Source organism: Hyperolius riggenbachi, chromosome 2, assembly GCF_040937935.1.
Source record: "Hyperolius riggenbachi isolate aHypRig1 chromosome 2, aHypRig1.pri, whole genome shotgun sequence".
Classification (NCBI taxonomy): Eukaryota; Metazoa; Chordata; class Amphibia; order Anura; family Hyperoliidae; genus Hyperolius; species Hyperolius riggenbachi.
The window spans coordinates 501,346,938-501,491,116 of NC_090647.1; the positions used below are offsets into that span (position 1 = coordinate 501,346,938).

The 144,179-nt window shown below is 44.9% G+C and overlaps 2 protein-coding genes across 4 annotated transcripts in view; both read left to right on the forward strand.

The window, feature by feature from the left end:
- The window catches only part of SYNJ1 (synaptojanin 1), a 149,556-nt gene extending 102,882 nt beyond the window's left edge, over positions 1–46,674 (forward strand). Inside the window, exons 14-31 of the mRNA XM_068266373.1 lie at positions 1,559–1,750; positions 4,416–4,500; positions 5,481–5,621; positions 9,115–9,307; positions 11,796–11,954; positions 13,897–14,053; positions 16,762–16,879; positions 16,963–17,178; positions 18,987–19,065; positions 20,454–20,616; positions 21,746–21,961; positions 22,751–22,888; positions 25,319–25,357; positions 26,932–26,973; positions 30,918–30,979; positions 32,173–32,281; positions 35,053–35,294; positions 45,770–46,674. Of these exons, the coding sequence (XP_068122474.1) occupies positions 1,559–1,750; positions 4,416–4,500; positions 5,481–5,621; positions 9,115–9,307; positions 11,796–11,954; positions 13,897–14,053; positions 16,762–16,879; positions 16,963–17,178; positions 18,987–19,065; positions 20,454–20,616; positions 21,746–21,961; positions 22,751–22,888; positions 25,319–25,357; positions 26,932–26,973; positions 30,918–30,979; positions 32,173–32,281; positions 35,053–35,294; positions 45,770–46,534 (3,116 nt within the window). The 3' untranslated portion in view covers positions 46,535–46,674. The remainder of the gene's footprint in view (positions 1–1,558; positions 1,751–4,415; positions 4,501–5,480; positions 5,622–9,114; positions 9,308–11,795; positions 11,955–13,896; positions 14,054–16,761; positions 16,880–16,962; positions 17,179–18,986; positions 19,066–20,453; positions 20,617–21,745; positions 21,962–22,750; positions 22,889–25,318; positions 25,358–26,931; positions 26,974–30,917; positions 30,980–32,172; positions 32,282–35,052; positions 35,295–45,769) is intronic.
- A 14,961-nt stretch (positions 46,675–61,635) lies between these two features.
- CFAP298 (cilia and flagella associated protein 298) lies at positions 61,636–96,435 on the forward strand. 3 transcript variants are annotated; one of them, XM_068266093.1, is made up of 8 exons: positions 61,636–61,717; positions 67,652–67,792; positions 74,234–74,401; positions 80,382–80,449; positions 81,949–82,107; positions 86,573–86,704; positions 90,279–90,374; positions 96,219–96,435. In XM_068266093.1, the coding sequence occupies exons 2-8, from the start codon at positions 67,654–67,656 to the stop codon at positions 96,327–96,329; spliced, it is 873 nt and encodes a 290-aa protein (XP_068122194.1). In that variant the 5' UTR covers positions 61,636–61,717; positions 67,652–67,653; the 3' UTR covers positions 96,330–96,435. The 3 variants fall into 3 exon arrangements, with proteins under 3 accessions (XP_068122194.1, XP_068122193.1, XP_068122195.1); XM_068266092.1 differs by having other exon boundaries at positions 61,644–61,717; positions 67,649–67,792; XM_068266094.1 differs by lacking the exon at positions 61,636–61,717 and adding an exon at positions 62,054–62,285.
- Positions 96,436–144,179: the final 47,744 nt, after the last annotated feature.

Sequence of the window (144,179 nt, forward strand, 5' to 3'; positions counted from 1 at the left end):
ATATAGAAAGGTCTGGGGGAAACTATTGTGATTAAACTGAGTGCCACATTCTCTCTTAGTACTGCCCTCGGGGTGGCACAGATGCAGGTTATCACCATCTCTTCCGGGAAATAGTTTACTATCGCTGAAAAGAGAAGCCACCCGATTGGCCAGAGCCGGTGGTCCATCAGACGGTGAAAGAGACAAACAGCATTTATCTGCTTCTGCTTATAACCTGTACCTGTACAAACTGAGGAATTCTGGGTCTGCTCCCAGCAGCAAAACCTGTCTATCATCAACAACACAAGTATTATTTACACAAATACAACTACCAAACTGCATGCAACCTCCTCCTGTCATCCGCCTTTGCCATCTCTTCCCACTCCTGCATACAGGATTTCTCACACACCTTTCCCCTCCTATGGAACTCCCTCCCTACATCATTCTGACACTCTCCAACCTCAGTAATGTACAAATGTACAGTAATCTAACCTGGACCATTTCAGATGGTCACTGCAATATTTCTTCCAATAAGTTATGCATTATGCACATAGTTCCTTCTTATTTACAGCTCATTAATCCCCTTAGCGTACCTCCTACACAAGTCATGAGGGCTTTGTTACACCTCCTGTGTGTGCCTTGATACTCTAGTGCCCTAAAGCAGGGCATGTTTACTGATAGATAAAGTAGTCAGAGAACTTATTAAGAGTCTTCCATTCACCTCCACATGGGACAGCAGCCCTTTCAGACTTGGAACAGCAGCAGAATTAATGCATACAGGAAATAGTAATCTAGGCATGCTTATAACCTGTACTGTGAGGTGACGGCTCAAAGCAGCCAATCGGCCTCCATGTTAACTCGTTTGAGATAAGTACACTGCTTTTGACCTCCGTCGGCAGATCTTGTTGTGCTGTAAAATCTTGGAATGCTTTGATTTCTCTCTGCTAGCAGAAAACAGAGGAATTGAAAGCAGACGTTATTGTCTCACAATGCCCCCCAGTGACAAGTGGCCATAAATACACATTACAGCAATACTAATTAGAAGCTAGGAAATGTAACAAATAAGAAATAAAACAAGTGCTAAAATGAATTGGCCTGGAGTACTTGCAAGCCTCTAAATAAATTGGCTGCTAAAGGGTTAAAGGAGCATTTGTAATGTTCCGGAAGGGTTTACTGACTTCATTTGGTACCCACTCAAATAGTGTTTTTGGTTACTTATCCATTTCATGAAAAACACTCTTAGTAAATGGGCAGCGTTTTGTGAAAGTAGTCACGTTTTGGTATATGTCAATGTTTGGAGAGAACAGTTGAGATTTTCGTTTATCTTCCTTTTTATATTGCTCATAAAACCAAATCGCTACACTCCTGTACTGCACTTTGAGCTTTGTGGTGACTTCAACTGACAAGTCATCCTTACAGCAGCCAATCCATGTAGCTTCTGTTTTCGTTGTCGTACTTGAAAATTGAAAGCTGATGTATGATAGGCTGGCATAAGCTATGATTGAACAGTGTTATATGGTTGATGTTTAGCTGGTCTTTTATGTCCGCTGGTTTACTGAGTGCTCCATGTTGCCCCTAGCATCCCCGAGAGTACTGCGGAGCATGTGCGAGAATTATTACCGCTACGCCAAGCCTCGGAAAGTCCGCATCTGCCTCGGTACCTGGAATGTGAATGGGGGAAAACAGTTCAGGAGCATCGCTTTCAAAAATCAGACTCTGACCGACTGGCTGCTCGATGCACCCAAGCTGGCTGGAATCCAGGAGTTCCAAGGTAACTGAGGACCCGTCTCCATCACACATGTGCTTGTGGTGAAGGAAAACCTATACTGTGGCAGTGATTACCTTCTTCAGTGCACAAGATCATCCAGCTTTGGACTCAGGGTTCAGAGGCTTCCACAATCCTCATCCACCCCTCCTGCACTGCATTGGGTCTTTCTAAACAATCTTCGACATTAATGTCAAAGATTGCTCATGGCTGCGCTCCCCTCTGTGTTCAAGCGCAGGCACAAAGTACGGCCCACCTGCACCGTAGAAAAGCTGCTGCTGCTGCACAGCCGTTTCTCCGTGCTTGAACGGCTCCATGCTACTGCACAGGCGCAAACCTACTGGCGCCTATGCAGTGTGGCTGCGCTCATACACTGAGGGGAACACGGCCACAAAGATGAGGAGGGCCCTAGCAGGCAGCAGAGGGACCGTGGACGAAGGAGGAAGTGGCTTCCCACTACTGAGGTATCCAACTTTTTCTTCTTTATTTGTCAGGTTTACTTTAGATGTAAAAAAAACCCAGTGTAAAAACACTATATGTTTGTGATGCCCCATTTCTATGACTGGATTTAAAGGGAATCTGAGGTGTAAATAAACTTATGAGATAATGAATTGTATGTGTAGTACAGCTAAGAAATAGAACATTAGTAGCAAAGGACAGAGTCTCATATTGTTTGCAGTGCAGGAAAAGGTTAATAAACTTCACTTTTTATCTTTGCAAAAGAGCTTCTCTGAGCTCTCTGATCCAACTTGGGTCGGGGACACTCCTATTTTGAAGCACTTATAATTCTAAGAAACAGTGAGACACAGCTTCAGATAAGATTTTACTGCAGGGGGGTTCAAAGGGTCATTAGCTCTGCTCCGTTTCAAAGATCAAAATACAGTTGTGGTTTGTAATTGCAAATATGATAGAATTATGCTATGTTATATAAAAAAAAAAGTATATAACTAAAAATAAAAAACTGACTTTTTTTTTTTTTTGCTACTAATGTTCTGTTATCTGTACTACACATACAATTCATTATATCATCCGCTTCTGTGCCACTTTAAACATTAATGTATAAGGCTCAGTTCACACTGAAGGTTGGATTAGTGTGGCTCTGTAACATTAACCAGCTGACACATCATTGCATTCCAGCGGTTCTGGAGGTGTGTTTGGCTTTCGGGGACAACAAATGGACAGTTTGCATATTCAGCAGTGGTGCATTGTGGGAGGCCTTATATGCTTACTCCAACCTGAATAATCGCAAATGCCTTCTGTTTTAATAAGGGGAATTTTATGTTCTTCATGAACACCTGACACTTTGCAAAACAGAAATGTGCCTTCTTATAATAGAAGGTATTTGTTATTATTTAGGTTGGAGTGAGAATATGAGGCCTCCCACAATGCATCACTGCTGAATATGCAAACTGTCTCTTTGTTGTCCCTGAAAGCCAAACACACCTCCAGAACCGCGGGAATCTAATGATGTGTCAGCTTGTTAATTTTACAAAGCCACACTAATCCTACCTGCATACAGACTGTTTCAGCAGTGATGCATTGTGGGAGACCTCATATGCTCACTGCAACTACAATAACCTTCTGTTTTAAGGCAGGATTGTCACCATAAAAATCAAATTTCAACAGCAACTGGTCTGAGTGTATTAAGTGATAAAGATGCTAATCCTGCATTCAAAACTTTTTCTGCTGTTATGGTTTAGAGTTATCACATACCTTAGGAGCACTGGCCCTTTAATTGCCATTGCCAAACAGGTGCGTGCTGGGAGGGGGGGGGGGGTGTCTTTTTATCTATGATATATTCCTCCTCTTCCCTTTATTTTCCCCCTCCTTCTAATGACCTAAGACAGTGCACTTCCTAGTATAGACCTCAGTGGGAGTGTCTGAAGACTCTGAGAGGAGGATGAATACACAATTAGCAAAAGGAGAAAAAAAGAGTGAGGGAGGAAATTATGTCAGGATTAGCTTCATTTAAAGGTAACCAAGATGGAAACTGTCTATCATAGGATTCTCTGGTTTTCCTTTATAAAAGTCACAGGAATCGTAATGTGGACAGTGCAATACATCTGTTATGTAAGTAGAACTATTAATTATTCACTTAAATATGTGTTTTTTATTTCTAGGTTAGCATGAGTGTCACTTGTTCTTTAAAAAGGGACATTTCTGTTTTATATAGCATTTTTAGTAAGAAGGCTCTTTGGTCCTTTTTAGCCCTTTACATACTCCTAGGAGTTATGGTTCACCATGAGCTTGCTGGGCAATCTGCCTGACACTTTATAATCACTCGGGGCTGAAAGTAATTTTTTTTCCTTGGCCTCTTAATAGATCATGATCTAAAAATGAGGATAGTATGGTTTAGGTTACTCAGCGAGAATGACCATTGGGAACAGTTCTCCAATCACAGCAACGTCTACAACTTGAAGCATTCTAATTGTGTCAGGTATCACAAGTAAATACATTAGAATAGAAAACTGTCAGCAAGAGGAGAAGCAATGCACAGGCAGTAGAATGTACACCCTTTTCATGCTTTTTCCAGCCAACACTCGCACCCCTCTGACATTTTTAGATAAATCCTTTCTTTATTTTTAAAGTTTGTGACATTTTGTTTTGTTTAATGACTTGTTATACTCTGTACTTCTATAAATCGTCTCTCTCTGTTTTTCAAATATTGCAGATCGAAGAAGCAAGCCAACAGATATATTTGCCATTGGATTTGAGGAAATGGTTGAACTTAATGCAGGAAACATTGTGAATGCAAGGTATGTATTTGCATATGAACACGGACGCACAGCTTTAGGCCTCTTTTCCACGGGCAGCTGAAGGTGGTGAATTCACCTCCTGTCAGCTGCTCCCATACATAAGTCAGGCAATTACTAGCGCTCGGCACAGTTGGTAGACAGGCACCCCCTTTATATGTATTTGCATTTGATCATAGGCGTATCTACAGGAGTACAGGCATGGCATGTGCCATGGGCACCTCGTACTGGGGGCGCTGCTCCATAGCATCCTTGTTGTTCTCCGTACAGATACTAGTTCTTATCTGAGAGTCATTCTGCTGCATGGTTACATCTTTTAGATAAGCAAGCTGCCTAACTGTTGGGAGATATTTATAGGCTGAGCTATTGCGATACTCCATTCTTACAGGCCATGCTTCACTTCACATGTCAAAATATTTGAAGGGTGTGCCCCCCTTTCCCTGGGGGCTGATTTCAGTGTTTGCAATAGGCAGTTTTCCCTAGATAAGCCTCTGCATCTGTGCATGTTTATTTCGCTGCTGGGTAATGCCGATGTGTGTCAATCGTGACATGCGGGGTGTTACTGAACTCTGCCATTCAGCTGCATGTAACATGCGGCCGATTGGCAGTTGTGGCCGGCATGGATGATTGTTTCGTTTGACATTTATCCTTTTTTTCTTACGTAGCTTTTGTTCCCTTATGTCAAATGGTGTAAATACTGTATGCATTCCATCTGGGCTTCACATACAGCATGTATGAACTGGTAAAGGGGGTAAATGGTTTCCTGTTGTGGCAGATCAGGGATCCAAGGGAATTGTCCACTTGCTATGGATCAACCTGAATCGCTCCATATCCAACTTTGGTAGATGTAGTTATGTCCATACTAGATGTGAGATGGTCACCGGATTCATCTAAAAGCAGACAGATAAGGAGGAGCTTGTCCAGATTATGGATTTCTATCATTGGCTTTGTTTTCCATAAAGTTAATTGTTTCCTTTGTATAGCACAACCAACCAGAAGCTTTGGGCTGCGGAGCTGCAGAAGACCATATCCCGGGATAATAAGTATGTTCTGCTGGCGTCAGAACAGCTGGTGGGCGTCTGTCTCTTCGTATTTATAAGGCCCCAGCATGCCCCTTTTATCAGGTTAGTCTGGCTATTTCATTACTAAGAGAAAACCTGTAAGGAACAAGGTGCCCCTGGGGGGGGGGGGGGGTACTTACCTTGGTGGGAAAGAGGGGAGGAAGCCTCTTGATCCTAATGAGGCTACCTCGGTCTCCCTCTGCCAGCCTGCTGGCTCCCCCAAACGCAGGCAAACAGTAACAGCAATCACCGCTGTGCACAGACACGCTAGCGGTTTCACACTCTGGCAGAAACAACTGAGCCTGATTGGGTCCGCTCTACTGACAAGGCACAAGGCGCCTGCACAGTAGAGCCATCCCGATCGAGCTTGGCTATTTCCGCTGGAGCCCGAGTGGGAAGCCACAGATGCGCACTCTGACAAGTGGCCGACGAAATCTTCATGGGATCCAGTGGTAGAAAGCCTTTTTAGGATCCAGAGACTTCCCTCTTCCTAGGTCTCACACGCACGCTCGCTCGCTCTCACTCACTCACTCACTCACTCACTCTTGTCCAAAGGGATCAGGACTGTATAGTTCAATGATTGGCCAATTTTAACACTTCCATGTAATATTAGAGCTTACCTACTTAAAGTGGACCCAAAATTAAAAATGCAAGATTTCAGAAATAAAATCTATTTTCTAACTTATAATAGTAAATAGCAGCCTTTTTCAGCTGCATGATGATATCAAATATTTTACATTTATTGGAAGAACCCCTCCCGTCTTTTCATATTGCCGGGACAGAATTTGGCAGACTGGTGAAGGAGATAAAAAACAAAAACACAGGCTGCTACTGATGATGTCACAGGGGAGGTGATCTCAGCTTGTGTGAGATTTCACATAGACGACGCCCCTGTGAGGGAGGGCAGCTGATGACAAACACACCCATGATCTAAAACCTCCTACTAAGCTCAGAAGTAATGGCTGCCACCTGTATAACTCTAGTTATGAAAAGAGAAGGGTGAAAAGCATGCACTGAAATGCTCATAGGCTTGAAGGAGTGTTTATTCATCTTTGTATCTGTCAGAGTGGTGCAACTAAATATTTTGAATTTAAAAAAAATTCCGGTTTGGGTCCGCTTTAATGTGTTCAAACACTAAATAATGAAAGTTCTGTGGGCACAGCAGACCATTTATTAGTAGAGTGAATTATGGTTACAAACCATCCAGCGTGTAATCACATCTGGGCTTCATGGGACCAGGGCGCAGTGTGAAGGAGGTTAATATATCGTAAGCTGTGCCCACAAAACTTTATTTGGTTGGTGCACACTGCACAGCATGCATCTACAAGCAGAGTTCCCCAACCCTGTCCTCAAGGCCCACCAACAGTGCATGTTTTGCAGGAACCCACACACAATTACAGGTGGGGTAATTAGTGTTGCAGCAGAGCTGATTTGATTAACTACGTCTGTGGATTTCTACAAAACATGTACTGTTGGTGGCCCTTGAGGACAGGGTTGGGGAACACTGATAAAGGATGACTGAGGTGCATAGATCACTTTGCCACTGTGATTAACACTACTGGACAACAGGTGCCCCAGAGTTAGCTTAGTCTTGTTTATGATTATAGCAATCTGTTCATAGTATTCAAAATCTGTTGAGCCTTATACAACATGGAGGTGGTAAAATTGGCCAATAATTAGCCAATCACAATTGGATGAGTGTACACACTCTTGCTAATAAAGGAGTTTATACACAGATTTAAAAATAACCCTCACTGTCAGAGGGTATCTGCAGTTGCCGTAAGTGGGCATCACTGTTTAGGGGACATTGCAGAACGCATACAGACACACTCACTCGCAAATAATCATCAAATACATGCACAAGAGATCTTAAAAGGGGAAGGCCATTAACTACGCTATCATATCAAGTATATGTATCCATGCGCGGAAATCTCGTTTCCTGCTTAGACCATGTGGATCCAGGGTATTCAATCTATATATCCACATGGCCTCCCTACAGTACAGCAGGTCATCAAAGTCCCCTTTTCTGGCAGAGATGGACAGCTTGGTATTGGGATCTGACCCATTGTATAAGTCCCCCTTTACATGGAGGTGCCCAGTGCACACTGATTCTGATAGAGATACTTTTTTTTTCTCCTGAGGAAGCGGCCTGTCCCATGAATCAAATTGAATTTTGGAGTTTTTAAATGACAGTTAAAGAGAGTCTGAAGCGAGAATAAATCTCGCTTCAGACCTCATAGATAGCAGGGGCATGTGTGCCCCTGCTAAAACGCAGCTATCCCACGGCTTAACGGGGGTCCCTTCACCCCCAAATCCCCTCGGTGCAGCGGGGGAGCGCTTCCTGGTTGGGGCAGGGCTAACCGCCGCAGCCCTGCCCCACACCCGTCTGTCAGCGCGTATCTCCGCCTCTCCCCCGCCCCTCTCAGTCTTCCTTCACTGAGAGGGGCGGGGGAGAGGCGGCGATGCGCCGCTGATAGACACGACTGGAGGCAGGGCTGCAGCCGTTAGCCCTGCCTCCAGGAAGAGGAAATATACGACCAATTTTGCGGGGGTGGGTTTGGGAGTGAAGGGACCCCCGTTTAGCGGCGCGATAGCGTGCCCCTGCTAACTATGAGCTCTGAAGCGAGATTTATTCTCGCTTCAGAGTCTCTTTAAGTCTTTACTAAAATCGCACGCTAATGGAGGCAGCCCAGCGGACGCCAAGGGACCTTACGGGTTACAGGGGGCTGGAGGAAGTTCTTTTTGGCATTTCTTCTTCTGCTTAGGGTCCCTTTAAAGTCAGGCACACACTACACAATAAATCTAATAGATCAGCCATTTGATTAAAGATAAACCTTAAATCTAAAGAAAATCTATTCAAAATCAATATTCAAAATATTGATTGGACATAACCTCTTTTTGCCCCTAGGTGGACAGAATTACTTATTGAAAATTGTTTTGGTTGTAAGATGTTTGAAGGACTTAAAGTACCCCTAAAATAACTAATATGTCTTTTGTTGAATAAGCCCACTGTGGGTTAGATTACCTGTCACTGAATGTCCTGGCATTGCTCGTTGTAGGGTTCCCCTTTCGTTTCCTGAGACTTTTAACCTTCAACAGGATCATCCAGTGTAAAACTGGAAGATCCCAAGGAAAATTGCACAGGCACAGTCCTGAATTGTTGTGCAGGCGCAGTGCGCACCTGCACAGTTCATAATTGCTCTGCACAACTCCAAGGAAACTCCAGGCAGCTGCAGAGTTTGAGGGGGGGGGGGGGGGGGCTACGACAATGAGCAATTCCAGGAAATTCAGTGACAGGTATTCTACCTAACCATGGTCTTTATTTCACATATTTTAAGGACTGTGCCACACTGCAGAGTGCAATTTTTTGTTTTCAAAAACACGCATTAAACTTGCATTAACTCACTTGCAAAACACATTGACATGCTTTAAAATATCTGCAAAATTGCAGCAATTGCGATTTTTCAAAAATGTTTAATTTAAGTTAATGGGAGTGTGTCTTTAAGTTGTTCTGATGTCTGTGTATGTGCCGCTCAGGATCTCTTTATTATTGCAGGGATGTTGCCGTGGACACTGTGAAGACTGGTATGGGAGGAGCTACAGGAAATAAAGGTGCAGTGGCTATCCGAATGCTCTTCCACACCACCAGCCTCTGCTTTGTCTGCAGCCACTTTGCTGCTGGACAGTCTCAGGTCAAGGAGAGGAATGAAGATTACAATGAAATCATTCGCAAGCTGAGTTTTCCAATGGTACGATCCAATGTCTCTGTTTAGGCCCAGGTGGATCATTTGTAGGCTGGAGCTACAAGCTTCTGAACAATCGGCCTTTTCTTTGCAGAGCATGCTGGGATTTGAAGTCTGGTGCTGTGTGAAGGGAACCAGAGATGGGGGATTAGCAATAAAATATGCATACCTTCCTCCAGCTCCCCCCCCCCCCCCACGGCCTGATCGGTCCCACTGCATCCTGTTCTCCCTCTCCGTTTGCCCTGCAATTGGCCCTGGAAAATCCTCCGGTCCGGGGCCAACTGTGGGGTCATGTTCACTTCACCTGGAGCATTCTGCTCCTCCACAGTACTACTGCGCAGGTGCAGAATCCTCCAGGCGACGGGAGTGCGCCTGGCTGGACTGCGCATGCGCGACTGGCGGATTTTACCAGGGCTGTGGCGTCAGAGTTGGAGCAGTTTTGCGTACCTGGAGTCGGTGGTTTCATAAACTGAGGAGTCTGATAATTTTTGTACTAAATCAACAGTCCTGGTAAGTATGACTAAGGAGTCTGAGCCGGAGCTATTTTGGGTACTCTGAGTCGGTGGTTTCTTAAACTGAGGAGTCGGATGATTTTTGTACCGACTCCACAGCCCTGGATTTTACAGGGCCAGTTGCGGGAGAACAGAGAGGGAGAACAGAACGCAGCAGGAGCGATGGGGCTGGAGGAAGCACCAGGTGTGTGTATTTTATTGCAGGGGCCCCATCTTGGGTACACTTTAAGGTCTCCCATGTGAGACTTGAAGTTTCTTTCTATATGCTTCTTGCCACTTGGCAGTGCTGTGCCACTAATCAGAGTGCGTTTATCTGCATTTTTCGCTGTTATCAGGTTTTTATTAAGCTCAAATGGTATTTTGGAAGATTTGCTATGCAGAAATTATTCGGAGCACCGACAATGCAGCAATGATCCCAGTTCAAGGACAATATGTAGTCTTCTAGGCTATTTCACACCTTCATTGCTCTCCGGCTGGCGGCTGCAGCCTGTCCACCCCTCTTGAGCTCAGTGCTATGTGTGCTCCCAAGTAGGCTGGGAAAGTAAAATCCTTCTCTTAAGCACCAGGCAGGGGGAAACAAAACACTGCAGGTAAAGCATTATTGACTAGGAAGTGCAAAGTAACACACTTGCTTATAGTAGATGACAAAAGCACATCCGCGTCCTCCAGACAACTATCTGTGATGTCCAGGAATGCTGTCTGGCCAGAAAAAGCCAGAGGTATGAAATTTCACTGGAGCCTAAAGGCCCATACACTCGTCTGATTTTTTTTTTTTTTTGAACGACGGGTCGTTTGTCCCGTCGTTCAGTCGTCTGGACGTCAAATCAGGCGTGTGCCAGGCGGATCGCTCAAAACCAGTCTTATCAGCTGAACGATGGACTGTGCACACGCCTGATTTGACGTCCGGACGACTGAACGACGGGACGTCCAAACGACCCGTCGTTTAAAAAAATCAGACGTGTGTATGGGCCTTTATTTGTTGCTTTGGGAGCAGATTAGATAAACAATTGTATCAGTCTTCCTACCCCTGAAAATTTATTTTTAGAATCCCACCATTTATATTTTCTGTTTAAGAGATTAAAAAAAGGGAGGTTCAGGCTGGTTTCACACATAATTTTGGCGTAGTGATGCGATGCTCCTGTGTTGGATCGCAACGCAAAAAATGTAATTTCTTATTACCCTATGGCAGAGTGCGCCGACAGGATCATACGCATAGCGCCACATCCCTCCTACTCAGTGACTTACTCCCTGCAGGACGTACGTCACTGGATTCCCACCAGTCCGTGCATGCACCCGTGCTCCGTCTTTCACACTTACTGCATCGCCCATAGACTTGCATTACAGCAGGCTCCGTATGGCAACACAGGTTTTCCTTGAAAGTGTGAAAGGGCCCTTAATGTGGTATAGTCTCATATTAATGATAGTCTTTCACACAGCCTCATTGTCTCAGAGCTAAAATATATGAATTGTCAAACTTTTTTTTTTTTAACTCTATCCCCTGCACTCAGAAGCTGTTCTCTGCCAGGCAAGAGATTTATGGCTTTAGTACCTATACACTACAGTCTGGCCTAGGTCCCAACTGGAGAGAAGTTGTCACCTGCATATGTGAATGGTTTACTCTTTCAGGCAGAAAAGGAACATGGCATAGTTATTTATAAGCTTAACACTGTACATACACATTTCTATCTCATCATCTCACATAGCTCAAGTGCCGTTTAAATCAGTGTGTTTTAGGGCACAAGACCCTTGTTTAGAATCCTCTGTAGGTTGTGTAAAGGTGATTTTGTCATCTACAACACGTAAGTTCATTACTTTTTTGTATTCTCTGGTTAATAAAGGTTTTTATGGCTAGCTTGTGCTCCGCCTCTCTTCCTGCATCCTCTTCTGGATATGAATGGGCTGCATTCCTCATTTTCTGTCTGCCCTGCTGAACCTGCAGTGACGTTGATCCCTCTAATCACTGCTTTTCCGTGTTTCTCCAGGGGAGGACGCTCTTTGCACATGACTACGTCTTCTGGTGTGGCGACTTCAACTATCGCATTGATCTCCCTAATGAAGAGGTCAAGGAGCTGATCCGAAATCAGAACTGGGACTCTCTTATGGGCGGAGATCAGCTGATAAACCAGAAAAATTCTGGGCAGGTATGAGAAAGAACAGCACTATAGCCAGGATAGAGGTCGGCACTCAAATGGCGATAATAAACTTGCATTTATTCAAAAGGTAGCAATGCTACCTTTTGAATAAACGCAAGTTTATTATTGCCATTTGAGTGCCGACCTCTATCCTCGCTATATTGCCTACAGTTGTGGAGTGGTGATCAACGGAGTGATTGTGCATCGGCAGACCAAGTGTGTGAAGCCTGGGTGGGTGGGTACCCCGTCACCTTGAGGGCCCGTTTCCACCGGGCCAAATCCACAGAATTTCCCTGCAGGCAAATTGCACGGGGAAACTCTGCCATAGGGATGGATAGCGCCGCCGGCCAAATTGCTTGTGCTAGCCATTTGGCCAGCTTTTCCATCCGAAGTTGTGCGGGAGGCTGCGAATCCCATAGCCTTGCATCGCACGGCTGATGGGATTCGTCTGTGTTCCCGCAGACCCGGTAGTGCTGACGCCTGCGGCACAAGTGGAAACAGGCCCTGACTGTCTGCAAAGAAGAGCACTAGACAGAAGCACTCTGTGTACTGCAGTAATGTAACTCTTCATAAGACATTGTAGACTAGTATCTTCATAAAAGTTGTTGAAGTCACAAATCTGTCCAGTTTTCTCCTTTGAACATCTAGATAGTTCAGTCCCTGTAGGATGGGCAAAGATTGCTTTGTAACATGGCTTACCGCACTGCATTGCACCACCTATGCATCTTTCATGGTGCAGTGGGAGCATTGCAATATAACAAGTTGCTGCTGTCCCGATCCAGTGTGTTGCATCCAGGCCCGGATTTACCTCACAGGAGCCTATAGGCACAGATGGCCTGGCACCTTAGACTCCGCCCTCCATGATCCTACAAGCCCCTCAGAACTGCACCACAAGTGTGCTGGCTGGCCCAGTTGTCACTTCTCCCTTACTTCCCTTGCCCGTCATAGGTAACTACAGGGGTGCCCTTTAGCATTAGGTAGCCAGAAGTACCTTCAGTATTAAGTAGCTAGTGGTGCCCTGACTGAAGGGAGACCTCGTTAGTGGAATGCCGAGAGCTGAGTGAGTAACCTCTCAGTTAGGCTTTGCTCGGGACTCTGCATAAGGAAGGAGGGAGGGAGGCTCTCAGGGAGGGGTGTGAGCCGCCTTTCCATCATCGGGCGCCTGTAGGCATGTGCCCACGGTGCCTTATGGTAAATCCAGCCCTGGTTGCATCACTGCTCACGGCTAGTACACACCGGATTCTGCGGACCGTGCATTTAGCCAATGCTAAACGCTTTTTCTGCAATGGAACAGAAAAGCGTTTGGCATTGATTTCCATGACGTTAGGTTTTGAGCCCTGTAGGGGACACGGAACCACTGCAGTAGATAAGTAAATACTATTGGGCATGTTCACTTTGATAAATTGACATCGATATACATTTCTGCAAAAAAGAGTGCCCGATATTGAAACTAAATCCCCTGTGCAAAATCATGCCCCCCCTCTGAACTCACTCCAAGTGCTAGTATCCAGCGCTTTGCTTTAGTGGAGCGCAGACGTGCTTCTGCCCCTGTAACTATGCACCGGGGAGAATCAAAGCTGTCCGGGGCAAAGGTCAGCAATGTCGCCTGTACACCGGCATATATACTACAAGAACGGTGGCAGACGGAGGGGACCAAGAGAAGCGGCCAGTATGTACTTTTTACCCCCTACCCACTGCATCTACCATTTTTACCAGAGTCTTTCTTTGAGTACCATATATACATTGGGTGCTATGCAGTGCATGCGTACTGGAGTAAGATTACGTATGCACCTGCATTGCTTGACATTCGGGTCCCAATCCCCGTTGGGGAGCTTAATTTTAGCTTGAACAGGTCAGTAGAAGTAGTATCAATTGGGACTGCTGTGCTTTGAAATTTGACGACATTCATCTGGCCGGTATTTTAATTTGCTCTTTTTCCATCTCCCTGCAGGTTTTCCGCAATTTCTTAGAGGGGAAGGTCAATTTTGCTCCCACCTATAAATACGACTTGTTCTCTGATGACTATGACACCAGTGAGAAGTGCCGCACGCCTGCATGGACAGATCGCATCCTCTGGAGAAGGAGAAAGTGGCCCTTTGACAGATCAGGTGATTAATAGATTGAATTTATTCTTACATTACATAGATATGTTAGTTCCCATTAACCTCCTTAGCGGTAATCCCGTGCCTTAGTGAGTCTCATGCAGGAGCTGCTGCAGACCTCTCTGAGGTATGTTTTTCTTCTTGTTTTTAAGGTCTAAGAGCTTGTCATAACACCAGGGAGGTTAAACTCTTCTAAACACGGCTTTACTACATAAGATGAAGATTATCGTGTGACTTTGTAACAATTTAGTTGGGCTCAGATCGAACAGCCTAAAGCTAGTTATACATTTATAGACTTGGCGGCCAATCAACCATCAGATTCAATAATTATCATTGAATCTGATGAAAATTGGTGCCGCCAAGAGCATACCTGATCGACAGTTTGACCAATTTCATTGATGCTGGAAAATCTTGGCCCTACATGCTTAATCAGGTGCACGGCGGTGACGCCATGCAATAATGATGAACATGACGGAAACCCTGGCCACTGCCCCCCATCCCATGGTTTATGTCCCCATGTTTTATGTCATATCCATGACAGTGTTTAGGAGAGACAGAGAAATGTTTTGTACCTGATTCAATCGCATCAATTCATTTGAGCTGTGCCAAAAATGTGAGAGGACCTCAGCCCTTGAGGACTGGAGTTTGACATCCCTGATAAGCACTGGCTTCATATGACACATCAATGTTTTCTTCACCTTGCCATTGGTCAGAGAAAATTACATAGTGGTCATTTCCTTTACATGTGCAGTAGCAAGTAGGAGGCTGAGGAAAGCCTGTAGTGATTTGTGGAGGCCAGGATGAGTTCAAGTTCTCCCTCAGAGGAGGGCAGGTCTGTGCTTGTTCTATATGCAGCCCCATATTTTAAGACCACTTCACAGATCTCTCTAAAGAGAACACAACATTAAAGGGATACTGTAGGGGGGTCGGAGGAAAATGAGTTGAACTTACCCGGGGCTTCTAATGGTCCCCCGCAGACATCCTGTGCCCACGCAGCCACTCACCGATGCTCTGGCCCCGCCTCCAGTTCACTTCTGTAATTTCTGACTTTAAAGTCAGAAAACCACTGCGCCTGCGTTGCCGTGTCCTCTATCCCGCTGATGTCACCAGGAGCGCTCGGCTCAGGCACAGACCATACTGGGCCTGCGCAGTACGCTCCTGGTGACATCAGCGGGAACGAGGACACGGCAACGCAGGCGCAGTGGTTTTCAGACTTTAAAGTCAGAAATTCCAGAAGTGAACCGGAGGCGGGGCCAGAGCATCGGTAAATGGCAGCGCGGGCACAGGATGTCTGCGGGAACCCTTTAGAAGCCCCGGGTAAGTTCAACTCATTTTCCCCCGACCCCCTACAGTATCCCTTTAAGGGCTCTATTCATAAAACATTTGTGGAAAAAAAAAATCTTGGAGGGAAAACACAGCATCGATATTTTAGACTTTTGTGTGCTAATTCATATAAATGTTTACACTTGCGATAATAGGTCGGGGAATTCCCGCACTAAACTGGCGGTGCTGGATGAGTTGATACATTTCTCTGTGCAGAGACAGTTACTATAAAGGAGGCAGCCCCAACTTCCCTTTAGATGTGCATTTTTTTTAAACTGCCTCTCCTTGTCCTGAATCTTCTCTGAATCTGTCTATTAGTCTTTCTAAACAATCTATTTAATTGCCGCAGCTTAGAAGAACTTCAAGAAATTTTACACATGCAGGCTTTCTGATGTGAAATTTATCTGAAAACAGGTACCCAAGGGGTTAAAAAACACAGCCTGGGTATTCTGGGATGCCTTTTTTGTTCTGCTCTCACTGCTGCTACCTGGGAGGTCTGTCCCCATTGGCTTGGCTGTTATCCGCATGCTTATTTCCTTTTCTAAACAGTCTGTATTCTGTGTTCCCATTCCGCTTGCTCTAATCTTTATGAATTGACATGTAGTGACATGTGTTGAGATAATCACCGCATAAGGCGGTAATTTCCCGCACTGCTCAGGAATGTCAGCTTTTCATGCGGAAACGACTTTTATGAATGGACACTTTGCTAAATGGTCGGTAAAGTCAGCTGTTTTGAGCATTACCGCATGCGGGAATGCTTTATGAATAGAGGCCTAAGGGGAAAAACTTAGAGTTTGACACCTAGAGTTGTTTGCAAAAATTTAAAACAAGATTTTGAGTTAAAATCATAACAAATTGTGCAAAAAAAAACAACAACCTTTTTTTGCAAGCATTTTCAGCTTTTAAGAATGAGAACAGAGGCCATGATCAGCCATCTTCATGCAGCAATCCATGCCTAGCAATCCATTTCCAATCCATGCCACCCACATCCCCCATGGTAGGGATGATCAGATAATCCATGCCTATTTTATACATGAAGGTAGCCCTTCAGGAACAAAGCCTTTGGTTGTCCAGTGTCTGTAAACATAAGTGCTAATTGGCCAGAACTGCTAGTAAATCAGCATTTTTTTGTTTGGATCTGAACAGCCACCTTCATCTATAATACTAAGCTGATCTAGTTAGGTATAGTCAGATAGCAGAGATTGTTGTTTGTAATGGCTAGTATGTTGTACCATGGTCTTCAGGTTTCACATTACTGAATCAGTCTCAACCTTCTTTTATTTCTCCCAAAATGTAAAAACATTTTATGTTGTCTACACCAACATTCTGCTTCCAACCATTTAGAATAATTATCCTAGTTTTCAATGCTTTTTTTTCTGTTTGTGTTTCAGCTGAAGATTTAGACCTTCTGAATTCAAGTCTACAAGAAGGTAGAAATATAGCTTATACCTGGAATCCAGGTTCCTTACTGCACTATGGCAGGGCTGAGCTGAAGACCTCTGACCACAGGTATGGAGACCTCAATCACAGGCATCAGTCCAGGATTCGTGCAGTCATGTGATCACCCATCTGATCTCTGCTCATTTATTTAGGCCGGTGGTTGCCGTGCTTGACGTAGATATCTTTGAAACGGATGCTGAAGAGAGACAGAAGATTTATAAGGAGGTGATTGCCACCCAGGGGCCTCCAGATGGCACCGTTATGGTCTCCATAGAAAGCAAATCTCCGGATGGAAGTTACTTCGATGATAATTTGATTGATGAGCTGCTGCAGCAGTTTGCAGGTTATGGCGAAGTCATATTAATAAGGTTCGAAAGCCTCATGATACTATTTACCTAAATCATGTTCCATCACTACATTCTTGTATCCTGGTTGGAAACCGCAAGCATTAGTTAAAACACAATTTTGGCAATCAACAGAGTATAAGAAGGTAACCCAAAATGGGGGGCAGCCTTGTTTGTTCATAGAATGAAGGGTGCTGCTGCTTTACGATTGTGCATTAGTGCCTATCTTAAAGGGAACCAGAGAGGAACATTCGTTAAAAACAGAAAAAGCTTTTATACATACCTGGGGCTTCTTCCAGCCCCATAAGCCTGGATCGCTCCCACGCCGCCATCTTCCGCTTCCTCGATCGCCGGTACCGGGTCCCGTCACTTCCGGCGGACGCGGCCAATTGTCCGCATCACAGGGGCTCCCTCCATACCCGTACGCATGCGGCTGCGCAGTATGCAGCCTCACGCGTACTTATATGGAGGGAGCCCCCTGTGATGCGGACAATTGGCCGCGTCTGCTGGCCGACTGGCGGTAATGACGGGACCCGGTACCGGCAGATCCAGGCAGCGGAGGATGGCGGCGTAGGAGCGATCCGTGCGTATGGGGCTGGAGGAAGCCCCAGGTATGTATAAGAGCTTTCCCCCAACGTCACTGGTTCCCTTTAAAGCGAAAACAAACCAAACATTTTTTTATTTTAAAATATTTAGTTGCACCACTCTGGCACATACAAAGATAAATAAACACTCCTTAAAGCCTATGAGCATTTCAGTGCATGTTTTTCACCCTTCTCTTTTTATAACTAGAGTTATACAGGTGGCAGCCATTAGCAATTCCTCCTTTGCCGGACACCACCTACTCCAGCATTTTGCCGGATTCTGTCCCGGCAATAAGAAAGGAAGGGAGCAGTTCCTCCAATAAATGTAAACTATTTTATATTTGTCATCATGCAGCTGAAAAAAGGCTGCTATTTATTATTATAATTTAGAAAATAGATTTTATTCCTGAAATCTTGTATTTTTAATTTGGGCCCACTTTAAGTGAGTTAGGGCTGGTGCACACCATGAGCGCTTCTGAGGACTTTTAAAAACGCTTGCGCTTTAAAAAGTGCTTGGCTAATGTATTTGAATGGGATGGAGCACACCAGAGCGATGAGCTTTTTTCCCAAAGGTGGGTCCTGCAGCATTTTTTCTGATTACTGAGGCAATTCAGCCTCAATGTTAAGTATAGGAAAGAGGAAAATCGCTCTGAAAAGTGCTAGGGATTTCCCAAGCGTTTTTGTTACAGAAGCTGTTTAGTTGCAGATCTGCTGTATCAAAAAATGCTACACCAAAACGCTCCAAAAATCGCTACGCATGATCAGAAAATCGCCAGGCACATGCCCAGAATTGCCTAGAAAAATCACTTCAAAAAGCACTGGGCGGTTGCAATTGCGCTTTTTGGTGTGCACTGGCCCTCAGAGCAGAACTTTATCTGTGCACATCGGGGCAGCTGTTCACACTGGGGCAATCTCTGCCTAGCATGTATACGAGGCTTCAAGCTGAGCTGCTGATCACATGACTATGCCTACAAGATTATACCTAAGAAGATAAATGGTGGGAGAGTAAAAATTGCATTCGCAGAAATTGCCGGCTACTCTATACTAAAATTTTTAATCCACAAGCTGTGCATCTGACAAAGATGGCATCCTTAAATTAGATGGAGATATTTTAATGAAACAGACTAATCATGTTTAGGCAGCAGGCAGAATATACTCTGAGAAAATATTACGTCATGGCAATCCAGATTGGACTTTGGAAAACAAAGCAGGTTTTCTTTAAAAGTTGATTAATCTTTTTTTCTGCAGGTTTGTTGATGACAAAATGTGGGTCACGTTTCTGGAAGGAAGCTCCGCCCTCGCTGCTTTGGAGCTGAACGGTGTTGAGGTAAGCTTGCACAGGATTCTGTGTATTTGCACAGAATTATGTACCGTGTATGTTGCTATGTATAAGGCTGCAGTCCACAAGTAGACACTGACTCTTCATTACAGTTTGAGTATCCAGCTGGATTGTGTGTCTGTTTGCGGAGATGGTTTTGTGCGATCCAGACATGACTTTCAGGAATTGGGGCTTATGTAGAGGCCTTAAATGGTGCTTATCTTGGAGGAAACCATGGTTACTAGAGAAGTGTTCCCAACACATCCCATTGAGTCATTTTCCTGCGCTGCTTATAGGGATTATGGCAGGGAATTGATACCCTTTATATGAAGACTTATATTCATTCTTGTTTTTCACTATGGTGCTGCTTTTCAACTGGGTGGTTCTAGGTCAGCTAAGCAAAAGGAAAAAGGAGGGAAAACGCCTTTTTATTCAGTGAGACGCACATAAAATATGCACTTACATGAATTGTGGTTTAAAATCGCGTATATGAGGCCACCTGCCAGGACACTCTTTTCCCTCAGTCTGGCCAGGACTTGGAGTGGTGATAGCGTTGAGAGGTGTGTGTGGGGGTGGGGGGGGGGCGTGTCCTCAATTACTACAGTGCCGTCACTACTGATTTTGGCATTGCCACGCCTTCAGGCTGAACAAAAAAAGCTATTTTATTCATGAAGTTATTTTCACTACAGTTCCTTTTCAAAGTGCAGTGTCTGCCTGGACTGGGCTTTTTTTAAGAAAAACTCTTTTGTATTATTGGGTAGCAAAGTTTCCAACTCTCAGGCCGGTTTCACACTGCATATTGGCGGTGCAGTGCGGCCCAGGAGCCGCACGGTAACGGTATGCGCTCGCGTTAGATGGGGTACTTCTGGTGCACCGCATGCAACGTGAACTACCCCATAGACTTTCTTTGCTCTAGTGTTAGGGCTGCGGGAAAATGTCGCACCGCCCAGCATGAAAGGCCCCTCACATTGTGCACACCACAATAAATACTGTGTGTGAAACAAAACCACTGTAATACTATGCATTCATTCCCTTTAAATGATGGCAGGGATTGGTGTGAACTGTCAGCATACTGAGGAAATTTGTTACAGCAATATAAGCAGATTAAACCTATATTGGTGGTGACAGTAATTTATTCACCACAGAGAAGGATTGCGCTCTGAAGCCGGGATCATTTGTCACGTAAGATCTATACCCATAATTAGTGTAGTGAGATCTCACAGTGGGAGGAAGAGACTCCAGCTTTATCTCCCACAAAGAGGATTATTGGATACTGAGCACAGCATTATTATAGCGTGAATTATGAACGCTTCCTGTGTGTGGAATATGCTCACTGCAGGCTGGATAACACATAAGGATAATTAGCAGTGATGTCACCTCTTCCCTGGTGTCTGCAGATTCTGGGCAAGACCATGAACATCCAGCTGAAGAACCCGGACTGGATCGCACAGGTGGAGGAGGAGATGAATCTGGAGAGGATAAGCGTGACATTGCCTTGCTCCACCAGCTCCACCCTGCTGGGGGAAGATGCTGAAATTGCTGCAGATTTCGACATGGAAGGTGAGTTGTCAGCTGTCAATCTCTGCTACAGCCTGTGGAGTCTCATCTCTCCTGCTGCATTCCCCACAGTATGCACGAGGGCTGTGGAGTCGGAGTCGAGGAGTCGGAGCAATTTTGGGTCCCTGGAGTCGGAGTTGGTGGTTTCATAAACTGAGGAGTCGAAGTTGGAGTCGGATGATTTTTATACACATTCCACAGCCCTGGTCTGAACAAATTAGCCATCTGATAGGGGGAATGGCTGTGGAGATGGGTGGAGCTAAGAAATAGTATTGCTCATGATTAGGAATAGCAGTTTTGTCACACTACTGAAGGGTCTGCCACAAATCTGGTAAGGCGGCCATACATTTAGTGATTTTGCGAGCCGATCGACTATCCACTTCTATAATTTTATCAGATCGGTGGAAAATTGGTGCCACAAGTCCACACGATCGATAAGTCGATCAATTTTAGGTCAAAATCAGTCAAATGTATCAATTGGACATGTTGAAAAGTACCTGATGGACCTCACGCCCGGTGTCCCCACAAGTGTAATATGTCCCTCCCCCATGCCTGTGTGCAGCGTTTCAAAATCTTACTTGTCTGCCGCCGCGACTCCTGGCCTCCTCCACTGTGTCCGCCTTTTCCGCACATGCCTGTACCCGACACCGGGGGCATGTGGCGTCACACATGCTCTGGCCTGGTGCCACTCACGGTAAAGGTGATTATGGTGGAAGAGGATAAGACTCATGCCAGCGAACAGGTGCGTTTTGAGGGAGCACGGGCATCGGTGGACATTTTCATACTTTGGGGGTGGCCAGGCAGGTGGTGGCATTAGGGCGATTTTGGTGTATGGGCAGGCAGTGGATCCCTCTCTGATCAGATTTAATCAGACAGGGATCTGTCTCATGGTCGATCTGTCTATACATTGCTAGATGTATGGCCACCTTTACAAGTAATAATAGGTTGAATTTCATTCTGTCCATATTGTGTATTTCACAGTCCCATTTCTGTGACTGGAATTTTATCTTTCAAGTAATTTCTCCTTGTAAATGTTCTTGTCTGATGATAACACTTTGGTAGCAGATGTGGATCCATATAACACACAGGCATTCCTGCATTATGACAAATGTGTCTGATGATTCCTCCTCAGGTGACGTGGATGATTATAGTGCTGAAGTAGAGGAGATTCTTCCTCAGCATCTACAACCATCTTCCTCTTCCAATCTGGGCGCCTCTCCCAGCTCATCGCCTCACTCTAGCCCATGTCCATCACCCACCATGCCAGAGGGACCTCCTCCTGCACTGCCTGTGCGGCCGAGCCGGGCACCAGCCAAGACCCCGGGACCTCCTGTGGCCACATCTCAAGGTATCAGCCTGTTTATCTTCAGCACTGTGCAGACAAGCTTGGATCATTAGTTTTTTTTTTTTTTACCCCCAAAGCCTTTGTTCAGATATAATAAAAGCAATGTTCCTTCCTTCAGAGGTAAATTGTACTAAACTGGAAATTACGCAGATTTATTGAAACCAGTTCTAGGAAAACTGGAGCGACCAATCAGAATTCTTGTTCTGGGCATTTCCTCCACTTGTTTCCTCATGCTGATAAGTTACATAGTTACTTGGGTTGAAAAAAGACACACGTCCATCGAGTTCAACCAGAAAACCGAGGACAATACCAGCCTGCTCCCTCACATATCCCCGTTGATCGAGAGGAAGGCAAAAAACCCTTACAAGGCATGGTCCAATTAGCCCCAAAAGGGAAAAAATTCCTTCCCGACTCTAGATGGCAATCAGATAAAAATCACTGGATCAACACCACTGGGCATTACTGCTTCTGTTATTGTCTGGCTTTGAATCTGTGATTTGAATAACTGAATTTGGTCACAGGAAATGGAAGTTGTGTTGTCTCTGCATTTGCCTGCCTCAGTGTATGTGAGATTTAAATTTGGTTCTCCTTACCTGTTCAGTGCAATCTTTTTTTTTTTTTTTAATCAATCTTTATTTAGTAGTAGTAAAAAAAATAAAAATAAAAAAAAAGCACATAAGTTGAAGCGAAGCATTATGTTTACAATGCCTGAAAGTGTTGCCAGCAACAAAGAAAACCACATGTGCCAAAACAGTTCATAGTATTATTATTGCATTATTATTATTGTTATAGGTTCCCCAGTAGATTTCCAGCCTATAGTTGCACAGAAAGAACAGTCTCTGTCTCTGGAACCCAAGAGAGCTCCTCCTCCACGCCCTGGAGTCCCTCCCGCTCGCCCTGCACCTCCCCAGAGGCCGCCTCCTCCATCAGGTAACCCACTGGGAATAAAAACATGGGTACTCGCACTCTATTACTGTTATCATAGGTCCAGTGATTTCTGGATATGTGCCGGATGCTCACATAAAGGAAGTCTGCAGCATCCTAGAGCGTTTAGCCTTTTATCAGCTTCAAACAAGATGCCTCATTTGAAAGCTGCTGCTGGACTGACAGCCTCTGTGGGGATAACTCAAACGAGTGTGTGGGAGTAAGGAAGTTATATTTACCTTCTCCAGACGGCTTCTTCTCTTCCTCCCCCGTGGCAGTGAAGTACTCCAGGCAGGTGTTCTGGGTCACATGACTACATGTGATCGGGATCTAGGAGACCATGCTAGCGTAGCAGTGCCACCCAGTGGTGGAAGAGGGTTGATGGGAGAGACTCTTCCATCACCCCTCTTCCACCACTGGGTGGCACTGTACTGCTGACAGTCTACTGGATCCCAATCACTTGTAATGTCATGTAATCGAAACCGAGAAGACCTGCCAGGAGTACGTCGCTGCTGCAGGGGAAGGAATAAGAAGATGATCCAGCCGTCCAGGCAAGTATGTATGAGCGCTCCCTGCTGCCACCCCATACCCTGCCAGGCTGAGGAAGGCACACTTCCCCAGTTGCAGGAAAAATTGGGCCCTGCAGCCAAATAAAGTTTTACTTAATTTGGCTGCTAAAGGGTTAAAATCTTTTATATCCGGAGCTCACTGTACCAAACTGGACAATTCCCAAAATGCTCTATAGCCACTTACTACTGTGTTTTCCTGAAAATAAGACATCCCCTGAGAATAAGACCTAGCAGGAATTTCATGAATGCTTGAAATATAAGCCCTCCCCCGAATATAAGCCCTAGCTAGCTGCAGCCCACATGACACCAGCAAATCATGTTCAACACAAAGCCTGGATACAGGAGAGTAGCAGTATATGGTGAGTTCTATAGTTCTGTGTTTTTGTTGGAGCCAGCCCTCCTGGTGTGTGTCGTAAAGTGATAAGCATCAGCAAAGCTTCACCTCTTCTCAGAACACACAGCTTATCCTATCATAGCTCTGGGGAGCCTAATCTGTCTGCAATAAAGACTGTTCCCCACATGAGCAGCAGAATCAGATTCTTGTATGTGAGAGCCAATATCTGCAAACCACAAGCTCTGTGCATGCTGCTTGTGTTTCATCATGGCATGCAGTATGTACATTTTGTATAGGAAAACTACCAGTAACTCCAGGTAGAACACAAAGCAGATCCGGCACTGGTAGCAGTAATCCAATGTGAAAAGTGGTCGGCCGTTAAGTTTCGCAGGTTTCCCTGCTTCTTCAGAAGCACCTTTTGTGCCTCTGAAGAAGCAGGGGAACCTGCGAAACGGCTGTTAGGCCAACCGCTTTTCACGCTTAATGTTATGTCTGTTCCTGCGGGGTTAAAATAACATTGGATTACTGCTACCAGTGCCTGATCTGCTTTGTGTTCTACCTGGAGTTACTGATGTGCAATAGATCGTGAGCACGGTGCATCTTAACCAAGATCCAACTGCTGTTTCCAGTTATTGAGTGCCAGTCTCATCTCTGTTTCTCCTTGTGTAATAATGGAAAACTACCAGTGTTTGCCCCCAAAAAGACATCCCCTGAAAATAAGCCCTAGCACAACTTTTAGAGCAAAAATGAATATATGACAGTGTCTTATTTTCGGGAAACGCGGTAGTAACATTTCTGGCTACACAAGGGGGGCTAAATGGCCAAGGATGGGGACACAGAAGAAAATAGATGATGCAGCAAAATTGAACTGCTAGTTTCAAAAGTATTTATATAAAAAAAAAATGGCAGGCGTTTACAATCCTTACCCGGGTTATATGAAAACGTATTGGGGGTTGCTGAAAGGTTATAGAATTAGCAGTTGTGGGAAAACTCTTTGGACTTTGTGAGGCAAACTGATAAATGTGTTTATGTGCATATATTTATAATTATGCCTTAATGTAAACCTGAGATGGGCACACTAAAAGATTTAATACTTACCCAGGCTTCCTCCATCCCCATGAGCACCGATACGCCCCTCGCTGTCTTCCAGAGTGCCTCCGTTGACCTGCTATCGGTCCCAGTAACTGTCTCAGCCACACTAGTTGGGCTCTTCTGTGCATGGCCAGAGGGGCCATGAATGCGCAGAAGAGCCGTCTGGCGCTACTGAACCAGATTACCGGGACCGATAACAGGAGAACGGAAGCACTCGGGAGGATGATGTGGGACGTATTGGTGCTCATCGGGATGGAGGAAGTATAAACTAAAATCTTTCAGTATGCCCATCTCCGGTACACTTTAAGCATTACTCCGATCATAGAGATTGTGTGTGGAATGGTGTGTAGCTGCTGTATGGCCCAGTGTAGCCAGCAGTCACTTTTCTGTCTCTCTGCTGACTCTTTACTGCACTTTCCTTCTGCTTGTCCCCTGGATCAGGTGCTAGAAGCCCAGCACCGGCTAGGAAAGAGATTGGAGGTAAAGACAATGTACTGGTATTCCCTTTTCCTCTATGTTCTCCTTGCTGCCATCTGTTTTCTCCTCCACTTGGTTTTGTCTTTGTTGTGTTTTTCTACAAAAGTCCAGATATTGCATTTTCAAGTGTACCTGTAATTCTGCCACAGCGTACAAGTATCGAATGCAAATGTTTTACGTATTTCTGTGATTCAGTGTTGGTGTACTTGTTCCTATATGTGATTAAAATGTCTAAAAATGGGACATTGGAACAATCCTGCAGTATGACCTACATTAATGGTTTTAACCTCATTTTAAGATGTGCTCCTATCCCCTTGTATCAGCAGTTTGTACAGTAATGAAGGGTTCTCCTCTTCCACCATGATAGCTGCAGTGCGTCCTACTGCTTGACTGAAAAAAAAATAATTGTGCTTTTGAAATGTTCCCACTGCTTCTAAGTGTTCCCTCTCCCCACCTGGGTTGCAGATTGTTCCTCTGCACTACCTATCATCCCTGTGCAGATCATTATCAGTACTTCACCCTGTATTTGGGATCACAGGTAGCAGTGACATCCTGGTAGTAGTTCTAACACCTCTCTTCTCTATTTAAATGTGACCAGAAGTTTTGGCTGTAGTGGGAGGAGTCTCAATGGAGTGTCATTTAAATTTGGGATTGAATAGGAATAAATGAATTGTAATGTGTCATTTAAAAGTGATCATGTGTTAACGTTCTAAGCTGTCTGTAGCCAGCTGATGAAAAGTCTGGTACACACGTCTGATTTCGATTGTCCAAGCACTGGCCAATTTTACCACCTTCAGTTAGTATGACGGCCAATAGAATTTGAATACTATGAACAGAATGTGTAGATAAGCTCTCCTACTAGAGTGACTTTGGCACAGTGGAGTATTGGAAAGCACTATTGCCTCACAGGGCAGAGTATCAGATCTCAGCCAGGACTGAATGGGGTCTGTGCTTTGCTTGCATAGGTTTCCTCCAGGCACTCTGGTTTCTTCCTGCTCCCCCAAAAAATAAGTAGTACATTTGTCCAGATTATCCTTAAATTATGATACGTTACTAGACTATGATTATGGTCGTGATCAACTCAATTGTGAGCTACTACAAGAGGCACTGCGGCCTGGCACCCACTGGCGACACTTTTGCTGCACCTTCCCGATTGCTGGTGATGCAGCAGTGCAACTGCATTGGGGTGGTTCCACTTGCAACGTTGTGATTGTAAATATTTTGGGAGTGATCCTGGAGCGAGTGCATCAATGGCCACAGAACCAAATCGCTCTGGGAATCGCAGTCAAAATCGGGGACGCTTTGCGATACATTGCAAAGAGCCTCCAGTGGGTTCCAGGCCTCAGGATCTCCGTTGTAGATGTAAGAGGGATTTCTTTCTGTGGAAGCAGACGGCAATAATAACCCAACCGTGGTTCTAACCACTCTTCACAGCATCCGAGTGGTGAGTTTTGGCTGAGGTGTCAGGGCTCAGGTGATAGGTTCCTCGTGTTGTGTTCTCCTCTCTCCTCTCCTTCGTTGTGTTCCTGTTTGCATCTCCATCTCTGCAATCTTCTGTGTCTCTTCTCTCTCACAAGGAGCTCCGCCCAGCCCCGGAGCATCTCGCAGGGATGTGGAAGGTAAATAGACCCCTGTGTTGTGGATTGGTAACTGCATAAATGTGCCAAGCATGCGTCATGGCGGCTAATAGAATTCCCTCCCACTAATGATATCCTGGAAAGTAACATCCCCGCCTGGTGATTGCTGTGCACAGGCTTGTGTTAATTATTGCTTTATTTCTAGTAATGATGGGGGATGGCTCGTATCTCTTACTGCTCCAATTGCATTACGTTTGTTCATGTGGCTGAATAATAACGTAGGATTTTATTGGGGATCTTCCAGATCTTTCATAGGCGTTTAATAAAATAGTGTATTCAATTATTTACACATAAAAAGTTTTGTTAAAAGGAACCCGAGGTTTGAGAATGTTGGAGGCTGCCATATTTATTTCCTTTTTTTTTTTAAAAATACCAGTTACCTGGCAGTCATGCAGATCTTTCTGGTCAGTGGGGTCTAAATCGTTCACCTGAAACAAGCATGCAGCTAATCTTGTCAGATTTGTCATAGACCTCTAATCTGCATACCTGTTCAGGATCTATACCTTAACCACTTCATAACAAAGGACGTATATATACGTCCATTGTATTTGTGGCCAATGCACTACCAGTTTGTTACTAAATGTGACACGTGGTATCGTTTTAACCATGATGAGTTGAAAAATACATTTTGGTGTGTCTTACAGCTTGGTCCCCCGTCACATAAAAACTAGGTAGGGACAAAGTCCATCAAAACATAAAAATTAATTTTCAAGTTAGGAAAGTTGTAAGAAAACTACAAGAGACATATGTGGTGACATTTTAACCATGATAAGAAGTAGAATACAGTTTAGACAGTTTTAGGGTTGAGGCCCATGTCTCGTGTATTCTTTTTAGTCACAAACTGAATCAAAAGCAATACAATTTTCGCATATTCTGTACCAAAATAAAAGACTTGTAAAATTATAACAAAGTTACAGGATATAAAAAAATATATATATTGTTACCTTAGGAATATCTCTTTTTAAATATGTATGCCATGAGGGTATATTACTATTATTTTTGCAAATAAGGTCTTGAAATCATCGATAGTGTATAATGAGAAAGAAAAAAATAAAAGACCAGAAAAAGACCCCTTTCTTTCCAAATACAATGTCACCATACATTGTGCTAGGAGCAAAATCTACAGTGGGTTGCAAAAGTATTCAGCCCCCTTGAAGTTTTCCACATTTTGTCACATTACTGCCACAAACATGAATCAATTTTATTGGAATTCCACATGAAAGACCAATACAAAGTGATGTACACGTGAGAAGTGGAATGAAAATCATATATGATTCCAAACATTTTTTACAAATAAATAACTGCAAAGTGGTGTGTGCGTAATTATTCAGCCCCCTTTGATCTGAGTGCAGTCAGTTGCCTATAGACATTGCCTGATGAGTGCTAATGACTAAATAGAGTGCACCTGTGTGTAATCTAATGTCAGTACAAATACAGCTGCTCTGTGAGGGCCTCAGAGGTTGTCTAAGAGAATATTGGGAGCAACAACACCGTGAAGTCCAAAGAACACACAAGACAGGCCAGGGATCAAGTTATTGAGACATTTAAAGCAGGCTTAGGCTACAAAAAGATTTCCAAAGCCTTGAACATCCCACGGAGCACTGTTCAAGCGATCATTCAGAAATGGAAGGAGTATGGCACAACTGTAAACCTACCAAGACAAGGCCATCCACCTTAACTCACAGGCCGAACAAGGAGAGCGCTGATCAGAAATGCAGTCAAGAGGCCCATGGTGACTCTGGACAAGCTGCAGAGATCTACAGCTGAGGTGGGAGACTCTGTCCATAGGACAACTATTAGTCATGCACTGTACAAAGTTGGCCTTTATGGAAAAGTGGCAAGAAGAAAGGCATTGTTAACAGAAAGCAAAAGAAGTCCCGTTTGCAGTTTGCCACAAGCCATGTGAGGGACACAGCAACCATGTGGAAGAAGGTGCTCTGGTCAGATGAGACCAAAATGGAACTTTTTGGCCAAAATGCAAAACGCTATGTGTGGCCGAAAACTAACTCTGCACATCACTCTGAACACACCATCCCCACTGTCAAATATGGTGGTGGCAGCATCATGCTCGGGGGGTGCATCTCTTCAGCAGGGACAAGGAAGCTGGTCAGAGTTGATGGGAAGATGGATGGAGCCAAATACAGGGCAAACTTGGAAGAAAACCTCTTGGAGACTGCAAAAGACTTGAGACTGGGGCGGAGGTTCACCTTCCAGCAGGACAATGACCCTAAACATAAAGCCAGGGCAACAATGGAATGGTTTAAAACAAAACACATCCATGTGTTAGAATGGCCCAGTCAAAGTTCAGATATAAATCCAATCGAGAATCTGTGGCAAGATCTGAAAACTGCTGTTCACAAATGCTGTCCATCCAATCTGACTGAGCTGGAGCTGTTTTGCAAAGAATAATGGGCAAGGATTTCAGTCTCTAGATGTGCAAAGCTGGTAGAGACATACCCTAAAAGACTGGCAGCTGTAATTGCAGCAAAAGGTGGTTCTACAAAGTATTGACTCAGGGGGCCGAATAATTACGCACACCCCACTTTGCAGTTATTTATTTGTAAAAAATGTTTGGAATGATGTATGATTTTCGATCCACTTCTCACGTGTACACCACTTTGTGTTGGTCTTTCATGTGGAATTCCAATAAAATTGATTCATGTTTGTGGCAGTAATGTGACAAAATGTGGAAAACTTCAAGGGGGCCGAATACTTTTGCAACCCACTGTATATGTTTTAATAACCAGGTTGAATAAGCAAATAACATTTGTGGGTTTAACTTATAGTTAGCATTGTTTATTGTAAAGCTATACTGAATGTAAATGGAGAAATAGTGTTTTTTTCTATTTTTCCCCCTTATTTTCCCTTTAAAATGCATAGAAAATAAGGTAATTACTAAACAAAATTATCACAGGCTAAAAGCCTAATTGTCCTGAAAAAAAATATATAGATCATTTAGGTGTGATAAGTAGTAATAAAGTTAATGGTGAATGAATAGGAGCAGCGCTGATATGTGAAAGTTGCTCTTGTTCTGAAGTGGTTAAAGTGTTAGAGGCAGAGAGACAGCAGGACAGCCAGGCAATGTGTATTATTTAAAAGGAAATAAACATGTCAGCCTCCATAACCCTCTCACCTTGGGTTCCCTTTAAAAATTTAAGTTGTTGAAATAAAAATACCCACAGAAACTCATAGATCTTCCAGATGCCTGCTCACTGCCCTTCCCCAGTATGAAGCCATGCCTCAATGTTTTGCATTGGGTAGTCTCCTATATATAAAAAAAAAAAAATCATAAAAAACTTGCATAAAAAACTTGCCTGAATTGAGCAATATGCAGATTCTGCATAGAGCAAATGCGGATGTTTGATTCTGTAAGGGCAGTAAGCCACAGCAACCAATCAGGAGCCTTCTTTCATTTTACAGACTTCTATAAACTACTTAGACGTGGAGTGTCATTGCTTGCCACAAGTAACTAGTAAGAATTACCGAATCAGAAACTCCTAAAACACAGGACCGTGACCATCAGATATTACAGGACTTGCATTGGTTAGGAGATTAAGTAACCACTACATTAATAGTTCTGAAGAGCAGAGTGAGCTTCCACCATCACCGGGGCCTGTGGGGTATTTGGTGGATTACGGATACCAGAACATCTAACCTATCATTTAGCATTGGTGCATGACATGTTGCAGTTGTTTGGTGCTGGTCCTGAATACTAATATAGTGTGATAATATGCTGTAGATCTCCTCCTAACTGAGCATGTACTGTGCGTTGCTTGTACTAAAATCTTAACATAGGATTTTAGTGTTGTTTCAAAGCCTATATTTTTACGATAAACCAATGTTCACCTTGCAAGTGGATACTTTCCTTGTTAATGGACAATCTGTGCTTTAACATTAATAGTGTATTCTGTGTTTTCCTTTTTCAGTTCGCGCTCAGGGTCCTCCAGCCGGACCCCCACCTGCTGCACCCCCTGCTTTGGATAGGCCGGTAAGTGTTTCAGAGAGCTTGCGGTCTGTGAGCTCAATCAGATGGATAGAATGATAATTCTTCTTTTAACAATTTCCAGCTGCTGCTGCTGGGGATACATTACTGAGCGAGTGCCTGCATTCAGGCTGCACCAGAAAACTCTGCAGTTCCGTGCTGCACCACTAGGGCGGTGACATGGCTCAGCTACAGCAATACACTGTGAACATTTGGTCAGGAACCTTTTTGGCTGGGAGAGCCATAAATGCCACACATTTTAAAATTTAATTCCGTGAGAGCCATACAATGTTTCAAACTGGGACAGTAGGGCTCACGTCCCAGTTGCCATGGTGATGTGTATACAGTTAATCCTCCAGGCAGTGGAAGTGTCAGACACGTCTTTATCTTCTCTTGGGTTTCAACAATTTCCCGGAGAGCCAGACAGGAGAAATACCGACTAACAGCTTGAACAGTTAGCTAGCTGAGTTGGGGGTTGATTCACTTTGTAGGACAAGATCCCCGCACTTTGACCCAATAGGCTGCCTGTCAAGTGGCCTATTGGGCCAATCAGAGTGCGGGCATCTTGTCCTACAAAGTCACTGGACCTGACAGGGTCCAGAGTGGGACAATTGGAGCAGCTGTTCGTTTTGGGGGAAGCGAGAGTGAGTTAGCAGCTCACACTACAGCAGTAGCGTGCACTACTCTGAGAAATGTTATTTGCGCTGCCACACTAAGCTGCACTGCTTGAGCAGTGTGGGTTAGTGAATCAAAATCTACTAATGTGTCTGTGAGCCAGATGTAGCCACCAAAAGAGCCACATCTGGCTCCCGAGCCATAGGTTCCCTACCCCTGATTTACACGATCTATTTATGCAGGTTGACTCCTATGATACACCAGTTAGCACTAGTGGCTTACATGCAGTATAGCGGTATTGTATCCAACTGACAGATGAGTTAACATAATGAGATGCTGATCATTACACCTTGCATGCAAATTGTGTGCTGCTCACAATTGAACTAATCATATGCACTTTCTTGATTTTTCAATGGCTTGATTCCAAGCCGCACCCAAGTTCCATGCAAGCTGTAACTACTGTATTAGCGTGTGATTTTATGATCCCCATTCCTCATTGTACCGAAAACTGAAGAAAAATGATGTTTTGGCTGACTTATGTAAATCTATGTGTAAAAAACTTTTTTTTATATATCTCCCTTTAGATAATCCCTCCTCGAGCTGGCGTGATAAGTGTTCCCCAGAGCCATAGCGGAGCAGCACAGCCCAGAGCACCCGCTCCGGCACCAGTCAAAGCACCAGAGCCGCCCAAAGGTATTGCGATTCCTGTTGTCATTTGACTTGTGTCATGTGCAGTACGGGGCAGCACGGTGGCGTAGTGGTTAGCTCTCTCGCCTTGCAGCGCTGGGTCCCTGGTTTGAATCCCAGCCAGGGCACTATCTGCAAAGAGTTTGTATGTTCTCTCCGTGTCTGTGTGGGTTTCCTCCGGGCACTCCGGTTTCCTCCCACATTCCAAAAACATACAGATAGTTAATTGGCTCCCCCTAAAAATTGGCCCTAGACTACAGTACTTACACTACACAATATAGACATATGGCAATGGTAGGGATTAGATTGTGAGCTCCTTTGAGGGACAGTTAGTGACAAGATATATATATACACTGCACAGCGCTACGTAATATGTCGGCGCTATATAAATACTAAATAATAATAAATAATAATGTGATGTTGGGCATATAAATGTATTAAAACTGATTTCCAAACATTCAGCCAAATTCCCTAAACCACCCAATAAAGTGCTTATTTGTCAAATGCGAGTTTGTACTTCACACTATATCGTAGTACATTACAAAAAGAAACCCAGACCTGTATATAATTGGCCAGATCTTTTTGCAGAAGGGAAAAATCCACTGTGATGAGCAGCGATGTTCTCAGCTTCTGCTCATCTCCAGATTGGCTGAATGTTGGGTCACATGCAGGAATGTAAAAATAGCTCCCTTCAGTCAGTGTACAAGCGCCCCCATGCGGCCTCCATCCTTGCATGTCATGTGACAGGGACGGAAGCCGCATGGAGACTGGCAGTACAGCGCTTGTACACTGGACAGCCCAATATAGGTACGCCCCTTGTCACATGACAGTCAACAGCACTGCGGCACTTTTATATTTATGCTGCCCCCAATTTCCTGAGAGGTCACTCACTTTTGGAAGAAAAAGAGATGACATAGCATACATGCTGTGTATGCCCAGTAATGGGGCCTAATGCTGGGCATACACGGGTCATTTGTTAATTATCAATTGAGCATCTGATGGCTTGATTGATAAGATCTGACTTGTCCGATGACCCGCCGGATCGATTCCGCGCTCGATACCGGCGGGCAGGTCAAAAGAAAAAACGACCCGCAGATAAGGAAGTGCCCGCTGGCTCGATGCCAGGACATAGTTGACCCGTGTATGCCCAGCATTACATATGGGGGTGGCAGGGTTTCCTTTTAAAATCCATACTTGCCTGCCAAGGTCTTTATTTATTCACGGTGTTACCCTCTCTTCTCAGGTGTTGTTGCCATGGTGAGGCGTTCTTTTCCTCACACCTCTGCTCCCCATCGCTGGACTACCTACATCTGCACTCACCTCCGCCTGCCAAAGAGCTAGAAAATCCTGGATGGGGGGAGGGGGGGGGGCTGTCTTGCAAGAGCCATTTTAATGTGAAGCATGGCAGACTTTACATTTTTGAGGGTTTCCTTTTCAGTTTAGAAATTAGCAGCCATGGAGAACCTGAGCTTTGGGCAAACTATTTACATACTGGAAAGAAATTGAACCCAGGGTGGTGATGATTTGAGCTGGATTGTACAGCACTTAGCTACTTTGACAATACTTTAGTCATGTGTCTGTTTGCGCACTGCTCCTCTCTGGTGTGCAAGCAGGGCCAGGCCACTCACGAGGCAACCTAGGCAGAGCCCTGTTCAGTGGCTATCTGATCCACTTCACCATTTCCACTCTTTACTAAAAATGTTGACTGGGTGTTAATTGTGCATTGTGTAGGACCCCGTTTTAATCTTAAAGAGAATCTGTACTCTAAAATGTTTACAGCAAAAAGCATACCATTCTATTCATTATGTTCTCCTAAACCCCTCTGTGCTGTTTCTACCACTCTCTGCTGCAATCCTGGCTTGTAATTAACAGTTTTAGGCAGTGTTTACAAACAAACTATCCAGCTTGTGATAGGCTCACATAAGCAGAGTGAGTCATACGGAGCCTGCAGGGGGCCTGCAGGGGGCCTGCAGAGGGTGTGTATCGCTTCTACCCAATCACAAGCAGCCCTGCACATTCCACACATTCTAGCCTTAACCCGACAGAAGAAAACAGATTAGATCATATAACAGAGATAACACAGCCACTGTGCAATTAGGAAAGGCTGCAGTAAGCCAGAGTACATTAGAACAGGCAAAGGAACTTATAGGAAAATTTTGTTACAGAGTCTCTTTAAAGGACAACTGAAATGATAAGTAAATGGAGGCTGCCATATTTATTTCCTTTTAATCCGTACCAGTTTCCTGGCTGTTCTGCAGGTTTATTTGGCAGCAGAAGTGTCTGAATACCACAGTAACAAGCATGAAGCTAATCTTGTCAGATCTGACAATAATGTCAGAAACACCAGATCTGCTGCATGCTTGTTCAGGGTCTATGGCTAAAAGTAATAGGATCAGGATAGCCAGGCAACAGGTATTGCTTAAAAGGAAATTACAATGGCAGCAGCCTCAATATCCTTCTCGCTTCAGTTGTCCTTTAATCGTTCTCAGCATGCAAGGACTGATAAATACATAAATGATGGAAATGCAGCCTAAGAATGATAGTAAGACACACATCCTAATCAGTTTACATTATATGTTTTCATGTCACTACATTTTACATGATTATGCTGGCGATGTACAGGGCACAAAAGTGATCGTGCTATTTGTCATTGTTGCATTCCCAGGATGGGAACAGTTCATGGGCACTCCCTATAATGTTTTCAAATGCAGAATTACTTTTAGGAGAATTGTTTATGTAAACACTTCATACATTTTTATTTTGATTGTGTTTTTCAGCGGTCCCTTTCCTCCCTGAGCCCATGAAACCACAGATGGCAACCCCTATTCTTCCCAGCCCGACTGCCCAACCCCCCTGCCAAAAAATGCAGGAGCCTCTAGTGCCCACCTCTTTACCGCCCACCTCATTACCACCCACCTCCCCAACTCCGCCTCCACAGAGTCTAGACCCGCCTCCGCAGCCTCCTCCTCGCAGCCGGTCTGCCCAGAATCTGCCTTCAGACAACGTGGCTCCTCAGCAGGTAGGTGATACAGCCAATGGGGGGGGGGGGAGGGTCATATATCCATTCTCTTCATTACCGGAGACACAGACAGTCATTCTGAAGAGTCTGAAATATACAGGTTTTAATAATTAGCATGTAATTGACAGATACAATGAAACAAATAGAAATCATTGTTTAGGTAAACCAGCATTAGTATTAAGGAGTGCTAACATTGTGGTTTTCTATCGTGCTTTTGACAGGTACAATAGTTGTAGAATTCAGCGGCTTATTTCCATAACAATTCTTAGAGCCAACTCACGTGTGTGGCTGCTGTTCACGAGGGTGGCTGCTGTTCACGAGGGTGGCTGCTGTTCACGAGGGTGGCTGCTGTTCACGAGGGTGACTGCTGTTCACGAGGGTGACTGCTGTTCACGAGGGTGGCTGCTGTTCTCGAGGGTGGCTGCTGTTCTCGAGGGTGGCTGCTGTTCTCGAGGGTGGCTGCTGTTCTCGAGGGTGACTGCTGTTCACGAGGGTGGCTGCTGTTCTCGAGGGTGGCTGCTGTTCTCGAGGGTGGCTGCTGGTCTCGAGGGTGGCTGCTGGTCTCGAGGGTGGCTGCTGTTCTCGAGGGTGGCTGCTGTTCTCGAGGGTGGCTGCTGGTCTCGAGGGTGGCTGCTGGTCTCGAGGGTGGCTGCTGGTCTCGAGGGTGGCTGCTGTTCACGAGGGTGGCTGCTGTTCACGAGGGTGGCTGCTGTTCTCGCGGGTGGCTGCTGTTCTCGTGGGTGGCTGCTGTTCTCGAGGGTGGCTGCTGTTCTCGAGGGTGGCTGCTGTTCTTGAGGGTGGCTGCTGTTCTCGAGGGTGGCTGCTGTTCATTGAGGGTTTTTGCTTCTCATCAAGCGTACTGTGAACTGCAAATTGATCCAGTTGGCATCATATTTACTGTGCCCTGTTATGCCCCGTGGCAACCGTAGACCTGCCCAAAATTCACAGTTTTCATTCTGTTACGGCTACTAGTGACACACCCACACTGTGCACACTCACATCTTATGGAACAGTTGTAATCTCAAGTCCAAGCACTTTATTGTCATTGTGTAAAGGAAAGCACCAACAGAACGCCACGAGTGTGGCTGCATCTCCCATGCTTGTGAATCTGCCATTGACAGTTAATCAGGTCTTGCTGTAGTGACTGCATTTTATGGGGTTCTCTTGCTTTGAGTCATTTATATGCAGGTTCAGACATCTAGAAAGCATATCATTTTCTTGTTTAAGTAAGTTTTACATGTGATTCTGTGAGCAGAGCTCTGTACAGAGCAGAAGGGACAGCATGTATTTATAGTGTGTAGATAAGGCTGGCCCCAAGAGTACATCACAATTACTAGTTTTCAGTCATGTGAAGTTACTGATTTCCCCCTATTGTTGCATATTTTTCACCTTGGCTTCTGTAATATTATAGTATTAGGCAAATACATCTGATGTAAACACAGAATATTTCTCCTCTATTTAAAAGATACCTGACCTGAGGCAAAGCTACCCAAGGTAAGAGCAGAGATGTGTACATGCTGGATCCACATACCTCTGTGCGTCGTCCGTCCCTCTCATCGCTCCCTACAGGGATCATAATCATGCCTTGAAATGTTTGACTTTTGACTAAAGTCAAATTTTCAGAAAGGAAGAGGCAGGCTTGCTGTGATGTTCCCTGCCATCACCTTCCCATTCCCTTCTCTTAATGGGAGTGAATGGGGTGGAGAAGAGGCGGGGATGGGAGCTTGATAGGAGGGAACATCGCACTAAGCCTGCCTCTTCCTGTCTGAAAATGTGACTTTAGCCAAAAGTCACATTTTCAAGGAGTGATTACAGGAATCGGGGGAGCAATTAGACAGATGGACGATGCACAGAGGTATGTGGATCCAGCATGAACCTACCTCTGTACTTACCTTAGGTAGTTTTGCCTTGGGTCAGGTGTCCATTAAGGAATATTTATCCAACAACTCTGTTGCAACAAGCAGAGTGTGGGAAGTTTTGTGACTTAGCGGAGTTACCACTGTTGCCATAGCAATGCCACTACAGGCAGATATTAAAATGGGATCAAAATACCTACAAATACATGTTTGTGTGTGCTGCCACTTACCCTTTATAAAAAGTGTAGCAATGCTTTTCATAGTAAGTGCTTACTATTGTTTAGTCCAGTTTTATTTGTCTTATAGTGCAGTTTGTGTCAGGCCGGTTTCACACCAGCAACTAGCGTTTTGATTGCAGTGCGATTGGATGATCGCAACGCTAAAAAGAAGCTTCATTTGCAGTAATGTAATTCTTTACAGCGAACCAAACTCTAAGTGAGGCTCTCTAGCGCTCACTTCCTGTGGCAGAAATAGGAATTGCAAGGAAGTGTATTGAAAAAATATGCTTCTGCGCAATGCGAATGCAAACCAGTCTAAAATATCTGCAGAGCCATTGATTTACATGCCTTCCGGTCAACGTACGTCACCGCAGATGTTGTCCCATAACGCACTGATGCTTTCACATCAGATTGGATGCTTCCGGCACATTGCATCTGATCTGAAATGTCCCACAGACAACGCAATGAAAAATGCACCAGTGTGAAAGTGCCCTAAAGAAACCCTGAAGTAAACTTAAATACAATATAAGGATAAACTCATGGGTCATGTTCAGTGATACTTGACTGTCTAAATGCTCGTAAGTTTCAGTGATTTAAGTACCTGTAATAGGAACTGAGAGTAAGGTGAGCTGAGCTTTCCATATTGGCCATTGAAGCTATCCGATACATGAAAGGACCAGCATGGAGGCGTGGAAGGGGAGGGGACCTCCTCCTAACCCTGAGAGTTTTTCTCCTGACACTTTTAGCCACAGCAGTAATTCTTTTGGATGTATCTCTGAAACAAACTAGGCTTTTAGGACCATTGTAGTCCCTTACACACTCCAATGAGTTCTGGTTCACCATGAGCTTGCTGGTTAGTCTGTACCTCTCGGTTGTTACAAGCCCTACTCCATAGAGCCAAATTAATCCATGCCATGCACTGATGAGGATCAAACAATCCGAAACAGTCTGTATGCATGTTGGATTATTCTGGCTCTGTACAAATTAACAAGCTGACACATCATTGCATTCCAGCGGTTCTGGAGGTGTGTTTAGCTTCTAAGGGTAACAATGGTTAATTTGCATATATTCAGCAGTAGTGCTCTGGGAGACATCTCAAGCTCACTCCAACCTGAATTATCCCCACTTCTTTCTGTTTTAAGAAAGCAAACTTTTGTTTTTGAAACAAACTAAATGGTTGTCATTTAGATTTCACCAATGGTCACCTTTGATCAGTATTTTGCCATATGCTAAGTTTACTTACTTCAGGCTCACAGCAAAGATCAGAAGCCCATTGGTGTGAAAATATGTAACAATAAATCAGAAAAATAATAAAACTTTTTTTTTTAACATCATGCAAATAAGGTTCTTATAATACTAACCGGTGTGCATGATGTTCATATTATTCAGATGAATTTCATTCTCTTAAAATAAAATTCACTGCTGTTCAGTCCCACCTCAGAAGTAGGTAACGTTGCTGTGTTCTGTATCTTTTCTGACTTCTTACTGCTTTATACACTGGATCTGTAGCGGCAGAATGAGCCTAAGCACTGTGGGATTCTGGGTAATTGCTGCATGTTGGCCTGTTTCCACTGTCTATCTCTTCTCCTAATTTCTTCTTTTCTTCAATGTTTGTCTCTCTTGTCACTAGCAGGAGCAGCCATCAGGGTAAAAGGTATCTGAACAGTTTAACCCTATTGTCTGTATTCCACCTTAAACTGTGTCATCAGTGACGCTCCTGGCTTCCTGTCACTTATGTCACTGATATATTGTCACATGGTTTAATCTGGCACCATCGTAACCTCTGCATTGTCTTGTCATGATAAAGGAGGAGGGGTTACAGCATTTCTAGCTTTATAACCCAGAAAGCTTTTATTAATTTTTGTTTTGCTTATTTGTTGGAGATATTTATAGCCTCCCTAGTGATGTGGACGAGCCTGACTCATCCAGGGAAAAATATCATAAAAAGGTATGGACGAGCCAGGCTCATCCAGCAGTTGTAAGGCAGGGTTCTGTTTTTGCTCTCCTTCCAGTCCTCCCCTCCTCAATGATGAGGTGGAGAACAGAGGGAAGAAGATCTGCCCCTTCCTGCTTCCTTCACAGGCGCTGCAGACATCGGGGGACACCTAAACCACTGCAGAACCAGGTCATGAGCACTTGTGGTAACTTGCGAGTCTCTGACCAGAAGTCGTCTCTGAAACGACTTCTGGTCAGAGACTCGCAAGTTACCACAAGTGCTCATGACCTGGTTCTGCAGTGGTTTAGGTGTCCCCCGATGTCTGCAGCTTCCTCCAGCCCCATGAGGTGCATGGGCTCCCTTGCCGCTACTCACGGCCACTCTGTTCACTTGTTATCTCTCGCCCCCCCCCCCCCCCCGTACTCTGGCCTGTCACGCCCAATTGTGCTCTTCTGCCCATGTGCGGCCCAAGCACCCGCACACCTGCTGAACGCTGCCAAAACACGGGGGGGGGGGGGGTTGCACCTCATGAGGCTAAAAGAGGAGGAAGATCCGGGTGAGTATAAAGACACCTATTGGACACGTCTCAAGCTTCCTTTAACTATAAGTGGAGTTCCCGGGGGTGATATTCTAGCTACTCTACTCATTCCCCCCTCACAGGGGATGATGGAAACTCTGAATCAGCAGGTCTTCTTTGTTTTAGAAACATTGATTGTAAGGGCGAATCCTTTTTCATATGTTTATATACCTACACAAATAAATTAAGCTGCTAGTCCAGACAACTTGTCATTACATAAAGATTCCCAACACTGACTTCCCTTAAAGAGGAAATGTAGTGAAAATAATGTAACAAATAAAATTGCTTGATTTTTTTTTCTTTTTTTACAATAGTTATTTATAGATTATTTAGTCAGTGCTTGCTCATTGTAGACTCCTTCTTCTCCTTGATTTTCATTGGTATTTAGTCCTGTCAGTTGATATCTGCGGAATGTGTGTTTTTTAAGAGTTCCAAAGCTAGTACAAAATATACCTGGGCTCCCAGAATTCTGCATAGTTAATCAGCCTAGGCTGAACATCACTGGGATATCCGCCCTATGTATTGATTTACAGCAGATTTGATCTGAGTAAACGAATCAACTGTATATATATGGAAAAAATCAATACGTATATGGCCACCTTAATCCACTGGATGTGCTGTTGTGACTTGAGGAGTGGTAATCGTGTATTAAAGAAGGCAAAGTATTACCAGGACGACCAGACAGCTCAATTTTTAAAACGCGAATAAAGATGGCAGCTTCCATATTCCTTTCACTGCCGCCTGCATTTAAAGTTGGTCTATAGACAATTTAAAGCAGATCCGAGATGAAAAACTAACTAACCAGTAACTTGACTATGTACCTTATCTAAAGTTTAGATAGTTTACACAGTAAATCTAGCTGCAAGCAGCTTCAACAGCATATGATTATTTCTTCCTGTGATACAATGAGAGCAGCCATATTCTGTTTGTCACATTATACACAGGCAAGCTGATAGCATCTCCACTCCTCAGCCTGTGAAAACTTCACTCCTCCCTTCTCCCCTCTGCCTCTGAAATCTCTGGCTAGTAACCTTCTCCTGCCCAGACTGAGCTCCCATAAGCCCTTGCTGCATGGGACTGAGTGCCAAGGCACTCTGAAGAAGCTGTGGGCGAGGCTTGTTTAGTTTATAGGGAATTGGGGTATTAAAACAAAACAAAAAATGTATTTGGCTTGAGGAATGCCCTATAAACTATATAAAAGGAACACAATTCTGCAATGAGTAAAAGTTTATCTCACATCCACTTTAAGGGAGCATAGAATGAGGCAGGGTTACAACTTCATTTTCCCCAGTGGGGACCCAGATACCAAGTAAAATATATTAGATCCTTTAACACTTCTGCTATCAAAAAGTTTAAAAATGGCTGAATTATGATTTCAAATATAATAGTGAATAATGACAAGATAATTGAAGAGTAAAATGCCATAGCAGTGTTTATGTATTCATAGTCCAGTTGGTAGAGTTTCCGGTGTAGTCTGTGTACGTGGCTGATGACAGCGTCAGCATTCTTTATCATGACATCATGCATGCATTATTTTATTAACTTTTACTGCTGCAGAACTTGTATATGTCTAACCTGTTTAACCATCTTTATTGCATATAATCCTTATTGGAGATCTGCAGAGAGAGGCGTTTTATTCAGGGCTGAGACTTAGAATGTTTATTTAAATAGCACATGCTACCTGTTTCGTTACCAATGCGCTAATAGAAGCTTTTGCTTGATCTGTTGTGTCTGATGAGCAGCATTTGAAATTATGGCATTACCATTTACAGTTTAAAGTGTCTCAAGTGACACAATATTGAACCGTGTGTACTTTATTTTGTATACCAAACCCCAATAGCACTGTTTATCCAGGATGGTTTTCTCATAATGCAGATCACAGAGATAGTAAGTGCACACCAATAATATGCCTGTATGCCAGTACTACAGGCCACAGTAATGTGCATTCCAATCAACCATGCTGCGGTGCAACATCTGAATAAAAGATAGCAGATCAAATGGATATATTCAAGTAGAAAAAGGAGCCAGGAGCAACACTCTGAATATGCAAAGCACACGCCTCATAAACTTTAATTTTAATCTTCATAAAGGCATAACAACAATTGAAAAACGGTATACTTATCGGCACATGCAGCTATTAAGAGAGGTGTGGAGGAGGGTCAACAATTGTTTCGCCCTGCAATATGGGCTTCCTCAAGACCTCTCTTAATAGTTGCATGTACCGATAAGTATACTGACTTGTAAATGCTGCTATGCCTTTATGAAGATCAAGATTCAAGTTTTTGAGAAGTGTGCTTTGCATATTCAGCATGTTGCTTGAACGTCTCATAATGCTTCTGGTATCCTGAAGGGATTGCAGGAAAGCTGTCCTGACAGATTTGTAGCATCGCAGTCATTGCTTTGATCACTACACAATAATTACCCCAAGTAGCAGCCCACAGCTCCATTCACTTGAATGCAGTTACAGATCGTCCGCTATGATGGTTCCTGATCATCAGCGTAATCATCTGCATGCGAGACATTGACTTGCATTGTGGCCATGTACGACAGCTTTGTCAAGTGGAGATCTGCTGCCAACTGGTGACCATGGTGTTTGAAACCAGTGCCACGGTTCTTCAAAGACCCACAGAATTCTCCACTATGACCAAACCAATTGGCACTTTATAAATGAAATAATAATTCAAAAATTATTAATTCTAGAGGGTATACAGCAGTCCCGATGTGTCACCAAGTGATCTGTAGTGTAGTGGTCTTCTCCTTACCCCTCCTGCTCAAAGCAATGCTGTCATGCGCCACTCTGTTGTGCACTTCCCGATAGCATCCAAATGCCTAGAGGCTAGAAACGTGCCTGTAACGCACCCAGACCCAAACTGTTGCCTGGGGAATTGAGTCCTGGTCTGTGCGGGTGACAGAAATGGTGTGTATGCACTTTAACTCAGTCGAACCACAGATCAGATTGTACTAAGTGACACCAGCTCCAGCCAGATCTCTAGACTGTATCAAATATCATGGAGCCAAGCAGAGTGACAGAGAGGATAAATTCATTGATTGTTTGAACAATTTTTAAAAAGCTTCCCCTGCCTGTAACTAGAGGATTGGAATGAAAGCCGGAAGGTTGCATACTTTAAAAGAGAATAGAGCTGGTAGTCTCTCCACTTCAGGAGATCCTCCTGCCTTTCTTATCTAATGAAGGGGTGACAGAGAATAGAATCGGGGTATCCAGCTAAGTAATAGAGATCCAGAACCTCTAGGACAGTGATAGCTAACCTTGGCAATCCAGCTGTGGTGGAACTACAAGTCCCATGAGGCATTGCAATATTCTGACAGCATAACACGGGGAGGCAGAGGCATGATGGTATTTGTAGTTTTGTCACAGCTGAAGTTCCACGGTTAGCCATCACTGCTCTAGGATTTATTTGTAGCCATTGTAAAATACGAGCGCTGTAATTACAGCGCAGATTTGGACGCAGCCGGCTCCACCATAGGCCATAATAGGAATTACAGCTATAGCGGCGCACAGTCAGTAACTTCAGCGCCGTCAGAAGACGGAGCTGCAGTTGCTATAAAAAGACTGTAATTCAGCTTCCAGCAATTGCTGGAAGCCAAATTACATTATTCCCCACTATCCACTTGGACCTAGAGGGGGAATGGTATTTAACGCCACCGGGAACTTGTGCAGCAGCAGGATGAGCCATATACCGGCTGTATCCTGTGCCCAAGTCTCCCGGCGGCCAATTCATATGTATGCGTAAAATAACCTAAAGCTCCCTTACTGAAAGAGTGCAGCAAAATCTAGTCTTACCTGCTTACAGCAGAAGGAAACTGCAATTTTCTATTTTATGTGAGACAAAACCCATAATGCACTATTAGTATTTTACTAGTATTACAGCAAACCTGAATCAAAAAAATCTCTTATGATATAATGAATTGTATGTGTAGTACAGATAATGAATAGAACATTAGTAGCACAGGAAAGAGTCTTGTATATTTATTTTCAGTTATATAGCTTCTTTTACCCCATCATATTGTCACAGTTGCAGTTTTAAAACCACACTCTGTCTTTAACCACCCTGGCGTTCTATTAAGATCGCCAGGGGGCTGCGGGAGGGTTTTTTTTTAATTATAAAAAAAACAATTTCATGCAGCCAACTGAAAGTTGGCTGCATGAAAGCCCACTAGAGGGCGCTCCCGATGCATTCTTCTGATTGCCTCCGGCAATCAGAAGTAACAAGGAGGGCTGCAATGAGCTGCCTTCCTTGTTTGGCTTTCCAAGTCGCCATGGCGACGAGCGGAGTGACGTCATGGACGTCAGCCGACGTCCTGACGTCAGCCGCCTCCGATCCAGCCCTTAGCGCTGGCCGGAACTATTTGTTCCAGCTGCGCTGGGCTCCGGCGGCTGGGGGGACCCTCTTTCGCCGCTGCGGCGGCGATCAGGTAGCACATGCGGCTGGCAAAGTGCCGGCTGCGTGTGCTCCTCTTTATTTCATCAAAATCGGCCCAGCAGGGCCTGAGCGCCAGCCATCGGCGGTGATGCCGCTAAGATGGTTAAAGGTAATCTGAAGTGAGAGGTATATGGAAACTGCCATGTATTTCCTTTTAAACAATACCAGTTGCCTGGTTGTCCTGCTTATCTTCAGCCTCTAATACTTTTAGCCATAGCCCCTAAACAAGCATGCAGCAGGTCAGGAGTTTCTGACATTATTTTTCAAATCCGACAAGATTAGCTGCCTGCTTGTTTCTGGTGTGTGATTCACTCACTACTGCAGCCAAATAGATCAGGACAGCCAGGAAACTGGTATTGTTTAAAAGGAAATAAATGTCAGCCTCCATATCACTCTCACTTCAGGTTCCCTTTACGCTATAAAACAAAGCAGAAATAAGGACCTCTTGAAATTTCATGCAGTAAAACCTTATCTCAAGCTGTCTCTCCCTGTTTTTTGCCTGTTTAAGTGCTTCAGAAAACAGGACTGTATTTGACCCAAGTTGGATCGAATAGCTCAGAGAAGCTCTTTTACATACATAACTGAAGATTTTAACTCTTCCTGTACTGGAAAACAATACGAGACTCCTTCCTTTGCTACTTCTGTTCTATTTCTTAGCTGTACTACACATACAGTTCATTATCTCATAAGTTTATTTTTGCTTCACGTTTGCTTTAAAAATTGATTATTAGTGAGGAAAGTAAGAAAGAAAGAAATCATGGAAAAGATCCTAAAACAAAAGTTGCTTTAGTTAATACCTTTTATGAACTATAGATAGTTTTCTTGCAAGGTTTTGAAACCCATGTTTCTTCTTCAGGCATGATATAGAACTGGATTAGAATTGCTCTGAATTGGGTTGTTTATTGCCTTTCAAATTCCCTATATCAATATCATTAAAACTGATGTCTACTCTTCTATCGTCTATTTTATGGAGTTTATTTGCATTCGGTAAACGTGATACAAATGGCTGGTATCAAAACAGAAGTAACTTGATGGCAATCAGAACCTTTCCAGTTAGTAAAAAGTCATTCACTAAAAACAAGGTCTGAAGATAAAAGAACAGTTATTGTACTGCAGCGGTAAAAGGGAGCAATCTTTATTTTGTGTGTGGGAAAAACTCACATCTTGTCTTTGGCTTTTGACTGGACCACCCAGAGCCTATTGACGAATCTGCTCGGTTATTGCATGAATATTGCATGAGGCACAAGTCAAAACCAAAGACATCCGTGTTTGATCCCGTTGTGTCATCGGTGAATGGGTCATACTGGTTAGAAAATGATGTGTAATCCATTGTGACATTCCATCGTGTTTGTGGTAGATTAGAAAATAGAGGACGAAGTCTGGGTTGTGTCATTTTGGCATTATGTTACATTGATGATAATGGACTGTTTTTGTTTTCACTTTCAGAATCCAGTTAATGGAATCTATGGCTTTAAAAGCCAATTTGAAAATGACCCTTTTGCGGACTTATCATTCGATCCCCTCTCTGCTACGAAGCTTCCTGCCCCGATGATCGTCTCGTCTGCTTTATCATCTAACCAAAAGGAGCCAATCCTGTTGCCTTCTGCCGCACAGAATCATTTCCATACCGTGAGCAGCCTGCCAATACTGCCTCCAGTCCCGGCCCGTAACATATCCCAAAACAGTCTACGGATTTCCCCCAATCAGTCCCTAAACAGGGCCAGTACTTTGAGCTCAGCCAATCCATTTACGGAAATATCATCGAATGCAGGGAATCCATTCAAGAACCCAGGCTCCTCCTCCGCCGCGCCTACATCACTTCCACCTGGAATATTTGATCATTTTCACTCTACAAGCCAGCCAGAGCTTCAGCTGAGCAAGCCTATGTTCACCGTGGGGCCTCCAGAGAAAAGCCTCTCTTTACCCCATAATTTTTCATCCATGCCTGACCCTAATCTGAAAGGTTGGGTGACTTTTGATGAGAACAGCTCGATGACTACATCGAACAAGTTGCCCAACAATGGTTTAGAGTTGGATGGATTTCCGCTGTCTGCCTACGACAGCAATCAAAACAAGATCCCCGCTAGATCTTTCTCCCAGCCGTTGAGGAAGCCTCCACCTGCACCTCGTGTCCCATCACGAACAAAAGTGGATCCATTCACCAAACTTTCCAACAACTCTTCTCCAACTCTTGAATTTACTGACTGGTAACTGGGACCTTTGGTTGAGATTACCTGAACGTGCAATACATTTGGGTCACTTGTGAAGTACATAGATACTTAATATACCTGCCTCCCATAACCACTATTTAATATATTTCCTCTTTTGTGTATATCTGGGCAACATTTCAATTGTGACGTTTTTGTATGTGTTTGAGCTTATTGTACATGTGTTTGCTGTATGGGAGGCCATTTAAAATGATGAATGAACAAGGACTTGTTTTGACCTTTTAATCCAAAACACCATAGCACCGTTTGTGTATATGGTTTAGGGCCTTAGTTTAAAGCAAACCTGTGATGAAAACCACAAAGGGATTTATACTTTACCCGGGAGTTCTCCAGCCACCTGTAGTCCATGGGCTCTCTTGGTGTCTGTCTGTTCCTCTCCATTCTCCTGCTGTCAGTGCCAGTGGTTGGGGACTACTGCTCATGCATGGTCCTGGCTGTTCCTCTCCTTGGTTGTGGTCCCATAGCCGGTAGGGTGCTGTGCTGGTATCTGCGCAGGCGCAGAACGCTCCCAGCAGTGGGAGCGCAATGAAGGAGGCACCCAGACAGGGCCGTGCATGCACAGTAGTCACCAACTTGCTCAATCTGTGATTATATCGGGGTTGACTGCAGGAGATCAGACAGGACTCCGAGGGAGCCCATGGACTATAGGGAGCTGGAGGAAGCTCCAGGAAAGTATAGAGCCTTTTGCCGTCTCAGTCACAGGTACACGTTTTAAGTGTTTTCCATTTAATCAGAATCTCATGCTTCCCGGAGAAGCTTTCTCAGCAGTTGCAGCACCCTATCCTGATGTGGACAATGATTGACAACATACACTTCAGATAAACTGGTATTCATAAGGATTTTTTCACTCTTCAAACTAATTGGCAATCTGCTGTAACAGTTACCACCAGGTGGTGAGGCAGCAAATTATATCTGTAATAAAAGCTACCACTTTTATTAGAAAGTAGAATGAATGTGATGGGGGAACTATTCTAAGGTACTGCACAATTGGATTTAAAGGGAATGTACAGTGATCTATGTTTTACTTACCTGTTAAGCACTGAAAAACAAACATTTCAAAAAGTTTTCTAATCCGATACATATAAGATATTACAAATAAAAATGTCAGGTTTTGCTGCTCCACCTGGTAATATTTCGTGAGCACAAGAGAACAGTGATTTACTAATTTGGGTTATCACAATCTCTAACATTACAAGAGCAAAGTCTCCAGACTTGTCAGTTAATAACTAGAACCTGTTTGTCTTTTACAGATCTAGACCTTTTTTGTACAAAATTTGTCAAACCAGCAGGTGGAGCCCAAACCCAATGCTGCACGATAAATCAAGAAAATAATTAACATTCCATACTTGTGCTGCATCCAACAGATAAATGAAACTAAAGTCACAAGAAATCAATATAAATTATCTTTAAATAAATGGAGAATATTAATTTTACTTTGGAATCCTGTTTAATAAACATTCCAAGATGAATAATGACCCACAAAAGATTACAGCAGTGAACTGTAAAGAACACTTTACAGGGAAAAACATGTTTTTTTAGTTTTGGATCGTGTGGAGTAACGCTATAAACTTTTGGGCTATTTATTGCCATCTGTGACCTCATTGGAAAGACCCTCCCTTAAAATGAAAAACTAGTAGTCCAGGGGGTCGGAAATGCAGAAATCCAGTCTGGTGTCTTAATGCTTTTCTATTCTACAGACAGTATTTTCTCTGTCACGGTTGGAACTTTTCCCACTTCCTGTCTAGACAGGAAGTGATGGGGATACTCTCAGATGGAAACGCAGAACAGCAATAAAAAATCTAATAAAGTTTCTAATCCACTACTGCACTATTCAAAGCTACAATAGAAATAGTTTCCTGGAATTTTGGCTGTAACCTGTTGTCTGTAGGAACATATGGACTGGTGTCAAAGCAGCTGCTGTGTAAGGGTAACTCCTCCCACAACTGATCATTCAGGTTTGGGTGGTCTTCAGTGGGTTAATGGTTTACCAGCTGCCTTAAATCCCAGTGCCGGTTTGCCTACAGTGGCTCACCTACTCCTACAAATGGGATTCTGCCTTGCAGCTGGGCCTTTATCATTATCTCTGCATTGTATTGTTTGAGAAAGTGTAATAAGCCTGGTTAGATTTGCTATTTTAGATGACATATTTTTGTTAAATGCACATACAAAAAACGATGTAATTCAGCTTTCTGACAATCTTATAGAACTCAGTTTGAATCATTTTGTCTTTTAAAGGACCACTATTTAAAAAAAATTGTACAATTTTAAATGTGTATGTATGCATAGGTATAAAATGTACATTTGCCCCAGAGTAAAATGCACTTTTCTCCTATGTTGCTCTTGGTAGGTATTAAAAGTGCAACAAAACTACTGACAGATTTTGGACCGGTCTGTTTCCTCATGGAGGATTCTCAGGGTTCTCTTTGTTGCCCAAAGCACTGACAGAGCGACAGTTGCTCAGTTCAACTGCCAAAATAGCATGCAAGTGGGTAGAGAGGCCTGCCAGCATCTTTGTATTGATCCTTTCAGGGAGTGCTTTTGTAAAGAATAAAGGAATTACTGAGAATCTCCCATGAGGAGATGGGTCAGTTGTGTCAGACTGCTATTACCTACTGTAAGTGACAGCAGCATAGCAGAAAAATTCTGTATAGCTCATTTTACTCTGGGAGAAATACACTTCTTATATGTATGTGTACAAATGTATTTTACATTTTACACTTTTTCGTGACAGTGGTACTTTAAGGGTAAACATAAAATAATGGCTCCCTTGACACATGCGCTTGGTGTCATCTGTGGCACATAGGCATTTCCATGGTAGACCGTCATTAACTGATCTACCACCTTGCACTAGTATATGTTAGATGAGATTGCAACTAGATGTCTAGAAGGCATTGCTGAATGGCTCAGGTATACATCAAGTTGTTGGCATTCGAGCTCTGATATAGGACCAGTGGTAAAATCCTGTCTGTGCTTCTTATAGCTACTGATCACATTCCAGCTGTTATTTTTCTTCATCAGAATAGACATCTGGTTGACGTAACCTGACTTCAGCTGACCTGCATGATTGTAGGCGGCACAGCTGTTTTCATAGATCTGTGCGGCAGTCAGTTTGAGAGCTTGTTTTTGGTTTTGTAGCAGCACCCCCATTAACCAGTGTCAGATTAATCACTCTTAGCATACCTGGTGAAGAGTTCAGACAATGGCATCACAGACTGTCTGTGCTACAGGCCGAACTCTTATCAGAGATTCAGCCTGTGTCCACCCTTCTGAACAGCAGGATGATGCAATCAGATCAGCAGCTGCCACACCCAAAGAGCCTGAAACGGACTACCTGAACTCTGTGTTTCTTGTTATGTCATTAAAAGTTCAAGACAAGATTTATTTTTTATTTATTTTTTGCTACAGAAGTCTGCTTTCACACAAAAAGGTAGCTCTCTGATTTACTAAGATGTTAGATGGTATTTTTAGATTTGTGCCAGAGAGAGTATTTAAATAGGGAGGAATTTGGAGTGACTGGCGCAGGGGGAGAAATTTGGCATTAGAAATGTTAATTGCAGAAGATTTCCTCTCCCAAGGATAGTAAAGGTAGTAAAGGGTTCAGTTTATTCCATCTTCAGCAACTTCAACTCTGCTGGCCTCATCCTTCAATCTCCAGAAGACTGAAAGTCATACATACCAGCTTTATATTTCTGTCATGTGACTGCTTATGGTAGCATTGTACACTGTAATATGTTTGCACAGTATAGAGGATCTACTATATCGGTGTGTCTGACTGTATGTTTTGCTACCACTGCCAGTTACTTGTGGCATTTTCCCATACTGCACTGGGAGAAGGAAAGGCAGACTCTATCCCCACACAGTAATATTTCCACACCATTTTTGTTTAAGAATAGGTATTTATGGCTGTATATGCCCTGCTGGAAGAATACCCCCTGTACTCCTATTCTTTATTACAGATGCTCAATGAAATACAAATATTTCAGGCTTGCATGCACATTTAATATAAATTGTACGCAGCTTGGATCTTGACCAATCAAAATGAGCAAGACCTGCCAATACCAAACTGCATTAAATGTGCAAGCAAGTCAGAATTATTTGAATCTCACTGAACATGCTGCAATAAAAATTTAGTGTAGAAATAAAAAAAGTGGATTTTTTGTTGTCCGTGAGCTTGTTGGATATGTCAGCTCCACTCAAAATTTGATATTCATTTTACAACTGATTTGGGGTATCAATGCTGTGGGAGTATCCTAAAATTTCCTCATTTCCTTTCCAGACAGGAAGTGGGTAAAACTTAGCACAGACCGCACTGAAAAAAACATTTATAGTATCTATTTTTTTTTCTATCAAGCTGCTGGTTGATTAACTGGCAACTCTTGCATCTGATTAGCCCTTGTAAAGTTCTACTTCAATCCTGCTAATTCCATGTCCAGTATGTGAGGAAAAATCAGATTTCTTTGCATTAAAAATCTCAACTCTGACCCAAACAAACAGCCGCTTCACAATCCCGCTAACAGTGTGTTGGAGTAGCAGCATCAGAGCTGCTACCAGGCATGCAGTTAATGCTGCTGTGGAAAAGTATAATTGTTCATGCTCGATGCAGCTTAGTGACTTTTGCAGGAAGGGGAAATATCTGGGCAATCTTTTTCTGTAAATGGAGATGGCCAGTAATATGCAAATGTAAGCTCCATCTGTCCACCTCTAGGTGTCTATTAGGGTTGGTTTGTGTAGGTGAAACACGTCCTTCAAACTACAAAATGCCCAGTCTGTCTGACACAGACTCTATTATACATGGCTTATCCTCAGATTTCAGTGCTGTAGATTGTGTACAATCTACAGCACTGAATTGTCTTGGGCCAGAACTGCTCCAGTAGGCAGTGACAGTTCAGGTCATACACATTTGGTTTGGTTGAGGTGCAGGTAATCTGCAGAGTGTGAGGAGAGGCAAGAGGCTTCTTATAACAACTAAAAACTCAAGAAAATGCCTGAAAACATACAGCCCAAATGATTGCTTGCCAGCCGAGGAAATGTAGTCATGAAGCCAGGTAACTCTATGAAGCAGCTGAAGGTGGTTAATTTACCAGCTGTCAGCTGCTCCCATTCACAGGCTGGGCACTTGCTAGTGCTCAGCTTGGGCGGTCGACAGATGGCTCCCTCAAGGACGCTGTCCTCCGACACAATATGAGACACTTTTGGCTGTCTGGTAACTCCGCCTCATGTCAAAAGTGACAAGAACGGTGTTGCCAAACGCCGTTGTGGCCAACAGCAAGGAGGCTAAACTGCCCAACAAGCGCACAGTTCAGCCTCCTGTGGAAAAAAGGCCTTAGGAGATTACCTGGGGCAGCATCACTGTCTATGAACGTTCCATTTACTGAACAGGGACCACAGCTCATAGCAAGCCGAGGATAAACATCTGAATGACAGCCCAGCCAAGCCAATCCCATCCTTCCCTGCCTTCATTGCTGTTTCAGTCCTATACAATCTAATTCACATGCTGTGCTAGGAATAAAATATCTTCTTATCTCAGTGTACGACGTTTAAAGTAAGTATAGCATGAAATACATGTAATATATCAAAGCCGTTATTAGATTTTTAAGTGGTACTTATATGAAATACAGCTATTGTAAATTAATCTACGGGGGGGGGGGGGGGGAACGCATTTTATATCGTGCTTCTATTTTGTTGTATTTTTTTATAGAAAAGAGTTTATTATTTATTAGTGGGCTGCTTGTATGTTTGGAGGGGCAGCGGTCATACATGAGGTGACATGAGGACCGTCTGCTCCTCTGTGACTATTAAACAAATATATATATAAGATATTGATGTGAGGCAGGCTGAGTGTCCCCTGTTTGCGGAATAACAGTGGTTTACCAGTTTATGTTGCCTTGGGTTTCATACTTTCCAGCTCTGGCCTCTTAAAGTGTATCTGTAGAAAAAGTGCCCAATTTAGATACTTACCTCAGTAGAGGGAAGCCCAACCCACTCAGCTCCACCGATCCAGCACTGGAACTCTTCGAACCTTGTTGAAGTGGTTCACACGGCTGTGCTTCTATCCATGTACAAGAGCAGTTGCACTGTGCAGGAACTAGATGGCCTGCACAGAGCAACTTGTGCTTTGTTTTTTTCCACTGTGCATGTGCAGTCAGTTAGTGCGCCTGCGCAGTGCGGTCATACTCATGCACAGTTAGGAGCTTGACTGTGAACTTCCAGAAGGTCCTGGCATTGGTCCTGAGGAGAACTGGGAAAGGCTCAGTAGGATCCAGAGGCTTCCCTAAACCGAGTTAAACATCTGACTTTTTTTTAGGTAAGTCATAGGTTTGCTTTAAGGACCAGGGCCTTTTTTTCTAGTCTTACGCTGTGATCACTGTGACTGGCTTACAGTGAGGCGCATGGAGTTCAGCTGTCATCGGTCAGCTGAGTGTAGCAGGAGTTCGATGGATGAAGCGGGGTGGCTCCAAACAAGGTGTAGATTTCAATAGCCTGGAACCAAATAAGCTATGTACACACGGTAGAGTTTTGTCATCCAGAATTCTTTCACGATCATTTCAGATGACAATCCAACATAAGCACAGTGGTCTTCTGACATCAGAAGCCTCTTATTCAGTGATCTTTCAGTTAGATAATACAATAGTTGTTTGTATAATGTCACCCAAAGCCATCACAAATGATGGGCGACAAAACTCTATCCTCTGTTCTTAGCTCACTAGCTCAGTAAAAAGCAGCATCGATAGCTTGCTCATTGGCTAGATATCCTGTGACTCTCTACCCACTGGAGGAATTCATATCTGTGGTCTTTCAGCTACACAACTAATGCTGAATGGGGTCTGTTAAGGCATTTTGTGTAATATCAACATCCGAATAGATACTTTGTGTAATCAAATAATTGTACAATGTATATTTAAGTGCAGTTAAAATGTATCCAACTATAATATTAGCTGATGATCCAGCACTCCAGATGACCCATCTGGGCCACCATACATGCTACATTCTCGGCAGAGGCGGACCCGACTAGCCTCCTCGACAGAGAACCTCTAGTGTGCATATGAGGCTTCAGTGCTGTGGCAGATGATGTGTGGAGCTCCCTGCAGTCACTATTTGTGAATTCAGTGGAATAATTTGCTACGGTATCTGCTTTGCTGTAGTATGGTTAGTTTAATAACATTAGGACCATTAGTGAGGGAATGTGAGTGTCGCTTTAGACTGTGACACATCTGCCTTCATGGTCTGGTTCTTGTGAAAGCCTCAAACTCTCATTGTTGTGGTAACTTGTGCCAGTACTACCATATTAAAAAAAAAAGTGTCTGTGTTAGATTTATGAAGGCATCTCCATTGGAAATACCATAAACAATCCAGCAAGCCTTCCTCAGCCGGTGTCATATCAGGGCATAGTCAGGGTTGCTGAGAAGCTTGTAAAGCTGTGATGTGATGGCAGTTTGCATGCAGGACAATAACTTAAATGAAAAAACAAAAAAATCCATGATAGCCTGGGGTTTATATAAAGGACAGGTGTGAGTTACAAAAAAAAAAAAACAGGATCTACTTATCAGGGGCTTCCTCCAGCCCCTGGCAGCTTATCTGTCCCTGGTTGCAGATCCGGTGTCCTAGGATCCCCTCCGTTGCAGATGGTGACCTCGCCAGGTCGTCATCTTTTGCGCCTGCGCGAGCGCACGGCTGTGACGCTTGCAATCGCGTTCATGTGGCACGTGGCTTGGAGCACAATTGTCCTTTAAAGCAATACTGAAGCCACTCTAAAAAAATGTTTTGAAAAAATAGATACTTGCGTGTGTAGAGGGAAGGCTCTGGATCCCTTATAGCTTTCACAGTCCTTCAATAACTGGTCAAATACCTTCAGTTGGGTGGGGGGACCATGGTGTACTGAGGGCACGGAGAGAGGACCGAAAAGGCTCTAAGGGTTCCAGACCCCTCATCCTCCATAGGCTAGTACCTAAACTTTTGGATTTTTTGTGTTTTGTTTAGTTTTTTTGGGGTGGCTTCAGTAAGACTCTAACAAGCAATTCCTAGTCAGTGCCTGCATGACTTGATCTCTCACCACTGGAGAAGCCTTAGTAAATCTGCTCTGTGTTGCTCCTTGTATCAATCCTTCTATGCGTTCAGGACAAGCAGGAAAAAAATGGGGGAAGTTGCTGGTAGAAGCAATATGTTTCCTTCATACACTTTGTCAGAGGCCAGAGTAATATGGAGTGTACTGGACCATACTTTAGGGCAGTAGGAAGCCATCTATGGGTCACTAGCTGTTCCATACAACCAAAGGTCAATAATGAGGTTGTAGTTCCATGCCAACTGGTCTAACACGGGTTGTATAACTTGCATTTTACATAGAGCGGGCACAAAACCCGATAGACCTCACCCTGATGCTGGCCTCTTATCTGTTTGGCATCGAGTGATGTGGTAATGCCCAATGATCAGACCTGAATGTGTGTGGCCAGCGTTACTCGACAAAACTGCTAGTAGGAATTGTGGCATTTTTCAGAGAAGTGTGTGTATGTGGTATATATGACAACCAACTTGTAAATCTCCTATTTGCTTCTGTGGTTTGTGTAAGAGATTTATGTACAGATCTGCAGTATTACCTCCTTATCAATACACGGTAACCTGTGCAGTGTCCTGTGAATCCCTGTGGTGTTATACTGAATAAAAGGAACATATGTAACACGATATTGGAGTGAACAGTGTGTTTAATGTTTTGTAGCTTTGTACCTTTTTCACAAAACTTATTCCTCTACTCTGACTGGGTGCTTTGGGTAGGGTCTCCAACTGTCCATGGGCGGATTTCAGCAGTGGCTGGATAGTGTAATGGTTAAGGGCTCTGACACAGGAGACCTGGGTTCGAATCTCGGCTCTGCCTGTTCAGTAAGCCAGCACCTATTCAGTAAGGAGTTCTTTGGGCAAGACTCCCTAACACTGCTACTGCCTACTGAGTGTGCTCTAGTAGCTGCCTCATAAGCGCTTTGAGTCCGACAGGAGAAAGGCGCTACACAAAAAAAGGAATTATTATTTCTGGAAAGGCTACAAAGGTCCAGGCCTTGGGCGGCTGTAGCTCGTGGGAGCACCTGAACACAAGAGGGGCTGCTACATATGAAACCAGCCTTAAAATAGGGAGCCACACATGAAAAAGGGGAATTGAATTGCTGTCCATGAAAGAGAAGGTCTACAGTTCATTGATACACACGGAAGAGGGGGCTGAACATGGACTGAGAGGGGTGCTACTGCAAATGAACACATATTTTGGCCTGGGGCAGAAAGCGTATAAATCTGGCCTTGCGTCTGCCCTTAGAACAGCCTCTGTTATTCATGGCATGGACTCCACAAGGTGTTGGAACCATTCCTTTAACATTATGGTCCATCTTGACATGATTGCCTAGTGATATTTTTTCACATGTCAGCTTTGAATTAATCCCCTGTTCTGTTTCCTAAACCATCCAGAAGCCTGGACTACTGACACAAGGCAGGTTGGCTTCATGAATTCATATAGTTATTACTTAATTTTGACCTCATCGTCTTTGTTTTGCCTAAGCAGAAATACAGATTCATCAGGCCATTTCGTTTTATGTTATTTTTTTTTTTACTCTTCAGCTGTCTAGTTTTCTCTTGTAGACTGTCGGGAGGTGAACATGGATGTGGTTTGATGCATTGAATTCTGAAGTGCTTTTTTTTGCTGCAGTATATGAGTTACTGTAGCATTTCTGTCAGCCTAAAGGTGGCCATACATGGTGCAATTTTTTCATCCAATCTTACCATTTCTATGTAGTATAAGGGTAAATTAAGTGAATATATTAAAAGGATAATTTAGGCAGTTCATTTATACTACATAGAATTGGTAAGATTGGATGAAATAATTCTATCATGTATGGCCACCATACCAACCAGCCTGGCAATTCTCATCTGACCTCTCTCATAAGCAGCATGCGCCTCATCAGATGTTTTTCATTGTTGGAAACATGATGAATACATTGTAGAGACTATTGTAGGTGAAGATCACAGATCAACAGTTACAGAAATACTCAAACAAGCCTGTGGGAACTTGCAATCATTGTCGGCGTACGTGTTTTAGGCAGGGGATTAGGCCTCGCTCACATCAGGGCTGGTTCTGTGTGCTTTTCACAGTGCATTGCCCTGTGCCTTTAGCAGGGTATTGATTTTCTCATGTAATTAAATGTGCCTGGTTCACATGTATGCGCTGCGCTGCGGTTTTTTTTTTCTTTTTTTTTTAATATGCACAGAAGCGCATGCGCTTTTACACGTTTCTGAATGCATCCAATGTGAATGAGGCCTAAAGCCAAGCAATGGCTCACCCAGCTCCTGGTTTGTGCTGAATACTACTTCCTCGGCAGGGCGCGGAGCTGGGATGTAACTCGGGCACCGGCTGTTGCAAGTGGGCAAATTACTTTTGTTTTAAGCTGATTTGTGCAGCACCCAGCTCAAACTCTGGGCGCCCAAATCAGCCATGCAGCGCTGGCACCAAAACTATCGCTGCTGTACTGCGCCAAGAATAACTGCTTTGCTGTGTGGCACCAGTAATCCTACAGTCAAAATCAAAAAGACCACATTTTCAGTACGGCAGGGTGACATTTAGACCCCAACTAAACTTAAATTTCACACAAGGCAGTTTCTGAAAGCCAGGTTCCTCCCATACTGCCACCATATAGCTTTCCTGTTCTCAAGTTGTCCTACCCCTCCACCCACCACCTTTTCCCTTATATGACTTCCTTGGTGTCTAGTGGTCATCCCTCTCCTATACAGCTTCTCTGGTGTCTAGTGTTCCCCCTCCCACCAACATAAACCTTCCCTGTCTAGGGGTTCGCCCATACAGCTTTCCTGATGTCTTTCCCTCCCCAGTATAGCTTCCCTGGTGTCTAGTGGTCTTACCCTTCCCCATATAGCTTACCTGGTGTCTAGTGGCTGCTCATCCTGTGCTCCCTCAGAGAGACACAAGATGAGATGTACACACACTCTGACCCTTGGGGAGACACAAGAGGAGATGTACACACACTCTGACCCTAGGGGAGACACAAGAGGAGATGTACACACACTCTGACCCTTGAGGAGACACAAGAGGAGATGTACACACACTCTGACCCTAGGGGAGACACAAGAGGAAATGTACACACACTGTGACCCTCGGGAGACACGAGGATACGTACACACAACTGTGACCCCAAGGGAGATACAAGAGGAAATGTACACACACTGTGACCCTCGGGAGACACAAGAGACGACGTACACACACTGAGAGGAGACACAGGAGGAGATGTACACACACTCTGAGCCAGGGGAGACACGTGGAAACGTACCCACAATCTGACCCCAGAGGAGACGCAAGAGGAAATATACACACTGTGACCCCAGGGGAGACACAAGAGGAAATGTACACACACTGTGACCCCAGGGGAGACACAAGAGGAAATGTACACACACTGTGACCCCAGGGGAGACACGAGAGAAGATGTACACACACTCTGACCCCAGAGGAGACACAGGAGGAGATGTACACACACTGTGAGCCAGGGGAGACACGTGAAGATGTACCCACAATCTGATCCCAGAGGAGACGCAAAAGGAAATGTACACACACTGTGACCCCAGGGGAGACACGAGGAGGTGTACACACACTCTGACCCCAGGGAAGACACAATGCTAATATGGATATTGGGAATGCTGTAGATGGTGATATACTTGGACTTTGCAAAGGCCTTCGACACTGTTCCGTACAAAAGTCTGGTGCAAAAGTTGAGGATGCAAGGACTGGGGAAGAGTCTGTGTGCATGGATAGGGAACTGGCTAATGGACAGAAAACAAAGAATTGTGGTCAATGGATCGTACTCAAAATGGGAGACTGTTAGCAGTGGGGTACCACAGGGGTCTGTTCTGGGTCCAGTGCTCTTCAATTTATTTATTAATGACCTAGTAAAAGCAGTAGTGAACAATGTTGCTATTTTTGCAGATGATACGAAATTGTGCAGAATCATCAACTCTCAGGAAGATAGTGTCATATTGCAACAGGATCTGGATAGGATGGCTATATGGGCACATACATGGCAGATGAAATTCAATGTTGACAAATGTAAAGTCATGCATTTTGGACGTACTAATGGTCTAGCACCATACAAAATAAATGGGATACAGTTGGGGACATCAAACTTGGAGAAGGACTTAGGAGTACTCATCGACAACAAGTTAAATAATCGTACTCAATGCCAAGCAGCTGCAGCTAAAGCTAACAAAATTTTGAGATGCATTAAAAGGGAAATAAAAACTCGAGATGCTAGCATAATATTGCCCCTGTTTAACTCTCTAGTAAGGCCACATCTGGAATATGGAATTCAGTTCTGGGCACCACATTACAAAAAAGATATTGCAGTTTTAGAGCAGGTGCAGAGACGAGCAACAAAATTGATACGTGGGATGGAAGGTCTCACTTACCAAGAAAGGTTAGATAAACTGGGTTTATTTAGGCTAGAGAAAAGACGCCTTAGAGGGGATCTAATTAACATGTATAAATACATCAGAGGGCAATATAATAGCTTGGCGGATGAGCTTTTTGTCCCTAGGCCTTATCAAAGGACTAGAGGACATGATCTGCGCATGGAGGAAAAACGTTTTAGCCATTTATTTAGGAAAGGGTTCTTTACAGTAAGAGTGATTAAGATGTGGAATGCATTGCCACAGGAAGTCGTTATGGCAAACTCTATACCTGCATTTAAAGGGGGCTTAGATGCTTACCTTGCATTGAAAGACATTGATGGCTACAATTACTAGGTAATGCCTAATGATGTTGATCCAGGGATTTTATCTGATTGCCATCTGGAGTCGGGGAAGGAATTTTTCCCTTTAGGGGCTAATTGGACCATGCCTTGTAAGGGTTTTTTCGCCTTCCTCTGGATCAACAGGGATATGTGAGGGAGCAGGCTGGTGTTGTACTTTATACTGGTTGAACTCGATGGACGTATGTCTTTTTTCAACCAAAATAACTATGTAACTATATAAGGAGATGTACACAGACTGTGACCCCAGGGGAGACTCGAGAAGATGTACACACACCGTGACCCCAGAGGAGATACAGGAGGAGATGTACACACACTCTGACCCCAGAGGAGACACGAGGAAATGTACACACACTGTGACCCTCGGGAGACGCAAGAGGAGATGTACACACACCCTGACCCCAGAGGAGACACAAAATGTACACACACCCTGATCCCACGGGAGACACAAGAGGAGATGTACACACACTCTGACCCCAGAGGAGACACAAGAGGAGATGTACACACACTGTGACCCCAGGGCAGACACAAGACAAAATTTACACACACTGTGACCCTCGGGAGCCACAAGAGGAGATGTACACACACTGTGACCCCAGGGAAGACCCAAGAGATGTACACACTGTGACCCAGGGGAGACACTTGGAGATGTACACACACTCTGACCCCAGAGGAGACACAAGAGGAAATGTACACACTGTGACCCCAGGTGAGAAACAAGAGGAAATGTACACACATTGTGACCCCAGGGGAGACACAAGAGGAGATGTACACGCACTGTGACCCCAGGGAAGACAAAAGAGAAGATGTACATACACTCTGTCCCCAGAGGAGACACAGGAGGAGATGTACACACTCTGACCCCAGAGGAGACACAAGAGGAAATGTACACACACTCTGACCCCAAAGGAGACACAGGAGGAGATGTACACACACTCTGACCCCAGAGGAGACACAGGAGGAGATGTACACACACTCTGACCCCAGAGGAGACACAGGAGGAGATGTACACACACTCTGACCCCAGAGGAGACACAGGAGGAGATGTACACACACTCTGACCCCAGAGGAGACACAGAAGGAGATGTACACACACTCTGACCCCAGAGGAGACACAGGAGGAGATGTACACACACTCTGACCCCAGAGGAGACACAGGAGGAGATGTACACACACTCTGACCCCAAAGGAGACACAGGAGGAGATGTACACACACTCTGACCCCAGAGGAGACACAGGAGGAGATGTACACACACTCTGACCCCAGAGGAGACACGGGGAGATGTACACATGCTGTGACCCCAGGGGAGACACAAGAGGAGATGTACACACACACACTGTCCCCAGAGGAGACACAGGAGGAAATGTACACACACTGACCCCAGGGGAGACACAAGAGATGTACACACACTATGACCCCAGGTGAGACACAAGGAGATGTGCACACACTCTGACCTCAGAGGAGACACAGGAGGAGATGTACACACACTCTGACCCCAGGGGAGACACAAGAGGAGTCTCTTTTCACTCAATGCCCTTAGTTGTCAGTCTCCCAGGACATGGGGGGAAAACAAACTTCTCCATCCACTGGGCCCCCTGCAGCTTCTGGGCCCACCTGCAACTGCATCCCTTGCAGGGTCTATTGTTACGCCCCTGAATATGGCAGTGATCTCGTGATTTGACGATTTGCGATTAGAGGCAATTGCCAAACGCGTTACCCGCAGCATTTTTTGGCAACTCAGGCATGATTGCAATAGCTCCAAGAACGCATATTTGTCCAGTGATTTTTTTTGACGATATTCGATACTGGTTTGCGCTTTTAAGTGTGAATGGGCCCTTAGCCTTTTTTATGCAGACCATATCCTTTCATTATGGGCAAAATGCATGTGTTTTCCACAAAGCTAGTGATTCTGCCTAGCGTGCCCCTACCCTCCCAGTTTTAACATACAGTTTTTTACAGATTACCAGGCTCCCATTTTATGTAGTCAGATAGCCCACATTTGTACTTTTTATTTGCTGCACCTTTGTTTTCCTACATCGCTCCCTCCACTGCTATTGCATAAATATTTTTTTTTTTAAATAAATGAAGCTACAGATTTATACAGCAGCTCAGGTAGTTACTGTATCACGGCTGCGAATAGCAAGCAACTAACAGTTTTTAGCCAGCAGAAGCTAGAACTGGTGACGTCACTGTGCGCACAGAACTCTGCACCGCAAACGCTTCAGATCTCCTCCAGCCGAATCCGATCAGACGCGGTGGGCGGGGCTGTAATAGATTACCATCGTTAGTTATACGTCAGGACGGCGCACGCCGGAAGTGTACAGCGGTCTCCTAGGATACAGGCCGGATATACATAGTGTATGTATGTCGGTGTAAGCAGCAGGTGAGTTCGTTATTTCTTTATTTCACACCTATATTATAATGATGATGTCAGCTCGTATCACTGCGGCACTGAGACTCCCTCATTACAGCCGGAGCAGCTGTGCTCTCTGTATGGATTACAGGAGTCAGCTGTAACCAGCTAGCAGTTATTCCCAGCATGTCCTACCTCTGAGCCCTCGATAGATCACATGCAGAGTGTCGGGCGTAGCTACATCGGGACACACTGTAGGCTGTGGTGCTGCTGTTGCCATGGAAGCTTAATGCTTACGTTCTACTGTAGTTGGGCGGAGAGATTGCAGAATCTCATAATCAAATCTATACTTTGCAGCCCACAAAATCATTATTATGCTTTAGATAATGCTGATATTTTCTACAGCATTTCACAGAGTATGTTGTATAAATCGTGTTGCTAAAGGTGGCCATACATCAGGTGATTTGGTGGCCGAACATCCGATTTGAATGTGATGAAAATTGGTGCTGCCACAGATATGCCCTATCGACGATTTGACCAATTTCAGGCTGAAATTGGTTAAATGTATCAATCGGACATGCTACGAAATCTTGATCAGGTGGGTGGTGGTAATAATTGTGACAGCGAAACCCCCTGCCACTGTCCTCCCAAATGTTATATGTAACCGCCGCTGTTAGTGTTGCCACTGTGTCTGCCATACTTCCGCATTTGGTGCGACGTCACGCGTACCCCACATGCTGCAACGCCGGCAGCCTCGTGGGGCACCAATGTGGAAGTACAGCGGCAGGGCCGGCCCTAGACTTTTTGCAGCCTGAGGCAAATTTAGGAGAGAGCTGCTGCCGTGCCTGTCCGCGGGGGGGGAGGGGGGAGGGGGGGGCGCCGAGCCGGAGGGGTAGCGGGCAGGTCGGGGGTATTGGGCCTAGCGGTGGGGAGGGGGTCGGACCGCCGTCCACTTACAATACAGTGGGCGGCGATGCAGAAAGTGACGTCAGTGCAGCGCTCGCTGGAACGCGGAAAAGGTGAGTCCTCCCCGCCCGTGCCTCTTACGATCTGGCAGCGGCTTCCTAATTACAGGCTGGAGGGGAGCGCAGATCGGGGGACCCAGGCGAGGGAGGGGGGGTCTGACCCCCCTCCCCACCGCTAGGCCCAATACCCCCGACCTGACCGCTACCCCTCCAGCTCGGCAGCCCCCCAAATCCCCCCCCCCCCCCCGCCCTTAGAAGTTTGCCGCCTGAGGCAAATGTTTCACCCCGCCTCATGAGCGGGCCGGCCCTGTGTAACAGCGGGCAGCGTGACAGGTAAAGTATCTTCATGGATGGGCACTGGGGGCACATAGAATATTTGGGGAGGCCAATTCCCTAGAGATTTCATGCTGAAATCGATCAGTAATCAGCCTCTGCTGTATGGGCAGCCAACAGATCTTTCTCTGGTCAGATTCGATCAGAGAGAGATTTGTCACTTGACCAAATCTGCCATCACTGCTAGATGTATGGGCACCTTAAAGGGGCCCATACACCTAATGATTTTCCCGCCGATATACAGCAGATTCGATCACTGATCGAATCTGCTGAGAAATTGTTGCGCAAACGATTGATTTCTGTCCTCAATCAATCATTCCCGTCAAGCCGCCCGTGCGGAAGATTTTGCTCGATCGCCAGCGGGTCGGGAGTGCATTGATATCGGCGTTCGAATACCCGACGACTGATGCAATACAGCGGGAATACATTACCTGTTCTGCCGGCGTGCGTCCTCTGGTCACTGCTGCTCCGTCTCCGCGCTGGGCTCCGAGTCCAGCAGGCTTCACTTCTTCCTATCCCGGCAGGAAGGTTAAACAGTAGAGCGCCCTCTACTGTTTAAACTTCCCCAGACAGAAAGAAGTGATACCAGCCAGAACCCGGAGCCGAGCGCGGAGAAGAAGACAGTGGTGACAGCGGGGACACGCGCCGGCGGAGCAGGTAATGTATGCGGGGGGGCAGAGGCAGCACCACCACAGATTGCGATCGATTTCATGCTGAAGTCGATTCACAATCTGTTTGCAGTAAAGGCAGCCATACGATCCCTCTCTGATCAGATTCGATCAGAGAGGGATCTATCTGTTGGTCGAATCTGATGGCAAATCGACCAGTGTATGGCCACCTTAACCCCCCTGGCGGTATAATTCCTGCGGCTGCGCAGCCGCGGGAGTTTTTTTTCGCCTTTTTTTTTTTTTTTTTTTTAGCATGTAGCTAGCCTAGCGCTAGCTACATGCTTCCCACCTCCCCGTGGCGTCCGCCCGTCCCCTCCGATCGGCGCCGCTTGCCCATAAGGAAATCCCGATCTGAACGGGATTTCCTTGAGGGCTTCCCCCGTCGCCATGGCGACAGATGGAGTGACGTCATCGACGTTACGGACGTCGTGACGTCACAGGGAGTCCCGATCCACCCCATAGCGCAGCCTGGCGGCGATTGGCCAGGCTGCGCAAGGGGTATGCGGGGGGGGCTGTTTCCGCGGCGCATCGGCGGCGGGGATCAGACCAAACACGCAGCTAGCAAAGTGCTAGCTGCGTGTTTGAAAAAAAAATTATGTAAATCGGCCCAGCAGGGCCTGAGCGGCACCCTCTGGCGGCTTACCCCGTGTCACACACGGGGTTACCGCCAAGGAGGTTAACTGTTTCTCATAGAAGCTTACAATTTAAGGTATATTACATGAGCAAATAGAGTATTAACTCCTGTTCAACTTGTTTGCTCACTGAATGTAAATTATCCTGCTCGCTTATTGTCAAGTGTATTGATCATTGAGCCCTCAAGCATGCTAGAAAATAAAGAATGGACCTGAACAAGTCATGTGCATTAACTAACTACCGATTGTTGTATCAAGACCTAACAAAAACTTGCTTGAAACAAAGGTTCGGTCAGAAGAGCCATTGCACAATTTGTATTCATTAAAGAGAATCTGTATTGTTAAAATCGCACAAAAGTAAACATACCAGTGCGTTAGGGGACATCTCCTATTACCCTCTGTCACAATTTCGCCGCTCCTCGCCGCATTAAAAGTGGTTAAAAACAGTTTTAAAAAGTTTGTTTATAAACAAACAAAATGGCCACCAAAACAGGAAGTAGGTTGATATACAGTATGTCCACACATAGAAAATACATCCATACACAAGCAGGCTGTATACACCCTTCCTTTTGAATCTCAAGAGATCATTTGTGTGTTTCTTTCCCCCTGCAGTTCTCCTGCACTGAAGTTTCAGGCTGCTCTTTTCTTCCTGCAAACAGCTTTGCCCTTGTCTGTAACTCCTCAGTATGTGAAAGCTCAGCCAGCTCAGTGGACGATTTATCCAGCTTGTAAAAGATAAGAGAGAAGCTGCCCTAATCTAAATAGCACACAGGCAGTGTGCATAGAGGGGCCTGGAAGGGGGAGTTCATAGCAGAACCACAACACTGAAGAACTTGGCAGCCTTCCAGACACAGGCGGACAAGTCTGACAGGGGAAAGATACATTGATTTATTACAGAGACTGTGATAGTACAAAGTGCTGCAGTAAGCCAGAACACATTAGAATAGCTTTTGGAACTTGTAGGATGATAAAAAACAGGATGCAATTTTTGTTACGGAGTCTCTTTAACATATCCCCTAGCCCCCTCACATACACCATCAGATGGGCTTTAGACCAGGTAAATTATCAATATCTGACTGATCCTGATTATTTACCAGATTTAATTTTCTTATATATGATAGAATGTCCATCTGACCACTGCCTCAACTAGAAGAGACCATGCATCTATTGACTTGGTGGCCAATTGACCATCCGATTCGTTAATTATCAAATCGAATAAAAAAAACTGTGGCAAATGCATGCCCGATCGGAGATGCAACCAATTTCGAGCCGAGCATGTGGATCGGACATACTGCAAGATGTTGGGTCGTCGTGCTCGATTGGGTGCGCAGCGGTAACTGTGAGAGACCGGGCTGTGGATTCGGACCAATTATGGGTACCTGGAGTCGGTGGTTTCATAAACTGAGGAGCCGGGTGATTTTTCGCGGAGCAGTGCTTTTTCAGCACCGCTAGATTTGGGCGCAGCCGGCGCCTCCATAGACTACAATAGGAATCACTCCTATTGCAGCGCTCAGTGAGTAACGTCGGAGCCGAGGTTGCTTAAAAACATAATAATTCGGCCTCCAGCAATCGCTGGAAGCCGAATTATTTCATTCCCCCACTATCCATGGCGCCCTGGAGGGGGAATAGTAATTAAATCGGCCCGGACTTGTGCAGAAGCAGGATCAGCTATATTCCGCTGTATCCTGTGACCAAGTCTACCGGCGCCAATTTCAAATGTACTCGATTTTTCATACCAAATCCACAGCCCTGGATATTGGGAAGATCAAGCACTACGAAACCCCCGGTGCTGTCCCCCCAATGTCCAATGTGCCCCCCGGTGCACTATACTTTATCTGTCTGTATCCGCTGCTGGTTCCATCCTCCATCCATACACCCGCCCCGCGTGGTTGCCGGCGTTCACATGGGCGCATGTGTGACATCACACATGCGCCCTATGTTACTCCGGCAGCCATGTGGAACGTGGCACATTTGATATTGGGGGGACAGTGTCGGGCCTGTGAGGCGGCGTCACAAGGCAGATTCCTGATAGATTTTAGCATGAAGTCAATCGGTAATCGGCCTGCAGTGTATGAACAGCCTACAGATCTCTCTTTAATCGAATCTTATTAGAGAGATTTGTCTCTTGGTCAAATCTGCCCATCATTGCTAGATGTATGGCTACCTTACAAAGCTATAGGAAGCTTTGCTTGTGCACTTCATCTGCCCATTTACTCCTTCCAACCTCACACGAATCCACTGCAAATCAAAAAATAATTCATTTTCCTACTCCTCAAACAAACGTAATATTGAATGGACGTGTGCAAGGGCCCTGATGCATGTACTATCAGTGAATTAGCCTAACTTGCATTACCAGGGTAATGTACATGTTTCTATGGTTATGTGCGGTACACTACTGAAGAAATTAACGTACCATTATGTTACTATAGCAACAAGCACATTATGCAATTAGTGCTACTCCTGTTACAGGGGATGACACTTGCCCGGTAAAATTGACTATGCACAGCTAATTTACCAACAGTTTGTACATCAAGCCTCTAGTTTCTAGTAGTCTTCTGTTAAATTTAGCGCTTTTAACAAATTCAACATCTAATGCATTAAGGAAATATAATAGTTCCCTAATAAGGGTGATTCCAGGTCTCCATTGAGCCCTTCTATAACCTGAAAAATTACAGCTCTCTTCATGCAAGTTTCTAAGCCAAATATCCAAAATGTTCACATATAGCAAAACTTTTCAATTAGCACCCCGTCTGCAGGCTGAGTTGAGGATTCCCAGGAGCCAGATAGCCACTGTAGCTACAATTGTACTTTTGGTCTCTAAATTTATGGTCCTTTTTAACAGTGGATGCATATATCCGTCTAAATGGTTATTAATTGCATCTGGAGGACTAACACCAATGGATCTTTTAGCGATGCTCATTCTGAGTAGCTATGTCCTATTAGGTACTCGTAATCAAAATTTAAATGAGTTCGGGCTACCAACCCCGAGGGGAGGGGGGGTTAGCTTACCCAGGCCACGATGCGCTCCATTCATGTTCCATGTCACTCCCATGCTTCCTTCTTCTGGGTTGAAGAAAGAAGCATGGGAGTGATATGGGACACAAACGGAGCACATTGTCACCTGAGTAACTTAACCCCTTCTCTGCTGCGGGCAACCTGAACTCATTTCAATTTCGATTATGAGTGGCTACGGGGACGTATCTACTTGTTATGAGCATCGCTAGCATCTTTTGTACAGCATGACTATCCTTTGACATCAATTAAGCTCATTGCTTTATCAAAACAAAATATACTGTTCACCAGAACGGCAATCTTTATAAATGGGCCTCTATGTAAAACGTAATGTGAACCTTCTTTTTTCAGCAGAAATGGTGCGTTTACACGTGAAGCACAATGATGAGAGCCAGTTCCTGTACGATACGACTGTTACTGTTCCCGTCGAAGAGCTGGTGAAGGAAGTCACTGCCATATATAATGGTCGGCTTAAAGTAAGCAGGATTTGTTCAGGTAAGAAAAGCTGTTTTCACAGAGACGTCTCACTGTTGCTGGATGTGTACATTGAATTACATTGACTTGACTTGTAATGCTATGGATTTGATATGAAAGTATCTGCTGGTAAATATTTTACAGGGCCCTATTGTTACATAAACATGTATATGAGGGCCCTTTTCACATCGAGGCAGTTCGGTATTTTTACCGCGCCCCACCACCTGGTAATGAAAGTCTGTGGAGACTTTCATACTTGTGCGGTACAGTGCGACGCGGTGGAAGTGACTTTTTGCCGCATCCCCGATGCAGGTTAGCCACTTAAGTACCAGCGGTCTCTGCCCCCTTAAGGATCAGAGACCGCTGGTACAAGAAACGGCGGAATACCGACGAATCACCGCACATACCTGCCGCAATCGCCGTCCATGCTGCACCATGGGCACCTCACCCACCCACGTCTCTATGACGGCAGAGTTCCTGTGAGGCGGTCAGGAAGCACTTTCGTTGGCTCCTGACCCTGCCTATCAATGTAAGCCAATGGGAGCTGCTTACGTTGATAGACAGGAGCCAATGAAATCGGCCGCTAAAAGGGCTCTGGCGTTATAGAGACAGCAGAACCAGTGAGCTGTGGCGGGGAGACACGGTGAGATTGTCGGGGCGCGGCGTCGGTGTATTGAAATCTACGCCCTGGCAGTTAGCCATCAAAATAGGGCGAAGTATTCATTTAGCGCGGTCGTTATCTAGTTAAGAACTACGTTAGCGCTGTCTAGTTCCGGCGATCTGTATCGACCCAGAAGTCATGTTAGTCCATGGCGAGGCGTACGTTTAAAAAAAAAAAAAAAGATTGCTTCTGCGGTGCGCATGCGTGGAGATGTATTTTACCAATACACTTTTGTGCACTTCTGCATACTTGAAGCAGGAAGTGACGGCAAGCGCACGTCACCTCCTGCTTGGCTGGTGGCCAGACAAGGAAATACTGCGCAATAGAGAGGAGTTTCCTGAAGACCTGTTTTTGACGGTGCGGAGCGTCGGGCGCAACTGGTTTCCAGTCTGAAACCGCCTTAGTAGAAAAAGTCCTAAAAGTCACTTTAATAAAATACCTATAGCAATGAATACTTGTGTAACCTATTGAACCATAGTCCTATAGCGATTACAGTTCCACTTTAAAGCCAAGATGTCGAAAGTATTGCATGGTAGTTGAGATTATACCATGGGTACCACTTTTACAAAGATCTACATATTCTATTTGGGTAAATATTAATGAGAACCTGTCTGTGGGCACGCCGCACTGCTCAGGCACACTGATGGCCCACACCTGCACAGTATCGTGGAGCCACTCACGCACAGAGGAAAAAGCAGCGCATGAGTGGCTCCATGCAACTACATGTGCCATCTTGCGCCTAAAGATCTTGTACGGGAGGACAGTCATGCAAACCTTTTCAACAAGCCCTTATTAAATATGTTCAAATGGTCCCAGCACTGTAAACGGCAAGCTTGAGGGGGATGGGGAAGCCTCTGGATTTATCCACAGGATTCCCTCTACTGAGGTAAGTATCTGACTTTATTTTTGCCTTCAGGTACATTTTTTTTTTTTAATTTTTTTTTTTTTTTACAGATAAGTTTCATTGAGTTTTGCAAACCCAACACAAATACAACACATGTCAAGCATATCAAAATACATATCATATTAGACATGACTACATTGTGTTAGACCTTTCCCGCCAATACCCCTATCAACCCCTCCCTTCTCTCTCTCGTGGTCTCCCCCTCCACCCCACCATCAGAATTTCAGGCTAAGATCCCGGTCATAGTAAATTAAGTTCGGTTTTCATAGTCTATTTCTTGATACTTAATGTATTCTAGCCAAGGTATCAAAATACCTTCAAATTTAAGGGGACAGTTCCATTGGATATATGTAAGTTTATACAAAGGCAAGGATGCATTAACTGTGTTAACCCAATTTGCACTAGTCTGGGGTTTTGGTTGGATCCAATGAAGAATTATTGTTTTTCTTGCAAAGTAGCACAGCATATCACAGAGAAGCCTTCAGGTACACTTTAAGGTTGCATTATACCAACAACTCTGGAGAAATGCTACAGTGGTGTGAAAAACTATTTGCCCCCTTCCTGATTTCTTATTCTTTTGCATGTTTGTCACACTTAAATGTTTCTGCTCATCAAAAACCTTTAACTATTAGTCAAAGATAACATAATTGAACACAAAATGCAGTTTTAAATGATGGTTTTTATTATTTAGTGAGAAAAAAAAAATCAAAACCTACATGGCCCTGTGTGAAAAATAAATTGCCCCCTGAACCTAATAACTGGTTGGGCCACCCTTAGCAGCAATAACTGCAATCAAGTGTTTGCAACGAATCTTTTACAGCGCTCTGGAGGAATTTTGGCCCACTCATCTTTGCAGAATTGTTGTAATTCAGCTTTATTTGAGGGTTTTCTAGCATGAACCGCCTTTTTAAGGTCATGCCACAACATCTCAATAGGATTCAGGTCAGGACTTTGACTAGGCCACTCGAAAGTCTTCATTTTGTCTTTCTTCAGCCATTCAGAGGTGGATTTGCTGGTGTGTTTTGGGTCATTGTCCTGCTGCAGCACCCAAGATCGCTTCAGCTTGAGTTGACAAACAGATGGCCGGACATTCTCCTTCAGGATTTTTTGGTAGACAGTAGAATTCATGTTTCCATCTATCACAGCAAGCCTTCCAGGTCCTGAAGCAGCAAAACAACCCCAGACCATCACACTACCACCACCATATTTTACTGTTGGTATGATGTTCTTTTGCTGAAATGCTGTGTTACTTCTACGCCAGATGTAACGGGACACGCACTCTCCAAAAAGTTCAACTTTTGCCTCGTCGGTCCACAAGGTATTTTCCCAAAAGTCTTGGAAATCATTGAGATGTTTTTTTAGCAAAATTGAGACGAGCCTTAATGTTCTTTTTGCCTCAAAGTGGTTTGCGCCTTGGATATCTGCCATGCAGGCCGTTTTTGCCCAGCCTCTTTCTTATGGTGGAGTCGTGAACACTGACCTTAATTGAGGCAAGTGAGGCCTGCAGTTCTTTAGATGTTGTCCTGGGGTCTTTTGTGGCCTCTCGGATGAGTTTTCTCTGCGCTCTTGGGGTAATTTTGGTCGGCCGTCCACTCCTGGGAAGGTTCATCACTGTTCCATGTTTTTGCCATTTGTGGATAATGGCTCTCACTGTGGTTCGCTGGAGTCCCAAAGCTTTAGAAATGGCTTTATAACCTTTACCAGACTGATAGATCTCAATTACAGTACTTTTGTTCTCATTTGTTCCTGAATTTCTTTGGATCTTGGCATGATGTCTACCTTTTGAGGTGCTTTTGGTCTACTTCTCTGTGTCAGATAGCTCCTATTTAAGTGATTTCTTGATTGAAACAGGTGTGGCAGTAATCAGGCCTGGGGGTGACTACAGAAATTGAACTCAGGTGTGATAAACCACAGTTAAGTTATTTTTAAACAAGGGGGGCAATCACTTTTTCACACAGGGCCATGTAGATTTGGAGTTTTTTTTCTCACTAAATAATAAAAACCATCATTTAAAACTGCATTTTGTGTTCAATTATGTTATCGTTGACTAATAGTTAACAGTTTTTGATGAGCAGAAACATTTAAGTGTGAGAAACATGCAAAAAAATAAGAAATCAGGAAGGGGGCAAATAGTTTTTCACACCACTGTATATCCTTGCTGTGGAGTGGAATAGGGATATTCTGCTTATTAGTGATTTTTGGCAGATGATTGGTGCCCCGATGCTTGAATCTAAAGCCGTTCACTGCCATTGATGGTTGCTACTTTCTGAACTTTGTGGACTGTGTGGACAAGACACTGGCTGGAAGTGGGTGTTGTGCTATTGATCTATGAGTATGTGCAGTACTGGAGAGTGAGTGGCTGTAAGCAGGACTGGTAGACGGTGTATCCAGGCATCAAGGACATTGTCACAATTCAAGCAAGATTAAGGACCCTTTAAGGTCAGAAACATGTCAGCTATTCAGGAGTACGCTTTGCTGCACCCCTTATACCTCTGTCTGTGTCCTGCATCATGGACCTATAATAAAGCATTGTTTTTAAAGGATATCTGAGGTGAGAGTGATATGGAGGCTTCCATATTTTAGTTCCACTGTGGAGGTTCGGATACATCTTTTCTTCCACAGTAGCAATTTGACATTTAGCTAGAGTTCCTTTTTAACCAAAGGTACTTGTTAGTTATAATTTTTCAATATTCAGAGGTGGGGGTATTTTGGGGTTCAGAAATGCTTATCGTCCATTTAGCAGCTGTCATGTAAAGTTTGGATAATGTTCCTGCATAGCAGCAGAGGCTGTTGCAGCTTCGCTCCCGGGGACATCATGACATTTCTCTGTTCTAGAAGACATTTCATCACTCCAACAGGGCAACTTCTTCAGCTCTGAGTGGGGAAGATTTTGAGGCATTTCATATGTATAGGAAGTCCATTTACTTCGGTCAGCAGTCTGGATAATTGACACTGTTATGCAAATGATCATTATTTAACCGCTAAACACCCTGTAACGCCATTTGGCATGAACGCGGTGGCTCCCCTAGGACCGCCTAACGCCAAATGGCGTCAAGTCCTGGGGGCGTGTTTTGCAAGAGTATCTCCGCTTGAATGACAAAGCTCCGCTCCGTCATCCGTCTCCGAGCCGCGATCGCCGCTAGAAGACTATTAGACGGTGAAACCGCCATCTATTTACACTGTACAGCGATGTACTGGGGACAGCCATGTGACGTGGTTGTCCCCCGGGATGCACAGAAGCAATCCGCTGTCATAGACTGGCTGGGGAAGGGGGGTGGAAAAAAAAATTAAATAGCTACATTTATTAAAAAAAAAAGTAATAAAATAAAAACAAACAAACAATGCACAACCAGTCAGAGCCCACCAACAGAAATCTCTGTTGGTGGGCAGAAAAGGGGGGAGGAATCACTTGTGTGCTGAGTTGTACGGCCCTGCAGCGAGCCCTTAAAGCTGCAGTGGCCTAAATTGTAAATCGTAGCAGGTCACTAGGGGGGTGTAAGCCTACGGTCCTCAAGTGGTTAAAGGCTACGTACACCTGTTTGACTAAAGTCGGCTGAGGTGGCCAGCAATGACCGCCTCAGCCAATAATTAAGCATCTGTACAGCAATCCACAAGCGATTCGCATGGCAGATCGACTCACCCAACAAATGCCCAACTACTTTGAAGATGCCGCTCCTCCGCCCACTGAGTTACGTCGTGCTCGTCTGGCTCCGTCGTCCCTCCGACCTCCTGCTTAGCAACAGTATGCGTTACAAACTATACAGTTGACACACTGCTGTACTGGCTGGCCCAGCGATGTCACCCAAGGGGATCCAACGGTGACACAAGGTTAAGGTGTGTACGTTATAGAGAACCAGAGACGAAGCACCCTCATGTATTTTACCATATATATCAATGGGAACATGGCAGTAAACACCTACTCAGCTCTTTGTTTCATTCTTCTTTGCTAAATCTGCCTGTTATCAGCCCTAATAAGAATCCCCGACTGAGCATTCAATCTAGCTTTTCCCAGAATGATTATAGCTGAGTCAGTCTACTGTGATGTCTTTTCAAGCCCAAGTCTGCCCCCTTGTGGCTCTGCTTTGCTGCTATTTATCCTCAAAGCAGCAAAGCAGAGCCACAAGGCAAATTTAGCAGAGAAGAATGAAACAGAGAGAAAGGTAGGTGTTTACTGTCATGTTCCAATTGATATATATGGTAAAATACATGAGGGTGCTTCGTCTCTGTTTCATTTTAAGAGCCTGGCTGATAGTGTATGCTGTACCAAAATATCTAGGCATACATGACCAAACAGCATTGTATGTTGATGACGAAGACCCAGGGGCGTAGCAATAGGGGTTGCAGAGGTAGCGACCGCATCGGGGCCCTAGGGCCAGAGGGGCCCCGAAGGACCCTGCCTCAACTACAGTATAGGCTCTCTATTGGTCCTGTGCTCATAATAATCACTTCTATAGATACTTTGAGTAGTGGTAATCATTAACAAACTGTTCCTCATCCCCTTCTTGCACCTCTGACAATGTGGTTGCCTTTGGCAGGTTTTGGTGCGCCGTATCAATTGTTATGTATAGAGTGCTTGGGGGGCCCCATTGTAAAACTTGCATCAGGGCCCACAGCTCCTTAGCTACGCCACTGCGAAGACCTTGTTTAGGAATGCCAAGAAATCTCCTTCACTTATTGGAGCTGGAGGGGTTGTTCTGTAGAGAAACATTTTATAGAATAGAAAGGATGTCCAGCTGAATTTACCTTTTTTCTTGTATTGTACATTCCCAGAAATATTAATTGGGGCAGGTTCTGAGAACTGATTATTTGTAGTGGGTGACATGTCTGTATAGCCGCCGACCGGACAAAACTTGTCCCTAAATGCACTCTTATCCTCCTCTTTCCTCCTCCTTTATAGAGATTGAAGAGTTGGCAGAACATGGTGTTACTTTGCCCCCCAATATGCAGGGCTTGGCTGATGAGCAGATCGAAGAACTGAAGCTTAAAGACGAGTGGGGAACAAAATGTATGCCTAGTGGAGGAAGTGTTTATAAAAAGGATGAGATTGGAAGACGCAACGGACATGGTAATGATGTCATTTCCTGTTTCTGTGCCCTGCAATATAAAGCTTGCATAGAAGTCAGTATAGACCCCAGCATGCTTCTATGTGGCACCAAAAGTGAGGGAGAGGGATAGTAGTGCTTGTGTGTCAAGCAGGATTATACTTGTTGGTGGACGTTGCAATCATTATCAAGGGAAACACGGCTAGTCTTGTTTCTTGTGTTGACTTACACTTGGGTCTTCATATTTTCATACTTAAAGAGGAACTTCAGCCTTTACAAACATACTGCCATTAAGTTACATTAGTTATGTTAATTAAAATAAATAGGTAATATAATCTCTTACCCACCCTGTTTTAAAAGAACAGGCAAAGGTTTGTGATTTTATGGGAGCAGCCATCTTTTTGGTTAAAAGGAGGTGACAGGGAGCATGAGACACAGTTCCAACTGTCCTGTGTCTTGATCACCCCTCCCAGCTGCTAGGCAACAAGAACAACAACATCAAGAATCCCATTATGCTTTGCACAGCATCAGGGGAAAAATTCCTGGGCAGTTTTCTTTGATGGGTGGAGCTTAGCTTCTAAGCAGCTAAAAATTAGGCTTAGGTATGAAAAACAAAGTTCTGATGCTGTGAACCTGTTAAAGAAACACCAAGCCTTTTCAGTGCTGCTGAGTAGATTTGTAGTCTGGAGGTTCACTTTAAGAGAGTCAACAGCCCTATTAGAAAGTGCCGTTTTGTTTGTTTGTTGTTTAAGTAAGTTACAAATCATTGTCCTCTGCAGTGCTTCTGTCAGCCTTCTTTACTTAGAAGGTAAGCAAAGCATGTCATTTGACTCACATCGCACATTATCACTGAGGGCCACCTAACGCCTACCTGCCTCCTGCTGGTAGTCTGTGGACCACAATCTGATAATTGTTGTGTTTCACTTCATGCACACTTAAAGGGAACCAGAGATGAACCTGAACCCTGAAAATGAAAAAGATTATATTCATACCTGGGGCTTCCTCCAGCCCCACACGCCGCTGTCCTCCGCTGCCTGCATCTACGAGAACCGGGTCCCGTCACTGACGTCATCGGAGCCAGGCTACGCAGGAGAAGTGCACCCTCTATGTATCTCTCCAGCGGCTGCTGGAGAGATACGCAAACAGCGCACTTCCCTTACGCTTAGACTGGCTCCGACTGACGGAACAGCGTGGACCCGGTTCTCGTAGCTGCGGGCAGAGGAGGACGGCGGCGTGGGATCAATCACAGCGTATGGGGCTGGAGGAAGCCCCAGGTATGTATAACCTCTTTATTTATTTCATCTATTGTTCCCTTTAATCGTTCATGAAGATTTCAGTGCAAATTAAGTGTGTACAGCTGTCCAATTAGGCTCGGTTCCCACTTATGCCAGATCACATGCTGCCAGTGGAAGTGGACAGTGTAGTGTCCACTCCAATGGTCCACTGTAGTCCAGCTGGAGCCCGGGGCAGATATTTTACCCCAAGAGACTATATTGGAAATGCATCCGCCTGCCCAGGAGTATCAGGGATGCACAGAATTGCAGCCCACTTACCGCAACGGGTCCATTGCAGAGAGACAAGTGTGGCTCCTCTTTATAACATGGGAGCCGTTCACTGTCAGTTTTTCAATGAGTGGAGAATGGACATAAAATGTCCATTCTCAGCTCAAGTGGGAACAGAGCTTCACTCCACTAACCTCACCCTCTGATGGTCCTGTGAGATGGATCACTCTCACCCTGCTGCATTTGTCAAAGGAAGTTCCCACTGCACAATGCCACTTGCTCATCTTCTTCCTTCCCACTTCCATAAAACAGGATAAGCCAAACCATGATCCTAGCAGTGTGCTTGCACAGCTCTCATTCCTAAACTGTCACCTGAAAGAAAGTCTGCACATAGATTCAGTCTTTGACATATTTTCCTGCTACAGAGTTTAGAGCATAATTACATAGTTACATAGTTACTTTGGTTGAAAAAAGACATACGTCCATCGAGTTCAACCAGTACAAAGTACAACACCAGCCTGCTCCCTCACATATCCCTGTTGATCCAGAGGAAGGCGAAAAAACCCTTACAAGGTAAAAATTCCTTCCCGACTCCAGATGGCAATCAGATAAAATCCCTGGATCAACATCATTGGCATTACCTAGTAATTGTAGCCATGGATGTCATTCAACGCAAGGAAAGCATCTAAGCCCCCTTTAAATGCAGGTATAGAGTTTGCCATAACGACTTCCTGTGGCAATGCATTCCACATCTTAATCACTCTTACTGTAAAGAACCCTTTCCTAAATAAATGGCTAAAACGTTTTTCCTCCATGCGCAGATCATGTCCTCTAGTCCTTTGAGAAGGCCTAGGGACAAAAAGCTCATCCGCCAAGCTATTATATTGCCCTCTGATGTATTTATACATGTTAATTAGATCTCCTCTAAGGCGTCTTTTCTCTAGACTAAATAAACCCAGTTTATCTAACCTTTCTTGGTAAGTGAGACCTTCCATCCCACGTATCAATTTTGTTGCTCGTCTCTGCACCTGCTCTAGAACTGCAATATCTTTTTTGTAATGTGGTGCCCAGAACTGAATTCCATATTCCAGATGTGGCCTTACTAGAGAGTTAAACAGGGGCAATATTATGCTAGCATCTCGAGTTTTTATTTCCCTTTTAATGCATCCCAAAATTTTGTTAGCTTTAGCTGCAGCGGCTTGGCATTGAGTACGATTATTTAACTTGTTGTCGATGAGTACTCCTAAGTCCTTCTCCAAGTTTGATGTCCCCAACTGTATCCCATTTATTTTGTATGGTGTTAGACCATTGGTACGACCAAAATGCATGACTTTACATTTGTCAACATTGAATTTCATCTGCCATGTATGTGCCCATATAGCCATCCTATCCAGATCCTGTTGCAATATAACACTATCTTCCTTAGAGTTGATGATTCTGCACAATTTTGTATCATCTGCAAAAATAGCAACATTGCTCACTACTGTATCCACTAGGTCATTAATAAATAAATTGAAGAGCACTGGACCCAGTACAGACCCCTGTGGGACCCCACTGCTAACAGTCTCCCATTTTGAGTATGATCCATTGACCACAACTCTTTGTTTTCTGTCCATTAGCCAGTTCCCTATCCAAGCACACAGACTCTTCCCCAGTCCTTGCATCCTCATCTTTTGCACCAGACTTTTGTGGGGAACAGTGTCGAAGGCCTTAGCAAAGTCTAAGTATATCACATCTACAGCATTCCCAATATCCATATTAGCATTCACTACCTCATAAAAGCTGAGCATGTTAGTCAAACAGGACCTGTCTTTAGTAAACCCATGTTGATGCTGAGAAATAAGATTATTTTCTACTATGAAGTCATGTATAGTATCTCTTAGTAACCCCTCAAATAGTTTGCATACAACTGATGTTAAGCTTACAGGTCTATAATTTCCTGGATCTGATTTTTTGCCCTTCTTAAATAATGGGAAAACGTGGGCTGTACGCCAATCCACTGGGACTCTGCCAGTTGCAAGAGAGTCACAAAAGATAAGATAAAGGGGTTTATCTATAACTGAACTTAATTCCCTTAGGACCCGAGGATGCATGCCATCCGGGCCAGGTGCCTTGTCTATTTTTAATTTATTTAGTCTTGCCTTTACTTCTTCCTGCGTTAAGTATTTAATATTACAGTTAGAAGATTGAGACTCTTCCGCCTCTGTAATTTGCAACAGTGCTGTTTCCTTTGTAAAGACAGAAGCAAAGAAAGCATTTAATAACTCTGCCTTACCTTGGTCATCCACCATTGAGTTTCCACCTTCATCCTTTAGGAGTCCTATACAGTCAACCTTTCTTTTTTTAGAGTTGATGTACTTGTAAAACTTTTTTGGGTTAGATTTGATATCCCTAGCGATTTGATTTTCAGCTTCGATCTTTGCTAGCCTAATTTCTTTTTTACAATTTTTATTGCACTCCTTGTAATTGCTGAGTGCAGCCTCGGACCCCTCCTGTTTTAGGACCTTATAGGCATTCTTTTTCCTCTTCATTTTATCTCTAACCTTTCTATTCATCCATAGAGGCCTTTTTTTATTCCTAGACATTTTGTTTCCATATGGGATATACATACTACAATATTGATTGAGAATACGTTTAAAAGCTTGCCATTTCCCTTCAGTGTCCTCCCCTTGTAGTACATTATCCCAGTTCACCAAACTTAGTGCCTGCCTAATTTGATTGAACTTTGCTTTTCTAAAATTCATAGTTTTAGTGGTCCCGCTGCCCCGTGGCCTATCAGTCACCAGATCAAACGTTATCATGTTGTGATCACTATTTCCCAAATGTTCTTGAACCTGCACATTTGATACATTATCTGGTCTATTCGAAATGATCAGATCCAGTAACGCATTCCCCCTAGTTGGTTCCGTTACCATTTGAGTCAAGTAATTGTCCTGTAGTGCTGCCAGAAATCTGCTGCTTTTACCAGAATGGGTAGCCTCAATACCCCAGTCAATGTCTGGAAAGTTGAAGTCGCCCATAACTATGACCTCATTTTTACTTGCCGCTTTTTCAATTTGCTGTAGTAATTGCAGTTCTGCAGCTTCATTAATATGAGGTGGTCTGTAGCATACCCCAATAAGCAATTGGCAACTTTTATTTCCACCATGAATATTTACCCAAACGGACTCCACATCTTCGCAATCTTCCTCCATCTCATCGTTGAGGACAGCTGTAAAAGAATTCTTAACAAAGAGACAAACCCCTCCACCTTTTTTCCCTGTTCTATCCCTCCTGAACACATTGTATCCTTTTAAATTGGCTATCCAGTCATGACTTTCATCCATCCATGTCTCGGTTATTCCCACAATGTCATAGCCTTTGTCATTCAGAATGAACTCTAGTTCATCTATTTTATTTGCAAGGCTCCGAGCATTGGTTATCATGCACTTTATATTTTTGCCACCACATTTACCAATTTTGTTTACCTGAAATGGGCTACTTGAAGTTTTACCAACCTCCTTAATCTTTACACTGTCCCCACCCCCCTCTCCACCCCCCATAATGTTAGGCTCCCACTGTCTTTTTACCTTATCTTGTCTATATGTTGAGACTTTATCCTCCCGCCTCCCCCCAGATCCTGTCTTATTACAGTGTTATTAATGTCTTATTACAGTGTATTTAGGAGTCTTCATACTTTGTGTAGGACTCAGCAGGATATATGGAACCCTCATTTGTGATTTTGGTATACTATCAGACTCTATTTTATGATCTGATTTGGGGACCATTTTCTTGCTTCCAGACACCCATCTGTTCGCATGCAGAAATAGCTTCAGTTTTCCCAGTTTGGGAAATAATGGGGTGTATTCACTAAACTACGATAAGCAGAATAGTCTTAGCTCGCAATGAGTAGTGTGTAACATAACATGCAATGTATGAAAGGGATTCTGAAGGGAAATTAAAAACAAAAAGCAGATACCTGAGGAGAGAGAAGGCTCTGGGTCCTATAGAACCTTCCCGGTCTCTTCACGATCCCTGCGTTCCCCCATTAGCAGTCTATGATCGATGGGTCGTGGCCTGCTATCTTCAGCTTTGGCTGGCTTCAAAAGTCTTTGGGCTCCCGAAGATGGGCTGCTGCACACGCGCGAATGCACTTTCTCGCTCACTCGCGCATGCGCAGTACAGAGCCACCTGTCTTTGGGAGGACTCGGGCTTCCGAAGGCTTCCAAAATCTCCCACGGCAGGAGACTTGTACGGAGAAGCCTGCAGGGGAACGATGGAATTGTGAGGAGAATAGGAAGGCTCTATAGGGCACAGAGCCTTCCCTCTCTGTAGGTGAGTATCTATTTATTTTTATTCTCACTACAGATTCACTTCACAAGCTCTCCTCATCATGCATAAGGCTTTACACATCTTATTCTGCTTACCACTGTTAAGCGAATATACCCCAATGTGCCTTATCTATATGAAAAAGCAGCGGGACTCTCTAGAAATCGGTGTTAAGTGTGATTTTATTTTCCAGCTCCAAATGACAGTATGAAGAATGTTTTCCTGAAGACGGTGGATGAAGCAAAAGCTTTAATGTCCAAGGTAATCTTGTGCTTCTCATTGGCCTTTATTTCCAGTGAGTGGAATAAGTCCCAGTACAGCCTAGTGAGTTTACACTATGGGCGTAACAATAGCCCTTATGATGGAGGGGGGGGGGGCTATGGGGGCATGCTCCTCCTCCCACCCACCTTGAAGAGTATTAGCTCAGTGGAGCTATGTGACTTTAGTCATCTCAACCGTTGAGTCTCCTCTTCCTCATAGCAGCCACTCACTCTGCGCTGCACATACGGCTCCCAATCTTGTAACATTGAGAGGTGTGTATCCTGCACAGAGCAAGTGACTGCTGGGAGGAAGCGGAAACAGGAGGGATCAGTTAAATATAGTCACAGATCTCCTCTGCACTGATACAGGGGGGCATCACTGGCCACTTCTGACGGAGGGTATCTGCAGGGTAGACCCAGGATCATTTTGGTTGCCAGGGGACTTGGCATGCCTTGTTGCTCCCCTGATTTATACAATATATTTTTGCCAGTCCAATTTTGTAGCAGGAAAAATTTAAAAGTAATAAGTTCCCGTTGATTTTACAATCCAGTGAGTTCCAAATTCCCACTCCCTGGTGAACCAAGCCCTGCTGGGGCTATTCTCACTTCAGTTGTCCTTGAATAATATCAGTCCATACACTGCACTATGATACCCACTATTTAATAAAGGATTTCAATAGGCGGATTTATGAAATCTTAATAAGACACAATGGCATGTCCTGTGCACAATGACATGCCTCTGCCCCCCCCCCCCCCCCCCCCCAGCCCGAAAAATACAGACAGGCTAGCATCAATATCTGCTTGCTGCTATTTACTTGAGGTTGTCAATCAGCTACCCTTCCATATCGTGGCTCCCTCCCCTGCCACTCCCCACCTCTGCTAGCTTCCTCCAATCGGAAGTACTAGCAGAGGCGGGGAGCGGTGGAGATGGAGCCATGCTATGGAAGGGTAGCCGATTGACAAGCTCAAGTAAACAGCAGGCTAGCGACAAGCAGATTGTTGCTAGCCTGGTGGTATTTTGGGGGGGGGGGGGGGGGGCTTGGGCAGCAGAGCATGGAGGGACTGGGGCCAGTCCAGAACGACACAGAGGCATGTCATTGTGCACAGGACATGCCTCTGTGTCTTATTAAGATTTCATAAATCCGCCTCGGGTTCTCTTTAAATAATGTATGTATAAGGCTGGGTCCTGGAGTCTCTTCATGACTGATGTATGACTCGCACTGCATTTAGGTGTTCAGTTTGACTCTCTTGGACATTCATCAGGCTGCCTTACGCCTAGTTTGTGATCACCTGGTCTATAGCTCATTCAGCCTGTATGCTGCTTTGTGCTCAGTGCGGTCTGACCTGTAGCAATAAGCAGTTAGAGGAAACAATCTGTGAACTATTTTTGTTAAAACAAATGATGCTCATTTCAGTCCATATAAAATGTTCATGTTCTTTTGCACACACAAATCACAAACGTCCAGGTATATTTTCCTAAAAAATGCTTTACTTGCCTAGAAACAACTAGAGGCTAATGTGAGCCTAACGATGGACATGGTAAATGATGCTTTGGATCAGCTTCGGGGAGCTGTAATGATCGTCTATCCAATGGAATTACCTCCACATGACCCCATCAGATTGGAGTTTGAAAATAATGAGGACCTCTCTGGAACACAGGTATGTGTGTTTAGGTAAAGCATGTATTGAGCTTGATTCATTAAGCTGCGCTGAGCGTGCGCTATGCACACCTTACATAGCAGCGCTCGCTATTCCGCTGCTATTCCTTTGTTGCACATGGCGCTTACATAGCGGTAGAGAGACGTACAAGGCAGGGGGGACAGGACACGGGCCAGCTAATTACCGGCGGGGACGGGCAGCTAATTAACGGCGGAGACGCAGTGGTGGGCCGCTAATTACCGTCAGGGACACAGGGGCAGCCAGTTACTGGTGAGGGGACAGGGGCAGCTAATTTCCGGTGGGGGTTCCTATGTGAGGGGGACATCTGACAATCGGACCATAAAACGCAGTGACTTTTTCCCTCCATATTCGGGGGAGAAAAAGTGTGTCCTATGGTCCGAAAAATACGGTAAATATAGGCAGAGTTTGGGGTTCTTGTGCCTTTTTTTTATAAATGTAATTCCGATATGGCCTGCATGCGTTTTCTGAATCTTGAAATCTTAGTGCTTCAGTAATCAAATACACTCATTGCTTTTATAAGGTTTTTCCTAGATGCTTCTAACTTGCCTCATGAGGCTGCATATGAGAATAATGGGACAATGGCAAGACTTGGCCAGCAGAAAGGGTTGTGGATTGGCACATCTTATATAGAAATATCAACCTACTCTGGAGAAAGATCAGATCATATATATTAAAGTGGATTTCCAGAATGTTGATGCTTCCCTTTCTGTCCCGAAACACCAAATATCCCTGTGCTGTGCATTCAAAACAAGTACAAGTCATTCAGACGACTTGTACGCACGTGGCCAACTGCCCGATATCAGCACAATAGTCGTTTGAGTTTAACGGCCAGTTGGATTGGGCAAACCACCTCTTATCAGTCGCTCGTCTAGACATCTGCCATGCATACACACACACACACCCAACTAAGACCAAGTTTGGGCAATAGTTGAGCAGAATAGTTACACCTATGTACGTGCATGTGAAAATAACTACAGAGGAGGTGACTAAAGGACAGAAATGATAAGATAACTCTCTCACTGTGAAAACTTATCTCTACACCTTAACAAGGCAAGTTTCTTTAGTGAATTTAAAGCGCATACACACGCCAGATTTTTTTAAACTACAGGTCGTCAGACCCGCCCGCAGGGTGGTCGTCCTGACGACAGTTTGCTTGTGAGTACAGGCTGTCGTCAGGCTGATGAGGCTGGTTTTGACTGATGCTCCGATGACCCGTAGTTTAAAAAAAATATGGTGTGTGTACGCGCCTTAACACTGAACATACCGATCGATGTGTGGTGATTAGTTTTCTCTCGCTTTATTATCACCAGCACGATCTTAGTGAATTGAGGTCATTGTCTGTCTGTATAATAACAGGCTGAGATGGCCAACAGGGTAGAGTGTCAGCTTCCTGGCTAGGAGCTTTTTGTTCCCAATAGCAGATGCCATCTTAATACAGCAGAGTCCTGAGTATCCGGCACCAGCGGAGATCACCTGATGCAGGATACACGTGCTTGCCAAGCACAAACCTCTCCCACAAATACTTAGCGGCCCTCCAGTGATGTGTTGCAGCCTTCCTGCAGTGGCTAGCGGGCTCCTAGCAACTTTCCGTTTTCCCCTGTGCATGCAAAACAGCATGTCACCTGACTTGCACCAGGTCACGTGATCCGTCAACTTGCATGCATGGAAGCTGCTAGGAGCCTGCTAACCGCTGCAAGAAGGCTGCTACACATCACTGGAGACTCGATAAGTATTTAAGTAGCCTCAAAACCCGCCGAAGGCAAAAACCCCATTATCACTCAGGCATGTCGGTTAGTTGAGACTTCCGGTTGCCTGAATTCTGGATAACCGACACTTTTCTGTATAGCTTTAAAATTCCTAAGCTTTGGCAGTGATGAAGTGCCTTTTATGTTACATACTTTCAATCAACAAGATAGTTATATGGGAATTAGAGGAGTCTGAGTCAGTGGATTCATAAACTGAGGAGTCTGAGTTGGAGTCGGATGATTTTTCTTCCGAATCCACAGCCCTGGTTTCCCCATTAGTGAACACAAGAAGGAATGAAACACAATACAATTAGCCCTTGCTGTACTGATACTGTGCTGAATAAAACTCCTTAGAGTCAGATTCATGTGTGGCCATTTAATTCACATAGATTGAGTGTAGCTTAGACCAAGCCAGCCTGACATCAGATACCAATTAAAGTCCACGCTGCTTCTTGACTTGTTCTCCCACCATACACCCTGTTCTTGCAGTTCCAGTGATCAGACATCATATATTACATAGTTACCTACCGGTAGTTTGTTGAAAAGAGAAATCTGTCCATCACGTCCAACCAGTAAAAATAAATACAGTAAATAAATAAACAAACAACATCCTGAACCTGCACATATCCCAGTTAATCCAGGGGAAGGCGAAGAAACCTTACAAGGCCTGGGCCAATTAGCCTTAAAAGGGAAAAATTCCTTCCTGACTCCAGAGGGCAGTCAGATAAATCCCTGTATCAATTCTCCTGGGAATTACCTAATGAATATAGCCACGGATGCCCTCCAAAGCAAGGAAAGCATCCAACCCCCCTTTAAATGCAGATATAGAGGTTGCTATAACTACTTCCTGAGGTAAGATGTTCCAGATTTTAACCACTCTCACTGTGAAGGACCCCTTTCTAAATAGATGGCAAAAACTTTTTTCCTCCATACGCAGATAATGTCGCCTTGTCCATTGTACAACCCTAGGGACACAAATATAATCTGCCAAGCTTGTATTTTTTTTAAACTAGTAATCTTGAAGGATAGCCATTATTTCTTGCCCATATATGGGCTTTAGGTTTTGTTTTTCACATACGTAGCAGGAAATCAGATTTGGGTTCAGTTTTTCACGTATGTGCCCGGGCGAGTTGGCATGTTTACTCTGCTGATCTTTTTATTTTGTCCTGTCAGGATGTGATGGGAATGAACTCTCTTGTTTGAAGGGTTCTCGGAAAACTGATTAATAGAAAGAATTGACCTGTTTATGTTGAGAACATTTTGTCACGAAGGCCGTGTAGACATTGTTCTCTATTTTCCCAGTTATGCAACTCAATAAAGTTGGGAAATTGGGTTGTTTGAGAGCAACCAATTTTCAGGCCTGTCTACATCATTGTTGTGAGGACAATGGATGATGGGAAGGGGAGGCCCTGAGAAAGACACGGCCTGTGATCAAATATTGTCCCACCGATGGCGTTTACATATTCATCTTCTTCTGGTGTCGCTGGTGTCTTTTGTGTCCTCTGGCCCCAGCCTGATCTATGTGTTGTCCTTGGACTGAGCTCCAGACTGTTTTGTCAGTCTTGTTGAGATTTTCTTTTGACTGATTACACATCGATGTTGGGCTAGAACTTCCACGGCATTAGAACTTCTTCACATTTGTAAATTAAGATGCTCATCACACTTTAAAGTTCATCTGCCGATGAGAAACATTTTGCTGATGTTCTGTAGTAATCTGCAGCTTCCCTTTAACCAAGGTGGAGAAGTCAACCTAAATTTTGACACACTTCTGCTCCAGTAACAAGGTTTTTACTAAGATTTCCACTGGTCATAGTTGCTAATTACAGAATAATTTCATTATAGTAAGCTATACTATAGTTGCTTTTCAGGTATAATTTGCCTCGCTGCTCACATTCAAGTGAGCAATTTAAAAGTAGTAGAAAATGATCCATTTTACCAGCAACTGGACTAATTTCTTACTGATTTGCTAATCTTCTGCTTCCTGAGTAGGGTTGATAAACCAGATTTTTGTTCATGGCTTCAATTTGGTATTAGTATTCTATAGTCCTGCAGGACCACAACTGCTATCTTATTCACATTACTTCCATTATTATTATTATTATACAATAATAACAACCTTTACTTTTACTTATTGTTGTTGTTATTGTTTTTGATGATAGAGGATGTAAATACTTTTATACATGCTGATTTATGCCCTGCTTTTGTACCATGGATCTGATTAAAAAGTGCGATCCTTGTTTTTGTACAATGATTACATCTAAAATGTACCTGGAAAGACAACAAAATATATACGAGTACATGTAGTACCAAGAGCTTGTCAGTGTTCACCTTTTTTTTATTTTATTTGCATTTGACAAAAACACAGTGCTTTCATCTATGCAAACCAGCTGTGGAATTCAACTCTCCTGAAAGTAAACTGAAGCTAAAACACTTTTAACTGTCTGCACAAAGACTCCTGATTATTATATAGTGCTTAAAACATCTCTCCCCTAGGAGCTGAATGAACCAGATCGTATCTCACACTAACATGGCTGCTATTTACATTTCACATTTCAATTGCAGCTCTTAAGCTGAAAGTAAAAATTATGAGACTCTAGGAAAGTAATGTTAAATATTACTACTAGACTTACAATTATCTCTCTCATAACTTCATTTTTAGTTCAGGTTTGCTGTAATCACTACAAATGCTTATCTTGTAGGCCGGGCAGATGGTGATTGAAGAGTCTAACGCCCAGCTGTGGTGGGCTGGGAAGGAGCTCCTGAGGAAGCACAAGCTTGTAGACTATGTGGGCAAGAATGAGAAAACTAAAATCGTTGTGAAGATTCAGAAGGTAATATACGGTCAGGACTGGCTTAGTAACACTGGTTCTTGTGGGATGCTGTCACCTCAGTACAAGAAACAGCCATATTCAAACAGAAGTAAGGTAGTCTCCACCTCCCTCTGTTCTAGAAGACATGCATCACTCCTATGTATTAAAATGCATAGAATGTTTGGAGGCGGTAAACACAGGCACATAACTGTTACCATTTGTGTAGGGTCAGTTAGCTAAACTGTTGGCTGATGTAAGTGGATCGCTTTATACATTTTTTTTTTTATTATTTATTTATTCTATTTATAAATCGCCAACATATTACGCAGTGCTGGTTACAGACAATATTTAGGGGTGACATACAGCAATAAGACAATACAGGAATACATGCCAGTGTTCTCCCTGAATTTTTTTCCAGCCAGGTGGCATGAAAAAGTAGCTGAATGGGGCAAGATGAGAGAATGCAGGGCTGGTGCTTCTGTGAGCAACTCTGCTTAAAGCATAGGAGGAGGTGAGCCAATGACGGGTGCTCAATAAAACTAGCCGGGTAGAGCACCCGGCTAAAAGAGCCTGGGGAGAACACTGCATGCAAACCAGATCACGCAGCACAGTATGAGTACAAGGCAATGCTTAGTCAGCCACTGAATGGGAGCATGGCGATTAGGCAAGGCGAGTTCACTCAAGACTTCACTCAGATCCATGGGATGGGTGTACGGTAATGGAGGTGTGTGAACAGGTAGAAGACACAAGAAGGACACTGCCGACGGCTTACAATCTAGAGGGAGAGGAAGGGACACAGAAGGTAGGGGGCCAGAGTTCAGCTGCGGGTTTAGAGCACCAGTAAGGGGGGTAGGCCAGAGTGAAAAGGTGCAGTTTGAGGGCCTTTTTGAAGATTCTGAAGGAGGGCGCAAGCCCTAATGGGGGGGAGTTAGGGAGTTCCATAGTGTTGGAGCAGCTCTTGAGAAGTGCTGGAGGCATGCATGAGATTGGGTGATGCGGGGGGCGTTCAGGCGAAGTTCATTGGAAGAGCGGAGTGAGCGAATAGGTGTGTACCTCTGAATAAGATCGGAAATGTAGGTTGGGCAGGTTTTAGGACCGATTTGTAGGCGAGACACAGTATCTTGAATCTGATTCTGGACTGGATAGGAAGCCAGTGGAGGGATTCACAGAGGGGAGCTGCTGTGGTGGAGCAATGGGAGGAGTGGATAATTCTAGCTGCCACATTCATGACAGACTGCAGTGGGGTAATGCGGGGGTCATAGGGAGATCAGACAGAAGGGTATTGCAGTAGTCAAGGTGGGAAATTATAAATGCATGGATGAGGAGTTTGGTGGTGACAGAGGTCAGGAAAGAGCAGATCTTGCAGATGTTGCAGAATTGGAAAATGCATGACTTTGTGAGGTTTTGTATGTGGGGGGTGAAGGAGAGTGCAGAGTCCAGGGTGACACCCAGACAGCGGGCTTGAGAGAATAGGGCGAATGGCAGTGTAGTTAACAGTGACATGCACATCTGGGAGGTTTAGGCATGGCCAGGGTGGGAAGATCATAAATTCCATTTTGTCCAGGTTTAGTTTCAGGTACCTACCAGACATCCAGGAAGAGATTGCTGATAATCAGGAGGAGACCTTGTCCATGGTAGTGGTGGATATGTCAGGGGTGTGGAGGTAGATCTGGGTGTCATCTGCATTCAGATGATAGTTAAAACCCATGGGGAAGATAACCTTGCCAATGGAGGTTGTGTATAGCGAAAACAGTAGGGGGCCAAGGACCTAGCCTTGGGTACTCTCACCGAGAGCTGTTTTGCGGTGGATGAGGACTCATTGAAAGAGGGCCTGAAGGAGCGGTTGGAGAGGTAGGATGAGAGCCAGGCCAGGGTGAGGTCATGAATGCCCATGGACTGGAGGAGTGGGGGATGATCTACTGTGTCAAAAGCTGCTGAAAGGTCAAGAAGGAGGAGAATAGAGTTTTTGCCTTCAGCTTTAGCTTAGGCAAGGTCATTGATCACTGTGGTAAGGGCTCTTTCACATTAGGGCATATTTTCTGCGTTTCAACGCAAAGGATAAAGTTTGCGTTACCCAAGGTGAAATGAAAGTCCATAGACTTTCATTTTAGCTTTCACATATAACGCAGCCTTTTTGTGCGTTGCGTTACACTGCACCCAGGCGCAGTTTTTCGGCCAACGCTAGCTTTATGCGTTACAATGTTAGTCAATGTAAAAAGCACACTATGCGCGTTTTTAATCCGTTAACGCAGGCAATCAGTCCCAGAATGCAACAGAGGAACAATGTAGAAAGTTGAAAACTAAAAGAAAAAAAAATTACCTGCGTTTTCCTATGTCCTGTAACGCATTGAAAACGGATTAAAAACGCACACTCACTGCAGTGCACTGCAGTGCAAAACGCATTAAAACGCATACAACAAAACGTATGCTTTGAGCGTTCTCCAACGCAAGCTCTGATGTGAAAGAGCCCTAAGAGCTGTTTCGGCTAAGTGGGCAGGCTGAAATCCAGATTGCAGTGGGTCGAGTAGGGAGTTGGCATTGAGGTATTGGGTCAGGCATTTGTGAACCAGACGCTCAAGGAGTTTTGAGGCAAATAGGAGGAGGGAGATAGGGCGGTAGTTGGAGGGTAGTGAGGGGTCGAAGGAGGGTTTACATTCCTAGTTATCTCCTTAACTCATTTGGACTAAAGAAGTTGCTATGTAGGAGTGATTACATTTCCTGTAGAACAGAAAAAAGTTGTCCAGTTAAAGCTACCTTATTTTTCTTTTTGATTTACTTAAAGGATACCAGAGGTGAAATTAAATACGGTTTCTTTTCTTTCATTTTTTTTTTTTTTTAATTTTCCTTACCTGGCGACTCACCAATGATCCACCCGGCGAATTAACTCACTCGAGCAACGGACGATCTTTTTGTTCATGCGACTCCCCCACCTGCTGCTCCGTTGTCCCTTTATCTCCCCACATAGCTACACAGCATGTTGTCAGCTAAAGAGCTGCCTCCTGCCTGTGCAGCTCGGCCCAGCGAAGTCGCCCAAAGGGATCAGGTCCCGATCCCCAACGGGCTACTTTGCTCAAAGGTGTGTACGCACCTGTAAAGAGGTGCTGTAGTGACATTAAGTAGAATGCAGTCAATTATTCATGATACCCACTTTAACAGTAACTTTCAGCATCAGAAACACTTCATATAGCTGTATATTAGTATGTAGCCCACCCTCCCAATGATGCTTGGCCTTACCTGCTTAGTTATGCAGATTTCTCCTCGCAGAGCAGACACCAGGTGTTATTCCTGATGACTTTGGAACACACAGTAAACAAACATTCTACAGAGCTGCACCCGACAGGACTAAAGACGTGATAAATTTCAGAATGTAAATCAGGGTGAGGAAAGGACAAACGCTGACTAAATACTTTAGAAAGTTCTACTGTAAAAAAATAAGTAATTTTATTAATTGCGTTATATTCAGTAAAGTTCCTCTTTAATAATGTTCTCCAGCCTTCGTATATCAGCCTCATAGTGTTTGTGTCTTTGTTCAGTATTTGTGTCTGTGTTTGTACCTGGTTACTGCAATATAAACTTGTGCTTGGAATCTGTATAGAGAGGACATGGAGCCCCGGCGAGAGAACCGGCTTTATCAGACGAACAGCAGAAGCAAATGATGCTGCATTTCTACAAGAGACAGGAGGAGCTGAAGGTAACTCTTCTGGCTGTGCGTCCATCAAAGCTGTGCTGCACATGGAACATTAGAATTTACACCATGTAAAAACATTCACCGCTCTGCAAATCATGAGTACTCTGCTGCTTCTATAGCGTAACAATGTCTTATGCTAACCTTAAAGTGGACCTGAACTCCGGGCACAGGACAGAAGGAAAACAGAGAAATGCACCCTGTATGAATTTAGAGAGTTAAAGGACAGCTGAAGCAGGAGGTATATGGAGGCTGCCATATTTATTTCCTTTTAAACCATACATGTCAAACTCAGGCCCGCGGGCCAAATTTGGCCCTCCGAGCCATTAAATTTGGCCCTCAAGTGGTTTCCCCACTGTGCATTATGTTTGGCCCACTCTAGACCACCAAGGAAGCTATATTGGAGGTGAAGCCCTAAAAAATCAGGGAAGCCATATGGGGGAGATAGGGGAAAGCACTAAACACCAGGGAAAAGTATAGGGGAGGCTGGGGGTCTCTAGACACCAGGGAACTTTTATAGGGGAGGGGGCGATTAGACATCAGGGAACTTTATAAGGGAGGAATGTGGCCACTAGACATTGAGGTTAGCCCACGACTTGGTCCCAGTGTACAATTTCGGCCCACTTTGTATTTGAGTTTGACACTCCTGTTTTAAACAATACCAGTTGCCTGGATATCCTGCTGATCGTCTGCCTCCAATACTTTTAGCCATAGACTCTGAACAAGCATGCAGCAGATCAGGTGTTTTTGACATTATTGTCAGATCTGACAAGATTAGCTGCATGCTTGTTTCTGGTGTGTGATTCAGACAAACAGATCAGCAGGGCTGCCAGGCAGCTGGTATTGTTTAAAAGAAAATAAATATGGCAGCCTCCATATACTTCTCACTTATATTGTGTAGGACCCCGTTTCTTTAAAGCTAAAAGGGGCCCTACACAATGAAAAGTTAATGCCCAGGAAATAAATATGGCAGGCTTCATATTCTTCTCACTTCAGTTGTCCTTTAAGCCTGTCTAATTTCCTCTTTTGTGTCTAATCACAAGTTGTAATGTGATCTTTGCCCTGTGTCAGCTGACTGCCATGGCAGATAAGCTCATTTGAAACCGCATGATGTTAGCGATATGTCTGCTTCCATGAAAGCAGGAAGTAGAAACACTGCAGATTAATTGCAGGATTTGTATCAGCTGTAAAAAAATGTTTTTCTTTAACCTTCTGCCGCCCGCGTCACGCCAGTAGGCGTGGCCGCGGCGGCAGCCCCAGGACCGCCTAACGCCAATTGGCGTAAAGTCCTGGGGCTCTATTTTGCATGAGATCGCGCGCATGGTGCGCGCGCATCTCATGCACGGAGGGCGGAGCTCCGCCACGCCTTCAGTCTCCGAGCGGCTATTGCCGCTCGGGAGACTGTTAGACGGCGATCACGCCGTCTATTTACTTGGTGCAGCGCTGCGATGAGCAGCAGCGCTGCACTGGGGACAGCCGTGTCCCATGGGGACAAGAGAGCGATCGGCTCTCATAGGCAGAAGCCTATGACAGCCGATCGCCGTAATTGGCTGGCTGTGGGGAGGGAGGGAGGGAGGGAATACATTTAAAGTAACAGGGTTTTTAGAAAAAACAAAAAAACAATAATATTTATTTAAAGAAAAATAAACATGGGGGGAGCGATCAGATCCCACCAACAGAGAGCTCTGTTGGTGGGGAGAAAAGGGGGGGGGGAAATGTTGTGCAGCCCTGCAGCTTGGCCTTAAAGCTGCAGTGGCCAATTTTGCTAAAAATGGCCTGGTCACTAGGGGGGTTTAGCCCTGCAGTCCTCAAGTGGTTAAAGGGTCTTATGCTGCTGCGTATTTTTTAGAACAGAGAGGAAGTTCTGAGTTCAGGTCCTCTTTAAAGAGAACCAGAGAGGAATAATTAAAAGTTATTGATACATACCTGGGGCTTCCCGCAGCTGCAGAAACCCTAATCGCTCCCACGCTGCGGTTCTCAGATTCCTCCGTTCGCCAGTGCGGGTCCCGTCCTTCCAGGGGGCGTGGCCAGCCTACGCCAGTAAAGTGCGCTGTTTGCGTATCTCTCCAGCAGCCGCTGGAGAGGTACGCAAGGAGCGCACTTCAGCTACGATCGACTGGCCAGTCAGGCTGAAGTGACGGGACCCGCACCGGCGAACGGAGGAAGCTGAGGACTGCAGCGTGGGAGCGATTAGGGTTTCTGCAGCTGCGGGAAGCCCCAGGTATGCATAAATAACTTTTAATTATTCCTCTCTGGTTTCCTTTAAAGGCAACCTGAAGCAAGAGGTATATGGAGGCTTGCCATATTTATTTCCTTTTTACAAAAATGCAAGTTGCATGGCTGTCTTGCTGATCTTTGGCTGAATCACACACCTGAAACAAACATGCGGCTAATCTTGTCAGTAACATCTGATCTGCATGCTTGTTTAGGGTCTATGCCTAAAAATATTAATGGCCATGTGCAGTTTGAGAAAGGACCACCATGTCTGAAACACAACGGTCTTGCTTTTTTCATGTAATAAAGAGCTATATTTACTTTAAAGAGAACCTTCCCTCCAAACTTCTAAAGAGAACCCTTCCCTCCAATCAGCGGGGAGGGAAAGGATGCAGGCGGGGAGCGGCAACATAGAGCAGGCGGGGGAGCGGCGAGAGTAACAAGTGTAGAGGTAAACAGCCGGCTAGCAATGTCGCTAGCACGGCGTTTGATTTATGGGGGACAGGAAAGCGCGGGGGGGGGGGGGGGGCTGGGAGGAGTCAGTATAGCAACAGAGGCTGGGCATTATATGCAGACCCAGGCTCTGTGTGCTAATAGGATTCTTAGAACCCACCTCCAGGTTCTCTTTAAGCTGTGCTGATCCTCTTGCATTTTTTTTTTTTTTAAATATCAGTGGCAGACGATCAGCAGGAGACCCAGGCAACTGGCATTGTTTAAAAAGAAATAAATATGGCAGCCTCCATATCCCTCTCACTTCAGGTCCCTTTAAGTTGGCCATACACCATTTCATTTTCACCAGCAGATTCATCCGTTCCAATCAAAATTTATAGAGCAACATGTCACATCAATTGTAATTTTGATCAAATTACAGCAAGAATCAATCTATATGAAAACTATACTGGATAAAAACCTTTAGTGGTTTTTACAGCCTCGCCGTTGGTGCAATTTAGCCTAGAAACTGCCCTGCCCTTGTCCCAGTGTTTGTGTGGGTTTCTTCCCACTTCCCAAAAACATAGAAATTAACTTCTTCCAGCCTTCACCTTAGACTATGATGGATATAGGATTATGGCAGGGATCATAGAGTGACATAACTATAAACTCTACTCTACTGCTACATCTATATACTCTGTAAAGCTCTGCAGAAGTTGTCAGGCTAGGAACACACTAGGCACAACTCAGGCTAGGAACACACTAGGCACAACTCAGGCTAGGAACACACTAGGCACAACTCAGGCTAGGAACACACTAGGCACAACTCAGGCTAGGAACACACTAGGCACAACTCAGGCTAGGAACACACTAGGCACAACTCAGGCTAGGAACACACTAGGCACAACTCAGGCTAGGAACACACTAGGCACAACTCAGGCTAGGAACACACTAGGCACAACTCGGGCTAGGAACACACTAGGCAGAACTCGGGCTAGGAACACACTAGGCAGAACTCGGGCTAGGAACACACTAGGCAGAACTCGGGCTAGGAACACACTAGGCAGAACTCAGGCTAGGAACACACTAGGCACAACTCAGGCTAGGAACACACTAGGCACAACTCAGGCTAGGAACACACTAGGCACAACTCAGGCTAGGAACACACTAGGCACAACTCAGGCTAGGAACACACTAGGCACAACTCGGGCTAGGAACACACTAGGCACAACTCGGGCTAGGAACACACTAGGCACAACTCGGGCTAGGAACACACTAGGCACAACTCGGGCTAGGAACACACTAGGCAGAACTCGGGCTAGGAACACACTAGGCAGAACTCGGGCTAGGAACACACTAGGCAGAACTCGGGCTAGGAACACACTAGGCAGAACTCGGGCTAGGAACACACTAGGCAGAACTCGGGCTAGGAACACACTAGGCAGAACTCGGGCTAGGAACACACTAGGCAGAACTCGGGCTAGGAACACACTAGGCACAACTCGGGCTAGGAACACACTAGGCAGAACTCGGGCTAGGAACACACTAGGCACAACTCAGGCTAGGAACACACTAGGCACAATTCAGGCTAGGAACACACTAGGCACAATTCAGGCTAGGAACACACTAGGCACAACTCAGGCTAGGAACACACTAGGCACAACTCAGGCTAGGAACACACTAGGCACAACTCAGGCTAGGAACACACTAGGCACAACTCGGGCTAGGAACACACTAGGCAGAACTCGGGCTAGGAACACACTAGGCACAACTCAGGCTAGGAACACACTAGGCACAACTCAGGCTAGGAACACACTAGGCACAACTCAGGCTAGGAACACACTAGGCACAATTCAGGCTAGGAACACACTAGGCACAACTCAGGCTAGGAACACACTAGGCACAACTCAGGCTAGGAACACACTAGGCACAACTCAGGCTAGGAACACACTAGGCACAACTCAGGTTAGGAACACACTAGGCATAACTCAGGTTAGGAACACACTAGGCACAACTCAGGCTAGGAACACACTAGGCACAACTCAGGCTAGGAACACACTAGGCACAACTCGGGCTAGGAACACACTAGGCAGAACTCGGGCTAGGAACACACTAGGCAGAACTCGGGCTAGGAACACACTAGGCAGAACTCGGGCTAGGAACACACTAGGCAGAACTCGGGCTAGGAACACACTAGGCAGAACTCGGGCTAGGAACACACTAGGCAGAACTCGGGCTAGGAACACACTAGGCACAACTCGGGCTAGGAACACACTAGGCACAACTCGGGCTAGGAACACACTAGGCAGAACTCGGGCTAGGAACACACTAGGCACAACTCAGGCTAGGAACACACTAGGCACAATTCAGGCTAGGAACACACTAGGCACAATTCAGGCTAGGAACACACTAGGCACAATTCAGGCTAGGAACACACTAGGCAGAACTGCTACTGTTGCAGAAAACGCTAGCATTTTAGCTGTTAATGAAAGCCTATGGGCCGCATGTAAAAATGCATAGATGTGCATTTCACGGAGTGCAATTTTCAACATGCACAACTTGCTACATCATTTTGAAAAGCATATGTAAAACACGCATAATGTGTATCAGTGGAGATGCAGAGGACTGGGTTTTCACATGCGCTTTTGGTGCATTTTTTTTTTTTTAATATACAGGTAGTCCCCAGTTAACGAACAAGAGGGACTGTAGGTTTGTTCTTAACCTGAATCTGTTCTTAAGTCAGAACATTGTGCCATCTCTGTCCCCTCTGCCTCCAGTGTCTCCATCTGTGCCACCTTTGCCCTCTGTACCTGCTTATACAAGTTTAAAAGCCATTTTTTCTTTGAACTTTTTAAAACCGATTTTCTAAAAAAACTAAAAGTCCAATTTGAAAAATGTTTTTTTACTTGTTCCCATGGAAACACAGAATCCATGTCGTTCGTATCGGCGGGTCGTTACTAAGTCAGGGACTACCTGTACTGTATTTTTCACCACTAATAAAGGAAAAATTTTACAAAACACAAACGCACCAAGAACCGTGGGAAATGCAAGCGCATACAAAAATGCAATGAAAAACACAATACAGAAAATGCATGGTTTTCTGCATTGCTTAGTGTGCTCCCAGCCTCAAGCTCCTTTATTTTACTTTGGATATCTTGTGTACAATTTTTGCCATCTAACACAGAATTGTGTGTTTCTTGGTTGCAGAAGCTTGAAGAGGATGAAGACGTGTCGTATATGAACTCTGACTGGGCAGACAGCAGCTCTTTAAAAAGGCAATTTCAGGGTGTGAAAGATATTAAATGGAGGCCGGGGTGAGAGCACACAAGCATATTCAGCATCTCTTAAATAACTAGACAAGTTTTATTTGTCACATCATGTCCTGTATAAATAAAGTTGGGTTTATTTGTCTCTGGATCTATAATCTCTAGTGGTTTCTGAGTGGAGTAGATATATTGTAGGGCACTGAGAGTTCCAACAACTGTATTTAGAACAAGGAACAAATCTCTGTGTCTCAAAGTTCACAACTCGTGTGTGGCAGGACCATGTGTGACCTTTTGGGGATGGTCAGGGATTGGAGGACAGTCTCAGTAGGGGATTGGTTGAAGTAAAACGGAGGCAAATCCCAACCAATAAAACAAGATACTTATCTGGGTAGAAGCCTGTGGATTACTGCACAGGTGCGGCCATACTTGGGAAAGCTCCGAACGGCTGCACTCGTGCATGAAAAGAAGTGTGGTTCCAATCAGAAATCAGACAAGCTCGGATGTCTTTCTGGGATTCAGAGGCTTCCCTCTTCTTAGGTATCTATTTTTTATTTTATTCACCTTGGGTTCACTTTATCCTCCCTAGCGGTATGATTATTTCTGGATTTTAGAGTCTAAAAGCGGTGCAATTTTTTTCATGAGCTTTTAGACCCTAATGCTGGGAATACACTGGTCGATCCGGTGGCCGATTAGCGTCCCCGCCGGCGCTTCCTTATCAGCGCTCGATTCCCTGCCATTGTCCGCCGGCGGGGATCGAGCGGGCAGGGGTCGAGCGGCTTGATCGGGCCAGCTGCATATTATCTGAATATTATCAGCTGGCCGGATCAGCTGGTCGATACACGGTACAGAAACTTACCGTGTATCCCCAGCATAAAAGCAGGGGAAAAAAATCATACCGCAGTGAGGTCTGCATTAGCCCCTGCACAGACTCGCCTCCTTTACTTCCACAAACATGAATCAGCTCAGTCAGATTGGATGGACAGTGTTTGTGAACAGCACTTTTCAGATCTTGCCACAGATTCTCGATTGGATTTAGATCTGGACTTTGACTGGGCCATTCTAACACATGGATATGTTTTGTTTTAAACCATTCCATTGTTGCCCTGGCTTTATGTTTAGGGTCGTTGCCCTGCTGGAAGGTGAACCTCCACCCCAATCTCTAGTCTTTTGCAGACTCCAAGAGGTTTTCTTCCAAGATTGCCCTTTATTTGGCTCCACCCATCTTCCCATCAACTCTGACCAGCTTCCCTGTCCCTGCTGAAGAGAAGCACCCCTAGAGCATGATGCTGCCACCACCATATTTGACAGTGGAGATGGTGTGTTCAGAGTGATGTGTGTTTTCCGCCACGCATAGCGTTTTGCATTTTGGCCAAAAAGTTCCATTTTGGTCTCATCTGACCAGAGCACCTTCTTCCACATGTTTGCTGTGTCCCTCACATGGCTTGTGGCAAACTGCAAACGAGACTTCTTATGCTTTTCTGTTAACAATTGCTTTCTTCTTGCCACTCTTCCATAAAGGCCAACTTTGTGCAGTGCTCGACTAATAGTTGTCCTATCTACATATTCCCCCACCTGAGCTGTAGATCTCTGCAGCTCATCCAGAGTCACCATGGGCCTCTTGACTGTATTTCTGATCAGAGACCTCCTTGTTCGGCCTGTGAGTTTAGGTGGACGGCCTTGTCTTGGTAGGTTTACAGTTGTGCCATACTCCTTCCATTTCTGAATGATCGCTTGAACAGTGCTCCGTGGGATGTTCAAGGCTTTGGAAATCTTTTTGTAGCCTAAGCCTGCTTTAAATTTCTCAATAACTTTATCCATGGCCTGTCTGGTGTGTTCTTTTTGACTTCATGGTGTTGTTGCTCCCAATATTCTCTTAGGCCTAGTGCACACCAGAGCGGTTCGGTCGCGTTTTCAGATCCGATTGCGGATGTGGAAACGCTAGGGTAATGTATTTCAATGGGGTGGTGCACACCAGAGCTGGGGGCGTTTTGCAGAAACGCATACTCCTGGGCTGCTGCAGATTTTGGATTGCGGAGGCATTTCTGCCTCATTGTAAAGTATAGGAAAAACGCAAACCTCTCTGAAAAATGCTACATCAGAGCGGTTTCCCAGGCGTTTTTGTTAAAGAAGCTGTTCAGTAACAGCTTTACTGTAACAATATCTGTAATCTGCTGTACCAAAAACCGCAGCACAAAACCGCAAAATGTCAGCAAAACTCTTCAAATAATAAGAAAAAACGCAGCTAAAAACGCTAGCATTTTGCGGATCTGCTTGCTGTTTTTGGTGTGCACCAGGCCTCTGACAACCTCTGAGGCCATCACAGAGCAGCTGTATTTGTACTGACATTAGATTACACACAGGTGCACTCTATTTAGCCATTAGCACTCATCAGGCAATGTCTATGGGCAACTGACTGCACTCAGACCAAAAGGGGCTGAATAATTACCCACACCCCACTTTTTAGTTAGTTATTTGTAAAAAAAAATGTTTGGAATCCTGTATGATTTTTTTTCCACTTCTCATGTGTACACCACTTTGTATTGGTCTTTCACGTGGAATTCCAATCAAATTGATTCATGTTTGTGGCAGTAATATGACAAAATGTGGAAATACTTTTGTACACGTGTGTGTGTGTGTGTGTGTGTGTATCTTCTAATGAGTTGTTCTGAATTGTGTGTATGCCTGAAGCAGAGACAGCTTCTCAGAAAGTGTTTTTTACACACATGTATCAACATTAGAATGTAAACGAAGATACTGTTATCTCCAGTTTGGATGAGATTGAAGCTGAATACCAGGACAAAGTGCTTTGTTTAACCATTTCAGTGATGTTCTGCTAAAGAAAAATCTGGGATAGTAGCTTTCAAGCTGTGAGGAATCTTTTACAGCAAAGTAGAAATGCTGGCTTTCAGATCACTTTAACGGAATACTTAAAGAGAGTCTGAAGCGAGAATAAATCTCGCTTCAGACCTCATAGTTAGCAGGGGCATGTGTGCCCCTGCTAAACCGCCGCTATCCCGCCGCTAAATGGGGGTCCCTTCACCCCCAAATCCCCTCAGTGCAGCGGGGGAGCGCTTCCTGGTTGGGGCAGGGCTAACCGCCGCAGCCCTGCCCCATGCGCGTCTGTCAGCGCGTATCTCCGCCCCTCCCCCGCCCCTCTCAGTCTTCCTTCACTGAGAGGGGCGGGGGAGAGGCAGCGATGCGACGCTGATGGACGCGACTGGAGGCAGGGCTGCAGCCGTTAGCCCTGCCTCCAGGAGCGACCAAGTCTGCGACCAAGTGTTGCAGTGGGGGGTTTGGGGGTGAAGGGACCCCCGTTTAGCGGCGCTGTAGCGGCGGTTTAGCAGGGGCACACGTGCCCCTGCTAACTATAAGCTCTGAAGCGAGATTTATTCTCGCTTCAGAGTCTCTTTAAGTCTCAAAAAAAAATGACTTTTACTCACCCGGGGCTCCCCTCAGCCCTCTGCAGCTGAACGGTGCCCTCGCCGTGTCCCTCCGATGCACCTGGACTCGCCGGCGGCCACTTCCGGTTTGGCCGTCACCGGCCGACAGGCTGAGAACGCGGCTGATTAGCCGCGTTCCCGGCCGCAATAGCATTATAGAGGGCGCTATTGCGACCGGGAACGCGGGTAATCAGCCGCGTTCCCAGCCTGTCGGCCGGTGACGGCCAAGCCGGAAGTGGCCGCCGGCGAGTCCAGGCACATCGGAGGGACACGGCAAGGGCACCGTTCAGCTGCAGAGGGCTGAGGGGAGCCCCGGGTGAGTAAAAATCATTTTTTTTTGGAGACTTAAGTATTCCTTTAAAGAGATAAAAAAAAAATAGGTTCATTGTGGTATTATATCATATTAATGATAGTCTTTCACACAGTCTACAAGTCCCGGAGCTAAAATATATGAACTATTGAGCTATATATTTTAGCTATATATTTGTGGAACTTACTATTTTTAGGTAGTTTTTTTTTAATTGTTCAACATAAGCTCTAATTGATTTCTGTTCTGAGCCCTATCAATGGCCACTGTGTGGCGCTGTAAAACCTACATTGAATGAAAATGACATCATTTTTTCTTCTACTCTAGCCTGGAACTGTCAGATGATTGAGAAAATACTAACATTCTTAAAAGTAAACGGTAGGGTGAAAAATAAGCATCAGAAATGTATGTGTTCTCACCTACACTAACTGTAGAAAAGAGCGATGGGAAATTGTAAACGTTTCATTGCAATTGGTGCTGAAAACTATCAAATATTACCTACAGAGACCTCGTTGTACTTTAAAGGACAACCGAGGTGACCTGATGAAATAGACATGTGTCTGTACCGTGCCAAGCACACACATAACTAGGCTGTGTTCCTGTTTTAATTTCTCTGCCTGAAAGAGTTAAACATCAGGTATGTAAGTGACAGTTTATGTCCAGGTCGGCACTGGGTCGGACTATAGCATAATCCTCACTGATAAGTAATTACAGCCATAAAATACTTTCCTGTCAGTAAATGGCTTCCTTGAGCAGGAAAGAGTTAAGAAAGGGTCAATAATTCATAGATTTGAGCTCTAGCATACTTCAGTGAAGGTGTCATTTAGCAGAGACGATGAAACAGTAACAACTTAAAAACTAGATTTAAACATAAAATAAAACTGTGGAATATCTAAAAAAAAGTCATCTTTAGGAAAAGGGGTGTATATATACAATTGTTTTTCTCATCAGTTTATTTTCACCTCGGATGTCCTTTAACCACTTCTCTACCACAGGTTTTTTCCCCTTCAAAAGCTCTTCCCATTCATTCGGTAATAACTTTATCACTAATTATAACACTGAAATGATCTATACATTATTTTTTACGGGAAAAACTAGGCTTTCTTTGGGCAGTACTTTATGCTAAGAATTATATTATTTTATACTGATTTGACAGGGAAGAAGAAGAAAAAAATGAAAAAAATCACCATTTCTCAGCTTTCAGCCATTGTAGTTTAAAAATAAATTGTGCTATTGTAGATAAAACAGACACATTTTATTTGCCAATTTGTCCCGGTTTTTACAATGTTTAACTTCTGTCCCTAGTACAAAGTATGGGGATAATATTTTATTTTGGGTGAGGGGTGAAGGAGTTTCAAAAATAATGAAAATGTGCTTAATGTTCCTATGGTAAATGAATAATGGTGTATTTGGAAGTAGTTTTACTTTTTGGCCACAAGATGGTGCTATACGTACTCAGTTTTCTAAAAATAGACAGCAGAACCAAATATTTATATGTGTTTATAGGTGTTTGTAAATAAGGACGTAGAAAAGCGTGGCAGAAGTTGCTAAGTGGAAGAAAGGAAGAATTTTTCAGTAGTTAACACAGGCAGGGCGATGCTGTATTTACAGCACTAGCCATGCTGTCTCATTTGAACTGGCCATCAAAGTGTGATATGGACATTAAAGAGAACCTGTGTAAAACGTTGACACCGGGGTCAGATTTACCAAGAGGCACAGTAGGCACATCCCTACAGGAAGCTAGTGCTAAAAAAGTGGCTGCCCCACTCCTTTCTATCACTGCAGCTGTCTGCATACTTTCTCACTGAATTATGCAGTCACTTGCTCCTGCCTCAGCTTATGTAATATGGGACAGGTAATGGCCTTCACACGACGCTGCTACTTCTGAAATTAATTTATTTCCACATATTTTCTTTGCTGTGTTTATCAGCATAAAGGGGGAGTGACTTATATCACGGCAGGTGTTGGGGAGCTGAGTTTGAAGAATTAGGTCTTCTGTGCTTCTAGGCTTTTGGGATGTAAGTTAGGCCTTCTTGTTTATTTATGGCAGGGGTGTCAGACTCAATTACAAAGTTGACCGAAATTGAACACTGGGACCAAGTCGTGGGCCAATCTTAATGTCTAGTGGCCACCTCCCTCCCTTATATTTTCATAGTGTCTAATGGCCCCCCCTCTATCCCGTATACAGTTTCCTGGTGTCTAGTGGCCCCCTCCCTCCCCTATACAATTCTCTAGTGTCTAATGACCCCCCTCCCCAATACAGTTCCCGGGTGTCTACTGACTTCCCTCCCTCCACCATTTAGCTTCCCTGGTGATCTTGGGCTTTACCTCATCTAAAGTTTCCCGGTGTGTAATGTACCCAGTTTCCCTCCCTATACAGATCCTTAGAGTCTAGCAGTTCCCATTGCACCCCTAAACAGTTCTCTGGTGTCTAGTGGTCCCCCTTGCACTCCAAATTGGTTCCCTGGTGTCTAGTGACCCACCCCCTTCTCTATATAGTTCCCTGGTGTCTAGGGCTTCCTCACCCTACCACCCCCTTCTCTGCATGGCTGTCCTGGTGATCTAGGGCTTCATCTCCAATATAGCTTTCCTGGTGGTCTAGAGTGGGCCAAACATAATGAAAAGTAGAGAAAAAAACTTGTGTGCCAAATTTGATGGCTCTGCGGGCCAGAGTTTGATATTTATGCTTTAGAAGAAAAGGGACTGGGGTTCCCAAAGAGGGACTGTCACTCCAAAAGAGGGACAGTTGGGAGCTATGCCCTTCTGTTAGCAGGTGCTGGACTCTATATGGGGAACAAGCTCTTGTCAGATATGTTTAGAGGCAACCTATCTGGGAACTGGGGGATCAAGATCATAGGAAGCCCTTTAGACTATCTAGAGACTTCTCTCTACTGAGGTAGGTATCCAACTTTTTTTTTGTTCAAACAGCCAGCCATGCAAGTCAGGAAGAAAACTTTCATGAATTATTTGTTTAATTTAAACTGAGGTAATTAATGTACATAATTAGTCACTAATTAGCATAACACTTTGCTCATTACTTTTTTTTAATGAAGCCAGACAAAAAAAAAAAGTTGTGTAAGATATAGCGCATCAGGCCCCTTGTCCCAGGTATTTAAAGCTCACCAGGGCTTTGTGTATCTTGCGTGGTAAATGTAAGCCGTCATACTCGTTCCTTACAGGAATCTGCCACACATTCTCGCCCACCTTTACTGTGAACAGTCCTTCATATGTTTTATTTATTTGCTCCTGGCAGGAGCCGTGACGTTACCTGTGGGGTAAAATTTCAGTGGTTGCGTAAACAATGGAAACCGCCTCATTCTCTATTGACATAAAACAAGCTGATAATGACTTCTGTATTTGTTCTGCGGTCGACTCAGCGGAATTAAGCTGCTTTGAAAGCTTGTGGAAGTTTCTGTTCTATTCTAGAGTGAGTGTAGAAAACATGGCTGGACTGTTGTGCAAGAATAGAGGAAATGATGAGCATTTCCTCTAGCAACCAATCAAATTCACCAATCACATTTTTAGTGACCCTGAATTCAGGACAGGGCCGAAGCAGAGGTGAGAGAGGCTTCAGCCTCAGGGCCCAGTGTAGGAGGGCGCACACAACTCACTCAGCTCTCATTCACCTATCGTGTTTAAAGCAGAGAGAAATAAGAAAAGGGGATACATGGCAGTGACTGCAGGCCAGATAACTAGAGATTAAGGTGGTGGAGGCCCTGGGGTGCCTCTAAAGGTGCGTACACACGCACTACAGCAGCCAACGATGGGTCCGTCAGCACCTCCTGCTGGGCGGGTTTTCAGCAGACTGTAGTGCGTGTGTACGCACTGTCGGCGGACTGATAAGGCTGTTCCGTTCAGGAACAGCCTTATTAGTCCGCCGACAGTGCATACACATGCATTACAGTCTGCTGAAAACCCGCCCAGCGGGAGGTGCCGACGGACCCGTCGTTGGCTACTGTAGTGCGTGTGTACGCACCTTTAGACTAATAGCAATCAGTGTGTTGCGGCTGGGGGGCGAACTTTGGTGTCTCAGCCTTGGGTGCTGGAGGACCTTGTCCCGGCTCTGTCCGAATTAAACTTGGGTGAAACTGCACATGTGATCATAAAACAAATGATTACTGGTTGCCTTCATGAAAACCAACTGCATGTCCAGCTTTTCAGCAGTTCCAGAGGTGGAGCAGATGTAAGTAGAACTTAAAGTAGAGTGAGCTACCATAGTTACATAGTTATTTAGGTTGAAAAAAGACATGTACAGAGGCGTAACTACAATTCATGGGGGTACCCCGTGAAATTTTGATAGGGCCCCCTTAATGTTCTCGCCCCTTCACTTGCCTATCTTTGCTGCCCTTCAGGGTCTGAAGGCCAATCTTACAAGTGTCTTAAAACAAGTTGTGACCATCATGATTTTCACACCCATATCAAGTTTTGTCACAAAAACACCTGAATTAGAGGATGGGTTATCTGTAGCAGAGGAAGGGAGGGGTAGAAATTGGGGTCCTCTAACAGCTCTGCCCTCCCCATCCCCACAAGCACAGGGGCTGCTCCCCTATAGTTACAGCCCTGCATATGTCCATCAAGTTCAACCAGCTTTTTGTCACTAGGATTGAGCAAAGGGCTAGGGCACAGGATCTGCGCAAGGAGGAAAAAAAGTTTTAGCCATTTATTTATGACGACAATGTGAAAAAAAAGTTTACTTGAGATTTTTGCAAATGTATTAGAAATAAAAAAAATTGAGAAAGCGCATGTACATAAGTATTCACAGGCTTTGACTTGAAGCTCAAAATTGAGCTCAGGTGCATCCGGTGTCCCCTGATCATCCTTGAATTTTTTTGCTGCTTAATTGGAGTCCACCTGTAGTAAATTCAGTTGCTTGGATATGATGTGGAAAGGCACACACATGTCTATAAAAGGCCCCACAGTTGACAGCTCATGTCAGAGCACAAACCAAGCATGAAGTCAAAGGAATTGTCTGTAGACCTCCGAGACAGGATTGTCTTGACAAATCTGGGGAAGGTTACAGAAAAATGTCTGCTGCTGTGAAGGTTCCAATGAGCACAGTGGCCTCCATCAGTTGTAAGTGGAAGAAGTTCAAAATCATCAGGACTCTTCCAAGAGCTGGCCGGCCATCTAAACTGAGTGATCGGGGAAAGCGTCAGGGAGGTACTGTAACTCTGTAGTGAGATCACTGACGGTGATCTCACCAGAGTGATTCAGAGCCTCTGAGGACAGGAAGGAGAACGGTTACCGATGTCTGCAACCCCTGGGAGGTGAGTAAAAACGCCCGCTGTGCGCTATACTCTGCATTGAGCTTCCGGCGGCTAGCCCGATTTTAGATCGGGATTACCGCCAGGGAGGTTAAAATGGTTGTGCACTGACGCCTCCCATCCAACTTGGTGGAGTTTGAGAGCTGCTGCAAAAAAGAATGGGCCAAACTGGCCAAGGAAAGATGTGCCAAGCTTTTGGCATCATATTCAAAAAGACTTGAGGCTGTAATTGCTGCCAAAGGTGCATCGACAAAGTATTGAGCAAAGGCTGTGAATACTTACTTGCTTCTGGCAGCAGATCTATGGCCCATAGTGATGCATTGGATCTAATGGTCCAATAATGCATTTAGATCAATTTCCAATAGATTTGATTCTGAAATGTATTGGAAATCTGTTCCTAGTGTGTGGCACACATCAGATAGATTCCTGTCAGATTCAACTTGATAGGCATCTAACAGAAATCTATCTGATGGTGGAATCTACTGCAAATCTATCAGTGTATGCCACCTAAAAAGAAAATACAGTGACTGACAGTTAAGATGACAAGCTTCAGAAGACAGAGGTCTCTGCAACTTTGAAAGTAGTGGAGCTCAAAGGCTCTTTTGCATAGATAATTGGAGTTTCTTAACTCTTTCTGTACTGGAAACAATATTAGACATGTCACTGCTCCTAATGTTTTATTTCTTAGCTGTACTGCACATACAAATCATTATTAAAAAAAAAAAACGATTTAGCGTCTCTTTAAAGGACAACTTAAGCAAAAGGTATATGGCAGCTGCCATATTTATTTCCCTTTAAGCAATACCAGTTGCCGGGCAGTCCTGTTGATCCTCTGCCTCTAAAGGCTCATACACACATCAGACCATAGTCTTTGGAAAATGAAAGATCACAGACCAATTTTAACCCCTTCCATGTCGTATGAGAGCCATACCTATACAGTCTATTCTATTGAGCTGAACTCCCCATCAGATAGAAATCTTTGCAAGATGCTGCACACAAAGATGCTGTACACATTCAAAAGATCAGTATCTGCAAAAGATCCGTTCCTGCAAAACGCATTCATAGTCTATGATATCTGCAGATCTCATACACACCTTGTTTAACAGACATTCATCTGCAGATCAGACAATCATCTGCAGATCTGAAGATCCATCCCGGTGGATCTAATCTGCAGATGAAGTATGTTAAACAAGGTGTGTATGATGATCTGCAGATCTCATAGACTATGAGTGCATTTTTCAGGAACGAATCTTTTGCAGGAACAGAGCTTTTGCAGATACTGATCTGTTGAATGTGTCCAGCATCTTTGTGTGCAGCATCTTGCAAAGAGGGGAGTTCAGCTCAATAGAATAGACTGTGAATGCATTTTGCAGGAACAGAGCTTTTGCAGATACTGATCTGTTGAATGTGTCCAGCATCTTTGTGTGCAGCATCTTGCAAAGATTTCTATCTGATGGGGAGTTCAGCTCAATAGAATAGACTGTGTAGGTATGGCTCTCATACTACATGGAAGGGGGTAAGATTGGTCTGTGATCTTTCATTTTCCAAAGACTATGGTCTGATGTGTGTATGCACCCTAATGCTGGGTACACACGTTGAGATTTCCCGTTCGATTTGCGGGATCGCATGGATCGGTTTGATTATTTCCAACATGCTCGATTCGGATTTTGATCGTTTCTGCCGTCGATTTGGCATACTTTGGCAGAAACAATCGAAATCTGAATCGAACATGTTGGAAATAATTGAATCGATCCGTTCGATCCCGCAAATGGAACGGGAAATCCCAACGTGTCTACCCAGCATAATACTTTTAGCCATAGACCTTGAACAAGCATGCAGCAGATCAGGTGTTTCTGACATTATTGTTAGATTTTACAAGATTAGCTGCATGCTTGTTTCTGGTGTTATTCAGACACTACTGCAGTCAAATAGATCCGCAGGGCTGCCAGGCAACTGCTATTGTTTAACAGGAAATGTCTTAATGCAATGGTTGAAGGAGGTTCATAGACAGCCTGTCGAGCCCTTTCTCGAATCCAGAAGCCCAAATGCCACCACAATATGCATCTTCAGCTGAAGGAATATTTGGGAGGGGCTCATGACAATGTTTACACCGAGACACATATTCATCTACATGTTCTGCTGCTGACCAAAGACCGGACATCCACCACTTGCACCAGCTGACCGAGCCCGGGAGAATGGTTAGTAGGGGCAGTGGGGGACTTTTTCTGGTCATCACAGGAAGTCCAGATGCAGAAGAATCTTACAGGGCTCTCAGCAATCTTGTATTTTAAATGTAAACCTGTAAGAAAAAAAAAGTGCCCCTGGGGGGTCCTTACCTCAGAAGGGGGAAGCCTCTGGATCCTAAAGAGGATTCCCCCATCTTCCTTACTGGAGGGGATCCAGCACTGGGACCCCCCAAGATCTCCTTGGGGGCTTGTCGGTGTATGTGCCTGTGCACTAGCAGTTCACTGCTCAAGCTCCGGCAGAAATAGTCAAGCTCCTGATCCGGTCCACTCTACTGGGCAGGCACCGATGGCTCATGCCTGTGCAGTAGAGCGGACCCGATCAAGCTCAGCTATTTCCATCGGAGCCTGAGTGGGTAGCCGCTAGTGCACATGCGCGCACCGGCCACATGTTTTATTTTTCAGCGCTGGATTCCCAAGAAGAGGACGAGGGAAGCCTCATTAGGATCCAGAGGCTTCCCCCTACCGAGGTGAGTACCCCCAGCGGCACTTTTTCCATAACAGGTTTTCTTCAATACAAGCACTGCAGACAGGGGCGTAACTAGACATCACTGGGCCCCCCTGCGAAACTTAGTATGCCCCTCCCCCCTCGCGATACTTTGAATGGGGCCTCCCACCAGCCTCACTTTCTGCACAGGAAAACTGAGGACCAATGTGTTTTCCCCATGCAGAGAAAAACACTTAGACTTAAAGGAAACGTCAGGCAATCTATGCTACCCCCAGATCTACTTACCCAGGGCTTCCTCCAGCCCCTTGCAGCTGACAACAAGTCCCTCATTGCAGCTCTGCTCCCAGGACATACATACACACACAGCCGTATTATTTTACTACATGAGAGCACATGCTATATGGAGGAACAACAATGACATGCTGAACATAAGATATAGGACTTGATTCACAAAGCCGTGCAAACTGTTTAGCACGGGTGCGCTAAACAGTTAGCACGTGAAGTGCCGTTCGCGGACTTTTGTGCGCGCAAAGTGCTGAGATTCGCGCGAATCGCGGCACTTTGCGCGCGCAAAAGTCCGCGAAAGGCACTTCACGTGCTAACTGTTTAGCGCACCCGTGCTAAACAGTTTGCACGGCTTTGTGAATCAAGCCCATAGTATCAATGTAACTTTGGCAAAGCATTCAGAATGTCACTGATTGATACTGTTATTACAACAGAACTTGGACTCCAAGTGAGACAACAAGCTCTCAATGAAGCAGCAACAGTAAGACCTCAATCTCCACACTGAGCTGTAAAAGTATTCAGAGGCCATAAAGTCATTAGCCTGTGTGATAAGAATCTAGGATCCTTTTTGCTGAAAAGGGAGCGTCTAGAACTTTTTTTCAAAATGTGATGTGTTTGTTTTAGGGTTGTACATCAAGTCTTTAGAACTTTGCTGCAGTGTGAGACAGATGTTTTTTACGAACCCTAGGGGAGCAGGGACAGTGTACAAATTCCAAAGTGTGTGTGATTCGTTATCTGTGTGGTGGACACATGCAGTCAATATAACAATGCTGTGAGAGCAGAATACGTTTTTTTTTCTCCATGCCTTAAAGAGACTCTGAAGCGAGAATAAATCTTGCTTCAGAGCTCATAGTTAGCAGGGGCATGTGTGCCCCTGCTAAACCGCCGCCATCGCGCCGCTAAATGGGGGTCCCTTCACCCCCAAACCCACCCCCGCAATAGTTAGTCGTAGAGTTGGTCGTGATTTATGTCTTCCTGGAGGCAGGGCTAACTCTATCAGACGCGCATCGCCGCCTCTCCCCCGCCCCTCTCAGTGAAGGAAGACTGAGAGGGGCGGGGGAGAGGCGGAGATACGCGCTGACAGACGCGCGTGGGGCAGGGCTGCGGCGGTTAGCCCTGCCCCAACCAGGAAGCGCTCCCCGGCTGTACGGAGGGGATTTGGGGGTGAAGGGATCCCCGTTAAGCCGTGGGATAGCGGCGTTTTAGCAGGGGCACACATGCCCCTGTTATCTATGAGGTCTGAAGCGAGATTTATTCTCGCTTCAGACTCTCTTTAAGCTGTCAGTCTCTCAAACTTTTTCCCCCCCACGGGCCCCCTGTGGCATCTGGCCCCCCCTGCAGAGGCATCCCCTGCAGGGTCTATTGTTACGCCCCTGACTGCAGACATCATGGTAAATATGCAGGAAATAAACTGTAGAGATGCTAGCGAACAGCTCGCCAGCGAATCTCTATGGGCATTCTGGCTGCTTACTACTTCCAGGTCGCAATGTCTGGGAGTAGTACGCCTGCCCATGTCTGCACCTGTCCTTTAGTACGTGTGCCCTGGCGCGGCGGTGCACATCCCTGATTGCAATTACGCACACCGCCGAGCCAGGGCACGCCTACTAAAGGGCATTGCGACCCGGAAGTAGTACAGGGCCTGCTGTTCGCGGCGAGCAGCTCTTGAGCTTTTCCCCTTCAGCTCTAATAAATTGACCCCTAACCATTCCTGAAATATTTTAACACAGGTAGACTATAAAGCTCTCTGTAATTAAACCATGAAAACAATTATACTTTAAATCCTATAGAAGGTTTGCTTTTGAAACTATCCTAAATGATTGCTCGTTTGGTCAAACTTCTCTGCTGGACATTCCTGCCGGTTCTAGGGGACGTTCCATGAAACGTATCTAATAATCTATGAAGAATTTATATTTAGGCATTGCCAGCGTATGAGCCAAGCCACAAGCTTGTTTGAGCCAAACCAGGATGTTGGTAATTTTATATTCTTAAAGCCAGAGTCCGGCTTGGCCGAGGTTGTCATGGCGTTAACCCCTACACACCCAGCTTGGCTTTTGGCCGACTGTTTAACCGGCATTCCGGCTGCATTGTTTAACACAATGACATTTCCATTGTGACGGAAACACAATAACACTATTATAGGAAGGAGTCTTACTGCAGAACAAGCCTGTTCTGAACTGGAAGGAATCCCGTAGGATCAAACACTGTCCTGTATTATAAATGTGAACCAGCAGGGGGAAAAAGTAGCCGAAACTATTAAATAATAAGGCTTTTTCAGTGCCAGCACTTCCTACAATGCCGGAGTGGGAAGATGGTCAACTCAGATGAACAAACAGAACACCGTTTAATTCATTATTTATATTCCAGCTGAAAGTGGCTGACAGGATTTTCCAGTTTATAGTGCAGTTATTGCCTGCAGCTGCTGCATAAAGACCCAGAACAGCATTAAACCCTTTTTGACCAGAGTGATTCTATACAGAAGACTTGACCGAGGTTTGAGCTTTGACTGGTCCTTAAAGGAAACATGAGGTGAAAGTAAAGTGATGAGATAAACAATTGCATCTATCCTCCTCCTAAAATGTTTTTTTTGATATTCCCCCAGTTTTATTTTATTTTTAAAGCTACTGTTTAAGCTTTTACTATTTCATTGTCTCTGACACATGTAATGAAGTAAAGTATACAATAGCTAAAATCTATACCATTTTCTGCCAGGAAAGTTTTTTGTGGCTGTAATTCCTTAAAGAGGCACTACAGCGAAAAACTGTAAAATTTAAAATATCTGCAAACATATACAAATAAGAAGTACGTTTCTTCCAGATTAAAATGAGCCATAAATTAATTTTCTCCTATGTTGCTGTCACTTACAGTAGGTAGTAGAAATCCGACAGATCCCTGAGAATCCCCTATAAAGAGATGGACTAGTCCAGAACCTGTCACTTCTGTCAGATTTCTACAACCTACTGCAAGTGACAGCAACATAGGAGAAAAGTAATTTATGGCTCATTTTACTCTGGAAAAAATGTACTGCATATTTGTATATGTTTGCACATACAGTGGAGGAAATAATTATTTGACCCCTCACTGATTTTGTAAGTTTGTCCAATGACAAAGAAATGAAAAGTCTCAGAACAGTATCATTTCAATGGTAGGTTTATTTTAACAGTGGCAGATAGCACATCAAAAGGAAAATCGAAAAAATAACCTTAAATAAAAGATAGCAACTGATTTGCATTTCATTGATTGAAATAAGTTTTTGAACCCTCTAACAATAAAAGACTTAATACTTAGTGGAAAAAAACCCTTGTTTGCAAGCACAGAGGTCAAACGTTTCTTGTAATTGATGACCAAGTTTGCACACATTTTAGGAGGAATGTTGGTCCACTCCTCTTTGCAGATCATCTCTAAATCCCTAAGGTTTCGAGGCGGTCTCTGTGCAACTCTGAGCTTGAGCTCCCTCCATAGGTTTTCTATTGGATTAAGGTCCGGAGACTGACTAGGCCACTCCATGACCTTAATGTGCTTCTTCTTGAGCCACTCCTTTGTTGCCTTTGCTGTATGTTTTGGGTCATTGTCGTGCTGGAACACCCATCCACGACCCATTTTCAGTTTCCTGGCAGAGGGAAGGAGGTTGTCGTTCAGGATTTCACGATGCATGGCTCCGTCCATTTTCCCGTTAATGCGACTAAGTTGTCCTGTGCCCTTAGCAGAAAAACACCCCCAAAGCAAAAGGTTTCCACCCCCATGCTTGACGGTGGGGACGGTGTTTTGGGGGTCATAGGCAGCATTTTTCTTCCTCCAAACACAGCGAGTTGAGTTAATGCCAAAGAGCTCTATTTTGGTCTCATCAGACCACAGCACCTTCTCCCAGTCACTCACAGAATCACTCAGGTGTTCATTGGCAAACTTCAGACGGGCCTGCACATGTGCCTTCTTAAGCAGGGGGACCTTGCGAGCCCTGCAGGATTTTAATCCATTGCGGTGTAATGTGTTTCCAATGGTTTTCTTGGTGACTGTGGTCCCTGCTAATTTGAGGTCATTCACTAACTCCTCCCGTGTAGTTCTAGGATGCTTTTTCACCTTTCTCAGAACCATTGACACCCCACGAGGTGAGATCTTGCGTGGAGCCCCAGAGCGAGGTCAATTGATGGTCATTTTGTGCTCCTTCCATTTTCGAACAATCGCACCAACAGTTGTCACCTTCTCTCCCAGCTTCTTGCTTATGGTTTTGTAGCCCATTCCAGCCTTGTGCAGGTCTACAATTTTGTCTCTGACATCCTTGGACAGCTCTTTGGTCTTTCCCATGTTGGAGAGTTTGGAGTCTGCTTGATTGATTGATTCTGTGGACAGGTGTCTTTTATACAGGTGACTAGTTAAGACAGGTGTCCTTAATGAGGGTGACTAATTGAGTAGAAGTGTCTAACCACTCTGTGGGAGCCAGAACTCTTAATAGTTGGTAGGGGTTCAAAAACTTATTTCACTCAATGAAATGCAAATCAGTTGCTATCTTTTATTTAAGGTTATTTTTTCGATTTTCCTTTTGATGTGCTATCTGCCACTGTTAAAATAAACCTACCATTGAAATGATACTGTTCTGAGACTTTTCATTTCTTTGTCATTGGACAAACGTACAAAATCAGTGAGGGGTCAAATAATTATTTCCTCCACTGTATTTAAAATTTTAGTTTTTCGCTGTCGTGCCCCTTTAATCAGGGAAGATTACTCTATAGTCTATAGTCCAACCCTGTCCTGACCCAGACAGAAACTTGCATACATGATTTTTAGCTCTTTCAGGCAGAGAAAGAAAAAAAGGAACACAGCCTAGTCCTTTGTGTGCCTGGCACTGTACATGCACATGTCTACCTCATCATGTCACATGTCACCTCGTATCCTTTAAGGCATTTAGTTAGTTCTAAAACACTCTGAGGCCCGATGCACACCAAAACCCGCTAGCAGATCTGCAAAATGCTAGCAGATTTTTAAACGCTTTTTTAAATTTTTATGAGGCGTTTTGCGGATTGCTGCTGCGGATTTCAGTGTAACATATTTAATATATTGTTACAGTAAAGCTGTTACTGAACAGCTTCTGTAACAAAACCGCCTGGCAAACCGCTCTGATCTGCCGTTTTTCAGAGCGGTTTGCGTTTTTCCTATACTTAACATTGAGGCAGAAATGCATCCGCAATCCAAAATCTGCAGCAGCCTGGGAGTATGCGTTTCTGCAAAACGCCTCCCGCTCTGGTGTGACCCACCCCATTGAAATACATTACCCTAGCGTATCCGCAGCCGCAAGCGGCTGCAAAAACGCCTGAAAACCTGCTCGATGTGCCCCAGCCCTAATATAGCTTTCATAGTGAATCTCTGGGCAAAAGTCAGAAAAATAACATGCAGGAACAAATCGGGTTGCTCAGATTTCCATTTCCCCTAAGCCTCTCCATGGACCAAGAACTTCCTTTTCTGTAATCTGAAGCTCTCTTCTCCTCAAATTTTGGAGTAAGTAGGAAGTGAGTATCCCAGCTATCTGACTATTCAATGGCCATCTAAGGTCTAGTATGTTGTTCAGTAGTAATGTACTTGCATTATTAATTGTAAAGTAAGGAAACTCATTTCAGGTTTGATACTTACCTAAGTAGACTGGATAGCATACAGCCTTCCCATGCCTCTGTCCGGCACGCCGTTCAAGCATCGTCCACGGTTGTAGCTATTCCACCGAATAGCTCTTTGGAACTCCTAGAGTAGTTTTGAGCCAGATGGACGATTGGGAAGTCTCTATGCTATCAAGGGACTTCCCTCTAATTATCAAACCTGAGTTTCCTCTCTTCAGGTTTATTTTAAAAAGTACCTGATGTGACATGGGGGCATATGCACAAAACATCTGTAAATTTGCTGTGCGCAGGGAGTACACGGCAATTCTACCCTTAATTACACTGACAAGGTAGTACTGGTTGCGCTTAATGCGCCACCTGCCCTTTCTTGGAAAAACTGCCATGAATTCTGTGCATGGCAACTTTATTGATGTTATGTATGTATGCCCCAGGATGAGATAAACTTGGATACATATAGTACCAGCCCTACTAATAACTTTTTTATTTTTGCATTGTAAGGGGGTAATAAACCATTTCTTTTTATCTAGTGAAAATGGGGCAGACAAAACGCAGTGGAATGCAGCCACGGCTCTCCCGTAAAGTAAACAGAAGCCAAAACACTTCTATTTGGCTGAGTAAACACTGCTGATAATAATGCAGGGCTGTAAAGTTTTATTTCTTTTGTTTTACAGCTGAATGAAGTGGATTTTATGACACACTGACATGGCTGCTGCTTAGAATTCAGCCCCTTATATTAAATACACGAATATGAGAAGGAAGGTTTTATTTACCATTAGTAGTACACATACAATTAATTATGGTATCTCATACCATTATTTTCAGTTTAGGTTTACTTTAACCCTCTTGGCGGTATGATTCTTTCCGGATTTTAAGGTCTAAAAGCGGTACAATTTTTTTGCACCCTTTCAGACCCTATTACCTGGAAAAAATCATGCTTCCAGGGAGATCTGCACAGCCCCAGCAATCACTCACCTCCCTGGCTCCAGCACTGCAGTTATGCCTCCATCCTCCGTGTGGTGCTGCAACTCTAAAGTGATCTCACCAGGAGGAAGCAGAGCCCCGGAGGAGAGGAAGGAGAATGGCGTCCGATGTTGGGATCCCTGGGAGGTATGTAGAAACACTCCCACTGCGCGCATTGCTCTGCATAGAGCCTCCGGCGGCTGCCCCGAGCAGAGGTCGGGATTACCGCTCTTAGCTGTGGTTTTACGCCCCGGCCCTAGCTCGGGATTACCACCAAGGCGGTTAAGACACTTTTATATTTAAGTACACTGACACTTTAACCACTTGCCGACCGCGCACTCATAACGCGCGTCGGCAAGGTGGCAGCTGCAGGACCAGCGACGCAGACTTGCGTCGCCAGCTGCAGCCTAATTAACGAGCGATCGCGCGGCTGTAGCCGCGCGATCGCTACGTCATACTATTCGGCCCCCATGTGACTTCAGCCCGCCGGCCAATCAGCAGCGCCGGCGGGCTGTAAAATTTCAAAACCACCAATAGAACGCGTATAATACAGTTTGTTTAGGTAACAAACTGTATTATACTGCCTGCCTCCCGCTGGTGGTCACACTTAGCGATCGACCACCAGCGAGGAGAGCAGGCATAGTATCAGCACACACACACACACATTAGGAGCCCCACAGACCCCCCGATCACCCGCAGCACCCATCAGACACCCCCCTGTACCCCCCTGCAGCACGCAGATCAGACCTAACCAACCCCCATATCACCCATCAATCAATCCCTGTCACCACCTGTCACTCCTATTGATCAGATCAGACCCCTAACTACCCCTTAGGGTTATCTGATCACCCCCCACCCCTTCAGATCTCCCCCCCGACCCCCCCCCCCCCCCCCCCCTGTATACTGAACCTATCTATCTCCCCTGCATCTGTCTATCTCCCCAGTGATCAGCTGCCAATCACCTATCAGTCACCTGTCAATCATCCCTTGTCACCACCTGTCACTGCCCCCCATTAGATCAGACCCCCAACTGCCCCTTAGGGGCTTCTGATCACCCACCCACCCTTTCAGATCCCTCCGAGACACCCCCCCTGATCACATCAGCAGTCCATTGTTTACATCTGTTTTTCCCTGTAAACACCCACTTATCACCTGTCAATAACCCATCTATCACCCCCTGTCACCACCTGTCACTCCTATCCATCAGATTAGACCCCCAACTACCCCTTAGGGGTATCTGATCACCCCCCCCCACCCCTTCCGATCCTCCCCACACCGTCCTAGTTCATTGATTGCGTATATTCTCCCCCCTGCCATTGTGTATCTTATCTCCTGTCTGTAAGGCTTGATTGTGCTTTGTTTGGCTACAATTGTCTCAATTGCACTGTGATTGGCATCGATTGTCGTGTGATTGGCTTCGATTGTCACGTAATTGGGCTTCGATTGTCGCGTGATTGGCTTCAATTGCCCGTAATTGGTTTTGATTGTGCCAATTGCCCACTGATTGGCTGTTTTGCCCTGTGATTAGCATCGATTGTCGTGTGATTGGCTTCAATTGTCACGTAATTGGTTTTTGATTGTCACGTTATTGGATTCAATTGGTCCGTGATTGGCTTTGATTGCGCCGATTGCTGTAATTGTGTTGTAATTGTCTCGTGATTGTTTTTGATTATTTGTGATTGCTCTCTGATCCCCAACCCCCCCCCCCCTCACCATCACTATCACTATCCTAGTGATCTAAAAACTTTTTTAGTATCACTAGTGGTAACAAACAGTTAGGCCAGTTAGCTAAGCAAAAGGGTTGTTAGTGTCAGTTAGTGCTCAGCCCACTGCACCACAGTCACTAATTAGCGTCATCACTGTCGCTAATCAGCATTGGTACTATATAGTATCTGTAAGTGATTATTAGTGATCACAGTCAGATCTATATTAGGGTCTCTAGGATCCACAAAAAAACGCAGTGTTTGCCCGATCAGACCTGATCGTTCGCCTGCACTGCGTTCAGCCCACCCCACCGCAGTGACAGAAATTTCTTTTTTCTGATCACTGCAAAAAACACTGTACACAAGCTGTGGCACTGTAAACATCAGTTTTGATTTTTTTAATCTAAACTCAGTGACCACAGCTTTCTACCTCTCAAGTACTCCCTTTCGCTAGGTAGGTGCTCTTTTCCTGGGTAGTCTCAGAGGAATACCTACTAAATTTAGCAGGCCACCATGGCAAAAAAGAGGTTTTCCAATGAAGACATCTACAGGTACATTGACCAGTCGGATGAGGATGATTGGGTCGACTTATTCGACGAATCTTCGGGTTCAGAGTACGATCCTGTAGACAGCAGTGGCTCTCAGACCGATAGTTCCGATGACGAGGTTGAGGTCCCGGCTAGAGCCAGGCGTACCACACCCCATGTCACTGGACTGCAGGTGGCGGAAGATCAGTCTCAAGGGCAGCAGAGTGGCGCTGATCTGATTTTTCTTGGTGAGGCATGCACCAGCAGCGCAGCATCTCCTGGGCCTATCAACACCAGTACTTCCGCAGAAGACCCTGATGAAGTGGCGGACACCATCCTGGAAGTAGAAACTGGTTCGGTGGTACGTGAATTAAGATCCGATCCGCAGCCACCAAGTAGACGGGCCCGTACTCCCATTGGTTTTCCAGAGGTGCTGGCAAACCCTGATTGGCATTCCCCTGATCCCGCCGCACCCATACTGCCCCCTTTCACCGCCCAGTCTGGAGTCCAGGTGGAGACAGTTGAACTAGGATCGGCCCTAGACTTTTTTGAACTGTTCCTCACCCAGGATCTCCTTGACTTAATTGTGGCTGAGACCAACCTATATGCCACACAATTTATAACCGCCCATCCGAAAAGCTGCCACGCCCAGCCTTTTCGGTGGAAACCACTCCAAGTTTCCGAACTTAAAATTTTTTTGGGCCTTCTCCTCAACATGGGTATTACTAAAAAAAATGTATTGCGCTCTTATTGGTCTACACGCCAAATACATAACATGCCCGTGTTCTCTGCTGCCATGTCCAGGACGCGATTTGAGATCATCCTGCGCTTCCTGCATTTCAATGACAACGACACCTGTCATGAAAGAGACCACCCAGCTTATGACCGGCTCCACAAAATTCGGCCCCTCATAGACCACCTGTCATCCACATTTGCAGATGCTTATACCCCTGAACAGAACATCTGTGTAGATGAGTCCCTCGTACATTTTACCGGGCGCCTTGGCATCAAACAGTACATCCCAAGCAAGCGCGCCCGGTATGGGGTGAAACTGTATAAGCTCTGTGATAGGGCCACAGGCTATACATCTCGTTTTAGGGTCTATGAGGGAAAAGACTCAGAATTGGAGCCGGTCGGATGTCCTGACTACCTGGGGAGCAGTGGAAAGATTGTGTGGGACTTGGTGTCACCCTTGTTCCAGAAGGGGTACCATCTTTATGTGGACAACTTTTACACAAGTGTGGCCCTCTTTCAGCACTTAAAGTTAGAAGGAATCCGATGCTGTGGCACCGTGCGGCCTAGTCGCCGGGGCTTCCCCCAACGGCTCGTTAACACCAGACTTCAACGGGGGGAGAGGGCCGCCTTGTGTACCGATGACTTGCTCTCGGTGAAATGGAAGGACAAGAGGGACGTTTACCTTCTGTCTACCATTCACACAGACACGACAGTACAAATTACACGGGCAACAGAGGTCATTGAAAAGCCCCTCGCCGTCCACAGCTATAATGCCAACATGGGAGGGGTGGACTTCAATGACCAGATGTTAGGGCCCTATTTAATTTCCCGGAAAACCAGACGCTGGTATAAGAAAGTGTCTGTGTATTTAATTCAATTGGCGATGTACAACAGCTTTGTTCTCTACAGTAAGGCTGGGAGAACTGGATCTTTCCTTCAATTCCAGGAAGACATTGTTTCGGCACTCCTCTATCCAGAAGGTGCCAGAGCCCAACCCCCAAATGCAACTAGCCGGCTGCATGGAAGGCATTACGCCTACCCGATTCCCAGTACCCAAACTCAACGCAACCCCAGAAAAAGATGTCGTGTCTGCAGCAAGGCTGGAATAAGGCGTGACACCCCCGTTTACTGTCCCCGCTGTCCTGACCAGCCTGGCCTATGCCTAGGGGAGTGTTATGAGAGGTACCACGAGAAGACACACTTTTAGAACCTAGGGAACTACAGACACAGCAGTAGGCACACAAGGGTCTCTCAGTGCTATTTCACACTGGCGCGATGCGTTAGGGCAAATTGCCTAGCAAAAGTCACACTTTGCGGTCCCCCCCTACGCCGGAAGTGCTTGACTTAACGCTAGTGCATGCCTACGTTACTGCGTGGCTTCTGCGGCAATTTGGGTCAGCCCGGAAGTCATGTTAGTCTACGGCGACGCAGTTCATTACTAGGCCGAATGCTACTCTTGTGGTATTCCCTGAAGATCTATTTTGGGCGAGACGGTGCGGCGGGCTCGACCGACCGGATAGGCCAGTATGCAGTGTGAACCCAAACATCAGGTTTTGAGAGATCCAAATACACTGGCCTGCCAGAAACCTCTCCTTTCACTTGGGACAGAATGCATAATGTACTTCGCCACATATCTGTGCGATTTGCACTTTGCACATTGACCCATGGGGGAGGAGAAGTTTATCCTCAGCTCGCAGGTAAAAAAAACAAAACGAAAAAAACAGGTAAGCAAAAAAGTTAATATTTGGTTACCAATGTTATTGTTTGGTTTGAACATATTTAATAAAGTTTAAAAAGTTAATGTTATTGAAGTGCTTTGCTGCTTGCTTGCTTTTTTTTTTTTTCTTCTTCTCTCTTTTTTTCCAACCGACCAATCAGCTGCAGCACTGATGATGCATCCTGACAGAAGCATTGCGCTTCTGTCAGGTTACACAAAATCGGTGCATGCAGCGCTGTAGGACGAGATTTCTCCTCCACAGTAAAAAAGATACGTTTGCCGAGGCATATGGGCCAAGGTGTGGTGTTGGGGATTCATATGCTTTGGCAAGCACTTTGTATCAAAAAAGAACTCAAGCAATGATTTCTCCATTCACATCGATCAATGTGGATGAATAAATCAGGATTGCCTGGGCATACGAGCTGGTGGGTTTGGATTTTTGGGGTGGCAGCTCCTATGTCCAGGCGGACGCCTTCCCCTCCTTTTTGTTTTGTTTTTTTCGTTTTTCTTCTCTCTTTTTTCTATCCAGACCGACCGACCGACCAATCAGCTGCAGCACTGATGGTGCATCCTGACAGAAGCATTGCGCTTCTGTCAGGTTACACAAAATCAGTGCATGCAGCGCTGTAGGACGAGATTTCTCCTCCACAGTAAAAAAGATACGTTTGCCGAGGCATATGGGCCAAGGTGTGGTGTTGGGGATTCATATGCTTTGGCAAGCACTTTGTATCAAAAAAGAACTCAAGCAATGATTTCTCCATTCACATCGATCAATGTGGATGAATAAATCAGGATTGCCTGGGCATACGAGCTGGTGGGTTTGGATTTTTGGGGTGGCAGCTCCTATGTCCCTCTTTCTTTTCTTTTTGTTTCACATTTTTTGGCAGATATTTGTTCATCCACATTGATCGATGCGAATGAAGGGATGTTTGCCGTTCATTTTTCCTTTCAGCCCAGAATGCACTACCTGTATGCCCAATATAAGGAGTATAGCAGAAATACTGGCCATACATGTAATGATTGCAGAGGCCCTAAAATGCCAGGACAGACCCCACAAATGACCCCATTTTGGAAAGAGGACACCCCAAAGTATTCCGTGAGGTGCATGGTGAGTTCATAGAAGATTTTGTTTTTTGACACAAGTTAGCATAAATTGTTGTTTTTTGTTTTTTTCACAAAGTATCCTTTTCTGCTAACTTGTGACAAAAAAGAATTTTTTTTATAAACTCACCATGCCCCTCATGGAATACTTTGTGGTGTCTTATTTTTAAAATGGGGTCATTTGTGGGGTTTGTTAACTGTCCTGTCATGTGGGGGGGGGGCTAAATTGTGAGCACCCCTGTAAAGCCAAAAGGTAGTCATTGCACGTTGGGCCCCTTAGCGCAGTTAGGCTGCAAAAAAGTGCCACACGTGCTATCGCCGTACCCGGGAGAAGTAGACCAATGTGTTTTAGGGTGTATTTTTACACATACCCATGATGGGTAGAAGAAATCACTCTGTAAATGACAATTTTTTGATTTTTTTTTACACACATTTGTCCATTTACAGAGATATTTCTCCCACCCAATATGGGTATGTGTAAAAATACACCCCAAAACACATTGTACTACTTCTCCCGAGTACGGCAATACCACATGTGTGGCACTTTTTTGCACCCTAACTGCGCTAAGGGGCCCAGAGTCCAATGAGTACCGTTAGCATTTCACAGGTCATTTTGAGAAATTTGGTTTCAAGACTACTCCTCACGGTTTAGGGCCCCTAAAATGCCAGAGCAGTATAGGAACCCCACAAATGACCCCATTTTAGAAAGAAGACACCCCAAGGTACTCAATTAGGAGTATGGTGAGTTCATAGAAGATTTTACTTTTTGTCACAAGTTAGCGGAAAATGATTGTTATTGGGTTTTTTTACCAAGTGTCATTTTCCGCTAACTTGTGACAAAAAATAAAATCTTCTATGAACTCACCATACTCCTAACGGAATACCTTGGGATGTCCTCTTTGTAAAATGGGGTCATTTGTGGGGTTCCTATACTGCTCTGGCATTTTAGGGGCCCTAAACCGTGAGGAGTAGTCTTGAAACCAAATTTCTCAAAATGACCTGTGAAATGGTAACGGTACTCATTGGACTCTGGGCCCCTTAGCGCAGTTAGGGTGCAAAAAAGTGCCACATATGTGGTATCGCTGTACTCGGGAGAAGTAGTACAATGTGTTTTGGGGTGTATTTTTACACATACCCATATTGGGTGGGAGAAATATCTCTGTAAATGGACAATTGTGTGTAAAGAAATCAAAAAATTGTCATTTACAGAGATATTTCTCCCACCCAATATGGGTATGTGTAAAAATACACCCCAAAACACATTGTACTACTTCTCCCGAGTACGGCGATACCACATGTGTGGCCCTTTTTTGCACCCTAACTGCGCTAAGGGGCCCAGAGTCCAATGAGTACCTTTAGCATTTCACAGGTCATTTTGAAACATTTGGTTTCAAGACTACCCCTCACGGTTTAGGGCCCCTAAAATGCCAGAGCAGTATAGGAACCCCACAAATGACCCCATTTTAGAAAGAAGACACCCCAAGGTACTCAATTAGGAGTATGGTGAGTTCATAGAAGATTTAGCTTTTTGTCACAAGTTAGCGGAAAATGATTTTTATTGGGTTTTTTTTACCAAGTGTCATTTTCCACTAACTTGTGACAAAAAAAAAAATCTTCTATGAACTCACCATACTCCTAACGGAATACCTTAGGATGTCCTCTTTGTAAAATGGGGTCATTTGTGGGGTTCCTATACTGTCCTGGCATTTTAGGGGCCCTAAACCGTGAGGAGTAGTCTTGAAACCAAATTTCTCAAAATGACCTGTGAAATGCTAACGGTACTCATTGGACTCTGGGCCCCTTAGCGCAGTTAGGGTGCAAAAAAGTGCCACACATGTGGTACCGCCGTACTCAGGAGAAGTAGTATTATGTGTTTTGGGGTGTATTTTTACACATACCCATATTGGGTGGGAGAAATATCTCTGTAAATGGACAATTGTGTGTAAAGAAATCAAAAAATTGTCATTTACAGAGATATTTCTCCCACCCAATATGGGTATGTGTAAAAATACACCCCAAAACACATTGTACTACTTCTCCCGAGTACGGCGATACCACATGTGTGGCCCTTTTTTGCACCCTAACTGCGCTAAGGGGCCCAGAGTCCAATGAGTACCTTTAGCATTTCACAGGTCATTTTGAAACATTTGGTTTCAAGACTACTCCTCACGGTTTAGGGCCCCTAAAATGCCAGAGCAGTATAGGAACCCCACAAATGACCCCATTTTACAAAGAGGACATCCCAAGGTATTCCGTTAGGAGTATGGTGAGTTCATAGAAGATTTTATTTTTTGTCACAAGTTAGCGGAAAATGACACTTGGTAAAAAAAACCCAATAACAATCATTTTCCGCTAACTTGTGACAAAAAGTAAAATCTTCTATGAACTCACCATACTCCTAATTGAGTACCTTGGGGTGTCTTCTTTGTAAAATGGGGTCATTTGTGGGGTTCCTATACTGCCCTGGCATTTTAGGGGCCCTAAACCGTGAGGAGTAGTCTTGAAACCAAATTTCTCAAAATGACCTGTGAAATCCTAAAGGTACTCATTGGACTTTGGGCCCCTTAGCGCAGTTAGGGTGCAAAAAAGTGCCACACATGTGGTATCGCCGTACTCAGGAGAAGTAGTACAATGTGTTTTGGGGTGTATTTTTATACATACCCATGCTGAGTGGGAGAAATAACTCTGTAAATGGACAATTGTGTGTAAAAAAAAAATCAAAAAATTGTCATTTGCAGAGATATTTCTCCCACCCAGCATGGGTATGTGTAAAAATACACCCCAAAACACATTGTACTACTTCTCCCGAGTATGGCGATACCATATGTGTGACACTTTTTTGCAGCCAAACTGCGCTAAGAGGCCCACAGTGCAATGACTACTTTTAGGCTTTACAGGGGTGCTTACAATTCCGCACCCCCCAAAATGCCAGGACAGTAAACACACCCCATAAATGACCCCATTTTGAAAAATAGACACTTCAAGGTATTCATTGAGGGGCATGTTGAGTCCATGGCAGATTTCATTTTTTTTTTGTTACAAGTTAGCAGAAATGGAAACTTTTTTTTTTTGTGACAAACTGTCATTTTCCGCTAACTTGTGACAAAAAATAAAATCTTCTATGAACTCACTATGCCTCTCAGTGAATACTTTGGGATGTCTTCTTTCCAAAATGGGGTTATTTGTGGGGTATTTATACTATCCTGGAATTTTAGCACCTCATGAAACATGACAGGTAGTCAGGAAAGTCAGAGATGCTTAAAAATGGGAAAATTCACTTTTTGCACCATAGTTTGTAAACGCTATAACTTTTACCCAAACCAATAAATATACACTGAATGGGTTTTTTTTCATCAAAAACATGTTTGTCCACATTTTTCGCGCCGCATGTATACAGAAATTTTACTTTATTTGAAAAATGTCAGCACAGAAAGTTTAAAAAATCATTTTTTTGCCAAAATTCATGTCTTTTTTGATGAATATAATAAAAAGTAAAACTCGCAGCAGCAATCAAATAGCATCAAAAGAAAGCTGTATTAGTGAGAAGAAAAGGAGCCAAAATTCATTTAGGTGGTAGGTTGTATGACCGAGCAATAAACCGTTAAAGCTGCAGTGGTCTGAATGGAAAAAACAGCGCTGGTCCTTAAGGGGGGGTAAAGGCTGAGTCCTCAAGTGGTTAAGCTCCATATTCTATTAAATATGAACCAAAAGCCTGTCTATCTGTATTGCCTGCTTGCTTGTTCCAACCGGTTAGACATAAATCTGTTTTTGCGGTATAGTATTGTATATATAATCCATTTAACATGGTTCTCAGTTTATATGATTGTCATTAAAAAGCTCTATAATAATAAAAAGCACTATTTAGTGTATTGGCTTTTCTCCAACACTTCCTCTGAAGCCACAATACCTGCCGGCCGAGGTACAGAGGGGTTCTGATAGACGCGCTTTCATTTCAAGCCAAGATATATCATTAAGCTTAACAGAGGCCATGCTCATAATCTGTGCTCTCTGCTAGTACAATAGGTAGTGTTTTGTGGTCATTAATTACAATATTGTACAATTATACATAATTAATATATACTCCTAGGATACAATTATCCTGCACTGGCCACATGAAAGACCATTCATAATCATCTTCCTTTCCTAGATAGTGCTGCATTGTCTTTGTAGTAACTGTGCAATGAGCAGAACAATACTCAGGATTAGATGAAAGACAAAAGGGTGCTTAAAGCACACCTGTAACCTTCAAAGGAGAAGAGATACTTACCTCAGTAGGGGGAAGCTTCTGGACAATCCAGATGGGGGAGCTGCGCTGACTGGCCGAAGATAATGGGGCATCTACCAGGAGGACGGTGGTGAGGGAGCGATCTGTGTGGAGGGGGCTGGAGGAAGACTCAGGTGTGCATAAAACATTCCAACCCTTTAGTCTCAGGTACACTTTAACCACTTGAGGACCCAGCCTTTACCCCCCCCCCCCCTTAAGGACCAGCACTGTTTTTTTAGATCTGTGCTGGGTGGGCTCTACAGCCCCCAGCACAGATCAAGTGACAGGCAGAGCGACCAGATCTCCCCCCTTTTTTCCCCATTAGGGGGATGATGTGCTGGGGGAGGTCTGATCGCTCCTGCATGCTGTGGGTGGCGGGGGGGCACCTCAAAGCCCCCTCCACCGCAGGATTCCCCCTCTCCCTCCCTTCCCCGGAGATCCGAGGCTGCACAGGAACGGATCTGTCCTGTGCAGCCTCTAACAGGCTCCTGCCTGTCATACGACAGTGATCCCCAGCCGCTGATTGGCTGGGGATCGCTGATCTACTACAACGCTGCTACTGTAGCAGCGTTGTAAAAATGTAAACAAAGCGGATTATTTCCGCTTGTGTTTACATTTAGCCTGCGAGCCGCGATCGGCGGCCCGCAGGCTATTCACGGAGCCCCCCGCCGCGAATTGACAGGAAGCAGCCGCTCGCGCGAGCGGCTGTTTCCTGATTAATTAGCCTGCAGCCGGCCGGCGACGCATATCTGCGTCGCTGGTCCTGCAGCTGCCACTTGCCGACTCGCGTTATGAGTGCGTGGTCGGCAAGTGGTTAACCAGAGCCGACTGCACCCGATGGGCGTGGCCACGGCGGCAGTCCCAGGACTGCCTAACGCCGATCCGCGTAAGGTCCTGTGGGCCTGTTTTGCAGGAGATCACGCGCACTGCTGCGTATGATGCGCATTCCTGCTTAGATGGCTGAGCTCTGCTCCGCCTATGTCTCCCATTGGCGAGCGCCGCTAGGAGACTATTAGACGGCGAAATCGCTGTCTATGAACATAGTACAGCGCTGCGATCTAAGGTAGCTCTGTACTGGGGACAGCCATGTGACACGGCTGTCCCCTCCAGAGGCTCAGGGGTGATCGGCTGTCATAGGCCTATGACAGCCGATCACAGGGATTGGCTGGCAGGGGGAGGGTGTGTTTTTTTGTTTTTTTTTTAAATTTTTTATCTTTATTTATGTCATTTCCATTATACAAAATTCATACAAAGTTTGCTTATAAAATGTTCAACAAATCAACAACATTTCTTATTAGCTTTTTCCCCCCATATCCATACTCCGTCCCCCCCCCCCCCCCCTAAAAACAGAGGAAAGGAAGGGGGGAGACAAAGAAACAAAAAACCACACCTCCATGTCTTATTTTCCTAGATATATCATCCTTACAACACTGACACTCATACCTTACCCTCATGCATATCACACTCTCATCAGACTCTCAGACTCTCATCCTTCTTTCGTACCCACTCCTTTTTTCATCCCGTACTGGTCCTCTTCATCTTTTTTTTTTCATTATTTTTCTCCCTTTCCTTCTTCCCCCTTCTTCTCCTTCCTCTTTCCCTTTTCTTCCTTCCTCTCTCCTTCACTCCAGCCCTCACCTTCTTCATGTCACTGAACCCCCAACGGGGTCCCCTTCCCCTACCCTTCCCTCACCTATCCTCGTAATCCCTTTCCCTCCTAAATGCCTCCCACTGGGACCATTTCTTCTCATGTACAACCCCTTCGCCCTTAATAAAGCTTGTTAATTCCTCCATTCTCTGCGTCTCTACCACTTCCTTTAACCATTCTTGGATTGTTGGACTCTGAGTAGATTTCCAGTGTCTCGCTACCAATATTCTTGAGGCATTAACCAAGGGTTTCAGCAAGGAATTTTTATATTTTTTAACTGACCATCCATTACTATGTAACAGAAAAAATGCCGGGTCCTCCCATGTCTCTACCCCAGTTATCTGCTTTATTATACCCCTAACTTCTGACCAATACCCCACCAGTTCTTTACATCCCCAAAAGATGTGAATAATATCTCCCCTCTCCTTCCCACATCTCCAACACAATGATGAGGTACCTGGGAACATCTTACCCAATCTATCCGGCGTATAATACCACCTTGAAAAAATCTTGTATCCTGCTTCCTGACCTCTTGTGGGCATAGCTGATTTACTGGCGAACACCAATACTTTTTTCCACTGTTCCTCTGTGAATACTTTCCCCAGATCTCTTTCCCACTTCTCCCTCAAGCTTCCTGTATGGTCCTCACTTCCATTAAGAATCTTATATACCTTTGATAGTATTCCCTTATTTTGCCCCTTCCCTCTACATATTTCCTCGAATGGAGTTAAGTCTCTGCCTAGTGCCTCTTTGGTCCCCTGACTTCTGACAAAGGATTTTATCTGGGCATACTTCCATTCTTCCATATATCCCCCCTCCCCTACATCCAACAATTCCTGCGTCGGGATCCATTCTGCACCATCTAATATGTCTACAACTTTCAGTCCCTGTCCCCTCTTCCAGTGTGAGTATTTAGCAAGGTCCATTCCCGCTGGGAATTTAATATTCCCGAAAATGGGAATCATGGGGGTCGGCCAAGGTGAGACTCCTACAGTCTTCCTCCACTTCTCGAATATTTTCAATGTATATCTCACCAATTCAGTCCCCTCTTTTCTTACCTCTATCCCACTTTTCTCCTGTATCCAGGGGAGGTTACCTATTGAGCTCCCTATCATCTCCTCCTCAACCGATACCCACCTCTTTTCTTCGCAATTCCTATTCCAATCTACTATTCGGACCAGCACCGAGGCCTCAGCATATTTTTTAAAATCCGGAACCGCAAGACCTCCCTTCTCCTTCTCCCTTGTCTGTAACCTATAACTCACTCGTGTTTTCCGACCTCCTTCTATAAATCGACCGATAATACTTCTCAGTTGGCGGAAGAAGAGAGGGGGTATTGGGACTGGCAGTGCCTGAAACAAATAAAGGAAGCGGGGGAGAACATTCATCTTAATAATAGATATTCTACCAAACCAGGAGAAGCTTGGTCGATCCCAAGCCACCAGATCCTGTTTTATTCTTTCCAATAAGGGGAAGTAATTTTCATTTACTATTTCCTTTAAATCGAAACCTATCTTTACTCCCAGGTACCCCATCATTCTGTTCCGCCATTTAAATGGGAAAATCCTCATCAGCTCTTCTCTTTGTTCCCTTCTCACTCCCCAAGCAATTATTATGCTTTTATCCAGGTTGATCTTCATATTAGAGAGCCTCCCCACCCTATCAAATTCCCTCGTTAGTCTAGATAGTGACCTCTGTGGGTCTCTAAGATAAAACAACATATCATCTGCATATGCTGATACTTTATGTATCTGTCTCCCAATTTCCAAGCCCCGAATACTGGAGTCCGCTCTCACCCTACACAGGAATGGTTCCAGAGACAGGGCAAATACCAACGGTGACAAAGGGCAGCCCTGTCTCGTCCCATTTTTAATTTCAAAGGAATCCAAAATCACCCCATTAACCCTTACCCTTGCGTTTGGAAAGGAATATAGGCCCATCATTCTTGCATACATCTTTTCTTGTAGCCCCACATGCTTTAATATCCCTTCTATATAGGCCCACTCCACCCTGTCAAACGCTTTTTCAGCATCTGTTGATAATAATACCACAGGGTTGGAGTGGGCCCTCGTCCAGCATGCTAGATCAAGGGTGCGGACAGTGCCGTCTCTTGCCTCCCGCCCCCCCATAAATCCCACCTGGTCTGGGTATACCAGCTGATTCATAAATGGTGCCAGCCTATTGGCTAAAATTTTTGCAAAGATTTTAATGTCTGTATTCAATAATGCTATTGGTCTGAAGCTTTGGCACTGCATTGGGTCTTTTCCTTCCTTATGCAGAAGTGAGATATAGGACTCCAGCATACGGGGCGAGAATCCCCCCCCCCCCCCACCCCCGGCCACTCCATTAAATGTTTCCGCCAAATATCCCACCAGTTGCTCATTGAATTTCGCATAGTATTCCGTTGAAAGACCATCCGGGCCTGGCACTTTACCTAGTGGCATTTGCTTTATTGCTGTTTCAATTTCCTCCAATTGTATCTGATCTTCCAGGGATGAGGCGTCTTCCTCCGACAGCCTGGGCATTCCACTTCCCTCTATATAGGTTCTTATTTCCTCTCTTCTCTCCTCTCTTTCTCCTATTGATGTTTCCCTTTTCAGGTTATACAACCCCTTATAATATTCCCTAAAGACCCGTGTTATCTCTCCCGTCTCATATACTACTCTTGACTCTTTGTCTTTTATACAGGGAATATAATTACTTCTTTGCTGTTTTTTTAGGGCCCTTGCTAGCATAGCGCTACTCTTATTCCCGTATTCATAGAACGAGCGCTTGCATCTTAATGCCATATTTTTAACCCCTTGGAACAACAGTACCCTCAGATGTTCTCTTTCCCTCTGTAATTCCTCCCAATGCTCCTCCACATTCTCCTCCTTATGCTGTTGTTCCAATCTTTTTATAGTTTCCAACGCATTTTTTATATTCCTATCCCTTTCCTTCTTCTTTCTAGATCCCTCCTGTATCAATATTCCTCTAATATAGCATTTGTGGGCCTCCCATACTGTCCTTTCAGACGCCTCACCCCTGGCGTTGGTCGAGAAATAGAAATCCAGTTCATCTCTCACCCTTTGCACAATCTCTTCATCCCTCAGCAATGAGCCATACGGCAGTGATCCCCAGCCGCTGATTGGCTGGGGATCGCTGATCTACTACAACGCTGCTACTGTAGCAGCGTTGTAAAAATGTAAACAAAGCGGATTATTTCCGCTTGTGTTTACATTTAGCCTGCGAGCCGCGATCGGCGGCCCGCAGGCTATTCACGGAGCCCCCCGCCGCGAATTGACAGGAAGCAGCCGCTCGCGCGAGCGGCTGTTTCCTGATTAATTAGCCTGCAGCCGGCCGGCGACGCATATCTGCGTCGCTGGTCCTGCAGCTGCCACTTTGCCGACTCGCGTTATGAGTGCGTGGTCGGCAAGTGGTTAACCAGAGCCGACTGCACCCGATGGGCGTGGCCACGGCGGCAGTCCCAGGACTGCCTAACGCCGATCCGCGTAAGGTCCTGTGGGCCTGTTTTGCAGGAGATCACGCGCACTGCTGCGTATGATGCGCATTCCTGCTTAGATGGCTGAGCTCTGCTCCGCCTTCTGTCTCCCATTGGCGAGCGCCGCTAGGAGACTATTAGACGGCGAAATCGCTGTCTATGAACATAGTACAGCGCTGCGATCTAAGGTAGCTCTGTACTGGGGACAGCCATGTGACACGGCTGTCCCCTCCAGAGGCTCAGGGGTGATCGGCTGTCATAGGCCTATGACAGCCGATCACAGGGATTGGCTGGCAGGGGGAGGGTGTGTTTTTTTTTTTTTTTTAATAAATAAATAAGGACATTTATTCTAAAAATAATTATATAAATATTTGTGTAAAAAGAAAATAGACATTGGGGGAGCGATCACTATCAGACCCCACCAACAGAAAGCTCTGTTGGTGGGGAGAGAAAAAGTAGGGGGGGGGGGTTCACTTGTATGCTGAGTTGTGCAGCCCTGCAGCAAGGCCTTAAAGCTGCAGTGGCCAATTTAGCAAAAACATGGCCTGGTCTTTAGGGGGGTTTAACACTGCGTTACAAGTGGTTACAGTAAAACTGAAGCGAAAGGTATATGAAGGCTGCCATATTTATTTCCTTTTAGGCAATACCAGTTGGCTGGCAGTCCTGCTGATCCTCTGCCTCTAATACTTTTAGCCACAGACCCTGAACAAGCATGCAGCAGACCAGGTGTTTCTGACATTATTCTCAGATCTGACAAGATTCGCTGTACGCTTGTTTCTGGTGTGATTCAGTTTTACTTCCATCACAAATTTTTAGACCATTATTTATTAATTTTATGTCCTCTTGACATAAATAATCATTTATTTTTATTCCCCAAAGTCAGGTGTGTTTTACTATTTGGCCACAAGATGTCCCTACTGAGCAAAAATCCCATTAGCGTACAATGTACGCTAATTGGGATACAATGTATCACTACATTGTAACCAGGGAAGTGACGTAGGCTTCCATCGGAAGCCTTTGATCACAGTGGCGGCGGGGAGATTATGAATGGAATTTAACGATCGGGTGGCGGGAGATAGCGCGGCGGATCCATTTACAGAATAAACACTGTTTTTGAACCAAAACAGTGTTTATTCACGGCGGACATGTACGGATTGGCACAGGGGACTTTCGTCCGCTGCAGCCAATCCCCTCTGCTAGCAGCAGCAGCGCGATAGCGGGCATCTGCCCACAGGATCGTTTGCAGACCCCCCAAACTGCAGGGTCGTGACCCTGCGACTCTAACACCTGCCGCTGCGGACGTGAAGCTCACGTCCGTGCGGCTGAAATGGTTAATGGACGACTATCAACGTTAACTGAAATTCTAAATGCCACATACAGTATATTTTCAGTGATTACTAGCACATAGCAACACAAAGGCTTTTTTTTTTCATCATTTCATGTTTTATGTGAAGAAAATAACATTTACAGAGAACAGTTCTCAGTGTGGGCATTACTATGGAGGGCTGTGTCCAGCACATTCAGCATACAGGAACAATCTTTTCTGGCTCTAATACTGTGAGTAAGGGCCCGTTTCCACTAGGAGCGTCGTGATGCGGCTACATAGCCACATCGCACCGTGGGTGTCCTGAAACACATGCACAGCAATGTAAGAGTTTCCACTGCGTGCATGTTGTGCGGAGCGATACGAGGATCTGCAGCATGCTGCAGATTCTCGCACGGCCGCATCCGCCCGCAGCTGTGTCCCATCTCTTCAATACACTTCCGCATCAGGAGATGCGGAAGTGATGAGGCCGGCAGCGGAAGTGATGCGATGCGGCTAGTTAGCCGCATTCGCATCATTTACTAGTGGAAACCAGCCCTACAATGTTTTCTGAATGATAGAAGGCAGAAATATAGCTTTAAATGTGTGTAAATAATCATCAGCTGCAGCTCTGTGTGCCTGATCCTGTGTCTCTACTTAAAGGGAACCTTAACTGGCGGGAAAAAATAAATTCACTTACCTGGGGGCTTTCCCAGGCCTCCTGCAGCCGTCCTGTGCCCGCGCCGGTCCTTCGGTGCCCTCCGGTCTCCCTCCGCCGCTAAGTTTCGTATGGGAAAGCCCCCAGGTAAGTGAATTTATTTTTCCCCGCCAGTTAAGGTTCCCTTTAAGACTGCGTGGCAGAGACAAAGGGCTCGATTCACAAAGCGGTGCAAAGTGTTAGCACCATGGTGAAAAGGCCCTTATCACGCCTAAAGTCACTTTAGGCATGATAAGAAGAAACTCGCGCGAAGTTGCCGCGCGTACGCGCGTACGCGCGTAAGTGCGCGCGCAACATCCGACGCTTCGCGCGAAGCTCCCATTAAACCCTATGGGACTTTGCGCGCGCTCTTACGCGCGTACGCGCGAACGCGCTTACGCGCGGTAACTTCGCGCGAAGAGCAGGAAAAATCGGTGATAACTCAGTGGTGAAAAGGTCATCACGCCTAAAGTCTTTTAGGCGTGATAACTGGGTTATCACCGCTTTGTGAATCAAGCCCAAACAGTTTACAGCCAGGTTACAGTTCAGCTCGGCCTCCCACTCCCCTCTATGCCGACACACAATTGTTACAAACAGCTGGGTAAACAAAGCATTTTTTTTCATACAGGCTGTGCTAAAAGACCTCTGAAAAGCTTTCTAGTGTTGCTGGCTAAAAGCTCTCTAGGTATGTGGGGTTTACAGGAAAACTGTTTCTTTGATAGTTGTTCTTTAACCACTTGCCGACCGCCCACAGCCGATGGGCGGCGGCAAGGACTGGGCCTAAACGACCAAAATACGCCCATCGGCGGTGGCGGGCGTGGTTATGCGGCGATCGTGTCATTCGTGACGCGATCAGTCGCCAGCGACAGGCTCCGCCCCCTCGCGCTGTAACCCGCCGGCCATTCAAAAGCGCCGGCGGGTTACTAGCTGCCCGATCGCCGCTGACAAAGTGTATAATAGGCTTTGTAATGTATACGAAGCCTATTATACAGGCTGCCTCCTGCCCTGGTGGTCCCAGTGACCAAGGGACCACCAGGGCAGGCTGCAGCCACCCTAGTCTTCACCCAAGCACACTGATCTCCCCCCCCTTCCCTCTGATCGCCCACAGCACCCCTCAGACCCCCCTCCCTGCCCACCCCCCAGACCACTGTTTGCACCCAATCACCCCCCTAATCACCCATCAATCACTCCCTGTCACTATCTGTCAACGCTATTTTTTTTATACCCTAAACTGCCCCCTGCTCCCTCCTTATCACCCCCCCCCCCACCCCTCAGATTCTTCCCAGACCCCCCCCCCCCCCCCATGTACTGTATGCCTCTATCCCCCCTGTAATAACCCACTGATCACCTCGCAATCACCTGTCAATCACCCATCAATCACCCCCTGTCACTGTCACCCATCAATCAGCCCCTAACCTGCCCCTTGCGGACAATCTGATCACCCACCCACACCATCAGATCGCCCGCAGATCTGACGTCAGGTCACCTCCCAAGTGCATTGTTTACATCTGTTCTCTCCTCTAAACACCCACTAATTACCCATCAATCACCCATCAATCACACCCTATCACCACCTGTCACTGTTACCCATCAGATTAGACCCTAATCTGCCCCTTGCGGGCACCCAATCACCCGCCCACACGCTCAGCTTGCCCTCAGACCCCCCCCTTATCAATTCGCCAGTGCATTATTTACATCTGTTCTTCCCTGTATAAACCCACTGATCACCTGTCAATCACCTATCACCCCACATCAATCAACCTCTGTCACTGCCACCCATCAATCAGCCCCTAACCTGCCCCTTGCGGACAATCTGATCACCCACCCACACCATCAGATCGCCCGCAGATCCGACGTCAGATCACCTCCCAAGTGCATTGTTTACATCTGTTCTCTCCTCTAAACACCCACTAATTACCCATCAATCACCCCCTATCACCACCTGTCACTGTTACCCATCAGATTAGACCCTAATCTGCCCCTTGCGGGCACCCAATCACCCGCCCACACGCTCAGCTTGCCCCCAGACCCCCCCTTATCAATTCGCCAGTGCATTATTTACATCTGTTCTTCCCTGTAATAACCCACTGATCACCTGTCAATCACCTATCACCCATCAATCACCCCCTGTCACTGCCACCCATCAATCAGCCCCTAACCTGTCCCTTGCGGGCAATCTGATCACCCACCCACACCATCAGATCGCCCGCAGATCCGACGTCAGATCACCTCCCAAGTGCAGTGTTTACATCTGTTCTCTCCTCTAAACACCCACTAATTACCCATCAATCACCCCCTGTCACTGCTACCCATCAGATCAGACCCCTATCTGCCCCTGGGGCACCCAATCACCCAACCACACCCTCAGAACGACCTCAGACCCCCCCCCCCCCCTGTGTACTGTATTCTATTCTCCCCTGTAATCACCTGTCAATCACCCGGCATTCACACATCAATCACCACCTGTCACTGCCTCTTATCAGATCAGACCCTAACCTGCTTCTTACGGGCATCTGATCACCCTCCCACACCATCAGATTGCCCCAGACCTACCCTCAGATCACCTCCAAAGTGCATTGTTTACATCTGTTCTGCCATCTAATCCCCCACTGATCACCCATCAATCACCCCCTGTCACTGCTACCCATCACATTAGACCCCTATCTGCCCCTAGGGCACCCAATCACCCGCCCACACCCTCAGAATGCCCTCAGACCCCAGCCCTGATCACCTCGCCAGGGCATTGCTTGCATCTATTCCCCCCTCTAATCACACCTTAAGACACCCATCAATCACCTCCTGTCACCACCTGTCACCCCCTAGCACACCTACCCATCAGATCAGGCCCTAATTTGCCCCGTGTTGGCTTCTGATCACTCGGCCAAACCCTCAGATCCCCCTCAGACCCCCTTCCGATCACCTCCCCAGTGCATTGATTGCATCTATTTTCCCCTCTAACCACCCCCTGAGACACCCATCAATCACCTCCTGTCACCCCCCCTAGCACTCCTATCCATCAGATCAGGCCCAATACAACCTGTCATCTAAGAGGCCACCCTGCTTATGACCGGTTCCACAAAATTCGCCCTCTCATAGACCATCTGTCATCAAAATTTGCAGATGCTTATATCGCTGAACAGTCATTTGGAGACATTTGGTTTCCAAACTACTCACGGTTTTGGGCCCGTAAAAATGCCAGGGCAGTATAGGAACCCCACAAGTGACCCCATTTTAGAAAAAAGACACCCCAAGGTATTCTGTTAGGTGTATGACGAGTTCATAGAAGATTTTATTTTTTGTCAAAAGTTAGCGGAAATTGATTTTTATTGTTTTTTTCATAAAGTGTCATTTTTCACTAACTTGTGACAAAAAATAAAATCTTCTATGAACTCGCCATACACCTAACGGAATACCTTGGGGCGTCTTCTTTCTAAAATGGCATCACTTGTGGGGTTCCTATACTGCCCTGGCATTTTAGGGGCCCTAAACCGTGAGGAGTAGTCTAGAAAACAAATGCCTCAAAATGACCTGTGAATAGGACGTTGGGCCCCTTAGCGCACCTAGGCTGCAAAAAAGTGTCACATATGTGGTATCGCCGTACTCAGGAGAAGTAGTATAATGTGTTTTGGGGTGTATTTTTACACATACCCATGCTGGGTGGGAGAAAACTCTCTGTAAATGGGAAATTGTGTGTAAAAAAAAAATCAACAATTTGTCATTTACAGAGATATTTCTCCCACCCAGCATGGATATATGTAAAAATACACCACAAAACACATTATAATACTTCTTCTGAGCACGGCAGTACCACATGTGTGGCACTTTTTTGCAGCCTAACTGCGCTAAGGGGCCCAAAGTCCAATGAGTACCTTTAGGATTTCACAGGTCATTTTAAGACATTTGGGTTCAAGACTACTCCTCACGGTTTAGGGCCTGTAAAATGCCAGGGCAGTATAGGAACCCCACAAGTGACCCCATTTTAGAAAGAAGACACCCCAAGGTATTCTGTTAGGTGTATGACGAGTTCATAGAAGATTTTATTTTTTGTCACAAGTTAGCGGAAATTAATTTGTATTGGTTTTTTTTTCACAAAGTGTCAATTTCCGCTAACTTGTGACAAAAAAAAATTCTTCTATGAACTCACCATACTCCTAACAGAATACCTGTGGTGTCTTCTTTCTAAAATGGGGTCACTTGTGGGGTTCCTATACTGCCCTGGCATTTTAGGGGCCCTAAACCGTGATGAGTAGTCTAGAATCCAAATGCCTCAAAATGACCTGTGAATAGGACGTTAGGCCCCTTAGCGCACCTAGGTTGCAAAAAAGTGCCACACATGTGGTATCGCCGTACTCAGAAGAAGTAGTATAATGTGTTTTGGGGTGTATTTTTATACATACCCATGCTGAGTGGGAGAAATCTCTCTGTAAATGGACAATTGTGTGTAAAAAAAAAAATCAAAAAATTGTCATTTACAGAGATATTTCTCCCACCCAGCATGGGTATGTGTAAAAATACACCCCACAACACATTATACTACTTCTCCTGAGTACGGCGGTACCACATGTGTGGCACTTTTTTGCGTTAAGTGCGCTAAGGGGCCCAAAGTCCAATGAGTACCTTTAGTGGTGAGTTCATAGAAGATTTTATTTTTTGTCACAAGTTAGCGGAAAATGACACTTTGTGAAAAAAAAACAATTAAAATCAATTTCCGCTAACTTGTGACAAAAAAAAAATCTTCTATGAACTCACCATACTCCTAACGGAATACCTTGGGGTGTCTTCTTTCTAAAATGGGGTCATTTGTGGGGTTGCTATACTGCCCTGGCATTTTAGGGGCCCTAAACCGTGAGGAGTAGTTTTGAAATCAAATGTTGCAAAATGACCTCTGAAATCCTAAAGGTACTCATTGGACTTTGGGCCCCTTAGCGCAGTTAGGGTGCAAAATAGTGCCACACATGTGGTATCGCCGTACTCAGGAGAAGTAGTATAATGTGTTTTGTGGTGTATTTTTACACATACCCATGCTGAGTGGGAGAAATTTCTCTGTAAATGGACAATTGTGTGTAAAAAAAATTGTCATTTAGGGCCCTTTTCCACCTGCAGTCGCTAGCGTTCACGCTGAACGCTAGCTATTGCTGAATCGCAAAACCGGCGATTCCCCGACGTTTTGCGGCCGCGATTTTGCTATGCTATGCACTGCATAGCAAAATCGCGGCAAATATCGCTCCGCCTCGCGTTCGGGGTAAAAAACGAATCGCGGTAGTGGAAATGACCTACCGCGATTCCTATGTTAAAAAGCAAACCGTAGCGATTGTAAAATCGCTAGCGGTTTGCGACTTTGCGATTCAGCCAGCGCAAACGCGCTGGTGGAAAAGGGCCCTTACAGAGATATTTCTCCCACCCAGCATGGGTATGTGTAAAAATACACCACAAAACACATTGGCCTCAATTCACTAAGCTTTATCAAACACTTTTTCGAACGTTTGATAATTTACCTCATGGGTAAAATCCAATTTTTAATTCACTAAGGTGTTATATATTTATTGAATGTTCTATTGATAAAACGGTCAATAAATCTATAACACCTCAGTGCATTCAAAATTAAATTTTACTCATCAGGTAAATTATCAAACGTTTGATAAAGTGTATGATAAAGCTTAGTGAATTGAGGCCATTGTACTACTTCTCCTGAGTACGGCAATACCACATGTGTGGCACTTTTTTGCAGCCTAACTGCACTAAGGGGCCCAAAGTCCAATGAGCACCTTTAGGCTTTACAGGGGTGCTTACAATTTAGCACCCCCCAAAATGCCAGGACAGTAAACACACCCCACAAATGACCCCATTTTGGAAAGTAGACACTTCAAGGTATTCAGAAAGGAGCATAGTGAGTCCGTGGCAGATTTCATTTTTTTTTTTGTCGCAAGTCAGAAGAAATGGAAACTTTTTTTTTTTCTCACAAAGTGTCATTTTCCGCTAACTTGTGACAAAAAATAAAATCTTCTATGAACTCACCATGCCTCTCAGTGAATACTTTGGGATATCTTCTTTCCAAAATGGGGTCATTTGGGGGGTATTTATACTATCCTGGAATTTTAGCACCTCATGAAACATGACAGGTGGTCAGAAAAGTCATAGATGCTTCAAAATGGGAAAATTCACTTTTGGCACCATAGTTTGTAAACGCTATAACTTTTACCCAAACCAATAAATATACACTGAATGGATTTTTTTTTATCAAAGACATGTAGCACAATAAATTTGGACAAAAATGTATTCAGAAATTTTACTTTATTTAAATAATGTCAGCACAGAAAGTAAATAAAATCATTTTTTGGACAAAAATCATGTCTTTTTTGATGAATATAATAAAAATTAAAACTCGCAGCAGCTATCAAATAGCACCAAAAGAAAGCTGTATTAGTGACAAGAAAAGGAGGGAAAATTCATTTAGGTGGTAGGTTGTATGACCGAGCAATAAACCGTGAAAGCTGCAGTGGTCTGAATGGAGAAAAAGGCTCTGGTCCTTAAGGGACGAAAAGACTGTGGTCCTCAAGTGGTTAATGGTGTTAAAGTGGACCTGAACTCTTGCACAGGACAAAATGAAAACAGAGAGAAATGCATTGTCTATGTATTTAGAGAGTTTAGCCTGTCTAATTCCCCCTCATCTGCGACTAAACACAAATTGTAATTTGGTACCTTAGCTGTGTCATCTGGCTGCTACCGCAGAGAGCTCAATGGTAAGCACAGGATGTTAACAATAAGTCTGCTGCTATGAAAGCAGGAAGTAGACACATAGCAGATTTATTGCAGGATTTGCATCGGCTGTAACAAAAATGTTTTTCTTTAAAGGTTATTATGCTGCTGCTTATATTTTAGAGCACAGAGGAAGTTCTGAGTTCAGGTCCGCTTTAAAGTGATCCCAAGCCGAAGCTAGGGATCAAAATCAGATACATACCTTAAAGGATACCCGAAGTGACATGTGACATGATGAGATAGACATGGGTATGTACAGTGCTCAGCACACAAATAACTATGCTGTGTTCCTTTTTTTCTTTCTCTGTCTGAAAAAGTTAAATATCAGGTATGTAAGTGGCTGACTCAGTCCTGACAAAAAAAGGGACTACAGCGTGACCCTCACTGATAAGAAATTACAACTATAAAACACTTTCCTAGCAGAAAATGGCTTCTGAGAGCAAGAAAGAGATACAAAGGGGAATGAGTCAGGACTGAGTCAGCCACTTACATACCTGATATTTAACTCTTTCAGGCAGAGAAAGAAAAAAGGGAACACAGCATAGTTATTTGTGTGCTTGGCACTGTACATACACATGTCTATCTCATCATGTCACATGTCACTTCGGGTATCCTTTAAGAGAGGGAAGCCTCAGGATCATCTTGAGGCTTCCCTCGTTTCTCTGCTGTCCCCAATTGCTGAGCACAACCCCCTCCACATTTGGGGACACGCAGCACCTCTTCCTGAAGAGTGACCACACAGTAGCGACACGAGCCCGTCTGGGCATGCGCAGTAGCCTCAGCGCACGCTTCAGGAAGAGAAGCTGCATGGCCCCGATGTGATTAGCGACAATGCCTTGCTGCTAATCTTCTGAGGAACCACGCTCACCGGCAGGGGACAACGGAGTAGCGAGGGAAGCCTCAATAAGATCCTGAGGCTTCCCTTTCCAAGGTAAGTATCTGATTTTCTACCCGAACCTCGGCTTGGGATCACTTTAAGATTGAGGACACTTCCACCTTTACAATCAAATGTCAAGTTGTTCCATAACTTCTTGGATGAGACTACACAAGCCCCTAATAAGGCACCCAGCAGGTACAAACGCTAGTGAAGATCGGTCCTTTGTGTACTTTTATTCTGTTTGGCACTTGTACACAGGAAACAGATCTCATTCTTTATAAAACGAGGATATTTATTTGTGTCACAAGAAGAGCACCGGTTCTCGGGCCCTCTTTGTACCGTGAAACTCCAGCTGCTTCTTTAGTTTTGAAAGGTCACATCTGACGAAAACTTCTCTAAAAAACGATGAAGTCTCCAAGCAGTCAGAACACTGGTGGTACACAGAGGAGAAGGCGCCGAACAATAGGCTGACCCCATGTGAGAGGGAGCCTCTTGTTTTAAATAGCCGGCTTTCATTAATCATCCCATCCGTCTCCAGAACAATCACTTTGTAACGTGATTCAGAGCTAATTAATCGGACTGCGATTCAGCCTTCCAACAATAAACCCTGCCTATTTCACAAGCGGCTCCGGCGCACAGACAGGCCGCCGGCCCTCACAAAAGGCCTTTTCGGGGGCCCTGTACCCACTGGTACATTGATCAACTCTGAGTGCCTGCTGGGGGGAGTAACCCAATAGAAATTGCAACAGAACGGCCACAAGTCAAGGCCTGTCTCTGAAGAGCCCTCTGCGAGTTCAGCTACTGCCGTGTTCCTTAGTGGCTGCTCCATGGCCAAACAATGAGGCTGAAAAGAACCGAGGTTTGGCCTTTGAAGGAGCAGCCTTTCCCACGTATCAGCGAGCCGTTCATGGAAGAACTAGGCCCATGTAGATTGTCACTCTTCCTCCACAAAAGCGAACGTAACAATAATTCATAGATCAAAATAGTTCAAATGAGCTGAAGGAGATGCCCAGAAATTCACTGTACAGCTAATTTTCTTTCTCCAGGCAGCAGAGTCTAACCTTATAGACACTCATTAAAATGATGTTCAGGTACAGTTTTTTTTTTATATGCATTTAATAATATCTATAACAGAACATTATTTTTTGTAAAAGATGTACTAATGGCAAAATAAACAAGGAGTTTGCCAGCCACCATTTGTAGATCCTTATGTCATCCTCAATGACCTGTAGTTGCTTATTATCTCCCTATTCAGTCTGAACCACGCCCTCTGGAGAGTGATTGCTCTGCTCCCTAAAGCCACACCCTGCAGCTGATACAGAGCCTATCATGACTGTCAGTCTCTGGCAGCTAGGTGTGGCTTCAGATTTTTTATATTTTTGCAAAAACTGTATTTTTTTATTATAAAACCTTTTTTAATGCATACTTAACTTAAAATATTATCCTAAATGCATAAAAAATGACCTTGAAATTGAATTGCTCCCGTTACCTGGCTGAAAGTACATTTTGTATTTATAATGGGATAAAGAAGTTAAATGAATTATTTAGATGATAAATGGTGTCAGAGGCTTGTTTCTTAGTTGTCTGTCATTTGCTATTTATCACCATTATACAATGCTGTTTTAAAATTGAACATCTGCATAACGACTTTATTTAAACTGTGAGGTCCGTTTTACACGTATTGGCAGCTGAATGCATTGAAGTCAATGTGCGATGCAGAAATTTTTAATTTGTTGGTGGCAGTGCAGCGCGCATGCGCAGAACAATGCAAATCCGACAGGGAAGCTGGGAATCCCAGTGACATACTTCCCGTCCAGCAGGAAGTACGTCACTGGGCGAGGGCAGCAATGGGCAGGGCTGGCCTTAGGTTTCACAGCGCCCTGAGCCAAACCTGATTTTGGTGCCCTCCCCCTTCATCCTACACACACACACACGCTTTGCACCATGCGTTATAGCCGCGGTCTGTCCCCACCCCCCAAAAATGCCGTTAGACTCAGTATAGGCAGGCAGGTAGGTAGCCAGATATAGGTGCCCTCAGTGTAGGATCTCATGTGTAGGTGTCCTAAATATAGGTAGCCAAGAATAGGTGCCCCCAGTATAGGAAGTTAGGTGTAGGTCCCCCCCCCCCCCCCCCCCCCATAGGCAGGGCCGGATTTCTGGGAAGGCCAGAAAGGTCACGGCCTAGGGTGATAAAATTAGATAAGATAAGAAGGGCGGCATAACTTGGAGAGAGAAGAGGTCATATGTCAAAGTAAATCATCTTTTCTGGTCCCGCAGCACAGCCATCCAGCGCCCTGCTCTGCACTAATAGCTGAATTTCAGAGTTCCCCAATCCCTGCATCTCTCTCTCACTTCCTGATGTGTTAAAACAATCAGGATCAATCATAACTGTCACCTGATAATCCATTCCTTTGTATGATGGACATACAGATCAATGTGAGAAATACCAGAGATTTACATTACAAAGCAGACAGAACTAAGTTCAGCTGCGTTTTAATGCAGGCATTCCCAAACATCCGTGAGCTATGCTAGTTTCTTCACCTCTTTTACAGCTTTGACAACGTAACCCTAATTTATAATAATAATTGCAGTATTTGTATAGTGCCTTTCTTCTGTCGGACTCAAAGCGCTTGCGAGGCAGCCACTAGAGCGCACTCAGTAGGCAGTAGCAGTGTTAAGGAGACTTGCCCAAGAAACTCCTTACTGAAATAGGTGCTGGCTTACTAAACAGGCAGAGCCAAGATTTGAACCCAGGTCTCCTGTGTCAGAGACAGAGCCCTTAACCATTACACCTTCCAGCCACTGCTTATGACTGTTATTCTTTTTTTTCCTAGCTAGCAATGGTCTCTTCTCTTCCTTAGTTAACTCTTTCCTGACTCATTTTCTGTCCTCCAGCTCCTACCATCTCAGAATCAGAATCAGAATCAGAATCAACTTTATTCGCCAAGTACGGCAGGCGCCGCACCCGGAATTATTTGTGGACACATGGCAATGGCAATTTACAATGGTGCAATAATGACAAACATGAAGAACAATAATAGCAGTAATGCAACAAATAACACTCTTGGTGCGTTTAGGCAAGACAATTTATCGAGCCAGACATGGCACGTTAGCATGTGGAGCAGTGCAACCAGCCGCGGACATCCCGGGAGCTGCGTACTCTCGTCCGCTGGGGCAGCTTAGGGAAATTTGCGGGTGTCAGTTTAGAGAAAGCTTGAGTTGAGTAGGAGGACTGCTTGGGGGAAGAACGTGTTTCTATGCCTGGTTGTTTTGGTGAGAATGGACCTGAAGCGGCGGCCTAAGGGAAGGGGGTCGAAGAAACAACTGCCAGGGTGGGAGGGGTCTTGCATAATCCTATTAGCCCTGGAGGTGATTCTAGCTGTATGGAGGAGGTCCAGGGGGGGCAGGGGAGACCCGATGATCCTCTCGGCTGCACTGATTACTCTCTGGAGTTTGTGCTTGTCTTTTGCATTTGCCCCGGAGTACCAGACGATGATGGAGGAGCAGAGGACAGACTCAATGATGGCAGTGTAGAAGTTAGTCATTAGTTCCCGCGGCATTCCAAACTTCCTCAGCTGCCTGAGGAAGAACAGCCTCTGCTGGGCTTTCTTTTGTGTTACGGAGGTGTTCGCATCCCACTTCAAGTTGTCAGTGATGGTGGTACCTAGGAACCGAGCGCTGTGTACCCTGGAGACCTCAGTGCCATCAATGAAGACCGGGCTGTGGGGCGGAGCATTCCTTCTAAAGTCCACAATCAGTTCCACAGTTTTTGCCGTATTTAGTACGAGTTTGTTTTCCTTGCACCACCTGTGGATCTGCTCGATTTCCTTACGGTATTCATTCTCCCCTTTTTCGTCAATGAGCCCTAGTATGGTGGTGTCATCCGCAAACTTGATGACTTTGACAGAGTTGGCAGTTGAGGTACAGCTGTTCGTGTACAGGGAAAATAGGATCGGTGAGAGCACACACCCTTGTGGGGCACCTGTGTTGGTGATTCTACCACTGGAGGAGCATCCGCCCATCCTCACTCGCTGCGATCTGTTGGTTAAGAAGTCCTTGATCCAGTTGCACAGAGTGAGGTCAACACCGAGTCGTACCAGGTTGTCATGCAGGATGGTCGGGCAGATGGTGTTGAAGGCGGAACTGAAATCCAGGAGCAGGATCCTTGCGTAGGTGTTGGGTTTATCCAGATGTTCTGCGATATGCGCTAAGCTGATATTTATGGCGTCCTCTACGGACCGGTTGGCCCTGTACGCAAATTGCAGGGGATCCATTGAAGTGGTGGTGTGACCCTTCAGATAGGAGAGAACCAATTTTTCGAACGTTTTCATGATGATTGGGGTTAAGGCAACAGGTCTGTAGTTGTTTAGGTCTGTGACTCCTGGCTTCTTGGGGACTGGGATGATGTTGGCTTTTTTGAAGCATGAGGGAACTTTGCCCAGTATCAGGGATTCGCTGAAGATAGAGGTGAGGATGGGGGCTAGCTGGCTAGCACAGTTCTTTAGGCAGGATGGGGATATGCCATCTGGGCCTGGAGCCTTCCTGG

Coding starts and splice junctions, on each gene's coding strand:
- CFAP298 (XM_068266093.1), top strand. CDS start 67,654: ATGGTGCGTTTACACGTGAAGCACAATGATGAGAGCCAGTTCCTGTAC. Junction 67,793..74,233: donor AGTAAGCAGGATTTGTTCAG/GTAAGAAAAGCT, acceptor CCTCCTTTATAG/AGATTGAAGAGTTGGCAGAA. Junction 82,108..86,572: donor AGGACCTCTCTGGAACACAG/GTATGTGTGTTT, acceptor CTTATCTTGTAG/GCCGGGCAGATGGTGATTGA.